General features: G+C 44.3%; 2 protein-coding genes and 1 pseudogene across 13 annotated transcripts; 1 reads left to right on the top strand and 2 right to left on the bottom strand.

The window, feature by feature from the left end:
- Nucleotides 1-20,898: 20,898 nt before the first annotated feature.
- Nucleotides 20,899-27,401, bottom strand: LOC123830410 (annotated as a pseudogene).
- Nucleotides 27,402-46,117: 18,716 nt separating this feature from the next.
- Nucleotides 46,118-53,654, bottom strand: ANAPC13 (anaphase promoting complex subunit 13). Of its 5 annotated transcripts, none has more exons than XM_045856769.1 (4): nucleotides 53,498-53,636; nucleotides 52,659-52,756; nucleotides 50,802-50,927; nucleotides 46,118-46,810 (listed from the first exon to the last, which is right to left on the bottom strand). In XM_045856769.1, the coding sequence occupies exons 3-4, from the start codon at nucleotides 50,898-50,900 to the stop codon at nucleotides 46,685-46,687; spliced, it is 225 nt and encodes a 74-aa protein (XP_045712725.1). In that variant the 5' UTR covers nucleotides 50,901-50,927; nucleotides 52,659-52,756; nucleotides 53,498-53,636; the 3' UTR covers nucleotides 46,118-46,684. The 5 variants fall into 5 exon arrangements, with proteins under 5 accessions (XP_045712725.1, XP_045712727.1, XP_045712729.1 ...); XM_045856771.1 differs by having other exon boundaries at nucleotides 53,521-53,631; XM_045856773.1 differs by lacking the exon at nucleotides 52,659-52,756 and having other exon boundaries at nucleotides 53,521-53,654.
- Nucleotides 53,449-95,557, top strand: CEP63 (centrosomal protein 63). Of its 8 annotated transcripts, none has more exons than XM_045856761.1 (16): nucleotides 53,451-53,586; nucleotides 56,237-56,274; nucleotides 61,697-61,765; nucleotides 62,915-63,092; nucleotides 71,469-71,564; nucleotides 72,363-72,485; nucleotides 76,427-76,540; nucleotides 81,403-81,636; nucleotides 81,886-82,025; nucleotides 83,065-83,199; nucleotides 86,487-86,601; nucleotides 87,376-87,573; nucleotides 88,976-89,062; nucleotides 92,369-92,574; nucleotides 93,365-93,659; nucleotides 95,178-95,557. In XM_045856761.1, the coding sequence occupies exons 2-16, from the start codon at nucleotides 56,246-56,248 to the stop codon at nucleotides 95,334-95,336; spliced, it is 2,178 nt and encodes a 725-aa protein (XP_045712717.1). In that variant the 5' UTR covers nucleotides 53,451-53,586; nucleotides 56,237-56,245; the 3' UTR covers nucleotides 95,337-95,557. The 8 variants fall into 8 exon arrangements, with proteins under 8 accessions (XP_045712719.1, XP_045712717.1, XP_045712722.1 ...); XM_045856762.1 differs by lacking the exon at nucleotides 53,451-53,586 and adding an exon at nucleotides 53,643-53,726; XM_045856760.1 differs by lacking the exon at nucleotides 53,451-53,586 and adding an exon at nucleotides 53,737-54,037.
- The last annotated feature ends 17,025 nt before the right edge of the window (nucleotides 95,558-112,582 follow it).

Genomic DNA, 112,582 nt, shown 5'->3' on the forward strand with positions numbered 1-112,582 from the left:
GATAGGGGTTTGTTTGACTCAGCTATCATCATGGAGGGCTGGACCATCTACAGAACCTAGGTCCTATTAGCAAAGAGGATGTGGAGAGTGGACATTAGGTAGGCAACAGTGTCTTTCACACTTAATTCTTTGACCTGAAAATGGAGATAATAAAAAAGCTGCTGTGGGATTAAACAAGGTGATATATAAAAGTGCTCAGCACTGTGCCTGTCCCATGTTCAGTGCTGGGTAAATGGCATATATTGTTTTTATTACCATTAGTATCTTCCTTGACAAGGTCCAAAGAATTCCCTCATTGCTCAAAGAGCCCGTTTGGTCCCTAGTGAAATTAGCTCCTCACTCTGGGCATGAAAACTTCTCAACTCTCCCTTCTCCTTTCCTGACCACAAAGTGAGCTGCAGCAGATATCTGAAAGCACTCAGTGTATTCTAGATGGTGGTGTTATGTAAACAAGTCATAAACAAACAAACATATAAACCTACAGGAGCGATCACAGTCAGCCGTGAATGGCATGCAGGAGATAAATCAGGAGAGATGTGCCTTAGGCAGCTTGGGGAGGACTCTCTGAGGACTCGCTATTTGAACTGAGCCTGGAAGGATGAGTAGGAGCCTCCAAGGGAAGTGTATTTCAGGCCAAGAAAACAGAAACTGCAAAGGCCTGGAGGTAAGAAGAGGGATGGCATACTTGAGGAAGCTGGAAGGGGGTCAGACTTTCCAGAGCTCAAGGCTGTGGAGAAAGAGAGGTTATGAGATGCTGCAGGCAAGGGCCAGCAGAGACAAGCTTCACAGGCATGGTGAAGAGTTTAGGTTTTGCTTTGAGTGCAATGAGAAGCTATTGAAAGGCTTTTAGCATGGGAGAGATGTGATCTGATTTAAGTTTTCAGAGGATCACTCCGGCTGTTTATTCATTCACTCATTCAGCTACTGTTTATTGAGTGCCAGGAAATGCACTAAGAGCTAAGAGTAGAAATAGAGTAGCAAAAAGAAAAGAGAGAAAGAGAGAGAGAGAGAGAAATCTCTGCCCTGTAGGTGACCTTCATCCCAGTTTCCCAGGGACTACCTGGGACATGGTAATTTTAGTACTGAAATAAGGACAGTCCTGGGCAAACTGAGATGGCCACCATACACAGAGCATACATTACCCCCACTAGATATGGAAAATAAACAGAACAAATAAGTAAAATTGTGCCATTGGTTTGATAGTGACAAGGACAGGGATCTGAAAGTTTGGATGAGGGGTGATGTTCTGGATATGGAGGCTGGGGGTAGTTTTCTGGGGAAGGTGAAGCAAGAGCACTAGCAGTGTAGAAGTTCTGGGAAAGAGCTTTCCAGGTGAGTGAACAGCAAATGCAAAGGCCCTGAGGCCAGTGTGTGCCTGATGGTGTTTGCAGAGCAGTAGGAAGGTAGTGTGACTGGAACAGAGTATGTGAGGGCCAGGTATCAGGGAGTGAGGCTGGAGAGGTGGAGGAGTGAGGGCAGGTTATGTAGGACTTTGTAGAACATTATAAAGACTTTACTTTTCTCTGAGATGGGAGCCATTGGAGGTTCAGAGCAGAGGCGTGACATGACCTGATCTACAGCTTATGCGTATTGATCACTCTGTTGAGAAAAGACTGAAGGGGGCAAAAGCAGGGTGAGGAGAGCAGTTCCGAAGCTGTGTGGGTCATCCAGGTAAGAGCTGCTGAGGGTTTGGACCAGGGAACGGCACGTTTTGAGGCAGCATCATGTTAATGGTTTGGATGTGTTGGGGAGGTGGATAGGGAGGAAAATTGTGCAAGGTGGTCCCCTGTCACTTGTCTGAGCAAGAGGGCAGAAGGAGAGACCACTGCTGAAGTCAGGTTTGGGGTAGGGACAGGGAACCAACAATTACTTAGAGAAGTGTGTAAGATATGCAAGTGCAGATATGAGGGAGAGAGAGGGTTGTGGGGACTCAGAGGTGTTTGGAACTTAGGGGACAGCTGTGGCCTGGAATGTAAGTTAGAGAATCCTCAGCGAATGCATGGTATTTAAGGCTGTGGGGATGGGTGCTATCTAGGAAGGGAATGTAGAGAGAAGTGATCGGAATAATACCCCCAATTCTTTGCTCTATGGTAACACATGACTTTGTCACTATTTCACAGTGGGTAGACTGAGCATTCCCCCCATCCGCTGCCCCTGGCTCTGCTTTGGACTGGGTGGCTAATTTTGGACAAGTAAGATGTTAGCAGCTATGATGCTTGCGGAGTTTGGCTTGGTGCCTCCTACTTCTGTCGTTGACAACACTGTAACCTAGGGAGCTGACCCCTCAGCAGCCCCAGAATAAGAAATATGGAACAGAACTGCCCCAGCCACCCCACAAATCCACAGCCTCATGCAGAGCAGCTACTGGTCTGCAGATTCCCAGCAGCTTCTTATGTATTTTATGGTTGGTTGTTATGCAGCATAACCTAACTGACACACATCCCTTTAGCTTCCTGGGCCCATTGTTGGGAACAAGGAAATTAAGAACTAAATTTAACCTTAATAGACAAGAACCACATTGTAGCTAAAAAGAAATGATAAAAGAGCCAGAGTACAGTTAAAGCAAACATCCTGTGTCTAGCTGACGCTCTCCCCTGGGTAGGCTAGATAAGCAGTGCTTTGTAGTTTTTAATGAGAAAATAGAAAACTAGCTAGCTAGAGCTAGGAGATTACTAGGTTAATGACCAAACATCCTGCCTTCCCTCCTTATGCAAGAATGCTTGGTTTGAAATTCCAGTGCGTGGGTCTTTGTAAGCGAATTGCTAACTGCCACATCTGCTTCTGTATAACGCTTGCTTGCCCGCCCATATATAAGAACGTAGTTGTAAGTGCTCGGTGTGGCTCTCGTTTGCAGCTCCTTGTGGACGCTGTGTCGCTGGACACTTTGAGAGTTCACCCCTGCACAGGTTAAACTTGGCCTTTAATAAAGTAACATCTTTGATACCCTGAAAGTCTCCGATATTTGTTCTCGCGTTTGCTGGATGCTACACCCATGTTTTCTTAACTCCAGCTCTCCTCCACATTGTAACAGCCCATAATCTCCCAGCTGTCAATCTTTCCTTTTCTCATCCAAACTCTTCAATACCTATCCCTGAGAACCTTGCTAGACAAGGGGAGGGGAATGAGAATAGTTCTTTTTTCCTAAAGTGATAATGTCAACTTTGAGCACATAGCCTTTCAGGGGGCTTGGAACATGTTTTACATGGTCTCATTTGGTCCTAACAACCTCATATAGTAGGTTGTCTTGCCGAGCAGGCAGCCAAGGTTCAGCGAGCGAGTGGGAGGATCTTGCGCCAGGTCCCACAGCTGGAAGCAAGACAGAGGCCCAGCAAATGAGATGGGAGCCTAGGCCTTCTTCTAGTCAGGCAGGAACAGAAGACCAAGCACTGGCATTCTGGAAACAGATGGAAGGGAGCCTTGTTTTTCAGTGAATAGCCATTTGTTTCTTTTGAAATATGTATCGTGTGTGTTGTTACCCACACGCATACACACACACGTGTGAACACACAGCCCAGGAATAATCAGCAATATTGCCACACTCAAGGAAAGAAACCATCTGCAAGTTGAAGGGGATGGGAAAGGGGATTCAGAGAAGCGCGTTCTTTTTTTTTCTGTATCTAGTTCTCTCCAGTAGAGGGGACCTGGAGAGCAGCACCTCAGCAAGGCTTCTCCACTCCCTGGTCTGATTTCACCCCACCAGGCCTTTCTTTGGATGGAGAATTATGAGCCGCAAACATTAAAAGTTTCTAGAAAAGAGCCCCTCTCTGCCTGGGACTTTGCCCTGCCTGTGTGAGTGTGCTTCCCAAGGTCTGGAATCCCTGGGGTGCCAGCACTCCCCTTTCCTGGCAGCGGGGGCAAGAGACGGACCTCTGCTTGGAGAGGCCCAGCCTAAGAGGGCAGCCTGCAGCCTCCTCCGTTGGCCCAGACACCTGTCTCTGCTCGGAGATCCGCCTGCTAGTAATAGCAGCCCAAATTGAGGGCAGGTGCTTTTTGTTTTAAATTCAGAGGGATAAAGCCACCTCTGTCCACAGCTCTTTTTGTTCAGTTTCCCATCTATGAAAAGAGGTGATGTGCCTATGTGTGGAAAACAGTGGGGTGAAGTGATGTGGGGGAGGGTCAGCTCTCCCAGCCCAGGACTGGGACTGGGGAGGAGGGAGGGTGGTGGTGGTGGTGGTGGTGGTGTGTGGGGGAAAGGGTGGTAATTTGAAAAGGATGTCCTGACCACAATGACCATAGCTTTGTTTTGTTTTGATATGTTTGTTTTCTTTTTGGTTGGGATATAGCAAAGCATTTAAAACTTCCAGTAACATTAAAGGAAGACTGAGATAGTAAACAATTGTGGGTGAAGAAAAGGCTGCCCGGGTAGCAGGGTGGCTGGTGGGACGTGAAAGGCCCGCATTCGCAGTTGCAGCAAAGAGACTTCTTTCAATTCCGTGTCCCAAGAGGCCCGGACAATTGAGGTGAACTCGGAGGATCAGCGCGCAGACAAAACCGGCATCTGCATTTGAAACGGGCTCCTGGGAGTTCTGCGAGGCTTGTTGCGGGATCTGCCGCCGACGGGTCCCTCCAGCCCAGATAGCAGTCAGAAAGTCCAAGCAGGACCTTGGTCTCCTGATCCAGGAGGGGCCCCCAAAGAAATCCTGCGCCAAAAGCTGGAGGGTAGGGGAGCGGGCGGATGCCCCCGGGCCTGGCTATTTTGTTGAAGGTCACCTCCAAATGGGATTGGAAATAAACCCTCCTTGTTTGCCTCTCGCCCGGCCTAAGCCTTGGGTCCCCTTGGGTGTCGTCCAGGACGCCAGGCGCCTCTGCTTACAATGGCGCTCAGACGACAGATGGCGGGCGGGGAGGGGAGGGGCTCGGCAGGTGCGCGGGCCGCCGACTGCCCTGTGAATAGACTGCAGCCCGCCGGCTGCAGGCGGCGACCGCCCAGCCCCACGAACAATGACAGAATTCTCCGAAACCCCCAGGGCTCGGCCACGCGCCAGCCGGGCGAGCGGTCCATTGTGCTGCACAGGCCCAGCTCGCACATCCTCATGCGCTCAGAGCCCTGGGAGCTCCAGGGACCGGGTCCCTCCTGTGTGCAGGGCCAGAGCCGTGCGTGAGCTCGTGTGTGTGTGTGTGTGTGTGTGTGTGTGTGTGTGTGTGTGTGTGCGTGTGCGCGCGCGCACACACACACATGCAGGGATCTGGCTAGGCAGGTGAGTCCTTGAAAAGGTCACCTGTGTAGAGAGCCCAATGAGGAGAACACATGGCTTTCTGCGCTGGCACAATAGTGGACAGCAGAAAGAAGTGGCACTTGGATTTGAGTAATATGCTCAATATCCAGCACAAACCTCAGGGCTGGGAGGCTCAGGCCGGGCACCACAAAGAGCCCCAGATCCGAGTTGGAGGGCTGCAGCCCCACGGTGGCCTGGCCACTGGGTGGGGCCGAGGGGGTGGGCTGAGAACCTTTTTTCCGGCTCACTTCAGCCCCTCCTTAAACAAAGTAAACCTGAGCCAGGCAAGGCAGGTGACTCACAGGCACCCTTTCTGTCTGTCCCTTCAGGCCTGAAGCTTTCCTGAGACCAGGGAGGCACATGTGTGAGCCCCCTGGGTGGAGTGTTCAGGCCTTAGGGGAGTCGCCTTAATCCACAGGAGACACGGACAGTCGGAAGAGTCCGTTGCAAAGGGAGGCAGGATGCCCCAGCCCCTTTGCTGTTGAAGAGCTCCTGGCAGCCAGGTGACCCCGGCCTGGAGCTGGGAACGTTTGAAGGGCTATCTGTAACTCTGCGAAGGGTGTGTGTGCTCTCAGGCCTCTGAGAGTGACTTTCCCTCCCCCACTCCCTCACACCCGAGTGAGCAGGGACAGTAAATGTTGCACAACAGAAGAAACAGGTGCGGGTCTTAGTGTGGAAAAGTTTCCTCTCTGTAGTGAAGGGTGACCACTGACTGGGCTCTGATGTCCTCACTAAGACCCTTTATGCTCGAAGTGCCCTGAGAAAGGGAGTCCTTATAATGGTCACATGCTCTGCCCTGCCCAGCCCTGCCCTAGTAATCCCAGTGCTCTGTGTCCTTGCTGCCATCACTTAGCTGAATTGTATCTAAAACATTACAATTCCTGCCTCCTCACTTTCTTTAGTTATCTGCTTCCATTTTAAGGTCTATGTGCATGCCCAATATATAATATATACATATCACACATACCTGGGATACACATGACTTATCTGACCATGGAGAAGTCCTTTTACTAGTTTAATGTTGATTGTGATCTCTCTCCCTCTCTCTCTCTCTCTTTTATTTAAAACAACACATAACAGCCCGTTAGAAGAACATTCCAGTCATTCTGCTAAGCAGAGTAATAATACACCAGGCTTAGAGGGGAAATTGAAATTTTTCTGGTTCAGTATTCCTCAGGCTTTGTCATTCACACGCCACCAAGTGATTTGTCTTATTGTGCAGCACCTGAAACACTATTTAATTTGTTTGTGTAAAGCCTCTTGCTTTTTTTTTTAATTTGAAAAGGGTATTTTGGAGGTGATTCTGGAGACATGGTAACCTGAGTCTGAATGTGGTGCTCCTCCCCCACCCCTAGGAGGTCCAGTGGAAAGAAAGAGGGAGGGTTGTTTCCCCCATCAGTTCAGAAACTACTGGGGGGTCCCTGACACAAGTTTCAGAAAAGGTGGAGCCCGGGCAGAGTTTGGATCCTGGTGATCTGTGGACCCCAGGAGAAGGCTGACACTGAGCCAGATGATATTCTTCAATAAAAAGTTTAAATGTGTACTAGGAAATTCAATACAAGTCCAGACAACCCACAGACCTACGAGCAAGAAATAGTTTGTTGTGGAAAGTCACTGAATTTTTAAACAGCTTGCTAAAAGGTAAGCATCACAGAGTCAGGGATTTTGTGTTTTGTTCATTGCTGTGGATCTAAACAATGCCTACAATGGAGAAAGCTATCTATAAATATTTATTATTAACAGAAAAATGAAGAAAGTAGCAAGTAGATCCCAGCAAAATATCAAAAGAATAATATATTTTGACGAAGTAGAATTTTCCCCAGGAATAAATAGCAGGAATTCCATCCATTTATTACACTCGTATGTAAAAGAGAAAAATCATAGAATCATACTAATAAATACTGCAAAGACTTGGTAAAATTTAACAGCTATTCCTAAAATTTTTTTTCATAGTAATCTTGAAATAGAAATAAACTGTTTAAACATTTAAACAGTTTATTGCCAAAATCTAGTAAGAAATGTTCTTCTACATCGTGAAACACTGGAATAGTTCAATTAAAATTAGGAAGCTGGCAGGGCTGCTGCCCTCACTGTTGCTGCCCAGCGGTGCTTTGGGGGCTCTAAGAGATGTTATAATGAAAGAATATTAGATAATTACCATGAACTTTGGAAAAGGGGAAATAAAACTATCATTTTCCCTCCTTTGGTCATGTTACAGTTCTCTCAGAAAGTCCAAAAGACTTTAGGAAAAAGAACCTGCTGGAAATAGTAAGATGTTTTGGAAGGCGTCCTGATAGATGATGTAGGTCAAAATAGCTTTTCCTTATTTTAGGAAATAATAAACACCTAGGCACAGAAGTAGGGAAATTTTCAGTGTGGGACGGAAATGACTTATGTTGCCGTAGAATAAATTTAGCAAGAATAACACAAGGTTTATTTGTACAAAATTCTGAAATCTTATTGCAATACATATTCTTGTTTGAGAAGGCAATACTATCACAAACTATTAAAAGTTGCAAAATTGATGGATAAATTTAAACCTTTAAATTTCTACAGGATTGCTTTGAATTGTATATAATCATTATAATGATTGTAAAGAATAATATAATGCCTGAGAATTGACCAAAGTGTTAATATCTAAAATGTGATAAAGCTCTTATAAGTGGATAAGTAAAAGATGACCCAGTTTAAAAAATGAGCAGAAGAGATGAAAAGGAAAGTTTAGAATGGCCAAGAAACAAAAGAAAAGATGCTATAAAAACACCAGTCATCAAGGAAATTAAACTAAAAAGGAAATTGAAATTTTTGCTCATTTGACAATGAAAATTAAAAAGGTACAGTATTGATTGGTGAAGGAAATTCAGGAAAGAGGTGCTATCATATGGGCTTGGTGGACATGTGTGTTTTGGGGAATATACTCTATGAATATCTGTTAAAATAAAAATATGACTCCTCTTTGAGTAGCGATGTCACTCCTTGGGGTCTATCCCTTAGATATTAAACCTTTAGCATGTAAAGATACACACATGAGCATATTTATAGCAACATTTGTTTATAAGGGGCAAGACTCAGAATCAGGTGAATGTTCACCAATAGAGGGACTGTTGAAAGAATTGTGACACACCCACATTATAGTATGCAGGTGATATGTATACCTTCTAGTAAAATGAATTAGAGCTATGGCAGTGGACTTGGAGGAATTTCCCAGAGCTATTTTTGAATAAATAAAGCAAAATGTAGAACAGCACATACACCATAATTCCTTTTTTTTTTTGAGCAAATAGTGCCAAGTCCTTACATGTATGGATTTTTTAAATAAAAGAAGTAAAGTAAACTATCATCATCTTTCAAATAAACAAGTATAAAAACAAAACAGAACCCTCTGATTCTGTGGTCATAGTCAGAGTAGTTTATCTGCACTGAGTTTATTTCTGCTGAGGATCTGGCAGGGTGACACAGCAGTGTAAGTCAGAGTCCATTTGCGGGGTGCATGCTCGAGTTGATCACCTTCAATTCAGTTTCCCAGTGCCTTCGATTTCCTCGGTCTTTTCTAACACCTGGAAGGATTAATCCTGACAGGTTTACCTAAGGCACACTCACTTAGCCAACCCTCACTCCCCACCCCATCCCCAATGTTACAACAAGAAGCCCTTTTTAATGAAAACCTACACATTAAAAAGGAAGCTATATTTTCAACATAAATAGAAAATTAGATATAGTTAAAATAATGGAAGTTACCAGGGAAAAAATAAAAATAATAAAATTAAAATGACGTTATTAAATTCCAGCTGTGATTGCCAGCAGATGGCTTGGCCCTGAGGGCGGCTCCATCTGTGCTAAAGGAAGATTTAAGCCACCAGAGAGATATTAAAGGCCCCCCAATGCCAGGCTGGGACGTTCTCTCCCATAGAATGAAAATACAAGTAAAGCATTCTTTCAGGGCCTGCTTCCATGTCATTCTTTAAAATTTTATTAAATTTCCTGGGGTGACACTGATTAATATCCATGTCACTTGATGCTCTTCTCCTGTGCCACCCCAGGTCCCAATGTCATATTGGGCGGAGGCTGATTCATCATGGAAAACCAGCCCCCAGGACAGATGGTGCCCCATGCCTGGGCAAACATCTGGAGGGCAGCAAGTCCTTTCTGCCTCACCAGGCTGGCTCTTCCCGAAGAAGCAGAATTCCCTCTAGACATCTTTAAAAAGAAACAACATCCAGAGATGACGGCCAGTTCTATTCTTGCTGGGCATGAAAAATAAATTCTCTGTCCTTTCCCCTCTGGTCACTTCGAGACATCATCTCATTTATATGAAAATTAAAATAGGTGTTCACGGGGAAGCATGCAATATATAAAGGTCCTTGGAGGAGAAAAACGTTCATCGAGAAAACATTTCAAGTGCTTTGTCTCGTTTCTCAGGGCGGGGAAGGAATTTAAGAATAGAACTCACGGAAACTAGGGCTCCAAGTGGAAGAGAGTGGTGGCAGGTAATTATAATGTGATGGGTAATTATGGTTTTCCAGGAAGTGACTAAATTACAGGGCAAGTGTCATTTCCATGTTGCTTCCTCCTGAGAAAAATAATACAGGCCCGAGCAGTTGAAGTCTGGCTGGCAGGCCTTGGACATGGGGCACGCCTCGCCCAAGGCAGGGAGGCTTTGTTTCCAGATCTCACCAACTGCCCTCCTCCCTTTCTCTAGCCCCTTGTCACCTGGCGTGAGGGGTGACGGCCAGTGACTCAGTGACTTCCTGGCCTTCCCTGACCACTCTCTATAGTGAAGGTGGCACTGTTCACTCGTCTCCTCCCGGCCTTTCCTCTAGCTCGCAGAGAGATGGAATGGGGAGAAAGTCAACATTGATGAGGTCATGGAGAATGGGCAGCTGTGAAATAGCAGATTTTCTTTCCCCTCTCCTCTGTACAAAGACAACCTTTCATTCCCTTGGAAAAATCCACCACGGGCCCTCATGAAGAAACGGTCTTCCCCAGGACTCCTGTTTACTTAGCTCTCGCCTGGGAGGCCAGGCCTGGCTGACACAAATGCCACCCTTTTAAAGCCATACTGACTTCAAACTGGCAGAGTGGAGAAATACGAGTTTGTGTGAGGGGCTCCCGCAGGGGAGGTCCGTGGAATTTTCCTGCAGCCATTTTCATTGCAACTGTGGCAGCTGTTTCACACACAGTTGTTTTGATGAAGGAACATTTTGACTCAGCCCCAAACCCAACCATTACACTTTAGGCTTAAGAAAAAAAAAGAAAAAGAAAAAAGAACCAAGTACACAGACATCCCTGTGCCATGCCTGAGCCTCACCCCCACGGTTGGAGTGAGAGTCGGGAGCAGAGTAAGGATTATAAGAGTCCGCGTTGTGCATCTTGATGGATAATTTTAAGAAAGTGTTTTACACTTTGACATAAGCTGTCGAAGTGTCACAAAGGCAGCATCAGAGTGGTCACATCAAAACACACAGCTTCTTATCCAGCATCACTCTTTCCCATCATGATCCTCTGTTGGTTCTTGTCCCAGCCGCCCTGTGGAAACTCCTCAGGACCAGGCACCCCTTCTGAATCTCAACGGAACAGCTGCCCCAGCGCCTGACTACAGGCCTAATAGAGTAAAACACACTGACATTCCACCGGGACTTTCCTGTATTTCTGAAAAGAAAAATAATAAAGGAAGTGAGATCTCTAGACCAGTGGTTTCTTCCAACTCTTTGGCCACATCTATAATTTTTTTAAAAAGGCATTTTATATTGCAATTTAAGTAATATAATCATACACACACACGCCTGGTACAAAAGTTTAGCGAAATAAAACTTACATTTACTATGTGTAATGCATTTTGTTACTCTCTGTTCGATGCCATTTTCTTCTCTTCTAGTTCATTTTTAAAGTGCTTGCACATTCTGCATGTGGTTGATATGACAGACACCCTGTGGATGGTGGCCCACAATGTGAAAACAGTGTCGACGTCTGCTGGGCCTGTTCCTGACGGTGGTCATGAGGGCCCCAGCCCAGTGCGTCACTGCACACTGCTCACCCACCTTCCTGAAAGCACATCAAAAGGAATAGCATCATATGCTTCTGAGGCTGGGCCTGCACTGGCTCCCTGCCCTCACCAGCTCTTCCACCTGCACATGTGGCTGGCACTCCGTCGACTTCTTGGGGTAGGTGCATAACCTGAGCCTTGTGTGCCTGAGTAGAGCTCAGACCTGGGCTGCCAGTCAGCGTTCATTTGGGAAAAGGGAAACCATGATGGGTGTTTTGACCGAGGGGAATTCACACCTGGAACTGCTAACCCACCTGCTGGAGGGCTGACAAAACAAAAACCCAACCTGGGATCATTTAGAGGTAACGGCAAGGGGGCAAGTGGTTCCTAAGCAGGAGCCTGCTGGCAGCAGTGAGGCTGGCTTGCTGTACGTCTGTAGATTTGCCTGGTAAGATGATAATGAGCCAAAATGGATTTAGACAGTTTATTGTTATTCACTGCACAGCAGGCATTGTGAGCTTCACGTTTCCATCAGTTGGCCCTGCCCCCTAGGGGGGCATGCAGAGGTGGGCCTACATGTATGCTAAACACAAACACATGGTGGGTCTGCTAAATGATGCAGACACTGGCCTGCAGTGTCTGCGTCATTATGGATGAAATGAGACATTCACATGAACTACTGAGTCCAGTGGAGGAAAAGGGACAGCATGGCTTTTTCTCTCAAGGTGAGCAAAAGCCTTGGCCCTTGCCATGACCAGCCTTTATTGGGTTTCTCGGCACATTACATGATGGTCCTCATTTACTATGCACAGGTTCCCTTTAGGTGGTTACCTTTTACAGAAAACAAAGGAGCCAATAATGCTAATCACATCACAGAAGAAGGATGTTTGCAAATGAAAAGGCAAAAGTGGTTGAACCAGTTACACTGATCCTTGGAAGGTTTAGCATGGATTTTAGGAAGTTACTTTGCAGTAAATGTCCTCAATTCAGGGTAAAGGAGTTTTTTAGCAAGAGCAAGACTCAAAGCGGCTTAGGCACATTGCAGGCCTGATTCCCCATGGTAGAACCTATCCATGGGCATGGGTCCTGTGCATCTCTGAATGGGAGCTGGGCCCATGCCATGAAGAACTGTCTCCTATAGCTAAACCCACAGTGGGTCTGCATCACAGCTGAGGAGGTTGGGCTCAGAAAGTCCTCAATCTTAAAAGGGGGCTGCTAGCAAACCTGCTGGGTTGGTGTGCCAGGGCTATTGTGACAACTCCACAGACTGGGTGGCGTAAGAAGTATATTACAGAGATTTACCTGTATTTTTCGGACTATAAGATGTACTTTCCCCCAAATTTGGGAGGAAAAGGGGGGGTGCGTCTTATAATCTGAATGTAGCTTACCTAGCTCGCTGTGTGTGTGTGGGGGGGGTGGGGGTGGCCTGTTATTAGTGTTATTAAATATTTTACCACATTTTTTGCTTCAAAATTTTTTCCTTATTTTTCTCCTCTAAAACCTAGGTGCATCTTATGGTCTGAAAAATTCGGTATCTTCTCACAGCTCTGGATGCTAGAATTCTAAGATCAAGGTGTCAGCAGGGTTGTTTCTTTTGAGGCCTCTCTCCTTTGCATATAGGTGGCTGTTTCCTCCCCGTGTCTTCACATGGTCTTCACTCTGTATGTGCCTGTGTCCTGGTCTCCTCATTTTGTAAGGACACCAGTTGTATTGGATTAGGGCTCACCCCCCCTTGGAGAATCCTCACCATTGCCCTTGGCCATCTGCCCCACCGTGTTGTGTTTGCTCATATTCCATGTGCTGCAGACCCAGGCCCAGCACAGAGTCTTTGGTGGTTAGAAGCCTGGTAGGCGGCAGAGGGAAGTCTAGAACCAGATGCTCATGCGGCATTCTCCTTGGTGCCTGGGTATCTTGCTCTTTCCCTGGGGCCTCACGCTCCGGGACGGAGAGCTGCTCATGGAGGAAATTTCAATTTAGAAATGAAGATGTTCTCTGGATATACCACATCGATCATCAAGGTCAAGTTTCTCTCCTAAATTTATTTCTAATAATGAAGCTTAACACCATTAATTAATCTTATCCACAAGAGTATAAAAAGCAATTCCAACATATAGAGTGAAGACAAGGAAAAAAAGAAAAAACTTAAAAAATAAATAAAGACAAAGAAAGAAATGTAAGAAAATCATTTTTTTAAATCCTCACCTGAAGATATGTTTATTGACTTTGGAGAGAGAGGAAGGGAGAGAGAAAGAAAGAGAGGGAGAAAGATCGATTAGTTGCCTCTTCTATGTGCTTCGACTGGGGATCGAACCTGCCACCTGGGTATGTGCCTTAACCAGGAAATGAACCTGTAACCTCCTCAGAGTACGGGATGATGCTCCAACCAACTGAGCAACCTGAGCAAAAGTAGAAAATCACTTTTTAAAAATGTGTAAATATGTACTCTGTCCCATTGTACTCTGTGACTTAATTATGTAATTATGAATAGCTCCAGGTTTGAGTTGCTTGTCTAGCCTGTTAAGAGTTCAAGGTCAGAAAGGTCCTTCATTAGTTCCACTTGGGGTTTCAGAGGGACAGCTTATTTTTTCTGGGAAAAAAGAGTCTAGAACAATCTTCCTTGTACGGCAACACCTCCCTTTTGCCCTTTTGTTTTTTCTAGGATCTCCATCTCAAGCCCCCCATTTGGTGCAGGCACCTACAGTTTATCTCTGAGCAAAGCTGGGTGCTAGCACTGGAGGCTGAGTAGGGGTGAGGAGAGAGAGGCCTCACCCTCAGGGAGTTTCCAGGGAGACCTCCTTTCAGGTCCAGCTCAGCCTTTTACCCCCAGTATGATCCAGGCCTCAGTTTCCCCATTTGTGAAACGAGGGGGCTGACCTAGATCAGCATTCCCCTCAATGTTATCCCCGTACATCAGTCCTGTGAGATGCACTGGGGACAACAGTACCTGAGACAGTGAACTTGCAAGCCACTGACACTTTTAGCAGCATCCTGGGAAGGCCTGCAGGGGAAAGGTCAGCTGTGCTACATGGCCTCTAGACCGGGCCGCCCACTCTGGCTGGGGCACAGGTAGCTTTCTGGGAAAAGTCAGCTGTGGGTTTCTGAAGGCTTCTTCCAGTCAGAGAGGCCTGGGGTACGAGAACACCATCAGAGGATGTGATGGTGTGAGCCCCCTCTCTGGCCTGTGGCCTGTGGTCACGACCCGCCTCTGCTGAGCTGCTCCAGCTGCAGTGGTGTCTGACTTCTCTGCAGGCTGGCGGGTAAGTGGGCAGACCTGTCGGGGGCACAGCTACTGCAGGTCCAGCTGTGGGCATGAGCAAGCAGGCCATTCAAATGCTTGCTGCCCCATGCAGGGTGCCTCACTCTGGTCTTTCTCACACCCTCTTCTGGTTTTTCTTAGAGTCCCTGGGGCAAGTGAGGCTCACTGTGAAGCTCAGACTGTATCATGGAGGGGCAGGTCTGCCTTGCCCGGTGAGCCCCCTGTCAGTCACCAGCAGGGACATCTTGCTTGGCTGTTACAAATAAAAGAGGAGGCAGGGCTGTCAGAGCAGGCAGACTTAGTCTTTGGTTCCCTTCCCTCTCTTTCTGGTCCCTCTTCAGTCTACAGTTGCCTCCTTCTAGAAAGAAGTGACAAATTAACCACCTCTGGTGAAGGAGAGAAAGGACAAGGCAAAAAGCCCCTCCCCCCCACGCCTCCCTCCCCCACCCCGTGACTGAGTCTGTGGTAGTGAAGGTCAAGGAGGTGGTGATCTCAGTCAGCCTCAGCATGTGCAGTGTCAGGGCCGGGGAGTCCTGCTGGCTTAGCAAGCAGGAGATAGCAGGAAGTCTGGCGGGAGTGCAGACTGAGTCATCTTGGGATACTGGAGTGCAGGGTAGTCACTCCATGAGTGGTGAGCACCTTGAGGGAGGCCAACGTCACTGATGTGTCTGGAAAGTGAGTCAAGGACCCACAGAATAGAGATCTTTGCATTCCTGGGAATGGCTTCCTCTGTTGCCTTGTTCTGATATGTTTTCTCCCGTGAGTGACCTCAAAGGAACGTCAGCTTTACAACTGATGTGTCTTCAGCAAAATGAGCAAGTGTGTATCAAAGCCCCAAAGGATGGAACGTGTGGGTTTCAGAGGCTGAGAACTCTTCTTCCCTGCTGCTCTCCCACCCTCCCTTTCTCTTTGCCTCCCTCCCTGCTTCCTTGCCTCCCTCTCCTCCTTCCCCCCTCCCTCCCCCTCCCTTCTATTATGCCTATGTTCATTTTTCAAATACTTATTAAGTAGCTACTGTGGGCCAGGCAGTGTGGCCTGGGGACACAGTGATGAATGAGACACAGATCGTCTACTTTCACAGGACACTAAATGAACCCAGTCCTATGGGCTGTGGACGCATTTAACAGAGGTCTCAGCAGGACTTGAAGGACTGAGGAAGGCTTCTTTGAGGACATGTAGGATGAGACAGAAAGGATGGGAAGTTTACCAGGGAAGATAGTTCCAAGCAGAGGGGACAGAGGAAGCAGAGTTTGATGACTTTAGGAAACAGTGCAGTTAGTGTGGGCTAAGAGAGGGGAGTGAAAGGGAAGGGCAGGATTCAGGTCAGGCAGGGCCAGGGAGGCCCCTCCAAGGACCCCTGGCTTTGTTGTAAGAACAGTACTTAGGCAGGGGTGGGGGTGGGGGGAAGACTGGCCACCCCCCTCCCTGTGACTCCCTCAGGGGAGTTTTGAGATTCTTCTTGTGGAGTGTTCTGATCTCCTCATCCTCACACCTGCATGAGGGTGAGAGCCTGTGCGGAGAAGCTCAGGAGTCAGAGAGAAGCTCAGGACCAGATGTCCTGCTCTCAGAGGCTGGCTTCCAGGTGTCGTCCTGCCCTTACCCACTGTGGGTGACTGGGCGCAGGTGCTTCAGTTCCCTTTACCGTAAAATGGGTCGATTAAGCCTTGGATCAGTGTGTCGAGTTTCTCAGGATGAACAATACCTGTGGTTAGAGGGGAGCCTTGTGTTCCGTCAATGGAAAAACCTAGATGGAGACTGTTGACTGGCCCCCACCAGGCCAGAAAACCCCAGGGTCATAGAAACACAGTAGCCTCTTCATTGTGAGGTGGCACCTTACTCAAGGAATTGGAAAAACCCCAAGGAGACAATCAAGTAGTCCCCAGGTACTTTGGTATAATGGAAGGAGTCCAGGCTTTGGAGCCAAAAAGATCTGGACTTGTATTATGGATCTGCCACTAGACGTGTGGCTTTGGGCAAGGCACTTAACCTCTCTGAGCCTCCTGTCATCATCTGTAGCTAGGGAACAATTGCAATTAGCTACCCTTATCCAGTTGTTTCAAGGATTATAGATGGTGTTTGTAAGATGCTTACCATGGAGGAAGGTGAAAGCAGCCCTTCAGTATTTGGCAGAGGCAGGAAAATGTTCAAGCTGCCTGAGGCAGGGTGTTTTCTGTTTTTAGTGCCCTGCACTAGTCCTTTATCAGTCAACTGTCACTGCTAGGAAGTCTTGCCTTGTATCTCTGTGTGTGGCAGCTGAACCCATCTCCCTTGATTTGCCCTAAGTGAGCCTGGCAGCCACCAGGCACCATCACTGGAGAGAGCAGCCCAGAGCCATGGCCACCTACAGGACCTCTCCAGTAGGTCCCACTAAAGAGCTTACAGAGGACAGGGGACACTGGTCCCACTGAAACAGCTGGTGAGCTGCCTGGATTCAGTCATGTCATGTGGAGGCACAGATACCCCCTGCTCCCTTCACTGTCCTTGGGCCATACACCAAGACCTCCAGGTGCAAGCACTAACCTTCCCAGGAGCAGGGTAGGAGAGACCAACCCTGCATGAGCAAGGGACCAGGATGAGGGGTTTCTAGGGCTATGAACACACACACACATGAACATGGACACACAAGAAAACACATGATTATATAACATACAGAAAACCAGAGACCTCCAGACACTCGAGTACGTGATAATGTTATTTAACTTTCCCACACCTCAGGTCTCTTGTCTATGAACATGGATGATAATAAAATGGAAATGTTAGGATGACACACAAGGTGTGTGGAACACGGCCTGGCCCAGAGCCGGCACGCAGTTTTCGGTAGCACTGACGTATCATGATAGAAACGCTCACAGGACACAGACACACAGCACATGCACAGGCAACACAGCACACCCAGACCAGCAGGATCAACCACAGACACACACACACACACACACACACACACACACACACAGAGTCTGACCGCAGGCACAATGCGCAGGTGCCCAGCCAGGAGAAGCCCCACTGGTGGCAGCGTGGTAGGGCACATGGTTTGGCCCTGGTTGAACTGGGCTGGTCTGTTTCAGCTGGACTGCAGCAAACAAGAAGAAATTGCTCTGCAAATTCAAATGAGCAGAATTATGAGATGGAGCATGGAGGGAACCCAGGGAGAGAGGGAAGGTGTGAGGAGAGTCAGAAAGCTCGGCCTGCCCTGGTTGGTGTGGCTCAATGGATTGAGCACTGGCCTACAGACGAAAAAGATCGCTAGTTCGATTCCCACTTAGGACACATGCCTGGGCTGCGGGTCAGGTCCCCAGTTGGAGGCATGCAAGAGGCAACCAATCGGTTTCTCTCACACATCAATGTTTCTCTCCCTCCTTTCCTCTGTCTCTAAAAATAAATAAATAAAATATTAAAAAACAAAAACAACAAAAAGAGATCTGGGCCCGAGAGATCAAAGCCTCTTTTTAAAAGGTCAGATAGTCTCTTTTAAGCTGTCTAATGGCTGGGCCTGCAGCGTGTGCCTACCCTCCCCCATCCCAGCTCTTCGGCAGAAGGCGTATTACTAGCAGCACCTGACATGACCGGCATTTGGAGATGAACAGAGAACGAGGGACGTGTTGTCTAGTTTAGCCACACTCAGAGACAAAGGACAGGAGATGTGGAATTCAGTGGGAGCAGGAAATGAGAGCAAGCTGACCAGGAGAAAGGGAGGGGGCCTGAGGCCACCTGAGGATATCATGCAGAATAGGAATCTGGGCCATCACAATGGCCAGAGGCTGCGAGACCATCCAGGTGGCCAACCTCTGAACTCTAAACAGAGCAGAAATAGGAGCAGGTATGTCAAACTCCCTCTAAAACAATATCCCCACCTGCTAAGGGAGGCGGGGGGGAGGGGTGTGGGAACTGTGTGAGGTTAGTAGGAGAAGACTGTGTGCAGTGTGTGCTGGGCAGCGAGAAGATTCCACATAGTCAACTTGAACTCAGTGCAGGTGATATCTTGAGGGAGGTCCTCAGGAACCGTCTCTGTGATTTATCGGGAGATTTCCTGTGCTCCCACACTGGTTCTCTTTAAGAGGGGCCTGTGAGTGGCCCTCGGATAATTAGTCCCTATCACCTTTCTTTCAAGGATGAAGCCACCCCATAGCTTTGTGATTAACACACACTGACTCTGGGTGTCAGGAGGTATTAAGGGAGGGGATCAGGTGCTTTTGAAGAAAAGGTGGCCATCTGGACCGTGCAGGTGCAAGGTGGCTGGGCTGGAAGGTGCCAGATGGTTTGGTTCTTTGAAGACAAAATAGGGAAGACAGATGACAGATGGGCAGATGTTGAGTCTTTGTGAAAGGGGTTGGCCCAGGTGAAACAAAGACTTTTTTTTTTGTATTTAAAGTTGGCCTGAGTACAAGGATTTCGTCACTATTTATTACCTGCCTTTCAAACTTTGCCCACAAACACCATAGGAATTTCTTTACGAGCGATTAGTTTGGAAATAACTCAGGCAATAAAAAGAAGAGAAAGGACAGGCCAGGCAGACCGACCCTCCCTTATCTGCAACTCCAGAAGATAAACCAGCTCTGAAAACTGTTTTAAATGACTCACTTTGGCAGCACAGCCTGAACTGAACTGGCCTGAAGCTCTTTGTTGTCTCTGTCTCATGGAGTGTGAACGCTGGTGCAGAAATGTTGGTACATTTGACTATTGGGCACTGCACTAGACCCCACCAGGATCTTACATAATACAGGCAATAGACAGTACATTAACTCTCTAAAATCCCAAAATTTCTGGATTCTGAAACTCGTCTGGCCCCCAGGGCTTTTGGACAGGTCCCACCCATGGCCAGGGATGGCCGAGAATGAGTGCTTGGCAGGCTGCCTGGTGGTGGGTCTCAGCATGGGGGCACGGGATGTGTAGGTGTGAGAGACCGGGAGAGGTCCCAAGGAAAGGTTGCAGCTCTTTGTATGGGCACATTTGGGGGGGTGTGAAGCACACTTGGGGAGGGGGTATAGGGGCACATTTGGGCGGGGTGGGGGGCAGGAGTACAGTCCCAGGCTGGTTCCATCTGACTCGAGGTATGAAATAAACAAAGAGGGAGAGAAACACTTAGGAAAGCCATCCTCCTGGAAGAAATGATAATTCACTTTGAAGTTGTGCTAACAATGAAAACGTTTTTGATGGGAATTTTTTAAAAAGACCCATTCTATGGAGTCCACCTGCAAGGCCACTCCTGTGCTCTTTAAAACACATTTCAGAAATCTGGGGTGAGATTTCATTGTCCCTAGACTCACCTTTCTTGTCCCCATCAGGGGGTCCTCAGTCCTGTAGCCCCACAGTATCCCTCCCTGGGGGAGGTGCTGGTGAGGAAGAAGGCCGAGGTAAGGGGGGAAAGACTCGCTGGGGGAAGAGCCAGGGGAAGAGCCATAAACAGACTCCAATCTCCCTGTGCTTCTCACTGAGTGCTCCTGAGCTCCCCTGAAGAGCGGCAGTAGCAGCACAGCCCCAGAGCTGTTGGTATCCCCAGGACATAGCATCTGGTGAGAGAAGTGGTGGCTGCCCAGGAGTAGCAAAGTCTCATCAGGCTCCGAGCTTCAGAGCAGCCCGATGAGAAAGGCTAAATAAGTAAATAAATAAGCACACACACTGAGAGTTCTCATAATAAAGAAGGAAACATTTTTTGGACAATTTTTAAAAATACAGCTCAATTCCAAAGAAGTACCTTAGGTTGGGCTTATGCAGAGAGCCCTGAGTGATTTGCATCTTTAACAATGGTCTTGCCCAAGATAGAGAAGTACATTTTTTAAAAGGGTACATTGCTAGCCCTGGCCAGGTGGCTCAGTTGGTTGGAGCATCGTCCTGTCCACCAGAAAGGTTGTGGGCTCGATCCCTGGTCAGGGAGCATGTGGGAGGCAATGGATCCATGTGTCTCTCACATCGATGCTCTTCTCTCTCCTCTCTCATTCTCTTTCTCTCTCTAAAACCAACAAAGTTATCCTTGGGTGAGGATTTTAAAAAAAAGGAGTACATTGCTTTACTGCTTATGTTGCATATTCAAATGAATACAATACCCCTCCCAGTCCCCTTTTTAAAAGTAAGGCACATGAAAACCCTTCTGTGTAAGTTCCATATTATTTTAAACTTCCTATTGGCTAATAAAAATATTTCTACTATAGAATTGGAGATATATAGAAAAGCGCATGATGAATATTTTACATGCAGAATACCTGAAATGTTATTATATCTTACCTCATGGCATGATTAAACAGTCTCGAATCAAATGCTTGTATCTGAATGAGAATATGACTATTGTTACAACTGCAAAAATGTTAATCAGCTTACCCACATATGTACAGTTGGGCCGCCAAATATTAATGATACAAAGTCTAAGGGAAAAAGAGCATCTACTGCCTCTGTGCTCCACTTCATGAAAGGTAAGAGATTTGGCATTTTCAGTCTTTTTTCCCTGTAAATCATGTTGCTATTTGTAAAAGGCCAGTGTAATGCGATGCTGAAGCCTTGGAGAGATGCTGTTTACGAGATCCCTGAATCCAACTACCCCGATCCATCTTGTAGTGTCTAAACATATCTGTCAGCCTCTGGGGGAAACACAGGCATTTAGACAACCAAGACGATGCAGCCTCGGATGATGTTGTCAAAGGCAATTTGTCCCCGTGCGCGTCTGTCAGACTCTTGAATGAGGATGTTGTGAAACTGGCCGGAGAATGGATAGCCAGAATCTGAGAGTGCGTGCTTGCTTGCTTGAGCTCGTTCTCGTCAATCATCCCCGAGTTGGTGCGGAAGACATTCTGCCAGTCTGCGACACACTTTCAGACGCCTGTGACCTCGCTGAAGGTCACGCCAGCTTTGTTCTCGCGGTCAAACGCCGATAGGACTGACCCGCAGTCATGGGATTAGGTGGAGGCCAGGTGCTGTAGGACCGTGCTGCCGAATCAGCTCCGTGTTGGACGGCTGTCACCCGTCTCAATCCGCCTCCGGAACACCGACTGCAGGAGGCTCTGGCCCCGCAGCCCCGCGCCCGTGGCTGGGCCAGGGCCACACTATTGCTATGGTACATTTTACTCTGTTATAAATCTCATTATATATTGTTATTTTTTTCTTTGAACAGCCAATTATCTTTTACATACATTTTAAAATGAGGGAAAAAGTCTTTCACGTTTACCTTTCATTTGTTATTTCTGGTACATTTCGTTCTTTTTTTCCTCACTAGAGGATATGTTTATTGATTTTTTTATTGATTTTCAGAGAGAGAGGAAGGGAGAGAGTGAGAGAAACACAAAGTAATATAGAGAAATATCAATCGGTTGTCTCCCGCACGTGCCCCGAATGGGGATCAAACCGGCAGCCCCTTGGTGTGTGGAACGCCGCTGGACCACTGGAGCCACCTGGCCAGGGTGGCCTGTTTCATTCTTCTGCGCAGGTCCACGGTTCCATAGGAAGCATTTCTCTTCAAACTAAGAGAGTTCTAGTTACATTTATTGAAAACTTCCATTTCCACTTATTACAAACCTTCATAATATTTGGTGGACTAGATCTGTTGACAATAAATTCTGTCAGCTTCTGTTTATCTAAAAATGTCTTCACTTCAGTTTTGAAGGATATTTTCACTGCTCGCAGAGTACTGGATTGATTGCTTTTTCTTGTCAGCGGCTTGAAGATGCCATTCAATTATCTTGGAGCTTGCATTTTTTTTCCTGAGGATAAATTTATGGTAATCCTCATTTTTTCCCCTTTGTGGTGTGTGCCTTTCATTAGCCTTTAAGCTTTTCTCCTGATCCCTGGTCTTCAGCAGTGTGCCATCGTGTGGTTTTGTTTGCAGGCGCTCTCCCGCGCCACATCCGGGACAGCGGCCCCTGGCAGAAAGCCAGGCCCGTGGGGGGGCTCATTGTCTTTCCTGACTCTCCTCGGGCACAGCCCGGCACTACTGGTTGTCCCGTGTTTGGAAACAGCTGTTTTCTATGTTTGTCCAATTTTCTCATTTTTCATAGTGAGAAGACATCTGGTACTGGTTACTCTCTCATGACAAGAACGGGAAGATGACTTTTTAAGACAATCACATTCACAGCAGTGGTGACTCCAGGCATTTTGCACAAAGTCACGTGCAAAGGGACTCTGAGACCCAGAAAGGACTTTGGAGACCCTGAAGTGTGGAGAGGTGAAGGTGGTCACAGAGGCCTGGGGTACCAGTGCCTGGATCGCAGCAGGCCGCCTGGCAGTTCAGGTTGGAACAATGGTAATTTCTGGAGTGCAGGCTGAGAATAGGATCAGAAAAGGATCTGAGTACTTTCTATCTCAACGTTGTTTGCTTCTTTTTGAAGCAGAGAACCCAATACCAGATGGACCAGGGCCTTTTTCCCTAAGAAGTGGATCTCAACCTTGGCTACGTATTGAAATCACTGAGGGAGCTTTTTACAAATCCTGATGCTCAAGCTTTACTTTAAAAAAGTCAGTCCGTCTCTGGGGTGGGCCCAGGCATCCGTATTTTTTGAAGTTCCTTAGGTAATTCCAGCACAACCCCGTGGTTGAGCACCATTGCTTCAAGGTGTGCCACAGCCGGCACAGGGACTGTAGGTCTTTCTCCCTGGGGAGCTGTACTGGGTGCTCTGACTGTACCAGGGTACCGGGTGCGTATCTTACCTACTCATCAGCCTCTGCCTTTACTTTCGTAACAAATTCTCACCTTGCCCCTATTCTGCGCAGAAGGAGGCCCACGTGATGAGACTGTGAGTGAGGCCGGGTTGGATGTGCTTGCAGTGGGTGGGGGGGAGTACGGGTTCTGGAAGGGACAAAAAGGCAGAGGCAGAGCACAGGTGAAGAGGGAGTTGTAATTGCCCCATCCCTCCCTCCGACTCTCGCCTTCCTTCCTCTTCTCCAGGCCCAGACAAGTCTGGAGCTAGCCAGCTTGGCTGGCGACTGTCCAAGGTCTTCTACCCACACTGCCTGGCCACTGTCCTGCTTAAGTGCAATGAGAAGGCCCTGGAAGTCCCTTCCCACTTACTGAGGAAGTGTGGGCTGGTCTCCCAGGAACAGAGTCCCCAGACTTTCTGTGATGGAAAGTGCTGTGGGTCAGAGCTGCTGCCCTGCACCCAGAGTGACCAGGTCAATTGCTTCTCCTTTACAAACCTCAGTTTCCCCATCTGTAAAGCAGGGGGCTAAGCTGCATGGTGTCCCTGGTCCTCCAACTCTGATAACTGGGACATGTGCAGGCACCTTGTGTCCCTTTGGGACTGCTCCAGAACTCAGTTCTGGGGACCCCTTTCTCCTCAGAGATGTGTGACAGCTGTGGAGTTTGGGCGCTGATGTCCCCTCCTGAGCTTGCCAACTCTGAGGGACAGGTTGGAAATCCCTGGCAACTGAGAAGATGGCAGCTGGACTGTTGGATGTGAACCAGAGCATGTGGTGAAACTGGATCTTCACATGGACTTTCTTCTCTTTTCCTTTAAAACGTAGGAAAATGACTATTTTGTAAGGGTCACGATAAGGGCAGACTAAATGCTTTGGAAAAGACCACTCAGCACTTTCACTGGTGGCACAAGAAGGGGAAGACCCACTCTCTCTGGACTGAGCTTGTGCCATGGGGATTCCGGGTGACTGGGTGGGTCGAGGGTGGACAACCAGATGGAGGACACCATAAGAGAACCCCTACCTTGGGGGATGTCTGGGAGCTGAGAGAAGCTAGCATGGAAAAAGGGACTCTATGGGAGGGCTGAGCTGGGGGCTCCCCAGGGAGATGCTTGGAGCAGCGGTGGAGGGGAACTTCAGTGCCTGGAATAAGGCGCCAATGGGGGAGCCAGGTTTCCAGGCTGGGCCTCACGGGGGTGCTCTGGCAGGGGGCACTGCAGGCAAGCCACCACCAGAGATGCCCTCACAAGGACAATGGGCAGAAGAGGCAGCAGTGTTGGGCCTGGCTCTAGACCCCACATGGGATGGCACCTGGGAGCCTGCTTAGAAACATCTGGGGAGCACGACCTCCAGAGAGCCCAGATTCCCTGCTTGGGAAGTGCAGGACCTGGGGTAGAACTAGAAGTGTTCCTTCCTTTACAACGAGGGGCAGCTGAGACCCAGGGCGTGAAGGCTGCTCCTCAGCACTTCTCTTGTAGCACACAGAGATATGGCTCAGAACCAGCGAAGAGCTGACTATTCGAGCAAAGTGTGCAGGGCCCAGTGCCTTCGGGTGTGTTTGCAGGGTTGCTGCATGGTATCATCTTTGCTAACGATCCATCATGGGAATGTTTTCATGAACTGTGGCCCAGTTTGCATGGATTCTTTTGTTGACTTCTGCTTGGTAACCAGGATACCACTGTCCAGGCTTATCCCTCACATTTGCGGGGCCCCGGCCAAGGGTGCAAGTGGAGGTCTACCCACTTCAAGTTCAGCTAACAACCAAATTCAACAGCAATGTGAATTATTTAATATTGCAAAATGTTCCTTAGCTACCATAGATATACAAATGCTGTGAAGGCAGCACTAGTTAATGAGAACATCGAGAATCACATATTTGGAACATGAAGAGAAGCAAGAAAGTGAATGCTCGGCACTCCTGGGAAATTATTTTCTGTTGTGCAAGGGTCTGTTGCGTTCACGCTCTCTCAGAGGAAGGACTGAGGAAGTTAATATGCCTTTTCTTGACCCAAGTGCTTCTGTTGCCATCTGAGCATGCTGCCAATCTCTGGTGCCACACCTTCACAGAGCTCTGTCACCTTTGTCTTGAGAATTCAGAGCGAAAGGTCTGGAAACGGATTCTCCTGGGCTCTAAGTGGTGCTCTTCCAGGGGGTGGGTGTTGAGGGTTTTGTGTGTGTTTGTAATATGTGGGGCGCCTGAAAACATGGGGCCCCTCTTGCTGGATCATTATTGTTGTATTTCATGTGATTTTATCTTCGGATCTTAGATACAGAAATTTTAGTTCTGCTTATTCCTCAGCTCATAATACATTGTCATCTTTGGTGTGTCCAAGGGCCTCTTAACATTGGACTTGAAATTCAGGATGAAGTTTTCAGAGCACTATCAAATTGGAGCCGTGATGTTCAACCAGGGTGCCGCCAGTGGAACACTAGTGTGGGGCAAGTGTTTCAAAAACACACAACACCTGACCATTTGGTCAGGGGCGCTGACTTCTTTTCCCTGAGATTGTCGAATGAAAACAATGATGACAGCCAACACAACTACAGTTGTTTGGTGTGAATGAATCCAAATTATACCTGTTTTTTGGTTTGATTGGAAAAATATATAATTTTTGGTGTGCTAATTATTTCAGTAATTAGTTTATGTGTGCCAAGAGATGAAAAAGGTTGGAAATCACCGAATTAGACTAAGCAGACTGCTCAGGTGATGGTTCTCATGTATTTTGAGAAATATGACAAAATTAGTTTAAGATAGAGTCAACTTGAATCTTGGATTTTAAAAATCAAATCTATTTTCAGCTTTTTTCTTTAATATTAGTCAATAAGCTATTGAAGATCAGGGGAGTGCCCCGTCTGGATGTGGGCGAGTGTTTCCAGAGGCCGGTGTCCGGGTGTCCCCCGAGGAGAACACAGGGACCAAGGAGAGGTGCCGGAGCTTGAGCACCGGGCAGCCTCCACTGAAGACTGTGCCGTTCGGCTCATCCTGCATCCCCACCGCTGGCTTGTCCGCTGTGGCGGTCCTGGCAGTCAGCCACCCGCCGGTATTCTCTGAGTTAGGCTTGATTTGTTTTCAGCCTCTGGCTGTCCATTCAGTCATCATAGCTGGCACTTCGTGAGCCTCAATGACGTTTCTGGTGTGGCCTCAAACACCATGGTCTGCCTGTGCCTTCTGTGCCCACCTCCCCCATGTCACCCCTATTGTCTTCCCTAAAGGCCAAGGCTTGTGCTTATGGAAGCCCTCCCTTGGCTATCAATCCCGGCAATGGAGAACACAGCTGGGGGTGAGAGCACTACAACAAGCCGATCTTGCATGGCAGCCCTGGGAGTGTGCTGCTCAGCTGTTCCTTCAAGAGGGGGCCTGCCAACAGGGGCAGATCCTTCAGCTGCAGAGCCTTCAGGATCTGTTGCTGTTTGAGCTGAGAGTACACTCTCCTGGGCAGCAATAGCCTGTGGCTGTTCAGTCAGGGGCACCGGGGCCTGACAATCTCTGTCCAGTGCGAGACTCCTCTAATGGGTAGTCTTTGTTCCAAAGCTCCCCATTGGTGGTCAAGATTCTCCTGGGTCTGTTCCGCTCTGAGTCTCTCCCCGCCTACTTCTGCTCCTCCTTCCCTTTCCTTCACAGTTATCACCCCCAATAATTTTTTGTATGCCTAACTCCATGCTGATGTCTGCTTCCTGGAGGAGCTGACATAAGTGAGAAGGACTGTGTTTAAAAAGACACATGTGGCTTTCAGCTGTTGGCAAAGAAGGGTTTGAGGCTGGAGTGGGCCAACAGTGTCCTGCCCAGAGCACTTGCCCATTAGAGCTTGGCTTGAGCCAGGAGTGAAGTGCGGGGAGGTGTGAGCCTCTTGGTTTCGGTGCTTCCCTACACCCAGCCCCTTTTCTCAGAGCCCAGGAAGCCTGAGATCTAGGCCTGCTGCCCACCTCCCTCCTTAAGCCATTATTTGCTGTCCACATTCAAGACTTGTGGGGTCTTGCAACAGGTGGAGTGCAGCAGGAAAGAAACTGGTGCTGACACCTTTCCATTTAGCCAATCGCCTACATATCAGTTCCCATCTGTTGTTAATTACACATGCCAATATCTCTTAAATGTCTATCTGCATCTTTAGAATGTAAGCCCTGTGTGCAAAGGGACCCTGTCTGATGTGAAACCAAAAAGGGTATCAGAAATGTAACAGTTACTCAATAATATTAGTTGATGAATAAGTAAATGAAGAATATTCACTTTTTATGCTTCTAGCAGCTATAAGCGAACCAAGGACCAAAAGGCACCCCGACTGTTTAGTATTTCATCCAAAAATATACCCCCCATGACTACCTTCCTAAAGGCCATGGTCCCTGTAGTCTGTTCACCCTCTCACTTCACCTCTGAGCAACCCTTTCCTCCTGAATATCTGTTGCTGTGCTGGAGATGACATTCCCATATTTCCACTTTGTAAAATTCCTTAGAGAAAGCTTGTTTCCCCATCCCTGCACATGGACTTCCCCAAGAGGCTAAAGCCAGCTCTGTGTGTGTTGGCCAATATGCTTAGGGTACCTGAGATTACTCCTAATTCAGGAAAGCCTGCAAGATGACATTCCAAACAGAGCTCCTCCCACCTTCTTTCCTTTAAATAATTACAGGTCTCTTCCTCCCGAGGCGCTGAAAGAAGTTCCCCATGGGGCAAAGTCCCTCGGAGGTGAACTGAGCTCACGAGCTCAGGTGCATTCGGAGTTTCAGAGCCATCCTCTGCCAGTGATCACAAGCACTGAGTACACCACCAAATAGAGCCCTGGAAAAAGTCCTGTGTTCCTTTCCTCCTCGGTCACCTCAGGACACTAAGCCAATGAAAGGGCAAGTTGCCAGGGATGAGTCCTTTCAACAAGAGTCTGTTTCTACCTGAATCTCACTCACTCACCTGCTTTATCTCCCAGAAAAACTTTATTTATGTAAGAGGAAATTTCTTAAAGAGCAGGGTGGGAAAGATTAGACTCATTTAATCACTTATCCACTCAACAAACGTTCATGACATGTGTACCATGTACCAGCAATTGTGCTAAAGGCTGAGGATGCAGCAGTGAACAAAACAGAGAAGGTCTCTATTCTCACAAAGCTTATGCTGGAACAGAGAGGAAAGACCGTAAACAAGCAGGGGATAAATGAGCGAGACAATTTCTAATAGTAACGAGTTCCAGAAAGAAAATCAAACATAATGTGACGGAGAGAATGGGCTCTCTGGGCCGAGGCACTTGCTGTGGACAGAGTTATTAATTTGGGTTGGTGGTCAGCAAAGAACTCAACAAAGAGGTGTGTTTTTAGCTCATACCCAAGAAGCTAGGCATACAAAGATCTACAAGTAGAGTGTCCTAGGTAGATGAAAGAGCAAGGGCCAAGGTTCTATGATGGGAATAAGCTAGGTATTTTTGAGGAATCAAGAGTTAGTCCAAGTGGCTGAAGTGCAATGGACTTTGGGGAGGGGAAGAGGTCAGAAATACAGATTATGCAATAAAAATAACCAACCTCTCATACTAAGGGAAACTTCTACTAGTTCATGCCCATCTCCTCCTGAGGCACCCAACACAAGGGGCCCATTGATAACAGGATGTGGGACCTGGGCTGATTTTTGTCACTTCCACACTCACACATATATGCAGGCATATGCAGAAGCCTTCATTCCCACCAAGCTTCTGGCTGGTCTCTAACACACTGACTCTCACCTTGGCCAAGTCAATAGAAGTGGCTTTGCAAACTTGGCATTCCAAACCAACTACAGAATTCCTCATATAAATAATCTGTGCTCTATCAGAGGGAAGTGGCTAGCTCTCTATGCTTTCCAGTGATGCCACTGACTCCCACAGGAAGTCTTTTGCTCTGTTGCATTAGGCCACAGACCAAATCCAATTCAAAGAATTAACACCAGATCTTCTCACTGATCAAGCCAGGGCTTTGCAGAGTTCTGCAGCACCTCCACTCATTTCCCCCAGTGATAGTGGCTTCTCCTACTTTCTGTTGACTGTTAGTGCCAGAAGAGTTATTTGAGACTCATGCTTCCCACCCACTGAAGGAATCTCAGGGCCAGCGTCCCTGTCAGGCAGCCATCCACTCTTGGCTGGATTGTTCCTCCATGGGGGAGTTCACCTTCCTCTGAAGGACTTGGCCCCTTTGATGGACAACTTCAGTTATTGGAAAACTTCCCTACCTATTCAAGGTACATTTATCTTCCAATAATATTCATCTCTTTCTTCTTGCCATATTAGAACCAGGATCCATTTAAAATTTTAATTTTAACTTAACATCATGTCATGAGCACTTTCTCATGTTATCAGATATTCTTGGGAAACACAGGGCTTACAACAGCTGCATGACACTCCATCACGGAAATGCAGCATAATTCATTGAATCATCGTCTTATTGTTGGCAAAGGGTTGCTTCAAGATCATCCCATCTGAGTTTCTTATTTTCCAGATGAGAAGAGTACATTCCCTGAAGCTGGTCATTCGTCTAAGCGTGGCCAGCTGGTCAGAGGCTTGGGCAGGACCTGGCACTCCAGGCTCGGGCCTCTGCTCTTGCTGTCATCACACGCTGCCTCCTGGGCCTCTGCGAGGCACTTTTTGGAACCTAACTGTAGGGCACTGCCTACATTCCTTCTAAATTACATTTTGTAATTTGGGGCCCATTATTCCTGCCTGTCAAGCAAGATCATTTCTATCTTCTTTCGTATAACCATTAGCTAATGAGGGGCGCTGTGGCCAACATCAGAAATCGAGGCGTGTTCCTTTATCAAGATGTGCTCCCTAAATCACCTCTGTGCCAAGGAAAGGGAATGATTTTCATAACTTTTATCAGATAATCCCCATAGTCACCAGCAATCACAGGGAAGGGTGCTAATTAGCATACTTCAGTCCATGTTTCTCAGGGATCCCCTGGGTTCTGACATTCTGTGACTGGCATCCCTGAGGGTGCCTGGGCTCTGCCCTAGGGCCTTTGCTCACAAGATGGAAGAGGAGTAATTACCGGGTAGAGAAGAGAGGAAGAGGGGAGAACTAACGTTTACGACCAGCTGTGAGCCCAGCTCTGCAGGCCTGGGTAAGAATAACAGAAATACTACAGGAAGGGATTCTGGAGGATGGGATCGCCATGGTTTGGGGAGAAAGCACATGATCAAGGGTGTATCTCTTTTACTCAGACCCACCCTGAGGCTGTAGTATCATACTCTGCATGGAGGAATTCACCACAACACAGGAGAGGATTCTCGGGGGGCTGGAGTTTACTCTGCTTTTTCCTTCCTGTTTTAGGGAACACATTGTACCCAAACTTCGCCAGAGTTTACCATTATCTAAACTGAGTCGTTGACATCGATGTCATCACTGGAACCACTTTCTGAGTCATCTAATCTCGTTTTGTCCCAGATGCCACATGCACTCCCACCTAAGTCATGTGAGATGCAGCCCCTTTAAAAACTGTCTTTGGAAATTGTGTGGCTTGGGTTTATTTTGCGGTAACATTTTTTTGTGTATTGCTATTCAGAAAACACTTAATTCATATGAATGCTATTGGCAGGGACTAGAGAATGTGATGGCTTCTATTTATGGTTAATGTTAATCCATGGACCATATGGTAGTTTCAATTTCTGGTTCAAATTCCTTTTGCATGCTGTTATAGCTCATTCCTGGACTGCTGTGGTTGTGTAATTTATCAATGTGAAAAATGGACTTTGAAATGTAATATGGGGAACAGCAAGGGAATTTAGTGTGCTCAGAGCAGAGCTGTTTCCATGGAAATGAAATCCTTTGAGCACAGGTCCCCCGACTCCTGGGCTGCAGTGTGCGTCCAGGCGATGCGACCTGGGTTTCAGGCTCCTCTCTGGCACGAGTTGCCAGGTGCCACGGACAAGTCCCTTAACCTCGTTGGGACTTACCATTATTATCTGTGGCTTGATGAAGTCAGCCCTATTCAGTGTTTAGAGACGTTGGAATATTAGTGACCAATTATTTATTTTTCAAAGTTATTATTTTGGAAGAATTTTAGATTGACAAAGAGGCTGTAAAGACAGGATAGCTCTCTTATATACCTTTCACGGGGCTTCCCCCAATGTTAACATCTCAGGTGACACAGCACATTTGTCAAAACTAAGAAATTGACATAGGTGCGACACTGTTGCTGCAACTTTATTTCTTCGTTTTTTTAATTAGTATCCTTTGTCTGCTCCAGGATCCAATCTGAGATACCACATTGAAATTAGTTTTCACTTCTCCGTGGTTTCCTACAATTTGTGACCATCTCTCAGTCTGTCTTTGATTATCATGACCTTGTCCGTTTTAAGGAATGCTGGCCAAGTATACTGTAGACTGTCCCAACCAGTAATATTTTTAGAAAAACAAAATTGGAGGACTAGTGTAGGGCTGGAAAAGTTAGACAAGTAAAGTGTATGAGTGAGGTCTCTGTGAGGCAAATGACAGAAAACCCACCTTCAAGTCCTATCGAACAAGTAATTTACTGGCTCACATAACTAAAGAGGCCAAGGGTGTACATGGCTTCAGAATGACATTGGTGTCCAGTTCTGCCCTGTCTCTGGGCTTGGTTCTTCTGTCCTCTGAACAGACAGGTCATTCTTAGACACGCACTCGCCACATAGTTTCAAGGCGGCTGCAGCAGTGCACCTGGCTGTATCCATTCAGTGGGCGTGCGTGTGTGCGTGTGCCACCCTTTCCCAACTAAACTCCCAGTGGCTCTGATTACGCCATCTGCCCATCCTTGAGCCAGAAGGAAAAGATAACCCTTTTTCTGCTTCTGATGTGAGGATGTGCTGCCCAGGGTGGTGGCCACCATCTTGTGACCATCAGGGGAGCAAGATGACCACCGAGGAAAACACAAGAAGCTAAAGATGGACAAGCACCAGGGTTCTGGGTGATGTTATTTGGTTGTGGAATTAACCAGTCCTGGTCTGGGTTGGTTATGTGAAATAAATTCTTTATTGCCTAAGCTTCTATTAGCTGAGTTTCATATTACTTACAACCAAAAGCCCCCTAAATGGTATTGCAGTTTTCCTAGTTGGATACAGGGCATCATCTGGGTATAGTTTGTTTGTTGGGCTTCTATATCTGATAACACAATACAGCCTAGGGTTCAACACATTCTGGTTCATGAGATTGTTGAACAATCCAGTTTCACATAGGCATTTTGGGGGAAAAAAAAGAAGTTATACTCTTCAGCTTTGTACAACATGTGTAGAACATCTGAGTAATAGCTCCAGTGTTTCTGGTTGCTTCTCTCCATGAAGACTAGAAGCAAGTCGTGGGGACCAGCCAGGGAGGGGATGGGCAAGAGTCTGTGCCCCTCACTCAGAGCACATCCAGTAAGTACCCATGCTTCTGCTCTTCCGCTGGTTGCAATCTGGAACGGGTCAGAAAGGGACGCCTTGCTTGGAGAGCATGTTCTCGTGACAAGCCCCTGGGCCCCCTGAGCTGAGGCGATCTCGTCTGTGGCCCTTTCCACCCAGGCTGGCACTGCCTGATGGAATGCGCGGTGTGGAGGCTACTGCACCTTTCTCTCAGTGTAGTAATTATCATGGAGATAATGAAAACCTGAGTGACTGAGGTTTTTTTAAAATAAGGTTTTCACAAAAGGATAAAAGGGTTTTCACACTTTAAAAACCACTGAGATTAAGAAACATCAAAACAGTGTGATTAGTACCGAGGAAAACAAACACCAGCCCTTGTTTCCCTGGAAAGAGTGATCTCTTCAAGGGCTAGAGGAATGATGGCAGAGGAAGGCCCCAGCTTCTCCCACCCTGCGGCCTTGGACCCACTCCTTCAGCGATGTGCACGGAGAGCTTGTGCTTGCCCTTCTAGCTTTTTAAAATGAAAACAGTTTCTGCTCCTTCCTTCCTCCCCTCCCACACACACTTTCTCACGAGCACATACATGCTTACATGAATACTCTCAGACCTCTTGTGGATCCACATATTTTGGGCATGTATATAAAGCCATTATATGGGTTTAATCCATGAATCATAAACAGAAGATTCTCATTAGGAATGGGCAGTGGCCTCTTTAAGCTTGCGTAGTACTCAAGTATTTGAAGGTGGACAACTCTCAGCATTTTATGAGAGGCTCAAAGATTCCCAGCCAACTCTGCATTTTAATATTAAAACTCAGATGTGGTATTAAGCCAAAGATGGAATAATAATCAGCTATGATCACAGCGCTATATTCAGGGCCTGGCATAGAATAAATTGTCAAAAACTTATGCTGAGAAAATGAATAACACTTCCACCTATTTTTAACTACTGAGTAAGGGGAACAGGGGGTGTCAGGATAAAAAGTTACAAAGCAGAGCTTTAGGGAAAATCAGTGACTTCAGGATGAATAGCAAGTATTTCTGGACTGTGAAGAGCTGAAACACTTCAAGTTCCTCCATAAACATCAACAGGACTGTGGACAGTCTCATGCGGATTTGTTATTTGTTCAGTGAATGGAATTTCATCTTTACTGTAAACTGGCTGTTTCTTGTGCCCGTTTTGGGGGTTTTCAGCATCCCACCCAAAGGCCTCCAGGGCCTGGGTGCTCCACTCTGGAGGCTTACATGTTCCCTCCTGCTCTCAAATTAGTTTTATAGAAACACTATCTTCATGTGGGTCAGGGCTTCCTTTTTCCTTAAAACTTTTTTTTTCCACTTGAAAAACAAATAAACAAACAAACAAAAAAAACCTCTCCTATTTCCAGAAATTCCTTGGACTTCTTATTTCCTGTTGGCTGATTCAGGGGCATTTTTTGCTAAGGAAGTTTCAATATGATTTCTTGAAATGGTTATAAAGTTATGTAACTTTGCTTGTTTAAAACTATCTTAAAACTATCTTGGCTAAATTCTTAACTGTTGAGTCTCTTTCTCGTTTCAGAACAGAGGCTCCTTCTCAACTACTGGTGGTTAGTTGTAGCACTGAAACCAGAGTGGATTTTCCACCAGATTAATCTCAATTTCTAAGAATGCCAATCCATTATGCACTTTCTCCCCTTTTCTAACCCCAGGGTTAACAATCCCCAGCTCTGAAGCAATTGTTATTCCTTATTTTACCACTGCCAGTTTATAGTGTTTCAAGGAAGCCCATTTGAGGAGTCCAAGGGTCTACTGTGCGTTTGTTTCCGGCTCCTGGGACAGGCTGTCAAGGATGGAACCTTGTATCAGGAGCCAGGACATGGGGCCCAGGCCCCCCTTCTGCCTTGGTCTCCCATCTGCAAAGCAAGGCCTGCGGTGGATGTCTCTGTGGCGGCTTCGGTCCCAGCCCCTGACTCTGGCCTGGCATGATGCTGGCCGTTGTATTTCTAAAAGCCCCCGAAAAGAAAATTCTGGATTTCATAGATTCTTTTGAAAACGTTTTCTGCCTAGTAACTAAAAATTTTTCCTCCATCCCATGTATTTTTTATTTTCATTCAATCAAGGCCCGCTTTTCTTCAGCTATGCGGATATTGACATTTACATACTGATCATGTAGAATCCGGACTCCAGAATCTGGTCCCGGTGACTGTTGGGGTGCCCGGCAGAGAGCCCCGATTCTGGACCCTGCTGGCTCCCTTCTGTGCCTCCCTCCACCCCCGGGTTAAAAACAACAACAAAAAAACTTTCCTGAACTTTCCCATTCCTCTGCCTCTGTGGCCTGGCTGCGAACGCTGAAATTCCATCCCGTGTTTGTTGTCACCCGCGGGCCCGTTTCCATGGCGACCCAGATTCCAGCCGCTGGCCCAGGGCCCTCTGCAACCCATCCCTCAAAGTCTCCCTGGCGGAGCGGTAACATTCCTCTTCCCCGCGGGTCGGGTCTTGCGCCAGCGCAAAAGCAGGCACCCTGCTCCCGCAGCCCCGCCCGGCCCGGGGCCTGCGTGCTCGGCGTGCGTGTTCCACGACAGTTTCGGGGGCACGAACAAACTAATAATTTTCTTCGTGCTCTTTTCCTCATTAAGCTGAGAAATTTCTTGTACTAAGAACATTACACCCTTTGGCAAGTACTCCAGATGGTTCTCATTAAAATTCCAATTCCCTTTTTTTTCCCTGCTGCTATTCCCCCCCAATTATCCACAAACTGCTATCTCAAAACGGAATGAGGCATCCTGAATTTACCAGCTCCAGTGAGGGGAATCTTTCTGTGGCCGTGAAGAAGCCCCCAGACCCCAGCTCTTCTTCTTACCCATAGTCATCTCTCTCTTCAAGGGGGTAGTTTAAATATGCGCCTGGGGTGGGGGTATAGTTGATGTTAAAGGCGCCCTTGGCCATGGGCTCTGTGCCTTCCGAGGGAGAGGAGGGGAGGAATAGCTGCTCCCCAGCAGGCCCTGGCCCTGACTGTGGCCCCAGAGAGACTGGGGAGAGGGCTGCTGTCCACCCTAGTCAGTCCACACTGACGCATCTGCAGGCTCCTCAAGACGCCGGCCACAGGAGTGGGAGATACTTGCTTTACGAAACGGTGGAGAAAGACCGCCAATGCCTTTTGGCCATAATTGCAGCTGAGCGAGCCACAGGCTTTGCTTTCACATCTGGAAAAATCTGCTTGCGCAGGAAAACTGCGTGTGTGTCCAAGGATGTGTATTTGATGTGTTCTTAGTTCCATCTTTATATTATGAAAAATGTTAAAAATACAGAAAAGTTGGAAGGCCAGTACAATGAATACCTGTATTCTTCCCCCCAGATTCAATGCATTATATTTTGTCATATTTGTTTTCTTTCTCTCTTTTTAGATGGGATCAATCAATCTCTATGTGGCTTTTGCTTTGACATTTGAAAGTTGAAATCTTGCCCATATACTGCCTTATAAATACAATTATATAAAACATAGATAATGTTCTTCCTACAAAAATATTCAAGTGTTGAAACAGAGTGGAAGTTAGAACATAGAGACGCAAGTCCTGCACAGGCCCCTCCTCCCCCACCCCGCAGGACAGCGTGGTTGTGCCCTTCCTGACCTCTGTCTGGGTTTATGCAGACATATGCATGTTTGAATAGAAACATATACTTTGGTTGTATATGTTTTAAAACATAAAGGAGATCATAATACTTTACATGTTTTGCAATTCATTCTTCACTTGGAAATATGTCTGAGATGTTCCCATATTAGTACTTGCAGCTCGGCTCGTTCTTTGCCCACTGCGGAGGATTCCAAAGAACGATAGCACAATAACGTTGTAACTGTTCCTCCTTGACGGACACTTCAGCTATTTATGGTTATTTTTTCATTTCTCACCATGATGTGATTAATAACCTTGGGCAATGCTTCCTTAAGGTCACGTGCCAGTGTCCATCTTTGACAAATGTCTGGAGGTAGAGTGCGGGGCTGGATTCGCCGCCCACCGCCCGTGGGATGGAGACCATCATACCGCTCTTCCCAATGCCTGCTCGACCTCCCCGACCTCCAAGAGGGGGCGCGGTTCTCTCACCCGCACCAATGCTGAATTTCATCAGCCTTTTAAAGTGTTCACATTCTAATGAATGAGAAATGACTTCATCGAGGTTTATTTTGTATTTCTTTGATTACTTCCAAGGTCGACCACTCTGTCAGAGCTCAGCAACAGAGGGCAGATAGTTTATGTTGAAAGATAGGTAGAAGAGGGGTTAGGGAAACTGCATGATTTAATGTAGGACACTTACAGTATAGGTGCTTACAGCTTTATCAAGTCAGGTGGAAGAGCGGGTTCTCAGTTGGGCTTCTAGGCTCCCAGAACTTCAGCTCAGAACGGACCCACCAAAGGAGCCTCTCCTTCTGCCGTGACCAGGAATCTGGGGATTCCAGAAGCTGCTGGCTCGGCAATCTGGAAACCAGGAAGCCTCCATGGCACCTGATTCCAGGGTTATACTGTCTCGGCTGCATGGGGTCTACAGCACTCACGAAGCAGCTGGGGACTTCATCTACACATTGAGATCTCCATGTTGATGCAGGAAGAACTCAGACCAAACAAACACAAAAAATAAAGACCTCTTAACCCCACCACAGTCAGGAACTCTCTTGAGGGAACATCTGCGCAGGGAAAGCCAGGTCACATGCAGAAGCTCAGCCCCCAGGGAGCCCTGCTGGCAGTTGTCTGCGTCAGCTTTTCGAGCTCCAGCACGCCGCGAGCCCCGCTAGGAAGCGGTAGGCATGGAGTTGAGTACATCAATCTGAAATACCTGTTGTGATCATATATTCACATTGTTTACCTTTTCTCAGTGCATTTCCTGATTACACCTATTGCCCATTTTCCTATTTGTGTTATTTTTTACTTATTAATTTATAGAAGCTTTATGGGGATATGGAAAATAATGTTTTGTCTGTTACATATGTTGTTAGCACTTCTCTCCTTTTAACATGATGACTTTTGTCATGTAGAAATCCTGTTTATTTGTTTTCATACTTTCAGGTTCCTGCATTTTGTAACTTACTTAAGAAGGCCTCCTCGACCCCAAGGTTCCCAAAACATTCAACTACATTTTCTCCTGATATCTTTACAACTTTTTAATATTTAATTCTTCAAACCATCTTGAATATGTGGCATGCAGTAGAGATCTAGTTTAATTTCTTCTTTTCTTAAATAGAAAGCCAATTGTTCTAGAATAATTTGTTGAGTGGATTTGTTTTTATTATACTTCAAATTTGGGGACGTTTTTAAAATATAGAATAACCTCTTAGCTTTTTCTGATGCAGAGAAAGGGTAAAGCTTAAAAAAATTAACATATCACTTCACATTTTTGTTCTCTAAGATTCTTTAAAAAGTAGGGGTTTGCCATTTCCTGAAGCACTGATATGAGAAGGTCATTCCCCTCATTGAAAACCTTGACGGGTTCCCTTTCTTCAAGACCAACATTTAATCTCTGTTGTCCACCCTTCTGTCTGCTCAGCATGCCCAGCGGGCCTTTCCGATCTTGGTCCCCCGTTCCTTTGCCTGGAAAGCGGGTTCCACCATTTGATTTGGCTACAAAAGCAGAAAATGTGTGCAGATATCCATGTCAGCAGTTTCTTTGTGACCTTGTAACGATCTGCTTATGGTGCTTCTCTCACCTACTGGTATTTCTCAACATGGCCACTGTCAGTACTTTGGAGAGAACAATTCTTTACTGCAGTGTATTTAAAAGCCCTGGCAAACCTACCCACTACATGCAACAGTATTCTCTGACACCCCTCCCCCACCATTCTGGTCATGGCGACAACTCCAAAAATTTCCCACATGTCTCCAAACACGCCAGCTCTGCCCTTTAGTTGGAAGGAAGGGAGAGTGGGAGGGAAAAAAACTGCTATTAAATTAGGAATGACAGGATACCACCGTAAGTCACTTTTCCAGCCCCCCTTTGAATCTCTAGATGTTCAACTCAAGCCTGTCTTTCAAAGGCTGTCTTTTTCACAAGGCTTTTCTAAATGTCCTCAGCCGTAGACCTATTCCCCTCTTCCATGTCATTAGCTCCATGTCTTCATCCACCCACCCAATCCATCCATCCATCACTTATCCATTCGCCTGTCTGTCCGTCCATCCATTTTTCTAGTATTTATTGAGTACTTACAGCACACTAGGTACGTTGGCCACTTTCTTCTTAGATTGTGGCTCTTTGCATAAGTGTTCTATCTGGTCCGACACATTAGAATCTCAGGTACAACCTCATGTCCGATCCCCTTTGCATCTCCCAGAGGGCTCCTGCTGAATCACAGGGGGATGAAAATTTCGAATGCTGACACGCATTTTAACGTGCATTCCAAATCTTTATTCAGAGGCAGTGAGAATATTTTTAAAGCAATGCTATTCTGATTTTTGCAATAGCTACATTATTACTTTGAAAATTTCCCATAATGCCACCACTTTTTCAGAAGGAAATAAAGATGTGACAATTTCCTTCCTCAGCCAGTCTAATCTTATCCTTAGAGGCAATGGCTGCCAAAAGTTTACTGTCCTTTCTTCCAGACGTTTAAAAACATTTTAATACAAATTCATATACAGACATGCCTAAGTGCACATTTCTTATGTTTAAATTAGCACATACATGAGAAGCCATGTGAAACAGGAATTTGAGAATAAATTAAGAATTCACAAAGTAAATAAATTCTGATGTTTAACTTACATGTAGATAGTTCTTTGTAATTACAAGATGGTTTTGAAGCCCTGGCTGGTGTAGTTCAGTGGATTGAGCGTGGGCTGCGAACCAAAGTGTCGCAGGTTCAATTCCCCATCAGGGCACATGCCTGGGTTGCAGGCCACAGCTCCCAGCAACCGCACATTGATGTTTCTCTCTCTCTCTCTCTTTCTCCCTCCCTTCCCTCTCTAAAAAATAAATAAATAAAATCTTAAAAAAAAGATGGTTTTGAATACATGGTATCATTTTACTCACCAATCCTGTGATGCGGGCTCCGAGAGGTTGACAGGCAGACTTCTGGTCGCACAGCCAGTAGGCGGCAGAGCTAAAACTGGAACCCAGGTTTTCTGTCTCCTAATTTATTCTGTTTCTACCATGCAAAGTAATCCCTGAGGGTTAGTTGGGAATGATTATTTACATATTGAGACTATTCTTTGCTTGACTTCAGAATAGCAATGTGGAATTCATTTGAAAGCTTATTTTATCATATTGAAAACGAACAACAGCTGATATTTATTAGATGCTTACTGTGTGCCAGGGACTCTGTTCTAAGCACTTTACTTGCATTGTCTCCAATAAGCCTGTCACATAAGTGGCTTTATCAACTGTATTTCCAGCAAGGAAACACGTTCCAAAAGGTAAATAGCTGGTGTGGGGGTGTTGGTGTGTGCCACACTGGATTTTGAACTGAGGTCTTTTTGTCTCTAGAGTTTGTACTTTTAGCCTTTACACTTTGCAGCAGCCTATACATTTTACGTATATGTAATTTCAAATAAGTAACATTATATAGAATACAACAAGGTGCAAACTTGATGTGAGTTGTACTTTGAAGGTATTTGCAATATGAAAGAAGGATAAGTCTAGCCCTGACCAGTGTGGCTCAGTTGGCTGGGCATCGTTGAGGAGCGAGCGGCCTCAGGTTCGATTCCCAGTCTGGGCACATGTCTGGGTTGCAGGTTTGGTCCCAGGTTGGGGTGCACAGGAGAGGCAGCCAATCGATGTTTCCCTCCCTCTTTTCCTCTCCCTCTAAAAAAAACTGATAAAATCTTTTTAATAAAAAGGAAGATAAGTCTAGTGCGTAGAGTAAGATACTTAGGTGAATGCGTGAATAAGAGAGAGAGAGACAAACAGAAAGAAAGGTTGAAGTGGGAGCATACGCACAAAGACTGATTGGTTATACGCACAAGACTGATGGATTGCTTGGTTGACTGAGAGGAAGAGGGAAACTGGGCAAAGAGGGCAGACACAGTCAGTGGGAGGAGGGGACCAGAGCTGCAGCCCTTTCCACTCCTGCCAAGAGTCCAGTCCATCTGGGACTCACCAACCCAGCAGGATGCTCATTTTTCTCATACTCTCAACAACAGCTGATGTTGCCTGTCTTCCTGGGCTAAGGACTCAGACTCTTGAGCACCTAACCTCCCAGAGGGCATTCCTGGGTGAGCAGGAGCTGTGAGTGGGAGGAAGGAATGTCTCAACACCTGCACAGCCCTCAGAGAGGCCGGGAGGAGGGCAGATGGGAACAGGAAGGTCTGGAGAGGAGTGCCTCAGCAGACCAGGCCATGGGCCTTTCTGTCTGGGCTCAGCCGACAGTGGCCATGTGGGGTCTTAGTCAATGACAGAGATGTGAGGGCATCCCACTGGCAAAGAGGCAGGGACGCGGCCACCTCACTGTTCCTCAGGAAGCCCTGCACAGTTGGAGTCTATGCCAGGTAGTGTGAGCATGGTGGTGGGGCCAGGGAACTGCTGGGGACTCAGATGAAGGCGGGAAGGAGCATAGTGGAGATGCCGAGAGACTGGAGGCAAGGCCGTGGCATGGGTAGAGGAAAACCCCTTTTGCCCTTGGGTGGTGGCACCATGAGAAAGGGCATCTGAGTCACCAGGGAAGGCATGGAATAACTGGGATGGGTTTATACACCCACCTCCCTCACTTCCTTTCGAGTCATTTGGTTGTTTTCAAATTCTCCACCCTTTCCTGGCTCCCCGCCTCTACCCATCAAATTCGGTTCTTGTGTGTTGTGTGTGCGTCTCTGTGCTTGTGTGTGTATGTGCTCAGCTGGCTCTGGGTGAGAATAAAATTAGCTAAGAGCATAGGAAATTGTAACTGACCATTTTTGACCTATGAAAACGTTTTTTTCCACCCATGGTTCAACACAATAGGGTAAATTAAAACCCAGGTAGAGAAACCCTTTGTAAACTAATGTGTTGACTATTGTTCCCAGCTCTGTAATTGGGTTTCTGGTATCTCATTTCAGTCAGAGGCTGTTCTGAGACAACTTCATTGCTACACCCAGGGCGACAGGGTGCAAGTTCATAGGGTAGTTGATTAAGACCCAAGTAAAATTCAGGCAAGGACATGCCCTGGGATTGGGTGATAACCGTGCTTCAGATTCTCTTAGTCGTTCACAAAATCTGTCTCGCTGAACTTGCAGCACTTCCGCACCTCCCCCTCTTCCCCACCGCCTCCTTGCCACGGGTCAGTTAGGCTAGCGCTCCAGTGGCAGGAATGACACAGGACTCAGTCAAGCTCTGGAAACAGTTTCAGCATCTGCTGAATTTCGGGATGTTGCAGTGAGCCTGGAGGTCTGCCCCAGCTTTTTTCCCTGCCGCTTCTCCCGGACCTGCCTGCTTTTCTGTCACCCTAAAGGACAGCTCTCACAGTGTCTTGAATTCTCAACCCCAAGGTGAGGGCGTTTGCTGGGTTGAGTTAGTCACCATCCATCAGGGAACCCCTACAGATGGTTACCGTAGATTTAAGGACCAGCTACATAATTTTGGGGGCCTAATATGAAATGAAAATGTGGGCCCCTTAATAAAAAATTATCGAGAGCTCAAGACAGCCACAGCTGGTCCTTCTGAGTGTGGGACCATATGACTGCCAAGGTTGCAGGCTCCCAAAGCCAGTCCTTGTTGGCCAAGGGTCGAAGGCCATGGTCATTATGGGGGGGGTGGGCAGGAAGGCCACAGACATGAAGCTTCCTCAAGACTCCCCATTTGGGCCCTGGTTGGGTAGCTCAGTTGGTTGGAGGATCATCCCCTTATGCCAAGGTTGTGGGTTCCATCTCTGGTCCAGGCACATTCAAGAATCAACCAATGAATGCATACATGAGCAACACTTTGCCTTTCCGTGTCAGCCCCTAACTCCCCACTGTTTCTACAGGAGCTCACTGATGGCCTACGGAGTGAAGGAACTGGGGAAAGAATTTAACCATGAGTAGGGCAGGGCCAAATCAGAAAAGGAAGCCTTGGAAAAATAGTCATTCAGGATGATGCCTAAATCATCTCAATGATTTAACACAAAGACCTGGGGAAAAGCTTAATGAGAGTCCCTAGCTCTGACTAAGAGTGTAAGTTGGGGTCACAGGTTGGCAAATTTCTGAGTTGCCCTTGCCTTCCAGGTGCCCTCACTTGGCCTCCTATGGAGTTCAGGTGAGAAGCCCACTAGGTGAGCTGCCTGGCCCAAGGGTGGGTAGCCAGAATCCCAGGGATTCACCTATGCAGAATCACTTCCAAGCAGAACACATTTATTCGGTTTGTTCGGTTTCAAATTTTCTAAAAGATCTGCCAGTGATTCAGACTTTCTTATAGGAATTGAGCACCCCCTGCTGGTAGAGTACTAACTAGCATTGACACTGAACTGTCTACTCTCAATGTACCAAAATTGGAAAACACACCCTGGGGATTTAACCTTGTATACAAACCAGTGACAACAATATGATTCATGCTGCTGAAGTTATGAGTTATATATGGGTTTGGTAATAGGTTAATTTTTTAAATGTTGCGTGACTCCTGGGTTCCTAATAAAAATGATTCAGTTCTTTATCTCAAATATAGAAACAAGGTCAACATTTTAAAAAAAGATTTTGTTTACTTTTAGACAGAGAAGGGAGGGAGAAAGAGAGGGAAACGGCAACGTGTGGTTGCCCCCTGCACGCCCCGCCACTGGACACCCACCTGCAACCCAGGCATGTGCCCTAGGCTGGGAATTGAACTGGCAACCCCTTGATTCGCAGGCTGGCACGCAACCACTGAGCCACACCAGCCAGGGCACAAGGTCAACATTTTGAAGTTCTCGATGTTGCAATGGAATTTTCTTCCCATTTTGGAATGGAGTGGTCACAGAAGGCTTTATGGGGAGGTCACGTAGTCTGGGGAGAAGACATGGGCTTTGGGATCAGACAGCCCACACTGGAATTCGTTTACAGTGTGAATGACTGGGTCCAGGGCAGGCAGCTCCTGGACCCAGATTCTGCTTCCAGAGGACAGAGGCTGCATCTGGTTCAGGGAATTCTCCCCTGGGTCACAAGGCAGGGTTCACACTGTGCACTCCAGTCTCTTTAGAACCACACAAACCGATGCAGGGCACTGTCCTCATGAATACACCTCTCAGCGGGCACATCTGGACAATTCTACCTGTAAGCGCTATTCCAAGTTCTTCTATTTCCATCTCCATCTTGCTAGTCCAAGCTACCATCCCCTCACCTGAGCCAATGCAAAGCTCTGCCTTCCCACTTGTATTCCTGCCTGCTCAAAACCAGAGTGCTTTATATTTAAAAATATAAAATATAATCTGATCAGGCCACCCCCAACTCCTCCAGCCCGCTCGCCCACCTTGCTTGGAGTGCCAATTCCAGCTCCCAGCTCTGTGCAATTCCCTCTCTCTGCAATCATCCCTTATCCCGCCAATTCGTCCCCTGGCCACTCCCACTCATCCTCCAGGTGCTGGCTCGCAAACTCAAAGAGGGTCAAGAAATATCACATTTTCTCCAAATCTGATGGCTTCAATGTGCAGTGCTGAAGCAGAAATTAAATCTGTGGTCACTAGAGTGTTCCGTTCTTCTCTTTGGGTCTCACAAGCATTTAGGATGCTCATGATTGATCTGGAAAGTGCGCAAGGACCTCTGCTCTTCAGTCCATCTGGGTCGCTGCCGCTATCCTCACTGCCAACTCTGAGGCGCCCTGGAAGGAGGTGGTGGCTCCAAGGCATCAGGGTCTTTGTCTCGGCTGGAAGACTCGGTGTTGGGCTTCAGGTCTCCTTTGGGCACCCCCAGACCATGACTCTCTGAAGTTCACCGCGTCCCTGGGTACCATCAGCCACTGGGGCACTGCTTCCTACTACTCTGCAGAGGCTCCTTCTCTCCCCTCTTCCCTGTTTCCCAAACAAGGGACAGGCTGGCTTTTGAGCATGTCTGCTTTCTGCCGTGAACAGGAGCACAAATGGCCTGGCCACTTCCTTGGAGAGTGGGACAAATTCAGAAACAAAATTAAATTTCAAAACATGTGCTATAAAAGCTATTTGTCACAAAGGTCTTTCCGTAACTCCCCTTAACTGGGGACCAACCAGAATCAGGTCCCCCAGTCAAACCTCGTACCTGCGGCGGCGGGCACTGTTGGGGCCCAGACACTCTATCTGCTGTCTGTGCCCATTCCCTGGCTACTGTGTTTGCTTGTAAGAGCTCTGAGCTGCCCTGTTCTCAGAAGTCACACCCCATGGCCACACCTGGGAGGTAATGCCTTCCATGAGGCATGGCGGGAGGGACCCAGGCAACGACCAACCCACAGCGTACTGCACACAAAGGCCAGACCTCTCTGGTCTCAAGTGGGAAAACTCTGGGTGCACTTTCCATAGGTCCTGTGGGATGCCTGAGGTCAGACTTCAGCTGAAGCCTCATTTTTGTTAACCCCCCTGCCATCCGCCCCCCCTCACAGCTTTCTCCTGAGCACAACCTCTATAAAATCCCTCGCACAAGAAAGTGCCTCAGGCTTTGCTTCTAGGAATCCAACCTAAGTGACATCCTCTATTTTTTCTTCCCAGAATGTCACAATTGGAAATCACAGAAATGAGCTGATTCTGCCATCTCATAGGTCACAGGTCACAAACTTGGCAAGTGGGCAGTTCTCAGATGAGGGTAATAAGACAAGCAGATAAACCAACAGTTGCTATTCACCTTTCAGGTTATCATACTGATTCAGTTGAAACCAAGACAACTTTAAATTAGTTTCATGGGTCTACCAACATTCCTAAGAAAGGCTGGGCCCACAAGCAAGGCTGGATTCATAGGAACGTCTGCTAAGTTTTTTTTCTTTTAAGATTTAATTTAGGGAGGGAGAGAAACATCAATGTGTGGTTGCCTCTCAAGTGCGCCCTACTGGGTACCTGGCCTGCAACTCAGGGATATGCCCTGACTGGGAATCAAACCAGCGACTCTTTGGTTCATAGGCCTGTGCTCAGTCCACTGAGCCACATCAGCCAGGGCTGCTAAGTTCTTAAGTAGAGGTCAGTATTTTAGATATTACATACCATAAATACAGTTGTAGTAAAACCCTCATTTAACTAGAATGTGGAAGAACATTCTAGGTACTTTCAGTTTTTTTTGAAAAGCTTTCTCTTGGTATAAATTTTTTTTCCAAATATTGTAATTTTCTTTTCTACTGGGTTGTTTTCTTTAGTCATCTGAGGGACTGGTGCCTTGGGGTCTTTATTCTGAGCTGAATGACTTCTCAGCAAAACGCTGGTGCACAGGGATCTCCATTAGCCTGGATGTATTTGGATTACAGGAGAGTTGCTACAGTGTTATCACTGCAACCCTAAAATCAGCTCACTTGTTTTGTGATATACTTCTCCTTCTAAAAGCCAGGTAAAGAGAAAGATCTAGTAACGAAAGATAAGAGAGATTTCAATTACTCAGTATTTTCAGTTTTTCAACGATGGATATAAAAGTATAAGCCAGGGTCTCCTCCCATAGAGTTTATAATCTGGATAGAGAAAAAGACAGACGCCAATTACCTAAGGCAAATAATTCTAGGAGATAAACACATTTTGCAAAATACAAGTTCTCACACAATTGTATAAGTAAATGTTGACTTCATAGTGTTTTTGTTCTGTCTGAAAGGGTTTTGAGAAGTCAAGTCCCATTACTGGATAAAACTAGTAGTCCATCCAGCCAATCATCCCTTCTAGAAACATCAAAAGAAGTGGTAGAGAAAGTAGAGGGAACTACTAACAGATACTCTTTAATTTATTAATGTATCCAAAGTTTGAAAACATCACGGGGAGTCTCAGGAACCCCAGCAGTCAGTGAATGTGCTTCCAAATACCTATTACGCTTCCAGGCTTCCCACACACCCACTCAGACTGCTTCTCCTAGGGGGTGCAGGAGAAGCCAGCGATTCTCCTTGTGTTGGCTTCCTCTTTCTAAGCCCTCCCTGTCATACCTTCCATCGCCTGTCACAGGACACATATAAGCAGCTGGGGAGTGTTAAACTCTGGTAAGTAAAGCAAAGTTAGAGTTAAAGGCAAACCTTTAACCAAATATGTTCAAACACAAGCTTGGGAATAAAGAACTTTAGGTTCAAAGAGCCAAATATTCTGCATTCCTGAGAAATCGCAACCAGTTTCTCATTCTGGTGAGTATTTGCACATTGCACTTTGCTGCCACAAACTAAGTGGGTGTACATTTTTGAGTGCTGACCTATCACTAAAAGATCTGAATTAGGAGACTAAAAGAAAACCTTCAGTATCTATGTATTTTAAAAAAAATTCATCCAGAGAAGGGAGCCAGGTGTCAGTTTCCCACGGGGGGGACGTTCTCGTGCAGGTACTGCAGGGCCAGGTCGGTCCACTTCATCTCCTGTTCTTTAACGGACTCTGTGGTGCCGCCGTTGTCCTGTTCAGGTTCAGGAAGCTCATTCTGAAAAGGTACAAGGGACATTCAGAACAACAGTATCCTGTACATTAACAAACTCCTTAAAACTCAAGAGCATGTAGAATTAAAACCTGAGTTCCTAGAAACAGGCAGCATGACTGATACAAGTGTATCCCAAAGAAAGAGCCAGAGTAAGGACACGTGAGGAAGTGTCAGAGTTATCGCTCAGGTCCTCTCCAGGAAGGACTGGTGGCCTTGTGGCTGCTGTGCAGGAGGCAACTCGGGAGAAGGCTAAGGGCATGAGCTTCCAGAAGCCACCGGGATCCAAGGCCATGACTCCACCGCTTGCTGGGTTACTCAGGCAAGGTATTCAAACCCTTGGAGCTTTTGTTTCCTCTTTGGAAATGAGAGGACAACGGAGCCATTACCTCAGAGGACCGCTGTGAGACTCATGCGGTAATTCAGAACAAGTGCTCAGCACTGCGTGGGACATCCCACGCTCAAGGAGTATTTGCTATTATTGGTAGTGGCTGGGAAAGCTGAGAAGAGCCAATACTGTCTTTTTTTTGAGGGGGGGCCTTAACAGAATATCACATTTGCTGGCATAGTCCTTAAGCACAAGAAATGTATTCAAAAACTCTCCTGCACCCAACATGCCTAGATTATAATGGAGCTAAATGGGGAGCTGTGAAAATGTAACATGATATGAGACCACCCCCTAGTGGTGGAGTCGGGCAACATAAAACATGGCAAATGACCAATTCGTACCCTGCCAGCATTTGCTTAAAATGGTAAATCATGGGCCACACTTAGTGTAGAATCTGGAATAATTTTCCTATACACATATTTTTCTGCCCAGCTTTACTGAGATTTAATTTCCACATAATATTCTGTAAGTTTAAGGTGTACAATGTGATGATTTGATACATACATATTGTAAAATAGTTACAACAAGGGTAGTTAACACATCCATCACCTCACAGTTACCATTTTTGTGTGTGTGGTGAAAACTTTTAACAAAGTTTCCTTATATTTCAAATTTAAATTCATTACTACCAGGACTCTGCTTTGTATCAGAGTTCACTGATACCAATATACTTCTTTGTAATTATCTGAATTTATACTTTTTTTAGAGTTAGCAACCTTTACTCAATATCCAGACTTAGGATTTTCCAATGGATTCCATTTTACAGTATATAAATATAATAATGTTTTTTTCCTTTAGAATTATGTTCAGTATACATAAAACAACTTATGACAAGTATATTTGAATCACATATATCTTCTTGCTCTACAAGTGTTAAGACTGAAATTCAAACATACTTGTACAAATTGAAAGAACTACCATTTACTGTAAAGCAATAGTACACCTAAACTTGAAGTGAAAGTTTGGTTCCAATAATTAGCTATAGCTCTCAAAGCATAAACAAGTCCTTGCTTAATAAACTATGTAATTCAGAGGCAGGCAACTTTGCTGAACGTCACCCCATCTGTGACATGCATTCTAAATGATGTCTTCCATTTGGTCACTATTGACTCTTGGCAATGAATGCCAACACATAAAATTTCATATGTGCTTGGAAAACAAAGTATCATAAATGCAACCATCTATTACAGCATATTGTAAAAATGACCATAATTCTTCGCAGCTACTCTTATGAAAAGGAAAGGCAGTCTATTTCTCCAGTCTTAGACAGGGACTGGCCAGGTCGCTTGCTCTGGCCAACAGGAAGCAGGGACAGGGCCAGTGGGTCAGCTCCCGGAAGCCTGCGGTGTGCTCTGATGGTGCTCTTGGACCCTGAGATGGCCACGTGAAGTCGAAGTCAGGGCTAGTCTCCTGCATAATGAGAGACTGTGGCCTAGCCACCTGATCGTCCCAGCTCACAGCCTGCGTAACTGCCAGAGTGAGGAAGTCCTGAGTTACCCAGCCTCCAGCTAGCCTTCTGGCTGACTGCAGAACACAAGCAAGTCCAGCAGGGAGCAGCTGAGCTGATGAAGACCTGTCAGCTGAGCTACAAAATCACAGAAGTAGCTACAGTTCTCAGCCACTACGTTTCAGGGTGACTTGCTAGGCAGCACCGAAAGCTAACTGTTATGCACAATGCCTTAGCATCACAAGACAAGGGAAAAGACATGGATTATGGCAGGGCCAGGCTGCAACCTGGGAGTCAGCATGGAAATTTCCCTCTCCTTCATCCCCCATCACACAAATGGTCCCTGAATCCTGCCAAGCATGTCCAGACCCTCCTCCCTTGCCTAATGGTCTCCTCATTGGTCTCTCAGCCCTGTCACTTGCCCCTCTCTCCAAGGCAGACATTCTGTGACAATGCTGCCAACCTGATTTTCCAAAACCTGATTTTAAGCATGGCAGACTTCAATTCTGAAGACCATTCATGCCTGAGTATCCCCAGGATGAGGTCCAAGCACGGTATCAAGTGTTCCTCTCAAAACCTGGTCCAAATTTTCATGCTGACCTTTCCTGACAAACATATTTCCATTCACACTGAATACCTTGCCCTCCCTGAAGATGCTGACAGCTCTGAGCCTCTGCACATGTGTTCCCACCACTGGGGTGCCCTTGTCCACCCCCAAGAAACTTTGGGCCCTCCCTTATGACCAGCTTAAACATTATATTCTCTCTGAGGCCTTTCCTGATGCCCACCAGGCAATGAGCCACTTTCTATACTATGGTGGCCATTCATGACTCCCACTTAGAACACTTATGATTATATTATTATAATTATTTATGTCTATGTGTTACCTCTATAGACCCCTCCCCCTCATACACACACACACACACACACATACACCAAGGGCAGACACTGTATCTTATGCTCACATAATCCAGCACATAATCTAGCCGCTGAAGGTCTAGAGAGGTAACATATATAAGTAAGTAATTATCACAATTATTATAATGCTTGTGGAATGAAAGAAACCAAACTTTACAGGACAGGGTCTGGAGCCTTGCAGACCTAGGCATGAAGTCTAACTCCTCAGATACCCCTCCCAGGGCAAGCTCTGCCTCTCTGATCCTACTTCCCTCCTGGAAAATGGGGATGAAACCACCATCCTGGCAAAGCTGTTCCAAGATAAGAAATGATGCACATCAAATTTCAGCCCTAGTCCATGGCAAAAAACTGGTGCTCACCAAGTTGCAGCTGTAATTCTCATTACGCTCTTTTTTTATTATTTTTCTAAACTTGAACTAAGCTCTGACTTATTATTTGATATGTGTGTTACTCACTGAACACATTATCATCTCTTATTCTTCAGTGAAAACATAGGTTAACCGAAGTTTTGTTCTCTGTAATAGGGGCGGCAGTCCGTCTGCAAACTCTGTCTTATCAATAGCTCTTCCCGGGATAGCCAGCACATTCCAAAGAAAAATAGTCCCTGGTGTCTGAGCTCTGTGTTCTTTCTAGTCCTCCATGACACAAACGGGGTATTTAATAAGCAAGTATACAAGCAAAACTTTTAGACCATTGCTGACATAAGGTTTAACAGACTCCCTGCAGGGCGGTTTCCCAGAGGGCAGAAAAGCATATTCCAGGAGACTGCTGGTCTAAAGGCAAAAGAAGAAAAGCCAGATGTCTTTTGAAGATTTTCCAGGGAACTTAGGACAGGTGTGTGTTCCAAGAATGTGAGCTTTAAAAAATGTCAACAGACTGACAAGCCATAGGCAGGGAAGTAAGAAATACTGCATTGCTTATATGCCACTGCTTTATAGCCTTCCCTGCCCGATGCACTGAACTCTCATTATTCGCTTACTGGCTTTGGTGCACTTGACAGAAAATGGCTCAGAAGACCAGGGTTCCAGTCTTGAAATGACCCCTACCTGAGCTGGTCACGTCAGCTCTGACCCACATTTCTCTTCAAATAGTCTAGATGCTCTCCTGAAGCTTCTCAAGTTAGTGGACTCCACAGCTTTCACTGCTCTGCTCTACTAGTTTATTTGCCCACTGATATTTTAACTTGACAAGGCCCACCAGGTCACCCCTTTAACCCATCATCCCTAGCACCGATTACAGCATACCAGTGGTATTGCAACATCCTCGTAAGGCAACTTATCTTCTCGCCAGGCATCATCTATCAAATCCAAGATCCTTCCATCTCTCTGTACTTCACTGTCCATTCTCCTGCAGCTTCGATCTTGTCAAATCTGTAAGCCAAAGAGGTTATTTTTAACACATAAAGACCCAGGAGGTGTTGTAACCCAGTACTAGGATTTCCCAGGCTTTTTAGCCTGGACGTGTCTTTTCACACAGGACCACCCTGGAGGCTCATCTCACCTGGGTCAGGGGACAACTTATTTTTATGATCACAGTCCCTCCTCTGTTTCCCCACTCCACTCCTCCTCTCCCTTTCGGCGATGGATGCTTTGCAGTGTACACTGGACATCGGACACAGCCCAGCTGACACACCAGTGTCACAGTGTGATAGGAAGGCACTATATCTGAGGTCCTCTGTTATGACACCATAAAACATCTAGCATGTAGCTCTTCTCTCCTAACTTGCATTTTCACCTTTCCCTGTTCAGGATGCCTTTGATGAGTCTCTGACTCACAACAAAGTCTCCTCTCCGGTCTCTCTTGCCTTTCCTGCACCATTTTTATAAGAGTTGCCACCTGCCTTGGCTCTAATATTGGCATTCTTAGGCTAAGAAGCTAAATGAACATACTGAGGTAACATTGAACTGAGTTATACAGACTGGCCAACCACAGACCTGACAGAAATCCTCCACTGAGCTGGTAAAGGACAAGGCTTCCTTTCTTAAGGCGCCCAGGCTGGGTCCTGGAAGAAACACCTCCGGGTGAGCAATGGTGACAGGATCCTATGCTGCTTGATTCTTCTTCCCTTTGGGGTTTCTCTGATTCTCAATGTTGCACACCCTTCAATGCCCAGACAAGATGCTTACCTACCATGGCTGATTCCTCATCCCCCCAGCTTAAGTCTAAATGGCAGTAGTCAGCTTGGAAGGTACCTCTGGGTTCCTTGTTTCCAAGTTTGGGCTACTTTTCATCACAGGTGTCACCCTACCATGCCTCCTGCTTCCAAACAGCCCTCCTGATAGCCTGGAATTCCATGGCACCAAAGGTACTCACAGTACCCCCACTTCTTACAGTATGAAGACTCATACAAGACACAATCTTTGGGAGTGGAATCCAACTCCTTCATACAGGCCTGTGCTTGTCCCCAACAGTATGACTGCAAAATTGCCCTAATACTTGGGTAATAATTATACAGGTTGGGATGGGGGAAGGGTTTGTACCCCCATGATAAAGAATGAGGCTAAACTGAAGCAAAAGGTACCCAGGTACTTTTGCAACCAGGGAACCAGATAAGGTCTTGATGTTTCACACAAGAATTAATCCAGAATTACTCAGTGACTAACCCAAAACAAGAAGGATCCAATCTTTAGGAAATTTACACACAAGGGGTCCTTACCCTTAGTTCCAGTTATATTTCCAGAGTCCCTGTCTCACAAGATCCTTCCTTTTTTCTGGCTGCCACTCCTTTGTCCTTCATGCTCTGGCTTTTGTGATACCTTCCCTCCCTTTTCTCTGCTGATCAAAACCTGCTGGTTTTCCCAGGCCCACACAGATTTTCCCTTTTTGGCAAAGTTTTCTCAAATCACTCTAGCTGCAGCAGGCATTCTGCCCTCAGATACTTCCTTCTTGTCCACCAAACACCTATTTGGCCTGCTCTGTGACTCACTGCTCAGGTATTATCATCTCCCACTGTTATGTGTAAATTTTGTATCAAGGACTCCTTAACACCTCTCTCCCCAATTTGGCCTCAATGTTTTTCACCCGTTACTCTTTCAGACACCTCTAATCCTGTCATACTTTCCATCCTTTGCACTTAAATGACTCTTTCCCCCATCACTAACCTGTACTTTTCCTTCCAAATTCAACATGGGCGTTAGATCATCAGGGTCAACACCCCATTTCCAGAGTTAGGCGATAAGGTGTTTTCACTCTTAAGGGGCTGGAAAACATTATGAGAGGCAACGTCAGGACGGGGCCACTGTCCCAGGCATTTGCTCTACTCGACAGCATTAACTACTACCAGTTTCCTGATAAACTTTTCTTACACGTGTGTGATAGTCCTAATCCTGGAATGCTGTCTCCTCTTCCTCCGCACCCCGTCTTCCCACCCCCAACTAACCCACAGCTGGTCTAAAAAAACCTTGGTTGTTGTAGGAGGCCGTTTCTGCCCTACGCGGAGCGGAGCGCGGTACCCGCCCTCCCAGGTCCCCGTGCACACTGAACGATCCGTTGGGGAGTTTGTCACACTGCCTGTTTCATGCTCTTTTCTGACACCGGTGCGTGCGTCCCCCCGGGCAGGGGAATCTTTTATCCATCTCTGTAAATACATAGCTACAACGTCAAAGCAAGAAGGCCTTTTTTCCTCCCTAGAAATGACCCTCGCAGGCCACCACCATCTATACAGGTGTGCGAGGCGCCTCACAGCACCGACTTCCGGCCTCAGGCTGGATATACAAAAGTTGGAAGCGGGGCGGAGAGGGAGGGTGGCGGGAGAGGAACACTTCCAAGCCCGCCACCCAAGTCCCTTTCTACTCGATCAGGCGTGCGGTAAGAGCAGTGATGAAACGGATGAAATGAAGACACGGCCTCGACCGATGGGACTGGGGGCGAGATGTGACGCTGTGGAACGAACTCGTTCCCGCCCTCCAAAACCTAGGCTAGGGATGCGGAAAACCCTTACCGACACCCGACCCAGCGCTGTACCCGCGGCCGCCGAAGCCCACCCTCGGCACCACGTCATCTGCACTCCTTTTCCCCCGATCCCCGGAAGTGAGTGAGCCTATTTGCTTGCGCGGAGCAGGGCGGGCAGGAAGGAGGTGGTTTCCATTAAAAGTGAGCGGGCAGGGGGAGGAACGAACGTGCGGACGGCGGAGGCTGGACGTGAGGCGCGTGCGCGTCCCCGGCTGGAGGTAACGGCGGGAAGGCTGGGGCGCACGCGCGCGAGCGCGCGCGGCGGCTCTCTAACTGCATGTGCGCACGGAGGACAGGCGAGGGGCGGGCGTGTCCAAGTCCGGAGGCTGAATTGGCCGCGGCGGTGCCGCTGGCCGAGCGGCTGTATGGCCCGGGGCTGGCTTCCCCAGCGGCCCGGAGGCCGCCAGGCCCGCCTCCACCAGTCCGGGCCCGCTCCGGCGCCCCGCCCCTCGGCCCCGCCGCGTACCTCCAGCGGTCCCGCGAAGGCGGATATGGCATTGCCAGGCGCGGTGCCGCCCGGGCCAGCCAGGTGGTCAGCCCTTCCCTGAGACCCAGGGGGGCTAGGAGGTTGGTGGAGCAGACAGCTGCTCCTGACTCCTCAGCTCCCCGGGCGGAGCCACCCGCGGGTCTGTCCACCTCTTCCGGGGAGGGATCCCTGGGGCTACCTTCCCGCCTAGCAGGTCCTACCTTATCAGCTTGCTAGCATTGTTGCAACTTAGATCATCAAAGGCAGGGGATGCTGGCTCATTTATGGTGGGAAGTTTAGCAATTTTTAAAAAGTGAGCTGGTTTAAAAACGTTAATGTTAGTCCGGAAGGGACAGAAATGTGGTAGAAGTCATGAGGGACCGAAGTTCGGGAACCTTGAACTAGGGATTGCTTCACGCAAGTCACGAGTTGGGAAGTAAATAATAGAGTGAGGGTGTGAAAGGGGTGATTCCTCAGGAACACTTTAATAATGAAGATATGAAGACGGCAAATACTAGGCTTATTATGTGATTTTTCTTATGTCTCTTACAACATCAGAGAGTGAAGATGAGTCTGTTGTCAGTGACTAGACTTCATGTGTAGTTACAGTATACTTATTTACACAAAATGGTTTTTTTTGAGCTTTACATCTGATTCCTGAAATCTTAAGTGTTGTTTTATTCCTTTAATCAAGTGTTATGGGTAGGTACCTTATAGTTATACAGTGTCCTCCACATGCTTGCACTTACTGTTATAGATATGAAAAGGAAATCAGAATAGGGATCATCAGTACATGTTACCCTCAAATATTTACATTTAGATTAAAAAATGTAACTTAAAGATATAACAGTGTATCATTTTCTTATTTGGTGTAGTGCCATCTTGACCTTGCTGTTTGTATCATTAACAGTGGTCAGTACAATATAGTAAAAAATACAATGTAAAATGTGCTAGAGATTTATAAACATTCAGTCACACAGTTCTTTAAAATGTGTGTAGATTCTGGGTTTAAAAATTAACTGGATTGTAGGAACTGTGCATGTTAATTTTACTGACGCCATTTTCTCCCATTAAAAGGAAGACCTGTCCTTGGTCCTTTTTAGTGTAGGCAGCAGAGGTGGCCAATAGTCACAGTATCAGCAGTCCACTCTCAGAGCTTCCTACTTCAAAAAAAAAAGTCAGCCTGATTTAAAGTTCAGCTGAAGCCAACATTGACATAAGTTTCAGGAACTGAATTTTTTATTTTTATGTTACATTAGTTTTTTTTCTCCAAGAGCTAGGTTTTTTCAGTTTTACAAAAGCACAGTACTGTCACCCACCTATGAAAATACATAAAAATTCCATAATGTCAGCATTCAGTCTGGGTTTAGATTTCCCCACTGTCCCTTAAATGTCTTTTTATAATTAACTTATTTAGATCAAAATCCTTTAGAGATACACGTGTTGCATTTGGTTGACACACCTTTTAAATTTTAAATATAGCAATTCCTTGCTCCCCTAATATTCTAGAGTTAGCTGATTGCATCCACATGGTATCCTTTAACATGTAAATCTATTTCCTTTATTTTCTTTAAAACAACATTTAGACCTAGAATGCCACTATCTGCTTATAGTAGCCACCAGTCAGCTGTGACTACTTAAGTGAATGAAATCGAAGTGAAACTAAAAATTCAGTCCCCGTGCCATGTCAGCCTCTGCCATGTCAGCCTCGTTTCACGTGCTGGGCAGTCAGGTGCCTCGTGGCTACCGTTTGGCTGGTGTAGATATAAAATGTTTCCATAATTGCAGAAAATTCTGCTGAACAGAACTAGTCTAGAAGCTTGATCAGATTCAGCCTTGACTTTTTTGTTGTTGGGGAGACAGGAAGATATCCTAGGTGGTGCTGTACACTTCCTGTTGCATTAATTATCACAGAGGCAATGAGTTGTTTCTTTTTGTGATGTTAAGATTGAGCAGCTAATGGGTCTAGGTGTTGCCAGCCCTGTCCATCCATCATGAAACCCCTCATGAACCTTTCACTTATTGGTGAAGTTTTTTCATGGATTTAGATGGCCTATATCCATTATTGCATTAGGGGTTATAACATGGTGATTTTCTGATCACCATATTATATTCTGTCATTCCTTCAGTATTTGTTAGTTGGAAATCCTTCATGAAGAACTTTTTCCCATGAACTATTTATTTGACTACCATCATTTGTTTGAAATACAATTTGTACAGGAAAGGCAAGAAAAATGCTTAATTCTTTCCCTCTATTTTCAGACTTCAGTCATGAGTTGGTGGCATAACAACCTCCAAAGGTAACCATGAGGGTTTTTGACTTTTTTAAAAAAATCATCAGCTTATTGACTTGCATAAATTTAAACTATTTCAACCTATTGGCCAGCCTTTTTTTTGGGGGGGGGGGTACTCAAATTATCCTGTTTGTGCCTAGTGGTGGCTCCTGTAAGTTGGTCTTGTCCACTTTAATATGACCAGCAGTCTTTGATAATTTTCTCATTTTCTGGTAAAACATATTCCTGGCCATTACACGTTCTGGCCACCGAGCAGCCTGGCTCCTTTGAGTGGGAGGTGGTGTTCAGAGGTCAGCGTTGGGAGCTGGAGGGACTCTTGCTGCTGGGCTGGTCCTTCGTTCCAGGGTTTACAGTGGCCAGAATTAGGAAATATATTTTTAAAAGAGGAATATGCAGAATTCACACTGGTATTTCTAATTTAATTTTAATTTTATATATTTTTGCATATTTGGTTTTATGTTTATCTTTTTCTCTTTTGCTGAAAATATTGGTACCTAATGTCATTAACATAATTACTTTTTTCTTATCCAATATTATATGTTACTGTTTCAAATGAACACTACCAGTTTTATTATCAACAATATGATTCCTAAATAGTGTTCGGGTTTTTTGCAGTTCTCTTTTTTTCTTAGTACGTATTCCTCCTGGATGTGTGCTCTGCGACTGTTGCATTTTAAAGGCATGAAACAATTTGTTATGTGGCTAGGCTGATATCTAGTTGATAGTTGACTTATTTCATTTTATTTTCATTTTTTCAATCCTGCTTTTTTCCCATTTGGATTTGTTTTATTATATGTAAAACATTGGCATAATTTCTATAAAACAAGTGTCTGTAAAAGAAAGTACATCCAGATAAGTCGAGCTTTCATCCCTGTTTCCTCCTTCCTATTCCCTTAATTATAGGTGTCATAATTACTAGTTTTGGGTTTATCTGTTCCTAAAAGTAACTGCATTATATCTGTAGATCTTAGATATATATCTATATCTTTGTATGTGTACATATACACACATATACATTTTATATATATTCACTTTATATATATATACACACACACACATATATGTATTCCCCTTGCTTCAATAAAAGGTAAGTATTCTCATGTACTGTTTTGTATCTTGCTTTTTCCTACCTACTAATATATGTCCTGTATATTCCTCCATGGAAGCGTGCAGAGGGTGTTACCCCTTTTACAGCGTTTTAGTGTTTCATTGGTGGATGGGTATTGAAATCGTTCCCTGTTGATAAGTGTTCGTGTTTTTTCCTACTATTCCATATAGTTGTGTGATGTATATCCTTGTGCACATGTGATTCTGTATTCTTGCCAGTGTATCTTTGGAATGGTTTCCTAGAAGTGGCACTTTTGGATAAAGGCACTTTTGGATAAATGCATTTAATAAATGCATATGGACCGGTGGTTAGGTGCTGCCAAAATCTCCTCTGTAGTAGCTGTACCATTCTGCGTTCCTGTGTGCAGTGTGCGTGGCTGCTGGTCTTCCCAGGCCTCGAGAATACATATTGTCAGGCTTTTAATTTGTGGTTAATCAGATCCAGAAGAAACGGTGATTTAGTGTATTTTAAATTTGTTCAGCAAGATTGAGCACCTTTCCATATGTTGAAGGTTATTTGCATTTCTTTTTCTATGAGCTACTTGTTCATGCTTTATACTCATTTTTCTATAGATTTGTTTTTCCCCTTCAATTTTTAGGTTCTCGGTATATTGGGATAACTAAGCCTTTGTGATTTAAAATTTTCTAATACCACTGTCATTTGTCTTTTGTCATTAACTTTGTTTATGGCATAGCTCCTGGATAAAAATGTATTTTTATTTGCTCAGATTTCTCAGTCTTTTCCCTTATTTCTTCTGGATTTTGAGTCACACTTTAGAAAGTGCTTTACATTTTTATTTTGGAAAACTTCTTTGATACTTTATCTGCTGATTTTTCCCCCCTTAAGTTTAGGGGCCTTTCTGGGCAATGGTAAATTATACCAATAGTTTATTAGACTGGCCTTGGTATATCCAAGAGCTGTAGACCTTTGTAATCATGGTAACACCAAGGCAGGTAAGGGACAGAGCATTGTTCTCCTGCTTTCAATGAGATTTGATGGCTAGGCATGTCCTTTCTATTAGTACATATTTATTTGTAATTTTGCTCAGAGTTTTTTTCTTCTTGTGTCCCATCTTGTGAGTAATTTTATCGTGGCTGTGTACTCTAGATATTTTTTTCTGATCTGTAAAATGAAGAGGTTAAATTGGGGGTCTTTGGGTCCTTTCTAGCTCTTAAAGTCCTAGAAATATGTTAATGAATTTCAAGGATTTGCCCATTATCAGATATCCTATTTGGATTATTTGTTTCCCTAATATGTATAGTGTGTTTCCTTGCTTCCCAGACTTGTGAAAAAGCTTGTATTTCCTTCAACCATCCTACTCCAGATTTCACTGATTTTAAACAGTTTTCATTCCAGAGGAGAGTTAATAATTAATAACTTTTGTCTGTCGATGTCTTGGTCCAACGCACAGAAGACTAAGATTGCTCTGTAACAACTGCAGAGCCGCACAGTTTCCATTTAACCACATTAGCATCGATGTTAGAGGCTAGGGGTTAGAGGCATATTACCAAACACTAATTACTGAAATTTATATTCAGTACTATGAGCAAAGAATATCTAATTTCACATAATTATCACATGGCACAGGCAAAGAAGAAAGCAGAGTGACATAGTGCATAGAGCTGAATGAGGGTTAGGAAAGGAGTTAGAGAGGTAGCTATGAGAAACTAAAATGAGAAAGGTCCACAGGTAGTCTGAGTCCTTGCTACTTACAGGACTCTTAAGGAATGAGAATTGATGTTGTTTGACAGCTACTCACACAGATGGTGAGAATCTTTTTAAAGAAACACACTACACATTAGTAAGATTATTTTACAGAGAGGATGCTGCTGGTCCCTTCCCCACCCACCTTTAAAAACATGGGTCTCTTGGTCTTAGACCATTGTTTTGATTTCTGAAAGGGAAATTTCTCCCCTTATGTGGGCTGTTTTTACTGTTGTGCTGCCACCTGGTGGCCATCATAGTCATGTCATACTTCTGCTTACATTTTTCCTGTATTTAGACTTTTTGATTTGGTTTGATTTCGATTTGGTTTGATTTCGATTATTTCCAGGAAGACTCTGTTGAACCAAAAGAAGATATAAAGGTATTTTAAAATCTGGAATTTTGTATAATATATAAATATTGTACATTGGCTGAGAGTCAGCAGTCACGCTGCCTGCATTTCAATCCTACAACTGTAATTTTAGTTTACCACAGTCAAGTTATTTAAGCCTCTGAACCTCAGTTTCCTCAGAGTGGTAGTATTTGTCCTTTAGGAGTGTGTGGATAATGAATTAGACAGCAGGTACAAGGCAGAACAGTTGAGCACTCAATGACTTTCAGCTTCTGTTATAAATGCTGCTAGTTATTAAATAATGCCATCCAAAAAATATATCAATGTATTATATATTACTAAATGTGTATTAATAATATGTACTTTAAGTATATTAATGTCTAAGAATAACATGACCTAAAGAAATATAGTTTTACTAATGATAATTTTAAATAGCAGTACTTTCCTATGTATTTAATACATATCCATGTATAGTTGTTAAGAGGATGCTGGTTACAAGTGGACATTTAACTGGCTGTTAGAATCCCCTGAAAAAGCTGGAAGAAAGCTTGGAGATTATAGTTCATATTCCTCATTTTACAGATGCAAAAACTGAAGTCCAAGGACACAAAGCTAGTCAGTTGTAGAAGGGGACTGTATCCTGGGTCTCCATCTCCATGATACTGGGTGAACTCTCTGCCGCCTCTCAGTCCTCTAGAGCGGACCAGAACACGGTGCCTGGGTTGTGTTGTAATGGGCCATACCGTGGTTGAAAGTGGAGTAGAACATGGAAACCTTTCTCTTTAGCTTTTTATTTTCTAATGAAGGACTAACTAATTGGGAAAAAAACCTTTCTGTCATGTTTATGCATAAATAGTGTAACACTCCTGTGAGAACTTCAGAAACAGATGCAGAGAACGCCCCATGGCTGTGTTTCCCAGTTTTCTCATCCTCTGAGTTTCAGGAGAATGCCTCTGGCACTAAAATTTCCCTCCGCGAGAGCATTTTTGGTTTTTTCTTTTCCATACTGGACTGTTAATTCCTTGAAAAGGGCCATGTCTTTCATCAGTATGTATCTAGTGGTTAGTAAACACTGAATTCTTTGTTGAATGAAAGAATCCTCAGAGAAGTATTTGTAATTTTTAGACAAGGCGTTAGGACAAAGAGGCAGGCCCTCCACACCATTGTATTTGTGAATGACCTCTAAAAGAGTAACTCATGATTGAGTTTTTGAAGGTTTAAGGAGACAAGCATTATCTCAGGAGTGAGAAGTGGTTTGACATTGATTAATGCTTTGAAGATTTGTGACAGTAGGTGAGAATCATACAGTAGCTACTACCACTCACCAGCGCTTCTTAATTTAAGGGTGGTCTTTCCTCTCTCCTCACCTTCCTTCCTTTGTGGTGTCCTTCCTTTTCTATGACAGTCTCTTTGGTCTCCCTTCTCCTTTCTCTGCCAGACTCCTCCCTGTAGCTCTCCAGCTGTGACCAGTTTGGGTGGAGAGATAGACAAAAGGGAGGGGAATTGACCAGAGGTTAGTGGAATGCATCCAGCACTAGCCATGCTGAAGTGCTACACTAAGCTTTGGAGCATCGGGACGAGTAAGATAGGTTTTCTGCCCTTGAGGGATGGATGGTAAGAGGAAAGGATATGTTCCCCTGTGGTGTAACTGTTGTGAAAACCCGTTAAGGACGAGGAAGGGTGCACTGTGGAGAAGGGAGGGGCCCACGTAGCTGCCTGTCAGGCGAGGAGGTTCCAAGAAGCTTCAAGGGTTTGTCATCTTGAGGGTGAGTAGGGACTTCTGTGATGGACCAAGGAGTTCAGGCTTAGGGCATTCAGCCTGTTTATAAACTTTCTTAAAAAAAAAAAAACAACTACAACAAAAAGCTACACATTTTTCTCTGATGTGTGTGACCCCCAGTTTCTCCTGTATGAATGAGGGTTTATGTCAGCATCCTCTGCTTCTAGCACCCCGCCTCCAGCCTTAGTCCACCCTTGTGTTAGGAAGCAGGGGCACAGCAATGAGGTATTTGATTTCAGTCCTGTAGGGAGAGTGTCAACAGCAATTCAGATCACTTTTAAGTTATTTTATTTTAGTCTGCAGTGTATTTGCTCCTAGTATTTTTTGAAGTGATATTCCTTGGCTGCTCCTACAGTCATCCTAAGAAGTGCTACATTTTCTTACTGTTATTTGTGTGCTTTCATTGACATTCTTATGTTTGTCAGTGGAAATGTTAGAACTTAAAAACTGAATTTTCTCCTGATCGCTGTTTTTGCTTCTCCAGTTGCCAAAGCAAAGGGGATTTGGCGATGGAGGCTTTGTTGGAAGGAATACAAAATCGGGGACATGATGGGTAAGTTTGCTTTTGTCCTGAAGCTTCTCACCGAGTTTAAACAGCATGTTTGAGTTATGCCTCTGACTGTTTTGTGCTTTGGGTACAAAAGCAAAAGTGTCCAGCCGAAGCCGAGCTGATCCGTGTAATGAGTGGGTAGCATCTTTTCCTGGAGCATTTGCTTCACCTCAGCGGTGGAAAGCTGGACGCTTGCCTTTACCCCTCTTCAAATGTTCTACTCTTAAAAGCAAAAGTGGGACAGAGGCTTTGTGACACTAAGAACAATGCTGTTTTTAAAAAGTATTTAAGCCTTACTAGTTACAGCTCTGTAAGTGTTCCTGGCAACCTTTTTGCATCCCATACATCTGTGTCCACTTCTGTTTCCAACTCTAATACCTGGCATCTCCTGAACCTTTGACGGACATCAGGAAGTTTACAATAATCACACAGGTTGCAGTAAGTTCCTAATAATAGGGTGGAAAAAAAATAGTTGACATAAATCTGACTCAAGGATGAATTTCTTGACACAGCTTTTAAAATTGTGTTATTTCCCCAATAGCCTACTTGCTTCCAAGGCTTTTGATTTTGGCCAGCTGAGAATGTGCCATTGGCTGGCCTGGATTCTTCCTGAAGGCTTCCCTGAAGTATTACAGAAGTGCTGATTGTTGGTTGTCGAAGTCTCACTCATAGCCAGATTTAAAACATCGATTTTGCATTTGACCGAAAGGCTTTAGGTTGGCTCTTAGAGGAGGACAAAAATTCAGGATCTGGCACAAATAATGCCCCCTTTTTATTACAGAATCTTTTATCACAGAGTCATAAGCGTGTAATTCTGTAACATAACAATATCACACTCAAGCACACCATATGACGTTTTGGGTGAAATGTTCAAATTAAAACTATAAATTATTACACCCATATTATTACTCTATGAACCACGCTCATGCAGGCCTTACTTCTGCTGGAACCTGTATTTTGTGGGGTAAGTCATCACCTTAATATGGACATCAAAGGGAAAAGCTCGGAAATCCTGTTCTTTGCTTCTGACAACTTATTTATCAACATTGTTCCACCTCAAGTAGGTTTACGTCTGCTCTATTTTTGCATCTGAAAGATGAAAAGCCACTTTGACATATGTTCCATGTTCTTAAGGGTCTGTTCTTATTTCAGGGGATTTTTGACATCCTGTGAAGCAGAACTACAGGAACTCATGAAACAGATTGACATAATGGTGGCTCATAAAAAATCCGAGTGGGAAGGGCAGACACATGCTTTAGAGACTTGCCTGGACATCCGTGAGCAGGAACTAAAGACTCTTAGGGGTCAGTTGGATATAAAACATAAAGAGGTAAAGCGGTTGATTTTTTTCCTCTTTTTGATATTTTGACCTTTTATAGTCAGTATATTTATTTCTTAAACATTTGTTGAAGAAAGCATTTTTATGTCATTTGTTTCTATGTTGTCTTTTAATTCTGACAGTTTCTTTTGGAGGAAAAATTCATTGTGAAAATGCCCAAGAATATTATCATTTATTTCAATGATCATGTTACCTTGGTCACATGTAACACCTGCATGACTTCTTCAGGGAAATGTAAACCATGTCACACGGTCTTTGCATTATAACGTTCGCCCTGTGTGTCCATATCAACATTCGCTGAGCTTAGTGAACGTTGTGTTTGGCCTCACTGTATGCCTTGTATAAAAAAATTAAGCCCAGAATTCAATAATTTGTCTCTTTTGGTTAGATTTCAAACAAAATTCAGAAACCCTTTAAAAAATTTGTATTTGCTCTTGATCAGAATTAGGGGAAAGGAAAGAAGAAAATAAAAAATTATTTGCGATCCCGCCACCCATAGTTATTGGCGATTTGGGGGCAAAGTTTAGTAATACTTGCTGATAGATTCCTCATGATTTAGCTGGCACAGTAAAGTACACTGAATATTAGAAAGGAAGTGGAGAGCATTTGTAAGTGCAAGAATTGCCCCTAAATTGCACGACTGTCGGTCTCAGATGTATCGGGAGAGTTGTAGGGAAACACTGGTCCCAGGCCCCGTTCTGATGGACTTTCCTGCCAGCACCGGCACCGCTCAGTGCTCTCACTCAGGTTACAGAGGTCCATTTGCGCGAATTGTACACACTGAAATTGTGATTCTGTTGATGACACTTACCGAGAGTATTTTAGACCATTTCACTTAACAAGGAGAGAGCAAGGCTTGATAAAAGTGGTTTAATGCTTGTCGAATGACTCTCTCATTGGGTGGCCATTTGCACTTTGTGTCAAAATAGTACGTAGTAATATTGGTTGTGTAAAATTCAGTTTTCTGTAAATGCCACTTGGTAAACTGGAATTTCAAAATTTGGATACAACTTTGAGAGTATATTTTAAAATTATACCTCATGCAAAGATAGAAGTAGTGAAAAGTGCTTGGAATCATTCATTTATTTTAATTTTAATTTACATATGATCTGTGCTCCTTATCCAGTAAGCTGCTTTAGCTACCACTTCTTTGTTTCTCTTAGGCACAGGTGGCAAACACAAGGCCTGCAGGCCGAATCTGGCCCTCCACCTTGTTTTATCTGGCGTGACACCTTGTTTCTACCTGGGGGCAGCACTGACCTCCTTGCCCCTAGTTAAGGAGTAGTTACATTTATACAGTCCTAAAATTACATTCGACCCTTTGAAGGCAACTGCGAGGTTGATGTGGCCCCTGATGAAAATGAATTTGACACCCTTAGAGCAAAACAAAAGTAGTTTTGTTTAGTACGTTAAAGTGATAGTGATTTCCTAGTTAAGAAAAACACTATATATAGGTATCCAAGTCATTTATTTTGTTAGAAACCTATTACAGAAATTCCTGTGTGTGTGACGATGAGAATATTTAATCATTTTGGGGCTGCTTGAACTTATTTCTGTAGCTTAGTTTGGATGTTAAGGGCATTATTGCTGTTATTTAGTACCTTAAAGAGAAATTATCAGGCCCTTGTTAAGGATTTGAAGGTGACAGTTTGGCCTGGCACGTAAAAGAAATTTAGAATGGTAGCTGTTTGGTTGATTTGCCGCTTCACTGAATGGGCTGCTGAAAGTTGATGAAGTTTCTAGAACTAAAGTGCTTTTACCAAACACTAGTCACGGGACTCTATTCCATAGAGTTTGTCTCTGAAATTGTGTTGGTAATACCATGTTCAATTCTACTTTGAACAGTAAATCACATAAGAACTAGAAAATAGGGCCTTGCGTTTTTTCATTTTTATTTGACAGCCTAGAAGCAGTTAGTCCTACGGTATAAACCAGTGCTGCTCAGGTGATAGGCCCACAGTGAGATAAAGAGCTTGCACCAGAATGGAAATCAGTATATTATACCTTTCTCTCTTCATAGAAATTTTGCTATATAAAAATGTCAGTGGCACTAAACAGTGTGTCTCGTGACATATGCGATTTCTTTCTGCCTCAAGTCCCTGATATTGCGCTGGGTGGCTGTCGTGACCAGCACCAGCCTGTCTGCAGGTTGTTGTTGGAGGGGCAGTCGTATAAACAACCCACTTCGTGAGTGAGCGAGTTCTGTGTTTTCTGGTTACACTATTGGGAGTGGGTTGGTTCAGTGGACATTGGTGCTGCGGTTACCTTCTCACGCTGCGCAGAGCAGGCAGACTTAATGAAAGGAGCAAAGAGTTTGGACTCCTGGCTCTGCCTCTTTCCAGCTGGCTGACCTTGAACCAATAATTTAACTTCTCTGAGCCTGTTTCATCATGTGTAAAATTAGGATACAAACCCCAGGTCGCAGTGTTGTTGTGAAGATTGAGTTACTGTGTAAGAAAGCACGTTGGAAACTATATGTTGTTTCTAGAATCAGTTATTTCAGCTCTTCTGTTGTCCTCATGGCCACTTCAAACCTTGGTCCTTTTTCTCCGCCTAAGGCCATCCCTCACTCAGCATTTCACCTCTCCCTTTCTCCTCCTTTCCTCTAAGGAATTTAAATATTTTGAGTGCCCATTATGAGCCAGACCCTGGTACATAAATACAATTAAACAGTGTTTCCTTCATATGTAATTTTTATGCTCGCTGTGTATAATAAATACAAAGAAAATTGTTTCTACAAGGCTCATAAGGAAAAACAGTAATTATCTGCCCCACCCCCTGAGCCTCGGATTCCAGCTGCTCTGAAGCAGTCATTTCAGTGCCTTTAGCTCTTTCTTTTCGTGTTCTCCCCATGGCTCAGAGTAACATTTTTATTCAGACATATCTTCATTTTTAGGTTTAGTTATTTATCTAATGACTTCCTACTGTGAAAATTAAGGGTTTTTCTTCTCTTCCATACAACTGCCATCACCTCATCCTGCCATATCTTAATTTTTAGCTCAGTATTCAATATATACATCATTTTTAAGATGGTAAATATTATTCACAGCTGAGTCAGATGGTATAATGATAATCAAACTTATTTCTTGTACAATTTGTTTTCCCTGTAATTAATAACTGTCTCATTTATATTTGCTTTTAAAAAATGTACCTATTGCCCTGGCCTGGTGGCTTGGTTGGGTGGAGGGTTGTCCTTGTCCACCAGAAGGTTGTGAGTTCGATCCCTGGTCTGGGGGTACACGGGAGGTAACCGATCGATGTTCCTGTTTCTTGCTCTCTGCCTTCCTCTGTCTCTTTAATATCAGTAGAAGACATATCCTTGCGTGAGGTTTAAAAAAATACCTACCATTGATTCTTCCCAAACTCTCTGACACAGATATGAGTCTTTTATTAGTGTTTTCAGACATATTAGGTGATTCGTCTGTTTTCTTCTTTGTTTGGAGCTCTCCCTTTTCAAATGTGGACACATTACTCTCCACGCCAGTGGTAGATCTTCGTTGTGGGAACTCCCTTCGCCACTTTTCCGGAGGTTTTATAAGGCTACTTCTTCATTTTGGTAGAACATATTTTTACATGTCTGGAAATATCTTTGTCTTTTTTCACATCTGATTGAAAGTTTGATCCGCTGTAGAATTCTGCTTTAGAAGTAAATTTCACTCAGAATGTGTTTAGTTACATGTGAATCTTTCAGACTTTACCATTTGGTAAATTAGGTAATTTGGGCCAATTCACCTACCGAGGACAAGTAGGTAAGTTAGATTTAAAAACAAAATCTGCTGGAAGTTGAGTGCTAACAAGACAGTGAAGACTTACCAGGCCTGGATCTGGGGGGGGCTGAAGGTCCGTAGAAGTGAGGCCAGACTTTAGGGCAATTATTAGCTGAAACCTGGGAAGGCAGCTGAGAGGATAGAGACTGAATAGGGTTTTGATAAGTTCAGAGAGTTAAGAGAATAAAGGATTTGGTGTCCAGGGTGGCTCTGAAACCCCTCCTCATTTTGGGTTGGGTAACCTGAAAGGAATAAGGATGGGCTGGTTGTAGAACAGGCCTGCTTCAAACTGCTGCTGAGCCACAGACGTTCAAATCTGTGACTGAGTTGAAGATGACCCAGGAGTGTGTGCTGTCCCCAGGCAGCTCCAAAGTGCTAGGGCTCCCAGGAACCTGGGAAAAGCAAACTTACATTTTCTCCAAAGGAAAAAAACACCACCATTCTGTGTTTTGAAGTATTTCTTCTAATAATTTCGCAAATATCATGCTTGATAACCACTGAAAAAAGTAAGATTAGACACGTAAGGAGACAAGACAATAAAACTTTTAAAAAGCAGAGGCATTCCAAGATAAAAACAGACTCACGGAGGTTCCAGACAGGGCACTGTCACGCTCAGACTTCTCAGTAGCTCTCTTTATGGTGTTCAGAGGGATAAAACACGAGATGGAGCAATTCAAGGAAAAATGAGAAATGGTAAACCCAAAAGGAGTGGAAATGAAAGTATTGAGAAATAGAATAATTGAAATCAAGGTCTTAAAGACTGAGGTAATTAGTAAGCTGGAAGAGGGCACAGAGGAAAATGTTTACCCTAAAACAGACCAAATGACAGCAAATATAGAAAAGGAAGCAAGAGAAAGAGGATGCAGAGAAGGTAAATGTGCTGCTTTTGGAATCCCTGAGGGAGAAAGAAGAGAACAATGGGGGTGGCAGGGAATAGGGACAACTGTAACTGAACAACAATAAAAGAAAAGAATGAGAATGGGCAGAAGTAATGTTTGAAGATAAATTGGCTGAAATTTTGCCAAAAGTGAAGAAAACTGTGTATTTAAGGAATCCAAGAATTCTCAAGCAAGATAAATAAGAAGAAATATTTGCTTAGGTTGAAAACTAAAGACAAAGTAGAGATCTGAAAAGCAAACAAACAACCAAAAAGTTTATCTACCAAGAAAAGAGACATATTTATCTGCAAACAATTCCCAACAGTTGAGTTGTCAGCTAAAACAGTGAGAGCCTGAAGACAGGAGAGTGGTATCTACAAGGAAATGACTTTCCCCTGCCAAACCAGAAATCTATACCTGGAAAAGAGGCGAAAGAAATTTTCTTTTTTTTTTTTTTTAATATTTTATTTATTTATTTTTTAGAGAGGGAAGGGAGGGAGATAGAGAGAGACACACACACACATCAATGTGCGGTTGCTGGGGGTTATGGCCTGCAACCCAGGTATGTACCCTGGCTGGGAATCGAACCTGGGACACTTTGGTTCCCAGCCCGCGCTCAATCCACTGAGCTACGCCAGCCAGGGCTGAAATTTTCAAATCAATAGAAATTGAAAGAATTCATCACTAACAGACCTGATCCAAGGAAATACTAAAGAATGTTCTTCAGGCAGAAGGAAAGTGATCCCAGATGGAAGTCTGAGAGATGAAGGAAGAAATGAGAGGAAGTAGTAAGTGTGGGCAAATCTAAGTGAATATAACTGTACCTAACAGCATGACCCTTTTCGGCCGAACACGTGTATGGGGTTTTGATAGTATTTAAGTTGGGTTGGGGGTAAATGGAATTAAAAGTATTTCTATAGTCCTTGAGTTTCTGGGAATTAGTAAAACTACTAATAAATATTAGATTTGTTCAATCACAGACCCATGCTTTAATCTTGAGAGAACCATTAAAAGTGTATATTAACATTTTAATAGAATATATAATTTCCAAGCTAATAGGAGAAAAAATGAAATGGTAAATTATCAGTTCCAAAGAAGTCAAGAAAGAGAAAAAGGAACAGAGCTTATTAAGTACAAATAGCACTCAATAAGATGATAGATTTAAATCCAAATAAAACGTTCTTTAATCAGTCTTCTAATTGGAACTTCAGAGTCACTTTTTCATGTTAAAAAAGGTCCTACTAGAATTTTTCATTGGAATTCCATTAACTTTTTCTTCAAAAAATATTTTTTTCTATTTCCTTCAACTGAAGTATAATTGAGTTATTATATTAGTTTGAGGTAAATGTACTAAATGGCCCAATTAAAAGATAAAAATGATCCAACTGGGTAAAAATAATTAAACTCAATTATTTGGGGTTTATAAAGGTGCTGCAAAGTTGGAAGTAAAAGGTAAAATAAAAATATGTATCACATAAACACTTTGAATAGAGATATTATGCAGGTATATTCATATTAGAAAAAGTATATAATACTTAAAGCAGAAGCAACAAACATTCCTTAGGTAAGAGAAACACTTTATAATGATAAAATACGAAATCTTGGTGTACGTAGCTGTAGCCGACATTCTCTGTGGCCTGTAGCACATCCTTGCCTCCTGATCTCATCTTGGCTGTTGTACTCGTACAGCTCCTGTGCACTGCTAGCCTCTCCCTGCACTGTGCTTCTCTCTCTGGAGCCTTAGGAAGCTGCTCAGGGAAACCTAGAATATGTGGATGTTAACACTTACGGGATGTTAACATTTAAGCAGTGGAGGGACTGGAATCTGTGGGTAAATTCTCCAGCTTCCTGTCCTTTAGAGTGACTATTCTGAACCACGTTCTGTTTGGTTCCTTATTGAATTCCCAGTGTGATTTAGTCCCAGCTGCTTAACTGCAGAAATTGACTCAATAACACACACTTTTATTGGCTTTCTTTCCTTCCCTGGGTCTCCCTTTTCATTTCCTCACTGTGCTACCTGGGGTCACTTTCAACTACCTCCTCAAAGTCCATGTCTCAGGCTACACTTTTGGGGGAACTCAAACTAAGACAAAACATATGTAAATATATAAGTATCTAATAAAATCATCTTCAAAGAAATTTCTCTCTTGCTCTCCCTTATCTTTACGCAAAAAGTAGCAGAACCACAAGGAGAAATAGAATAAGTCACAGTTGGAGCTGGGGATTTTAACCCACTTTTCTTAGTAACTGTTGGAACAAGAGATACACATACATCAGTAAGGATGTAGATTTGAGTGTCATGACCAACACACTTGACCTAATTTGTACACACAGAACATTGCACAAGGGGACGGCAGAGCACACATTCTTTTCTAACACAAACAGACCTCTTTCCAAAACTGAGCATTTGCTGGGCCAGAAAGTAAATCTTGACACAATTCAAAGGCTTGAAATCATCGAGTATGGTCTCCAAACATAGTGGGAACAAATTAGAAGAAAATATGTTAAAAATTAAAATCTTCTGAAATATTTTTATAAGTGGTTTTCTCGGTTTATTTGCTTTTTAATTTTAATGGGATTTTTTAAAATATAGAAGTTTTATATTTTTTACATAGTCAAATCTGTCATGTTTAAATGACTCATTAATTTTAAGCTCAGAAAGTTCCCTCCTACCCAGAAGTCTAGTAAAGGTTCACTTAGATCCTTTTTAAAAAGTAGTTTACTCTTTTCCATTTTATTGGCTATATTTAATTATTCTTCTAATTTGAGCTTCAGAATCACTTTTTCAAGTTAAAAAAATCCTACTGGAATTTTTCATTGGAATTTCATTAACTTTTTGTTCTAAAAATAATGTTTTTCTGTTTTCTTAAACTGAATAAATTGAGCTATAACATTATATTAGTTTCAGGTGTGCAAGTAATGATTTAGTATTTGTATATACTGCAAAGTGATCACCACTGTAAGTCTGTTCAACATCCATCATCACAGTTACAACTTTTTTCTTGTGATGGAAACTTGTAAGATCTATTTTTTAGTTTTGTTTCTGAAGTTACCATTCTATGTTGTACTTGAGATGACTACTTCCTGATCCTTATTCTCCCTCTCCCTCCTCACTTATTGATAGATGCAATTCTGGCTGGGAGAGAGGTTGAGAAGTACAGGTGGTTACTGCTGGAGGTGTGGGCTGGACATGAACTAGCTGAGGCTGGTGTCAGACTATTGGGAGATGGGTTGGGGTAATAGAACGTCCTTGCGCTGGTTGGTGGAACTGATTTCTCTGAGTGGGACATGTGGTAGAGCAGGTGCAGGTCTCCTACTGTCTTTTTTGTCTGATGCTACTATTTTGCATTTTGATTTATAGAACTTATTTCCCAATGTCTTAGATTTTTGTTCAATATTCTTAGTTTCCAAGGTTCTTATAACTTTATAGCTCTTAATCTTTTCATGTTTTTTTTTTTAATATAAAAGGGGTTGGGGAAAATAAATCAGTGAGAGCATGTTTTCACCTAAACCTAGAAATAGAACAGTTGTTTTCCATTTTTTGGCAATATTATGGATCATTAAATAATTACATATTTGATTTACTGAAAAGTGGGGTAATACCATATACATTTGAGAAATTGTGTTTTCAGGTAAGTGCCAAGTTTATTTTCTATTTTCATGTTTCAGGGATATTGCTTCAATGCTAATAATGAAAAATGCTACCCCCTGTCTACTTCTAGGTTGGAATACTGCGCCAGCAGGTAGAAGAACTTGAAAAAGTCAAGCAAGAGATGGCCATGGACTATAAGCAGGAGCTAAAGAAACTACATGAAGAAGTGAGATTTTAATTCCATGTGTTGTATCATTTTGTCTCTTTAGCCCTTGAGAATTTTGTTAATGGGCTAGTTTCAGACTTGTAAAGCAGGAAATATATGTTCCATGGGAGGAACAGGGTTGGAAATTTTGCCTAATTACATGTTTATACTGCCTAGAACAGAGATGCCAAAATGTGTTTCTTGGTTGAGTATTTGAAAGAAATAGAGCTATTTTTGTATGATGTGGTGACACATTGACACCAAAAACTTATATTAAATATTACTTTTTGAGTTAAATCAGTTACTACATTTTAAATAGTGGAAGATCCAAAGGATTCAGAAGCATTTTGGGATAAATAAGAGAAGTGAGAAAATTCTGTGGTATCTATTAACCCAGTCTTCTTCAGATGGAGAGAAATTGCTTGTATTTTTATGTAATTCCCAAAAACCTCTCTCCTGCTTACTGACTGTCGGCGTTCCACAGGAGAGGGCTCGGGCCACGGCCTGCAGGCTTTGAGTTGAGGGGCGCGTGGGTTGTGGGGCTCTGAGGACAAGGCTCTTGTCACAAGAATTACAGTTTTGTTTAGAAAAGCATTTTCCCTATATTTTTCTTTGACTTGCTGTATTCCTTCTCTAGGGTTTGTGTTTTATATGTAGTTTTGAGTTGTTTTGTATTTTAATTTGCAAATCAAACATGCTCTTAAGCTATTTTATAATAGTACTACTCAGCACTGCTCTTGCTTTCAGAATACCAATTTGTTCCACCACCACTGTTTATAAATTCTTACATTTTAAGTCTAGAAATAACTGTGTCTACAGTTAGGCAAACTGAAGAGAAGCTATGAAAAACTACAGAAAAAGCAAATAAAGGACTTCAGAGGAAACACCAAAAATCACAGGGAAGATCGGTCTGAAATTGAGAGGTTAACCGGAAAAATAGAGGTATGTCTGTAGTAACAATTTCTTCATAGTGATTGTCAGCCTTCTTGGAGCAAAGAGATGTTTCTGCTGGTGCTCGTGTCTGAGATCAGTTTTTTACCATTTCCAGGACTGGCCAGGCTCTCCCTTCCTGTCATCGCAGGGTTCCCTGCGGCCGTGGGGTTACTAGCTGTCAGTGATTCTCAGCGGGGCAGTACCGCCCTTTGGGGGCACTTGGGAATGTCCAGAGACACTGTTTTGGTTGTCAGAATGACTGGGAGTGAAACTGGTGTTTAGGGGGGAGGGACCGGGAACTCTAAATACACTGGGGCTTTTCCACACAGGAAGGATTATTGTACCCAAAATGCCAATATTGGGAAACAGTGACCAATAATTACTAGCAGTCTTTGGTGGCAGTGGTCTTTGTCCTGTTTATTACCTAATACAGTAGAGGCTTAGTAACTGTTCAGAGCGCATGGCTCTTCTGTACAGAGCAGTCCCCACACCAGATTGTTCATCCTCAGTCCCCATTTAGATACAGTAAGCCATTTACCTCCCCCTTTGCTGACTTTGATTATTGTATGCTGGATTGATTCCCTGACAGGCTGAAGGGAGGCAGTGAGTTAGCATTGCCAAGAGTAGATGCAGGGCAGCACGGGGCTGTCACTCTTTTCCCCTGGCACCTGCCACTCCCTCCTCTGTCTCTGCCACTGCACCGTAGGTGCACTCTGCAGTGTACCTGGGAATCAGCCAGGGCCCTCTTAGGCTCTCAGAGATTCTGACCCAGTAGTATGGCATGGGACCTAGGAATCTGCATGTTATTCAGCTCCCCTAGCTGATTCTAACTTGAGAAACATTGTTCACCATCTTTTTATAATTACTTACAATGTTTCTACTCAGAGCAACCTGTTAAATGCCCATATATTATTACTACCTAGAGCTGCAATCTCTGTTTAATATTCTTCTACATCTCAGTGTTTTTATACATTTGAAGAGCTTAGAACCCGAGGACTACAGACTTACCACTTCCTCTCCAGCCCTCTTCAGTGACACCTGGGCTTCTCCCCACCCCAGATTTCTCATTACCACTTCCTGACCAGTTTCTTTTCTTTCTGCCTCAAAAACCCCATCTTTTGTTTTCATGCCGTCACCCTATGTCATCTACTAATGTACAGTCATCCTAGGATCCCTGGGTTACTCCCCGGCTCAAAGATTTCAGCTCCCGGTTCACTGTCACTCTGTCCAACGCTACTGTCCCCAGAGTGCTTGAGGCTTTCACAAGAGTGATGCTCATAATATTCATGGTCTTTGAATTCCTCAGTATTCTTTCCTCTGTAGATATTTTCATCTCCTCCCTGTCTCATCCGTCCGTTCCTATCACTGTTCCTTAGGTGTTGTTATTACCAGTACCTGCACCCCTCCTGGAGTCACACACTAAGCCTCTCATTCTCTGACTCCCATCCCTGTGTTTTCAGCTCACTCCCTCTAGTCCCTGGACTCTCAGTCATCACTTGACCCCATCCCTTATGGTGAATGAATTCTGCCACCTCTTCACTGCTCCATCACTACCTCGTGTCCTCACTTACCAGTCCTTACTCAGCTTAAATTCCATTGTTATGTTCCTTACATCCCCCTTCAGCACCTGTGCTTCTCTCTTGCTTCATCACATTTGTTTGGCAAAACTATAACTCTGCTTAAACCCAGCTCTCTGCCCACTCTGTACTTGCCCTGTGTAGCAGAACATGGCTGGAGAAAATAACAAGCAGACTGGCCTCAATTTAAATTTGTGGTCACTCCTATTCTATTTCCTCTCATTCTCCTGCTTTCCATGACTGTTTCATACTTTCTCTTTTCTCAAACTTGCAACACTGTCCCCCACATTCTCACCTTTGGGTAATGATCTCGCTTTCTGTTTCACTGGGAAACTAGAAGCAGTGCAAAGAGAATTTCACAAACTTTCAACACTGTTTCTACCAACCTATTTGCATCTGTACCCAGATGTTCTGCTTTCCTGCCAGAGGAGCTGTCCATGCTCCCCCTTCCCTGCCCATGACATTGCTCCAGAAGTGTTCCTTCTCTCTTCTGCATCCTTAGTCCCTTCCTCCAACCCTGATACTGCACTGGGTATTTTCCACCAACATCCGAATTTCTCCCCTCTTCAATATTCTCTCTTGACCTCTCTTCCTCCTCTGAATACTGCCCCATTTTCCTCTTTTCATTTTATAACTAAACTACTGTAGACATCTATACTTGTCTTCTTTTCCTCCATTTTTCTCGCCCCCAACTCAGTAAGACGTTTGACCCCACTCTGCAGAAGCTATTTATGTGGAAGTGACCAATGACTTCGACGTTACTGAAGCCGGTGGCTAGCTCTCATCTCCCTTATCTTAGCGGCTGCAGCATTGGGCCCAGCTGTCGCTCCCTCTTCCCTAAAATACTTTCCTGCTTTGGCCTGGAGAACAACCATGCTGTTCTGATTTCTCTCCTACCTTGTGAGCCACTCTTCTCAATCTCTTTTGCTCCCCAGCCTTTAATAGTGGAATACCCCAAGCTACAGTCCAACCTTTTGGTGTCTCTGGGCCACACTGGAAGAAGAGTTGTCTTGGACCACACATTAACTACACAAACACTAACAAAAACTGATGAGCAGGAAAAAGGTTTTAAGTAAATTTACGGTTTTGTGTTGGGTTGCATTCATAGCCATCCTTGGCTGCATGTGGCCCATGCGCCATGGGCGGGACATCCTTGCCCTACACAGTCTTGCTCTCTGCTTGCACTCTGACCGTTTCCCTCTAATTTTTTCTTTTACTCCACTCCAGTCACATCTGTCCTCCTTGTTCATCCTTAAACATACCAGGATGCCCCCACTTCAGTGTTTTGCACTTGCTGTTCCCTCTTCCCAGAACGGTATAATTTCATTCCCATCTCTGTGTGTAAAAGTTAATTAGTCTGGCCACCATTTATAAAATTGCAATACCAACCTCTGAGCACTCTGTGCTCCATTTTCTCTAAAACACATTACCATCTAAGGTACTATGGACAATGAATGTGTTGTCTATTGCCCTCACTTTGAGTGGGGCTGGGATTTTTGTTTGTTTTCTTACCTCTTGTATCCCTACTACCTGGAACTATACCTGGCATATATGATTGAACAGTTGAATGAATGAATGAATGAATGAGTGAGTGATAATCTGAAAGCTGGTTAACAATAATTACCCTAAGCTAGCATGAGGCTTCTGGAGTTGAAGGAGAACAATGATAGAAAGCCTGAGTTTTCATCCCTTTCATTAGCCCTATTTTCATAAATATTGGGCTTATTTTCTTGATCATGCAACTCAAAGTATTAGTGACCCATCATTAACTTTGAACTATTTGCTTTGGGTTATAAATATCTATTAAAATTTAGCACAGATTTCTCTTGTTTTTCAAGTCTTTGTAGTTCTTCTGTTGAGATAGTCAAAATGTGTATAGCAAAGGATATTGTGTTATCTGGATCTCTTTGGTTCCTGAGTTTTACATGCTGAGAAGTAAGAATTTGGCTACCAAGGGACTTATCTAAAAATTTATCTGAATCTGTTCAATTGTGGGTTTGAATATCAAGAATTAGGTAGTGAGGGATATCCGTAATCATATTTTCAAAGTTTAGTTATCTGAGCATCAGTTTTCTGAAAAAAAATCACTAAAAGATTATAACAACCTGTAGGTGGCAGCACATCTGTGAAAATCATCTTGAACCCTGTATTTAGCCTCTGTGTTTCATATGCTTCATCATTAGGGTATTAAATTTAGAAAGACAGACGTTCAGAAGCACAGTATGTGTGGAATTCAGTATTACTCTGCAGTTCTATCAGCTAAGTGAGTAATGGGGCTCCTGACGTGGGGAAAAATTAAAGTAAAAGTGAATCTGGCAAGTATGACAGCATGGGGAAGCACTTAGAAGTTAAGCACCTTAATTGCCTCTCCAGGAATTTCGTCAGAAATCTCTGGACTGGGAGAAGCAACGTTTGATTTATCAGCAACAGCTATCTTCTCTGGAGGCACAAAGGAAAGCTCTGGCTGAACAATCAGAGATAATTCAGGTAGGTTTTAAGACATGTTAAAAGAACGAGAGACAGAGAGGTTTTGATTACATTTGAACTAGCTTAATGCGGTACATGTGTGCTTGCTCATTTCCATGTGTGTCCTCATGCCCAGCTTGTTCCTTTGCTTGCCTGCTTTCCTCTCTGGCGTCCTTACTTTCTCACTCATGCACGTTCTGTCGCTTGCTTGCACACTCTGCCAAACTCGTGCATTCTCATGCTTGCTCTACACTTACACTCAAGTTCATTCCCCTAATCTTGGGCTTTTCCCTTCACCCTCCACTTCTCTCTTTCTACCCCTATTCTCTCATCTTCTCCATTTCTCTGTGTCTCAGGCTTACTCGTTCTGGCTGTTTCTGGCTATTGCCCTGGCTCTACTTCTGTCTGTGTCTTGTTTGACACCATAATAGCTGGGGCACATTGGCGGAGGTGCCTCAGCCAAGGAGCTGCAGCGAGTCTCCCTATTTGGACACAAATGCTGAGAGATTCACACTGCATTGGTGTGCACACTAATTGAAAGCAGTATCTTATGGCAGCAGACACACTTTTTAGAATACTAGTATAAACCATTCTTTAAAGAAGAACTAATGGCCTAAGCAAACCCAAAATATAGCCACCAATTTAGGAATATTTCTTTTTGAGACACATTCAGTTTGCTTTTTCAATTAAGAACCAAGACCATAAAGGGAAACGTTGAGGGAAATGAATATTTCTGACAATATATTTTATGGTGGACACTGTCTCAATGTTTCTTTTATGTGCAGTTCTGTAGGATATATGATTATGCATTATCTATTTTATGTGATAATCTGTTGAGGTTGGTAGTTATCTGTTTTGTAGAAGGAGGGAACAGACTGAATAAGAGAGCGGGAGGTAAACTTTATTTCTTTATTTATTAAAAATAAACCAATCTGCGCTATTTTCTGCTTCAAGTTTCTTTAGTATATTGGCTTCGGACCCCCTCCCCACCTCCTGCCCCGAAATACTAGCTGGCTGACCAACTGCCACTAGGGCTCTGCTGTGAGAGAGCTGCTGGGAGCAGTGGGAGGGCCCAGGGTGTCCAGCCCTGAGCTTTTTTTACTTGACCTAAAGCACTAAACAAAAATAAATACCCCTAAGATCCTCTTATATTCTAATTGCAGTCTTCAGATTGGCAAAAAAGAAAACTGAGTTTTTAATAGTTCTCAGTTATTCATCTTTGGTGGGTACTTATTATAGACTGCAAATCTTTTATTTTCAAATTACTCTTTCATAATTACTCTGTATAATTAAAACTTTATTGTTGTAAAAATGAGATTTTTATTTATCAAAATTCAGCTAGGGCTGCAATAACAAGCTTTTAAAATGCCAACATTTGTTTTCCCTTTGAAGGGTATTTGAATTATTCTTCTTACAGTTTTCTTTAACTAAAAAAATGTTATTTATATTTCTCTTCCTCTAGCAAACTAAACAAATGAAATTTTTCTGTGATTGAGTGTGTGGCAGTGCTGTATGGTTCTCATTAAAAAAAGAATTAAATAAACTTCTTTATACTGTTTCCAAGCATTAATGGTTATCATTTTGCCAGTTTTATTTTTAAATTGTGGTAAAAAATACATTAAAATTTGCCATCTTAACCATTTTAAAGAGTATATAGTACAGTAATGTTAACTATTGTATGGGCCAAAAAGCCCACTTAGTTTTTTCATAAAATAAAGACACAATTTTCATTTTCACTGAAAACTTTATTGATTTGGATATTTTGAGTACCGTATGTTGGCTATCTCCTACTATTGACTTCTAGTGGGTAGAGGCCAGGGGAGCTGCTAAACATCTTCCAAAGCATAAGACAGTCCCACAGCAAAATATAATTATTGGGCCAAAATGTCAATAACACCAAGAAACTTCACAACCACTTTTGACACGTCTGATCAGTCACAGCACCTTTTCCATACACTGCACAAATCTTTTTTTTGTGCTTCAGTAGCATTTTTCCTTTTTTGAAATAATAAAGTGTGACATGCTGACAGTGTTGCATATTTTCTTCCATCTTCAATATTAAAATGGCTACACAAAAATTCATCAATTTGGATAAATTTTTTTTAATGCATGCTGATGTGACAGCTGTCACAATACAATCTAACAAAATTGTGTCGAATGAAGCTAAAGACAACTAAGCACTACTAGAGCCAGCATACAGAGAAAAAGACAAATGAACTTTTTGGCCAACTGAATATATGCAGATGGTTGTGTAACAGATCTCTAGGACTTTTTCAACTTGCAAAACTAAGACTCTGTACTCATTGAACAACTAACTCATTTGTTAATCTTGTTTCAGCCTTTCCTACTTTTTATTTCTGGCTAGAATATTACAAAGCATGTAAAAGACATTGTCTTATTTCCCAACAATAAGAACTTAATAAAACATAACTTTAATATACCAGTATCACATTAGCAGAAAAAATTAACGTCTTAATATAATTTAATATCTGGTGTGTTCAGATTTTCCCAGTTGCCGAAAATAATGTCTTTTTACAATTGGATGCCCAAATCAACATCCAGTAAAAGTTGAAACACTGCAGTTTGTTCATATGTGGGTTGCTTTGAACAATAAAGATAGAATATCTGGGAGATTGGGTAAATGGATATCAACATTCATACTTCTCCCCAATTAAAAAAAATTCTTGATGTAAACTTTTTTCTTATATATTTTTAACATTTAAAAGGAGAGCTCATAATAACTCTACCCCTTGAGTTATATATTTGCTTGAGTTGTTTTCTTTAGTCAGCTGTTGAAATTACATAATACATGTTCATTTTAGAAGAATGAGAAAATGTAGATGAAAGAGAATTACTGTGATTAATATTTTGAGTAAATTCTTCCAAAGTTTTCTATATTTACCCTGCACAGCAGCCCTGGGGCTTGGCAGAATGCAGCTAGGCGTCTGATCAGGTTTTTGGCCCATTTTAAAAATGGGGTGGTTTATTTTCTTACTGTTGAGTTTTAAGAGTTCTTTTTAAATTTTGTACAACAGTCCTTTATCAAGTGTGTCTTTTGCACATATTTTCTCCCACTCTATGACTTGTCTTGTCATTCTTTTGACCTTGTTTTGAGGAGCCGAAATTCTAATTTTAATGAAGTTCAGCTTATTAACTTTTTTCAGGGAGTGTGTCTCTCATGTCATATCTAAAAAGGTATCTCTGTTCCTTATGATCTAGGTTTTTCTCTTATGTTAGTTTTACAGTTTTGCATTTTACATTTACGTCTGTGATGCATTTTGAGTTAATTTTTGTGAAAAGTGTAAGGTCTTTGTCTAGATTTATTTTTTTTGCATGTTGATAACTAGTTGTCCAGCATTGTTTGTTGAAGAGGCTTTTTGCTCCATTGCATTGCCTTTGCTCTTTTATCAATAAAGCTCAGTTGACTATATTTATAGGGCTGTATTTCTGGGCCATGTATTCTGTTCCATTAATCTATTTGTCATTCCTCTGCCAATGCCACATTGTTTTGATTACCGTAGTGTTGTATTAAGTCTTGAGGTCAGGTAGCTTCAGTCATCCAACTTTGTTTTTTCCCTTTCATATTGTATTGGATAATCTTAGTCTTTTACCTCTTCATATAAACCTTAGAATTAGTTTGTTGATGTCCATAAAGGAACGTAGTGGGATTTTGAGTGGGATTGTGTTGGATCCGTAGTGCATGTTGGGTAGAACTGACATTGAGACAGTATTGAGCTTTTCTGTCCATGAACATGGAATACCTCACCATTTATTTAGTTCTCTGATTTCATTCATCAGGGTTTTGTAGTTTTCCTCATATAGAACTTGTACATATTTTTTTAGACTTGTACTTAGCATTTAATTTTTTAGGTGTTAATGTAAATGGTATTATGTTTTTAATTTAAATTTCACATGTTCATTGTTGGAATGGAGAAAATTGATTGACTTTTATATGTTACCCTTGTACCTGTACTTTGCTATAATTGCTTATTAATTTCAGGAGGTTTTTTGTTAATTCTTTCAGACTTTTTACACGGACAGTCATGTTACTTGTGAACAAAGACAATTGTGTGTCTTCCTTCCCAATCTGCTTACCTTTTATTTCCCTTTTTTGCCTTATTACATTAGCAAGGACGTCCTGTCTGATGTTGAAAAGCATTGGTGAGAGAGAGCAGCCTTGCCTTATACCTGATTGTAGTGAAAGAACTTCAGGTTTCTCTATTAAGGATAATGTTAGCTGTACATTAAAAAAAAAAAACAACTTCACCTGAGGACATGCGTATTGATTTTAGAGATGGGGAGAGAAATGATGTGAGAAACATCGATCGGTGGCATCTCATATGTGCCCTGGCCAGGGATCAAACCCATAACCTAGGCATGTACTCTGACTGGGAATCAAACCTGTGATCTTTTGGTTTATGGGACAATGTTCCTACCAAGTGAGCCACACCAGCCAGGGCCGGTTTTTCTTTGTTTATCTTTTCATTCTTTTTTAGTTGTTTAAATTACAGTTGATAATTTAATTTTGTATTAGTTTCAAGTGTGTAGCATAGTGGTTAGACAGCTATATAACTTACGAAATAATCCTGGATAAATCTAGTACCCACTTGACATCATACATAGTAATTAAAATATTATTGACTGTATTCCTTATGCTGTAGCTGTACGGTTTCTATAGTCTTTATCAAGCTGAGAAAGTTTCCCTCCATGCCTAGTTTTTATCATTCATGAGAGTTTTTTTCTATGAATGGGTTATATTTTTAATGAGCTAACACTTTATATTTTTATGGAAGTAAAACTGAGTTTCATTTTAGTTTTCCTTATTCATTGATTATTCTTTCATCATTTCACTTTTTACCTATTGGCAATCCGTGTGTTTCTAGGCTCAGCTTGCCAATCGGAAACAGAAATTGGAGTCTGTGGAGCTGTCCCGCCAGTCGGAAATTCAGCACCTGAGCAGTCAGCTGGAGCGGGCCAACGACACGATCTGTGCCAATGAGATGGAAATCGAGCGCCTCACCATGAGGGTCAATGACTTGGTTGGAACCAATGTGACTGTTATGCAAGAGCAGCGGCAAAAAGAAGAAAAATTGAGGGAATCTGAAAAACTGTTAGAGGTGTGTTTTAAAATTACTGTAATTGGGGAAATGTGGGAAAATGTGTGCATGTATGTTTTAAGAGAGAATAATTAACCTAGAACTATTCCCAGAATTTATGGGCTTTTTTCCCTTTCTGAGGCCGATGGATCAGATATTGATAGTTTTATTAATGTTGTGCCTATTATATAACTTACAGTCTGGCTTCCTTTTCTCTTGAAATGGAAAAATTGTACTAACATCTGACTTTTTTTCTGAGTATTTTTGTAGGTTCTGCAGGAAGAAAAGAGACAACTGAAAGCAGCTCTTCAGTCTCAAGAAAATGTCATTCATGAGGCAAATATGCAAAAGGAGAAGCTACAAGCAAAATTAAAGGCAACCGACACTCAACATACATTAGAGGCCATAAGGTATGTTTCATCTTAAATATTATTAATCTTAGCCACTTGGTGTTTCGATAACAAGCACCAGTTTTATATTGTGTATTTATAATTTTATGTTTGCTCATATAATGGGTTTTCTTACTTAATTTTAATTTCTCTTTTTTAAAATTTTATCAATTTATTTTTAGAGAGAGGGGAAGAAGAAAGAGAGAGAAATATCAGTGTCTGGTTGTCTCTTGCACGCCCCCTACTGGCGACCTGGCCTGCAACCCAGACCTATGCCCTGACTCGAAGTTGAACTGGCGACCCTTTGATTTGCAGGCCGACACTCAATCCACTGAGCCACACCAGCCAGGGCTTAGTTCTAAGTTCTGAGTTAAAGTTTTATAGTGTTATAAAGTTTTGTGTGGTTTTATGCCTCTGATTTGGGTCCCTAATCTAGAGACTCTAATGTTTAGAAAGTTAGGAACCTCTTGGTCAATCTTATCTTTGGGCAAACTCCAAATGTGAAAGGAATTATAGTCCACATCTCCTGGATTGAGATGTAGATTAGGTTATGATTATTAGCTCTTTATCATGATTATCATTGATAAGCCTACTACTGAGATGGCGCTTTTAAGAAAATTCCTAAAACTGATTTTATTTCTGTATATAAATTAGTGCTGTGAGGTTTGTAGTGGAAGGAAACAGAAGGAGCTGTGCCCCTTTTGCTGGATTTAACTCTGGTGCACATTTCTCTTCTTGCCAGAACTCTGGTAGTTTTCCAGTTTATTTCACTAAAGGTTATCAAGTGTCAACAAAGTGATTTTTGTCATTTTGTCTTTTCCCCTTGAAAATCAGGCCAAAGTTCCAGTTGGGAAAGGAGTAAACTGCTGCTGGCATTTTGAGAAGCATCATCTCTTGCCCTTTTACTCTCCCAGTGCTCTTTTCATTAAAGCAGGAGACGAACTGAAGAGTCTTGAAGAGCTTTGTTACCAGAAACAGTTGGGACATCTGAATGTTTTGCACGTTATTTTTGTTTGCAAAGATAAAAGGCCTTTACTGACCCTCTTGTACCCGTCCCTAGGTCCCCGGAGGAGTCTCAGACGGAGAGGAGGTACAGCTCTCAAGAGCAGGACTTAGACCACGTGCTTTCCCCACTGGATCTAACCCACACGAGTGAGGAGCTGCTGCAGGCAGAGGTGACTCGTCTGGAAAGCAGGTAGACACTTGCATGCACATTTCTAAAATGGTCAAGTTGTTAAAAATGATTTTGATCATCCTATTGATAAAGTAAACTAATATAATGGTCAGTAAAAAAAAAAACAAGTTTTTTTTCACTAGCATCCACAAATGGCCTGACTTCTTATTTCTTTGAGAAAACAGAGGCAATTAAAGAACTTCCTAATTCTTATGTCACCGAGTCTACCTGTCTGCCTGCCTACGAGTCTACGAGTCTACCTGTTACATTGGATCAGTGGATGGATGACACGTCTCTGCTTCTAAAACTCCGCTTGTTTTCTGTTTCCACAGTTTTTCTCTTCTCTTTTGCATCACAAAGTTCTTCCTATCTGATTATTTTGCTAGTGGTACAAAATAAGCTTTAATATTTCCCATCATAGTGGAACAATGAAAGCCTTCCTTTAATCCTATATCCCCATCAAGTTACTTCCATATTTCTCTGCTCTCTTTCGAAACCAAATTCCTCAAGAGTTGCCTGTGCTGTCTTTACTTCTTCACCTTTCACCTGTGTGGAAGCCCTTCAGTTAGCGCTTTCCTCTGCCAGCAAGCTCCCCGGAACTGCTCTTGGCAAGGTCACTCTGGACACGAGGTCTCCTTCCCTCTGTTCTGAAATGCTATTGGGTGTTAATGTCACCCCGACGTTGCTATGCCACGCCCAGCTCACTTGTGTTGCTGTCCTACTGCGGAACTTTTTTGTCTGTCATACCTCTAAATGTTTTGACCAGGGACTTTGATACTTTATTTTAAACATGAATCCTGGTCATTCGTATACTAATATCTTCTGTATCTAAAAGATAAAATATGTAAACTATTGCTGTTTTACCCTTTTATCATTAAGTAATATGTTTTTTGGTTTTACTTTTATTTCTGTTTTTAGAAACTACCAAGTATTTTTTTTACGTAATAAATACATGTGCCCACACACATACATATATAGTGGGTTTTTTTCCACCTTGGAATACTTAACACAGTCCTGGTTATCATTATTGAGGTATATGTGTACATTTTAGAGTGAATAAAATAATTTAAATCTTACTGTTCTTTTTGACAGCACTAATTTTACATTTTTATTGTAGATTTTTCCATTAACTGGCTTTTGAGTAATCTTTTCCATGTATGTATGTTTTACTGTGCTGTCCTCAGGCTCTGAAGACTTGCCTCTTGTTTCTGACTTGCATTCGCCTGTGTGGAAGCCCTTCAGTTAGCGCTTTCCTCTGCCAGCCAGCTCCCCGGAACTGCTCTTGGCAAGGTCACTCTGGACACGGGTCCTTTAGGCCCCAGTTTTCCCACCTGTTGTTAGGACAAGGTTATCTCTAAGCTTTCTAACTCAGTGTTTGACATATTGTAATCATATACTAAGTTCCAGGTCAATGAATATACTAGGATTTTTAGAAACATGTAAAATTGGAATGAACAGATACAAACACCAGTGCTCTGTACTAAAACAATGGCTTTAAAAAACTCTTTTTTGGCCCTGGCTGGTGTGGCTCAGTTGGTTGTGTGTTTGATTCCCAGTAGGGTACATACCTAGGTTGTGGATTGATCCCTGGTCTGGGCATGATCCCTGGTCCCAGTGCATATGGGAGGCAACCAGTAGATGCTTCTCTCTCATATTGATGTTTCTCTAGCCCTTCCACTGTCTAAAAGCATTAAAAAAAAAAAGGAATGTTCTTAGGTGAGGATAAAAGAAAAATTCCTTTTTTGTATTGAAAAACAACTAGAAAAAGGAACCCTTTTATTTTTCTTAAAAAAATATTTATTCAGAGAGAGGGAAAGGCGGGGAGAAAAGAGGGAGACACATCAATAGGTTGCTTCTCATATGTGCTCTGACCAAGGACAGAACCCAGAACCCAAAACCCAGGCCCTAGGCATGTGCCCTGACTGGGAATTAAACTGGTGACCCTTCGCTTTACAGGATGATACCCAACAACTGAACCATAACAATCAGGGTGGAAAAGGATCCTTTTAGATAGTTTATTGGTGTTACTCAGTTTGAATAAAATATTCCTTAACTGGAGAAATTTATATAGTTGTTTTTATATTGCTGTATTGCAAAGATAATATTTTTGAATGATAGTTTATCTGGTAAATTGGCTGCGTTGGTAAGAGAATCTCGGTAGTTATTAAGCATTTATCAAACAGTCTAGAACCAACAGATCCAGGAGTTGAAGGGATGGTGGACATAGCTGGAGGGAAATAAGGAGTAAAAGACATTATTTTAATCATAGATTTGGTAGTTCAGAAGACAAAATGTACATGTTAAAGGACCTGAGAACAATTTAAAGTAGTACATTTAAGGTAGACAGTTCTGGAAAATTTGTACAATCAAGCTATATAAATAGAAAATAAACTGTATTTAAGGTGATTAGGGGATGAGGTTTGGGGTGGCTCTATTGGGAAAACACTCCTCTGATTGTTGAGAGGATGTTGGCCACCCACTGCCAGGCCAGGGAGGAAGGTACTTTGTGGTCAAGGGGATGGTATATGCAGAGACAAGCAGTCAGGTGTAGCAAATGGCACGTGGCAGACAGCACAGCCTTTTGATTTAGAAGCAAAAAGATTTTACTTGTAGAAATGAGCACTGAGAGAGGAGAGGTAAGATGCCCCTGATGTTCTTACATCTGATAAGGGATTGATTCTTAGGTTAGGAGGACAAGTTGGAAACTCTTTAGAGAAGATTATTCTGGCAGCTGTGTGTAGAATGGAATTGTAATTAAGTGTAGTGAAGATTTAGATTATGGTGGCAGCTCCTGTACAACTAGAGGGAAAAAAAATTAGCTGTAATTGTCAGAATTTTATAACCTGGTAAATTTTAAGCCAAAGGAAAGACTGTAGGTAAACACAGAAATCAGAAGTATCTTCAAAAGTTGGAATTGGGTTTAGCTGCCTCTTGTGATAAGAAAATTGGAAATGAGTTTTAATTTGGGGTGGGAGGTGATCTTTCAGATATGTCTTAGACATCAAAAAGGTAAATTAGATCATTCAGTTTGTGGGTTTTAGTTTTTTTTTTTTTTTTTTTAGATTTTATTTATTTATTTTTAGAGAGATGCGGAGGGAGGGAGAAAAAGAGGGAGAAAAACACTGATGTGAGAAACAGCAGGTTGCCTTTCATACACGACCCGACTGGGGGCTGAACTCACAACGAGGCATGGCCCTGACAGGGAATCAGACCAGTGACCTTGGCTTTACAGGAAGACACCCAACCAACTGAGCCACACTGCTCAGGGCTCAGGGTTTTAAATATGTGATCCTGTTTTTGTCATACAGCTTGGAGTCTGTGAGTACAACATGTAAACAGCTGAGCCAAGAACTAATGGAAAAATATGAAGAACTGAAGAAGGTGGAAGCACACAACAATGAGTACAGGACAGAGATTAAGAAGGTAAAAATCTGCATGCTTGGGGTCATGGTGGTGTTTGTACTTATGGACCGAGCCATGGGTTGAGAGGCTGTAGGAGTTATTTTTAATGACAGAAAAACACAGTCCGAAGGGCCTCTTGGTACTCAGTAGTACACGAGCACCCGGCGTGTGCTTAGGGGAAATGTTTGTTTTGTCATCCTCAGGGGTTTCATATCAATGTTTTCAGGGTAGTTGAAGCCTTTCCTCTTCGTACTCTAAAACTTTATTTTAAAATACATCGTTAAATGGAAATATTTCTAAGCTATATATATTTTCCTGCTGCAAAAAGATATTACATGAGCTAGCATTTACTATTTTCTTATTGATTAAAGGTGGCTGTGGTGTAGTTAAAATTCTCATTGGCTAGTGAGGTATGCAGAGCTGTTTGTCTCTGCATCAGTGGGCTCTGGCTATCCTATTTGTTGACTCATTTTTAGATTTGCATCTTAAAAAGAGTGGAGGTCACAGGTGCTGTCCTCTAAATAATGTGTTCACGGGCCTTGATGCTGGTTCTCAGTATTTGAATAAGTTATCTCTCCCTCTTTTGAGATATAAGTGATTATGGGTACAACTAACTGACCTTCAGTACAGGTATGCAACATGGTAAATTGCTAATTTTCTGCAGATGTAATCTAGGGGGAAAATTCATGTCTTGAAGTAAGGTAAAAATTACTATACTATTCTAACTATTAATATATTTTTCTGTCTACATACTTTCTCTGAATTTTTAATGCTTTCCTTTTTGTTTCTTTGTAGTTGAAAGAACAGATTTTACAGGCTGACCAAAGTTACAGTTCTGCACTGGAAGGAATGAAGATGGAAATCTCTCGTTTAACTCAGGAGTTACATCAGCGAGATATCACTATTGCTTCTGCCAAAACATCTTCCTTCGACATGGAAAAGCGACTCAAAGCAGAGATGCAAAAGGCCGAAAAAAAAGCTGTAGAGCACAAGGTGTATGGGAACAAAACTTCTTTTTATTTGAAGTTTGTTTTTGAGGAATGAGTTTATTAAAGATACCATTTTTGTAGTATTTAATTCAGTAAAATTTTGTAGACACCTGCTTTGAGCTGAGAGCATGCTGGGTAATAAGCGTCCTAGTGAGGATTGGTGGAGGGGTGAGAGTAGACACAGACAAGGAAAGAGACTGTTGCTGTGGAGTGAGGTGAGAATGTGATGTGTTCTCCATGACAAAACAAACTCCAAGGGGGAGCAAATGACAGTGGATGAGACTGGAAAGCAGGGACTAGCTCCTGAAGGGCCCTGTCATTGAAGTTTAAGAGTCTGAGTATTGAGTGTTGTCAGTAGAGAATGGCTTTACTTAGGATAAAAAAATCTCTCTGGTCATCATATGGGAAAGAAGCAAGAAGGCAAAGAGAGCACCCAGATGCTGTTTTGACAGTTAGATGGTGGCTCGAGCAGAGGGCAGTGGAGGGAGAGGGACATGGATGAATGCCAGAGGTATTTGGCTGGTAAAATTGGCAGGTCTTTGTATCTGATAAGACAGGGAGGGTGGGTGAGATAGAGTTAACGAAAGGTGTTAACTTGATTCTAGTTTGGGCAACTGAGTGGAAACTGGTGCACTTTAGTGAAAGAGAGAAAAGATAGGGAGCAGTTTTGGAGAGGGTAATGAATCTGTATGAAAGGTATACAAAAGGGGGAAGCTGGTAGAGGGGACATTGGTTTGGCACTTTTGCCTTGTGATAAAGGCTGGACTTGCATGTGGAAATATCTAGTAGTCAGTTCCACAGATGGCCTGGAGTTCAAGATTAAAATGAGAGTAAGACATTTAGCTGTGAAAGTCTTTGCATGACATTGGCATTTGAAACACCCCGAGAGGCTTAGAGATTTTAATAAGAAAACACAGAGTATGATGGGCAGAGATTTGAACCGACTTAGGATATTACTCATTTAGGATAAAAAAGGTGTTGCCATGGAGCTAAAAAAAAATAGGAGCACTAAGAAGGAAGCAGTCTTCACTAAGGAAGCAGGAAGCCAAGGAAGGCAGGAATTTACGGTCAAGCAGAAAAGCTAAGGAGAAGGAGGGCTGAATGTAAGGAATTGTTATGTGCAAAGAGTGCAGTCGCCGTGATGTTGGAGGTAGAAGCCGGTCAGGGGAGGCCGACTGAGGAGAGTGGTTAGGGCTTTGCCGGGGGACAGATTCCTTCTCTTAGAACAATATTTTAATTACATGTGTGTTAATTCATCTTTAAACACCTTTTAAAGAAATCTTTTTAGAAAATATTTATATGTCCCAATGAAGAATGTAACTCTGCCCAATGAAAATTATGTATGAAAAAATTTTGTAAGATTTATTTGTTATTTTTGTTTGTCCTTTCTGCTTTTCCTTTCTCAGGACATTTTGGATCAGCTGGAGTCACTCAAGTTAGAAAATCGTCGTCTTTCTGAAATGGTGACGAAATTGGAATTGGGTTTACATGAGGTACGTAGTAGAAACTTACGTTTTTCTACTATTGAAGCCTTTAAGGAAACCCCTTTGTAAATATTCCTATGGTAAAGAGAGAGTTAAGATTGAACATGGAATGATCCTTCTGCAGAAAATAGTGGTGGAAGTGAGTGAAATATGACTCTCCTTTCCAGTCGCTGGAAGGTATTTTAATATTATGTATGTGATAAAACATACACGGTCTGTTTTCTTAATAGGGAGAGTGTATATCAAGGGCTCGGCATACTGCTTAGCATATAGTAAGTGTTAGATACTGTTGTTATTATTTTAAAAATATTTTTTATTATAAATTGTACAACCTTTTAAGTAATTTAGTTTTAACTCCATTTCTATAAGATATAATTAATTTAATCAAATATTCCAAAGTCGTATGTTCAGAGCATTTTAGTAGGTGGTGAGACAAGCATGATAAGAGAACTCTTCGCTTTGAGAGACTGAGAATAGTCTGGTAGGGAGGGCAGGAAACGCGTACACATTCCTGTGGAACCAGAGGGAACGTGATTAGCTGCTAACAGTGAGTTATAAAGTGTTGATGCTCTTTTAACTATTCGGTTATAAATTCTTACAGTTTGGAAAGTGATCCATCTATTCTAACCCATCTTTTTTGATGTGGGTCAAATGCTCAAAGACTAGAAATTCTTTTTTCTGTACTTCTGAGGGAATACGTGCCTCCAAAGATGGAGAGTTACTCCCTGCCCCATTTGCTCCCGTGTACTTCTGATTTCACAATTATGGATTATGGAGGCTGGGTGGGCGGAAGTCGGAAACTCTAGATGAATACTTTCAACTAAAAGAAAATACGGGCTATTATTTTTATAATGTAAGATTCTCTTGACATCATGAAACCATGAAGAATTTTACACTATAAGGAATTTTACAACATAAAAATATAAAATTTCTGGGTGGCAAAAGATCCCATAAAAGACCTAATAGACAGGGGAAGACAATCTATAAACAGACAGAAGGTTAACATAAAATATTAATGTATGAAGATTTCCTACAAAGATAATAAAAGATTATTCAGTACAAAAATAGTTAGAGGGCATAAATAGAAAATACATAGAAATAATACAAAAATCCAGTAAACAAAAGAGCTGCTCTACCTCCCTAATAATCAAAACAAAACAAATAAATATTCTATTGCTAATTGGATAGGGCCTTTCGAGGGGGCAGTTCAGCAGTACCCAGCAAACTTGTAAATATAGAGAGCCTGCAAACTCCTGAGTCCTGTGCATTTCTGGACTTCATAGTCATTGAGGAATAATTCTCTGGAACGGTCATATCAGTTTGCATTCCTGAAGAACCCATCCTATAGGAGCAAATGCATAGAAATGGTTATTTTAGCGTTGTTTGCAGTATCCAAAATTTTGGAATAAACTAAGTGTTGATCTATAGAAAGGTGGTTAATTTGTAGCTTTCCATACTATGAAATGTTATGCTGTAACTTAAGATGGCAAAGGAAAATATGCCTCTAGCTTTGCTCCCTCCTGTAAGCCCTCCAAATCTATAGTGAAAGAAATTTTTTTAAAGCACAGACTTACAAGCCAGGTAAGAATAGGAAGATAGGAAAAGATACAACAGGTAAACATCTTGTACGGGGAAGATGGATGGAGGGATGGAAATGGCTTTATATGTCCCGATAAAGCCAATACTTTAACTGGTAGTATTGGTGACAAAGCCAATACGTAGTTGGTAGTGGAGAACGCCAAGAACTAGCCGGTTTATAACACAGAATCTTCAAAAGGCCCAGGATTTGGCAGTAACTGGTTGATAGAATCTTCTCTTATGCAGTGATGACCTGTTCACATATGAGTTGGGAACTGTCACGGCGCTTAGCCCTGACCATGACCAGAGATTCTGTTCAGCTTGCTTTTTCCTGAAACCTCCATCAGACAGTGGTGGTGCTGTCCTCTCTTTGTACAGCCAGGTGTGTGCTTTCCGCAGTTCTTATGTTACCTTTCACATTCATTTACCTGTAATTGTTGTTAATAAAATAAAGTTCGAGAACATTTGAAAGGATGCTTGGCAAAGGCAAGCATTCTGTTTTTTTAAAAAAATATATTTAATGACATCAGGTATCAAATTCTGGTGAAAATCCTGTCAGCAGTAAAACTTCCTGTGGTTTAGATGTTACACCCAGTGCACGTATTTTGTGCATGTTAGGAATAGTTCTTAGGAAGTGTCGTACTGCATTTTACCACCTAGAAAGGTAGAATCGCTTTTACACATGAATGTTTGGGTTAAATAACTATTTTAATAAATTAGTTACCTTAATGAACAGAATAGCTCTGGTAAAATATATTATTTACTACATTTATTTAAAAATTGACAGTAGTTTGTAGTTTAAATCCTATGTTCTGCCAAATTTTTTTAGGTGGAGTGGATTTGAACTGGAATTGACAACTTATTGAAAGATTTTGCAACTTGTCACTAATGGGACACAGATAGTTAAAAGTTTGTATTTTAAAGTTTATGTTTTTGTTAGGTAAATTCTATGTCAAACCACCCTGATCAGCCTATTTTCAGAAAATTCTTTACAGAAAAGACCAAGTTAAACATTGTATGGAACTCTAGAGATAGATTATCATCATTTCTCAGACTGCTGATGAAAATATTTTGTCGTTAGAAAAAAATGGTACACACTACTTTTACTGTATTACCGGGCAACACCTAGGATTAAAGAGCAATAAACTTGATGATCACAAAACTCAGGCCAGATTGGAGCAGTAATTCCCACTTTATAAGTGAGTGCTGCTTTGTCCTGTTCAAATTGGTTTCACATACATGAAGAGGTGCCAATGTAACATAAAAATATCTAAGGCCAGAGAGTATTTATTTAAATGTCCTTGATGACCAGAGTTCCTTTTTAGAAACTTTTGTCCAATTTTTTTTTTAGTCTCTCACTTTTCTTCCACAGGTGTTAGGGGGCTACTCAAACTTCCCTTTCTCTAAGAACCCCTGCTACTATCTTACTTTCTCTGTTTCTGGTTCTCACATTAGCTTTCCTGCCTGCGGGTTCTGAGCCTTCCTCCTGCCCTGTGCGTGTTCCTGACACGGCGGGGAAGCCCACGGTGCCCTAACGTTTCACCCCACTTGCTGTGAGAGGCAGAGCCCCTCTTCTCTCTTAGTCTAAGAGAGCCAACACCAGATCGTCACTTTTCTAAAGTAAAGGCACAGGTGAACTAGTTACAACTAAAAAATGTGATTTCCCACTAGCAGTGGTATCACAGATCACAAGTATTCTTATACAAATTAAGTGACTCTAGTATTCTTTTTTATTAGGCAAAAGAGATTTCAATAGCAGACCTCCAGGAGAATTATATTGAGACATTAAATAAACTAGTGTCTGAAAATCAACAACTACAGAGAGATTTGATGGATACCAAATCTAAGCTGGAGATTTCAACTCAGATGTGCAAAAAAAATCATGATGTGCTCTTAAAACCAACACACAGCAAAGCACCTGAGTTCAAGAAGACAGAGTTCAAGTAAAATCTCTTCATGGTTTATTTAAAATGTGTATCATTGTAAGATAATGCTCATTTCTTTAAGAATAATTTCTGACTTATAGATACTAAATCTTCATCAGAAGACTGTATGTTTAATTCTGAAGTACACTGTCCACAAGTAAAGCTGCTCTCAGGTTAAGAAACAGAGGGAGCTACATAGCCCCCTCTCATGCAGGCTTGTGTGCGAGACGCCCTGGATGTGGGTGTAGACAACATCCTTAGTTCCCTGAGCCTTTCGTGCTGCTTGCCACCTCCCCAACCTACTTGCCCCATGACAAGGTGGCTTTATAGAAAAAGCTTCTTTTGTATTTTTGGTTAGTTAATTATAGCCTGTTACCATAAGTCAGCATTCGCTAGAAAACCACCTGGCTTCAGGTCTTACTATAGGGCTTACCTGTTTTCCTCCCAAAAGCCTTTGCTGACACCCTCACTGCTCTAACCCTCTTCCACCCGCAGAGGAGGGTTGGTTGTGCCCCTCCTGTGTGCGCAGTACGTCCCCTTCTTCTAGCACTGAGCACGCTAGATCCCTCTGGCAGCTTGTCTGTCTTCCTTGCTATGTTGTAAGTGTGTGAGGGCAGGGTCCTGGCAGTGGGGACTGGATATTTGGAACCTGAGTGAATGAAGAAACACCTGGTCTGAGTGGGCTGCTTATTTTATAACTTACAGCCTTACTAGTTAGCCTTTCCATTTATTTTTAAGTGAACTTCCTATAACAGTTCTGTTTTAATCGAGAAAAACTGCTACAACTGTTATCTGTTTTGTTTCCCAGTCTGCTCTCCAGGCCATCCCATGGCCAGCACAGACGTGGTGGAGGGAAGACTGAGCTCTACAAAACAGGTCTTTCTTCTTCTCCGAGAGGACGCGCGCCGGGCAGCGTAGAGCCCATGTTCAGGGTCCTCAGCCCCCTGAGTGTTCACATCAGCTCTTGCAGCTCCAGCATCTCTTTGCCTTCCAACTTTCTGTACAAAACTCAGTCTTTGCCTTCAGTGCTAGACCCAAACGAAGGCATTTTTTCTGACTCTATCTCTGAGAGTATAAATGACCAAGAAGAGTTTATGTCTTCGGTATGGAAACTTTCTGATCTTACTAGTTTATTAAGTTTAGTTAGTTTGTTTTTATCTTTTACTTGAAGGATGAGGAGTGTGATTTGTTTTGTTTCATTTTCTTATTTGTTCTCTATCTGAAGTACCCTTTATTATTCTCATGCATTTCTCTCTTAGAGTTTTGCTGATGAAGACATATTAGCTGTGATTACTTTTCAAAGTACATTTTTTTCTGAAATATAGCATAAGTTATAGTCATTTGTCTTTAACCCTAGTGGGCAGTTCCCTTCCTTTCTTTTTTAGAGCGGGTCAGTTCTGTATTGGAATGGTTGGTTCAAGGAGTATCTCTGGATGGCAGGACAGTCCTGGGGCGTGGGCAGTGAGGAAGGAGAAGAGGGGCTGTTGGAGAGGGAAAAGGGGGTGGGTGGAGGTGGAGGAAGGAATTGCATCTGCTTGTAGAACGTTACCTCAGACTCTACCAGGGTGATACAGTCGGTCCTCGTTAGTCATGGATTTGGTATTTGTGAACCTGCCTCCTTGCTTGAAATCCATGAACCCCCCAGTCCGTACTCAGAGCTCTGCCGCAGCATTTGTGGACTGGTGCAAGGCTGTGAAAGGTGACTAAACTTGCACTCCCAACTGAGGTGGCCGAGGCAGCTCTGTCCTCTTGTTTCAGCTCTCGTGAGAGGACCACAGGCTGGGGCCGGGAGGGGCAGTGCAGTTTAGCAAGGAGCTCGGGCTCTGGGGCCCCTTGGCAGAGTTTGAGTCCCAGCTCTGGCATCCGTCAGCAGGCTGGCCTCGGGCAAGTCACTAACTGCTCCTGAACCTTGTTTTCTCTTTGGTAAAATAAAGAAAGTAGAATCTACCAGGTTGAGTGGGATTTAGCAGGATACTCGCTGTGACATAGATGTGTGTGCGTTTCCCCTGGGGGCGGATTCTCTGTTCACTGAATCGGTGTTTGAGGTGACTTCACAGGAAACCTCCGTTGCAGATGAGGAGGGGCTGCAGGCTCGCAGGGCCTGTGTTGCCCTTCTCGACTGGAGCTGGCACTCTGAATACCACTGCCCCCGAGGGGTTCAAACAAGGGGCTGAGATGGCAATTTTGGCGGAGGGAAAAAGAGTCTATTTTAATGGTGTCTAATATATTATAAGTAGATATTTTGTGTCTTAAAGTAAAAGTAACATAGTTAGATTTTAAAAGCAAGTTTGAGTAACAGGCATAAGTGTGTTTTCTTCTGGGCTGTAGAAAGGTGCACACGTCTACAACGGGATATGCTTTAGGCTAGTGATTATATTTATATGGATTTTACACTTACATAGCTCGGGTCAGAGAGGAAGAGAGCTGGTGAATTTTTGCAGAACTTTAAAAAAAATGTAGTCTTCTCATTAGAATAAAAACAAAAGAAAAATCCCTTCAGAGGAAAAAGTATTTTTTTAAAAAATCACCTTTTAATGTTGCTAGTTAGAAACTGTCATGCATAATGTGTATTAGAAAGAGACTATTCAATTTTGATATGTCAAAATTTGCTTCTCTTCTAGTGTCCCTTTCCTGTGTCTCCCCTTGGTTCAATAGCCACAAGGTTTTTGGAAGAGGAGGAGCTCAGGTCTCATCACATTCTGGAGCGCCTGGACGCCCACATCGAGGAACTGAAGAGAGAGAGTGAAAAGACAGTGAGACAATTCACGGCCCTGAAGTAGCCTCTTTAAAAAATCACAAACTTGGAAATAAAAACAAGCACTGAAGAGTTACTGTCATCTGAAGCAACGGCAGCGACTCTTTAAAAAGGAGAATGCATGAAAATCACAAAGCTGTTGTGAGGAAATCTGAAAAACGGGTGCTTCTCTAAGGCATTTCTACCGCACTGGTCTGTTTGAAGGGCTTTTCCCAGCAATAACTTGTAATAAACCACTTTGCCAGACTTTTTTCTCAGTAATATTTGTTATCATAAAGGGATACTTTTTCTTGCTGACTAAAATGATTTTATGGTACATGTCGAAAATTAGGTACCTACAGGAACTTCTTTAAGTGAAGTATGTAGAAGCTGGGGTTCAGAGTCAAACCGAGCTGGCTTGTATATCAAGCCAGTTGGTTTTGCCACTTACTAGCCAGTTGGGCTGGTAGTGTGCGAAGTCAAGCCGAAGGTACATAAAGGGGTAAAGAACTTTGACGAAGGCCTCTCTTGCTCCGGGCAGGAGTATAAGACAGAGGTGGAGGAAGCAGGCGAGGGCTAGTTTGAGTGAGTGGTGCGCTTGGAACATCTGATGGAAATGCTCCGTTTCTGAGAGGATTGAGTGGGAGACAGAGGTGCCAGTGTGCAGGAGGCATTTGAAACCTTGCAGAGTTGGACCCCTCTACCCGATAGGAACAATTGGAGAGGGCATGGAGAGAGAAGAGCAGAATGCTATGCCCGGGGCCCTGAAGGATGCCAGCACCTGAGGACCACAGCAAAGAGGTCAGCAGAGAGCTAGAATGTGCGACTAGAGACAAGAAGGTGACGTGTAGTGTCCTCGCCAGCTCAAGGACATGCTCCTGTCGTTCTCCTCTCTCCAGTGGATCTTCCCTGTCAGCATGTAAACATCCTGAGTTCTCCTTTCTCTAAAACCAAGCAAACCTCGGTTCCGTATGCCTCTCTGGCTACTGCTCCATGTATTTGTCCCCTTCACCCACATTTCTGCAGTGACTATTAATACTTCCTTCCCACTCTTCTTAACCCTCTCCAGCTGCACTCCCATCCCCCCGTCCCGCACTCCCACCCCCCCCTCCCGCCCCCAGCATGGAACTGCTGTGGTGTTCTTGAGGTCACCAGTGACCTAGTTAGTCCCTGAGTGTTATTTCACCCGGTTGGCCTCCCCTGCTCTGTCTCTTGGTTTCTGTGACCTGACACCCCTGTTTTCCCTTCTAGCTCACTGGCCACCCCATCTCATTGAAGTTTTCTGGTTCTTCCTCTTCTAAAGCTCCCCCCTCCACCCCCAGGCTGACTTGGGTTTTCTCACTCAGCACACTCCCCTAGGATATTCCATTTGATTCTCAAGCTTTGAATACCATCTACAGGCCAGTAGCCCTTGCATTCAAAACTAGTCTTGATCTCTTTCCAGAGCTGCTGGCTTAGATACTTACTTATTAAATATCTTCACTTGAATGTCTGATAAGCATCTCATGTTGAACATTTGCAAGAGAGAACTCTGGATTTTCGTAGTATTCCCTGTGAGGACAGTATCCTGTTTGCCAGTGGCTAGAAGTTATCCTGCATCCCTTCCTTGCCCACACCTCCATGACCAAGCCATTGGGAGGTTCTGTCAGTTCTCTCTCCAGAATCCTTAGGTCCAGCCATTGCCGCCTCTTCTCCACTGCCATCACCCTGATCTAAACTAACCCAGTCTCTCACTGAGATTCTGGCCAGACCCTTCTGATCCCAATAACTCATTCATTCTTCAGAATGAGTTGTCCTTCAGAAATGTAAGTGAACAGTGTCACCCCTACCTCCCTTCAAACGCTGCAAAGACTTCTGGTGCACCTGGGATCAATTGCTGCACAGCCTGCAATCCTGGCCCCTACCCCATCACCCTAGTGCACGGTCTTTCACTGTGCTCCAGCCTCTCTGTCCTCCTTCCCGCTTATCAACTGCAGCCAGCTTTAACCTGTTAGGGCCCTGTGCTTGCGGTTTACTTGGAATCCCTTTCTCACCTCGCCTTTGATTGACTTTTGCTCCCCCTCTCAGGTCTGCACTCAGGTGTCCAGTCCCTGACTGCTGTATCTAAAACCTGCTTTTTGCCCTGAGTTATTTCCTTCATAGTGCTCACCACTCTCTGGAATCATATTTTCATTTGAGCTATGTCTTTATTGTTTATTATTACCTTAGAATTAAGCTTCTTGAGGACAAGGGCATTGCCTGTCTTGTTCAGGGTAGGGTCCTCATCACCCAGCACAAGCCCCACACTTGATTGGTGCTCAGAGAATACAAACCAGTGGTACCTGTCCTTTCTCAGATGCACTCCATTTTTGCTTTGTGCCTCTGTACACGCTGTCCTTTGGCTCTGCTTCCTCTTTCCACACACTTGCCTGTGTCCCTTTATCTTGCTTGGGAAAACTTTCCCATGCCCCTTGACCAGACCCAGGGAGAGTTCCTCCTCATTTCTCATGTGTGTGCTCCCTCAAAGCACTGGCCATACTGTGCTGTGCTCGATGAATTTCGTCTCTCCCACTTTCAACTGAAAACTCCTTAAAAGCAGGGGCCAGGTCCTGCTGGATCCTCAGTCAGCATGCTGCCCAAGACACAACAGGCACTAAGCAAATACTGGATGGATGAAAATCACTCCCTTTCTGGGCTTCCTTGTACTCACCCGTAAAATAGAGATAGTACCTCATGGAGTTAGATTTACTGAAAATATAGTTCTGACAGGGCTTGGCAGACTCTAAAAATACTGCATCCAGGTATGGGGGGATTTTGGAGTTTCAGACTGTCCCAAGCTTCTGCATAGAATATGTAGGGTCCACACCCTGCTTCTGAAATGGTCATAGAACATGTTGACTAAAAGGCACAGTGATGCACTCTTGTTACCGGAAATACCTATGGAATCATGAGGTATGGTGTACTCCCTTAAATTTATACTGTGTTGTTGAAAGTTGAAGTAGTTAACTTACTTTCTAAGTTTGTCAGGGCATTTGATTGTAAATTAATCTCTCAGCTTCACTTTTAAAAAGATTACGCCCAATATTAAAATGTATCAAAACTAAATTTGAGTTATTTTCTTCATACACATTTTAGAAAACCTCTCAGTGATCAGGTACCCACTGAGGTGCAAAGGTGAGAGTGCGTAGTCTGCTTTTGGTGCTTACCAATAATGTTTTGTTGGGTGAGTTATGTCTCTTAGCCCGGATGCCTACTGAAGTGTTGTCTGGATTTCTGTGCAGATTTAGCTGAAGGGGACAGAGTTGAGTTCCCATTGTGGGGTGGACACTGCATTTCCATGGAGCCTCATTTAATCCCCAAAAGTCTAGGATGCAGGGATTTTATTGTCCCCAGGTGAGTAGCATGCCCAGGATCCCAGTGCCCAGGCTCGCTCTTGCAGAGACTAAGGGTAGAGAGTGTGGACTGCAGGCAGAAGACCCTGTTCCTAATCCTAGCTCTGCCATTTATTAGATGTGTGACCTTGGGTAAGTTAACATCTCCAGGCCTGTTTCCTCATCCTTGAAGGGGGGGGGAACCAAAATCCATACCTGTCCTGGCTGGTGTAGCTCAGTTGATTGGGTATTGTCATCCTACAGACCGAATGTTCTGAGGGTTTGATTCCAGATCTAGGCGCATGCCAGGGTTGCGGGTTTGTTCCCTGGTCAGGGCACGTACAGAAGGCAACCACTGATGTTTCTCACATCGATGTTTCCTTCTCTTTCTCCCTCCCTGCCCCTCCCTAATATCCCTCTCTCTTCCTCTCCCTCTCTAAAAGAAATGAAAAAATGTCCTTGGGTGAGGTTAAAACAAATAAGCAAATAAGAAAATCATACCCAACTCATAGAGTTTTTGTGAAGATTAAATTAACACGTGTAAAGTCCTTGGATCCATGCCCGGACTAGTGCTATGAAAGTATCTTGTTGAATAGAAAAAATACAACTCTCTGTGTTTCTGTTATGGCTACTTAAGTCCAAAAAATTCTGCCCTCCCTCTCATACACAGATATATAAACCTGGTAAACTATGCGTGATGCTTAGCTGTTTGCAAATGCCCTTGAGTCTAGCACCTAAACATTGCAGGTGAGAAAAATAACTCTAAAATAAAGCTCTGTCATTGAGAATGTACATCAAGCAAACAGTTGTCGTGAATAGCATTGAAGTGCAGAACGGCAAGGTTAGAAAAAGAAATGTGCTGACTTGCTCTAGAAGCAGTTTGAGATAGCAATACAAAAATGCATCAAAAAGGAACAAACCGTGGATTCAGGCCAGAGGGGAAATGAGGGCCGTAAATGTTGACTCACAAACGAACATTTAGGCCAGTCTATCTGCTAGAGGCAGGTAGAAAAATTGCCTCCGAGCTTTTCAGGGTGAAAGAAAAGAAAACATGATGACTTAAAAGCTTTATGGTGCCCCCGAGATGAAAACAGACTCGGGTTCAGGAGAAGCACATCTTTTTTCTTAGCTAATGACCAGGGAATGTGTGCAGCTTTGGGTGGGCGGCGGGGCTTCAGTGCGGGCTGATGGCGTCGGGCTGACCTGCAGTTCGGAAGAGCCAGTTCTTCGAGAGGCCCCAGCAGGACGGTGGGAAGCTCTGGTGGCCTGCTCGGTCAAAGGGAGAAATTTAGAAGAATAAAGGACTGCAGGCCTTTAAAGCAATCTTCTTAAAAGCTATTTCTCCCCAGTGCAATTTTGATAATTCAGATAACACAGTTCAGTCTTTTTTTCTCTCCATGGGAATCTTGAATTTGGAAATTTTTTGTTGCCCATTAAGGCCATGTTCCAATGACTTGACAAGCCGGTCAGAAGTAGATTCATTCATACTCTCATGAAAGCAAAGAACCCAGGCAAGGCGATGCCGGAATGGTGTTAGTTCCAGGAACTGCCTTGTGTATAATGCAGTGTATAAATCTGCACGTGTGCGTTTCTCGGCGGGAGAATGCCCTCGGTTTTCACCACACTCTCAGAGTTATCTGTGAGCCAAAAAGAGATTAAGAACCACAACTTTGAGGACTGGAACTCTCCCGGAATGGTGTTGTTTACTGGGAAAGAGACAAAACTGCGGGAGGCCACCCAATGCCACCGAGGCTGAGTTTCAGAGTGAAGAGGCATCAAAGGGTGAGGAGGGCGGTGCCTGAGGGCACAGGTTTCCTTTCGCACTGACGGAAATGTCTGAATCGGTGGTGATGGGTGCATAACTCCGAATGTCACACCACTGAAACCATCCAATCGTACACTTTTAATGGGTGAATTATATGGTATGTAAATTATATCTTAATAAAACTTACCAAAAAAAAAAAAGACTGATGGGTAGCAATACCTAACAATTCAAGCGTATATTCAGAAAACATCATGGCACACACAGCATGTGCCATTCTAAAACTTCACTCTCACTTCACACTCAGGACGAGGGTGGGAGCCGTCTTTAGAGAGTGGGGTCAGGCTCCTCTGAATAACTGCTGGGGGGCGGTGGGCAGTTCTGCACAGGGAGATAATTTGGGGAGGGGCTTTGCCTGGCCCACACACTGCAGGGATCCTGCTTCCCCTCCGAGGGAGCACGGTCTTGGGCTGCCTGTGAGGGGAGCAGTTTCCAGGGTTACTGAGGATTCTGGCAGCAAAGTCCTTAATCAGCCAGGCAGAGCTTCTTGGCTAAGCACATTGTATGTAGGGGCAGCAGGAATGCTAGGTATTAACCTCAGAGGTCAGAGGTGGACTGTTCACAGAACATTTTAGAAAGAGTTATAGACCACTGATGGGGAAATGCCGGACTATGGGACTGTGCCCTAAGACTGCTTGGTAAGCCCCCCAATATCTCTACAAGCATGGCCAGGCAAAAGAGAGAAGGAGAAGCCAGGCCCGCTCATGTCTTCAGCTGTGAAAAACAGATCAGCTACGATACTACTTTGTCCAGTGCTCTTATAGAACAGCATGCCTGTAGGAGGCAGCCAGTGTAGGCGAACTCAATGCTGGCTCCCAGTGCTGTCCTGCTTGGATTTGTCTTGCCTCTGATGTAGAGCATAAAGTAAAACAACTCACCAGTCCCTGGATCCTTCTGCAATCTAGATGTATCTCAGTTTCTCAGCCTAAAAGTAAATGCCACGAACAAAGCAAGAACCCATTAATCTCTTCAGCCATGATTGAACATAGCCTTTGCTCCCAGCAGGAGCAGGTATCCAAATGTGCAGGTCCCCATGTAACCTGGCAGTAAGTGGTGACTGGGGCAGAAGCCCAGTCACTTCCCCAGGGATCCCCCTCCTGGCTGTGAGGCCCCTCAGCCCTGTGGGAAACCTTAGCAGCAGCCTGTTCATATTAATATGTGCTGGACTGTGCAAAGGATGGGTAAAGTTCTAGATGCCTGATAGCTTCAACCTGCCACCTTTTGCATGAGCTAATGTTTATAGACTAAGAAGGCATCACGTGATCTCTTTATTCTGCTTCAAAAAGGTTTAACAGGAACACATTTTTGACAACATCAAGCAATTCTAGTATCTTCCCAGGCTAATCACTCCTTAAATTCACATTTCTCAAATTGTCTTTCAGAAATATGAAGTTTTTCAATGTGTTCACATATTCCTTAGAAAGAAATGTGCCAAAGCAGGATGGGAAGCACTGAATATTATAGCCCTAGGGCCAGGTTGGAACTCAGAGAGCTGCCTCCCCTCCTCTGGGCCAGATCCTCCAACTCTCTCCCTGATGGCCTCCTCTATTGTTTCCCAAATCACTGGGAGCTGGTAGCCTTAGGCACTCAGAATTCTTAACCTTCTGTGTGTTAGGGGACTTCTTTGGTTGAGTCTCTAGGTCCCTCAGAATAATGACTAAATGCATAAAATAATGTTAAAATAGAAACCAATTATATTGTCATTCAGTTATCAAAACCTAAGGAAAAAAGCCCACCAAATTTGTGATATAATGTGTGCCTTTTATTAACTCATTAAATAACAAGACTGAGCAGCAGGTCTATCTCCTACCATGCTGTTGAAGCAGGGATGCATGAAAGTAATATTTTGAGATGTCTGCAACACTGTAATGAAATATGAAAATATCCGTGATTTCCCTTGGAAGAAAGCCCCAGGTGCTGCTAGCACTGCTGTGGGTTATGGCCTAGATTCCTAATGGAATAAAAGCTCAATTTCAGTGAGAGCTTATTGAGAGTAAGGATGTCAGTGTTTCCTATCCAAATCCATGGAGTCCTAACTTCTGTCCTTGGGCCCCCCTTGGTAGTGAGCCTGTGGCCTCCAGGTTAAGAATTTAGAGGCTTTAAGCTTATGTATGCTTTACTTTGTGTCTGGTTGATCTGGTTCTCTGCGAACTTTCACTTAGGTAGCAGGGGCAGCGCTTGTGCCTAGTATCACCTGTGACAAAAAACTTAGTCTTTAAATGGGTGAGACCACAAACTGACTTACACACTTATTCGTGGCATAACTTTGGACATCCTGGAGAACTAGTGTTGTACATTAGACAAGTGGAGCCTTCCACCTGGGTTATTGGGGGATCTTGGGGTCTTAGAAGCCCCTACATTTGGGGCAGCCAGGTCAAGCCACAGATGATTAGAACTCCTAGCCTGGGGGGTCCACAGAAGAAAGCCAGGTTTACCTAAGCAACCATTATAAGCCCAATGAATGACATATGGCATCTTGGGCTTGCTGCATGTGACCAAGGAGGAACTGGACCTCTTGTACATCTCATCTGATAAAGCAGAGGGTGCCACTGTCCACTGTGGGCAATGGGCATGGAGGGACCCACTGCATACTGGAGGAGCTGGTCCTCTGTGCACCCAAGGAAAATTTTGCAGCTCAAGTGCTGCAGACACCTGGGGACTGTGGGGCAAGGAACAGGTGAGCGGCAGTCAGTGTCAGCAGTCCAGGTGGACTTCCTGTGGGTGCATCTCTAGGCAGCAGTCCAAATCTCTGCTTTTACAAAGTAATCCAATGGTCTGAATCTTCCTGGAATCTCAACGCATGTATTTTGGACCCTTTGTATCGGTACTACAAACAAAGGAAAAGAGTGTTCCCCAGCCATGGTCAGATAATCATAGCTGCCTGCCGGTGTGCCTAGCTGCCTCTCACTCCAAGCCAGCCACAGGGCAACTGCTCCAATGAAAGCAAGTTCTCCCAATTAGTGTTCTGCATTATTTAGCACTAGATCTTAGAATGTTTGCTTGGATCCAAAATCTACCCATAATGTTACTAGAAACTTCAACAATAGATTTGTCAATGAAAGAAGAGGAATTATAATTAGAGTCTTTAAATACAATTTTTATTGTTGTAATTTTCAAATTAATGTTGTAATAAAGCTATCACGACTTTGCAAAGTGTCTCAATAAAGTAAACTATGAAGAATTTAAAGACATTGGTAATTAAACACATTTTGATCAGCAATTGTGTGCAACCATTTCAAGCATAAATCCTGATATAAAAAATTAAGGTCATGAAAGAAGTTTCATATAAACTCAATGTCTTTCCTAATACTTGCATTTTATTTTTATCATCATAATTAAATATTACAGGGAAAATGTATGAAATTTGTTCCGTATAGACACCCTTAAATCCTCTTCAGCTTACCCCAGAGGGCTGTGCAAATGTTATTGTCTGCTGTTTGTGGGAGGTTCTCTCTGAAACATGCAGTCATGAGAGGCGAGGGGCTTGGTGGCGAGGGCCTGGTGTGGCCTCTGCCACCTTGTAGGCCAGCCCTCCACCTCTTCCTTTAGGTCTGAACTAAAATATTTCTGCCATTAAAATCTTTTTTTATCCTCACTCAAGGATGTGCTCATTGATTTTAGAGAGAGGGGAAGGGGAAGGAGGGAGAGAGAGGGAGAGAAACGTGGACATGAAAGAGAAACATCAACCAGCAACCTCGGTTTGTGATCTGACCAGGAATTGAACCCGCAACCTTTCAGTTTATGGGACAGTGTTCAAACCAACTGAGCCAGGACAAAGTCTATTTTTTAAAAAAATATTTAAAAAATTTATTTCTAGAGAGAGGGGAAGGAGAGAAAAAGAGAGGGAGAGAAACATGGATGTGAGAGAGACATTGACTGGTTGCCTCTCGCGTGTGCCCTGAACAGGAATGGAACCCACAGCCTAGGCATGCGCCCAGGGAATCAAACCTGTGACATTTTGGTTTATGTTTTGGTTTACATTTCAGTTTACAGGATGATGCTCCAACCAATGGAGCCATACTGGTCAGGGCACAAAATCTATTTTGATTAAACATATGTGGGTTACTCAGGTGACAGTTCATCCATTTATTAATTCATTCATCAAACATTTAATGGAGCAATCCCCCAATCTTAGAAGACTGAGTTCCTGCTAGTCTCTGCCACACAGGCCACAGCCCCTTTCATGCTCCCAGAACCTCTGACCAGTGCACTGGCAGGCCTAGCTACACATCTGGGCCCTTAGCAATTTGCATCAGCAGTGCTTCACCACAGCTCAGTGCCCAGGGCGAGGGGCCCAGAGGAAAGAGCCTTAGAGCCAGAGGAGGGCCTCAAAGCTGGCCCACCGCTCAGCCCCTGTAAGCCCTTGGGCAGTTTCTTCATATGCAGGATGCAGACTCTGATCCTCCCAGAGCATGGCTGCTACAGGCCAGGTGAGATGCTAAAAAGGAAAGAGAATCGAAAAACTGTAGATCAATCGGGCCTCAGAGGTAGCATCAGCCATGGGAGAGGGCTGCTGTGGGAAAGCACCCACCTCAGGGTCTGGGAGACAATCAGAGGGGCAGGTAGGGGAGACTTGGATAGTTGAGTCGGTCTGTCCAAAGGGGGGCCTGCAACTTGGTTCCATTTGGAGGTGTTCACAGGCTTCTTGGGAAAAGGAGGCCAGTCAGATTCTAATGCCATTTCCTGATTATCACGGAGTCCCCCCCCGCCTTTTTTTTTTAACATTGTGCAGGCTGAACAGTTAAGTTGGCCACCTCTGCCCACACCAGGGTTGGGGTGATAAAAATGGGCCGTGGGCCATACCAAAGGCAAGGTCCCCAGGAGAGGGAGTGGGGAGGGCAGCGGGAGGCGAGGCCGCCTTACCTTGTCTGTCTGCGGGGCGCAGGACACCGATGCCGCATAAGCTGCCTCGCACTGCGCGTGCGCTCCATTCTCCAGGGAGAGGGGGCTCAGTTTGCGATAGGGTGACTTCTATTAAGAGCAAGACCATAACACTTCCAGAAGAAAACAGGAGAAAATCTTTGCGATCCTAGGTAAGGCAGACATTCTTTTTTTAAAACGGCAACACAGATCATTTCTTTGCCCTTGGGTTTAAGAAATGCCAACGTCTCACCATATGTGCTTCAAAATTCACATAGAGTAAGAGTTTTTGAAATTTCTTTGTCCCCCTCCCCCCTTTTGGTGTATAAAGTACTTATTAGCAGACAAGGCCTACAGATTTATTTCTTCTCGGACGCACCCCCGGTGCAACCCCGGCGGCCGTGGTCTCCGTGTGCTGGCCTGGGACGGGCCACAGAAGGCCCCGGATTTTCTTCTGCTGCCCCCGGTCTTCACGGAGCTTGTTGTCCGCACCATTGGCCGGGACCTGGCTGTGTTTTCTGTCCTTCCAGTCCTTCTGCCCCAGAACCGGCCTGGAATCTTGTCCTGGCGCGGGCTCTGCATCGTGGCCATCACACATTCTCCCTCATCCTCTGGCGAGGCCGAGGTCCACCTCCCCCACTCCACACGGGCGCATGCGCGCCCCACGTCCTTCACTGCAGAGAGAGCGAAGGCTGTTTCCCACGCTCATCCGTGCTGGTGCTGAATTCTCGCAAACTGTGCTGGGACTCCTTGGAATCACTACGGACCTGGCGGTGGTGGCGTGCAGGCCTCCCGTGGAAGCTCCCTGTGGCCCTTTGTGATGCCACCACCTCCTTCCACATCGGGGAGCAAGCGCTCTCTTGGTGACCTCACTGACCCTTCACAGCCATGATTCCGTGTTTGTGCATGTCCCCCCAAAAACATGTGGACACGTGGCCTGATTTCGTGCCTTGTAATTGTGTCTGTATGCACCAGAAAAAATTAGGAATTGAATTTAAATACTGATTCAACTTATCACATCATGACAAACACACCTGCAAAAACCTAGAATATCTAATAAAAGATATGCAAGACTGTGTGCAAATCTAGTCCTTACTGAGAGAAAGTGAGAGTTTGCCCCACCCCCACCCACGCCGGTGCTCTGAAGGGGGTGGTGGCGAGGTAGAAAGGGGCAACAGTATTCAACCAACCCTGACGTCATTCTGACCAGCTAGGTATCGTGTAGTGTGCTTTGCTTAACAGGATGATTGGGAATAATGTTTCCATGATGGAGTTAGCATTGATTTTGTTCTCTGCACACCTTTCACCAAATAGTTCCCCTCACTCCTTACCGTCGCTGTAGAATTCCCTCAGTGAAGTCGGCTGCAGCAGGCAGCCAGTTTCCGCTGATAGGGTACCTGACGGGTCTGCCTGTCCAGAGGGCGGCGACAGTGCTTGCTGCGCAGCCGTCCTCGGACACGCCCCTTACCAGCGTCCTAGGGGCCCTCTGCCTCTCCTCTGGGTAGGATTTCCTGGTCCCAAGTGGCCCCCGTTCTTGGTTTACACCCTCATGGGGTGGCACCCTTGGCCGGAGAAATGGCTTATGGGAGGCAGGTTTTCTTTGAGAGCTTGGATGTCTCTAAATATTTTTATTCTGCTCTCACCCTTGAGAGATTCTGATGGAGTGTAGAACCTCAGGTTGGAAGTCATGTTCTCGCAGAACATTGGAGAAACTGCTCAACGATCTTCTCGTTGCCTGTGTTTGCTTGCAAGGTGAAGCCATCCGAGTCCCCAGCCTTTGCAGGTGACGGGTTCGATTTGGTCTCTGGAGGACCTGTTTGTCCCCAGCATTCTCTAATTCACAGTCCGGTTCCATTCGCTGTGTCCTGCAGCACTGAGAAATTCTCTTGAATGACGTGTTTAATGATTTAACCCTCAGCAGTGCCTGGCACAAACTGGGCACTGGGGTGTTTGCTGGCGTTTTCATTCTCTGTCTGGAGCTTCTATGAGTCAGACATTCTCCTCAAGTCTGGGGCTCTTGGAAGGTCCTTTAATTTTGAAGACTGAGAGGCTAAAACACTATTAGTCGTCTATGATCAGGTAACAAATTACCCCTAATTGTAGTAGCTGTGAAGAACAAGCTGTCATCATCTTACAGTTTCTGCGGGTCCAGAATTTAGGGGTGGTCTGAGTGACTGGTTCTGGCTCGGGATGACTCAGGAGGTTCCAGTCAAGCTGGCCAGGGCTGCCGGGTCTGCACAGGGGTCAGCTCCATGGACGTCCTCCTATGGCTGTTGCCTGGAGGCCCTGTCCATGGGCTTCAGAGTCTTTTGCTAAAAAGCGAGTGGTCTCAGAGAGAACAAGGAAGAAGCTCTGATGCCTTTTATGTCCAAATCTTGAACATCACACACCCTCCTTTTTGCCACATTCTACTTGTTAGTAGAAAATCACAAATGTAGCCCCCCTTTAAGTGGGTAGGAATTATGAAGGGAAGGGGTACCAGAGAATTTATGGATGCAGTTTTAAAACACCACAGATATCATTTGTAGCCAGCGGTGATTACATGGGGTCCCCGGCCTTTTGCTGTTGTGCAGCTCACAGTTACTACCTGTGGGTGGTTTTTTCTTGTGTGGCTCGGTTTTCTCAGAGAGGAATCTCCTAGTCTTTGCTTGGAGGGGACAAGCCAGGCAGCCAGCTTTGGGGTGTTAAGGTAGACAAAGGCTTGGGGATGGTCTCATCATTCCATATGTGGATTGTGTATCCTTTCTTAACCACTGTTTTTCTTCGTGTGGTTTCAGATGCTGGTTTTTGGGCTTCCTTGAATGGGAGGTTTTCCTTTTCTTTTCTCTCTCTGGCTCCCCTTCCCTATCTCCAGGTTGCAGCTGTTCTACTCAGATCCCAGGACCCAGACTAGGGCCAGGATTTGTCCTGGGTGGCTCCAGGCTCCTGCCACATGGTGGTCCTGGAATAGAATAGGTAAGTTCATGGGTCAGTGGGCAGGTTGGCTCAACTGGTCCAATTCAAGGCAGTTATCTGTGAAGGAGGGCTTTTTAAACACAGGTGTCCAATCATGTAACAGCTGCTTCGCACAGTGCCTGCTCCTGGTCTCTGCAAGGATTCTAGCAGAGGGAGTGGTCAGGTGTTGGAAATAGGCTTTCTTCTTTTAGAGCCTGAAATCAGTGACTTCATGGTTTCATGTGCGGCTGGGTCTTTGGATTCTTCAGGGAACAACACACGATCTGTCAGTATCATCTTCACAATGTGGGTGACAACTGCGATGTGGTGGTGGTGACCCTCACAGAGCACTTACTATGTACTGAGGGCTCTTCTGTTCCCTGGGTGGGGGTTGACTCATTCCAGCCCCACAAGGTACTTTCGTGGTCAGTGCTCTGAGTATCATCGCCAGGTTACTGCTGAAGAAGCAGGAGGTTCAGTCACTTGCCAAAGGCAGCTGGGAGGTGGCTGGGCTGGAGTGGGAACTGAGTGGCTGACTGCAGGCAGAGTTTGCGCTCTTAACCCTGTCCCATCCTGCTGTGTCCCACAGTGTCCCAGCCCAGGCCTGCTCACCCTCCCCAGTCTCAGGAGGACACAGGTGTGTGAGGAGGGGTCCCCAGCTAGCTGCAGGGCTTCCTCAGTCGAATCCACATCTGGAGAAGGAGACAGGGGCTTCAGTCCTGCAGTGATGGCTCCTGACTGCGCAGGACAGCTTTTAGCCAAATGGGCCAGCGACGAAGAGGCCGTCTTTCCAGAAAGAAACCCATTTACTTCTTTTAAAAATGGTCTTTGAACACTTTTACTGAACTTTAACAATGTCAGGCGGAGCTTTTACTGACGGAGTGGACTTCCTGCCCTGATCAGTTTCATGTCTCCTCACTGTGTTTCTCCCGGGTGCTGGGGAAGGGGCCCCGATGCTGATGGAATGGGTGCCAGAGTGCTGGTGGTGCCCATGCTGGCCCGGTCCGAACGGAAGGACCACAAAGGATTGTGAGGCGGTGGGGTGGGGGTGGGGCCTCCAAATGCCTCCGACAGCTCGGCTGCACTTCATTTTTCATAATATCATAAAATGTTAATTTTCAGATCCCCATGGTGTTCACATACGCACAAATACGCACACAAAGCAAAGTGCTCACTGGGCAATCTGTAACTCTGCAGTCACTTTGCATTAAATAAACGTTTCTTCATGTTTCCTTATCACCGTTCTCGGTTGGTATGGGAGCTGCCAGGGCCGGCACTCCCGACATCTGCGCTCCATTCATCACGCAGCTCCGTTGTTCCTGGTGGTTCACTGTGTGCGGCTGCCTCGCTGCCCTCCGCCCACAAGCCTCCCCATGGTCCTCCCTGCCACCCTGGACGGGGCGCCCCTGCCTTGCCCTGCCCCCACTCCCCAAACACCGCACAGCCTGGGCGAAGTGATGGCTGATTCCTTGTGTCACGGAGGCAGTCGGCCATCCCCTTAATGGAAACAAAGCAATCACAGCACGAGCTGAAGGGAGCTGAAGGCAGAGGGTCCCCGCGAAGAAAGGCGGAGAAGAAAAGCACTCCTCCGGTGGATCGATCGGTTGTCCTGATTGCTTCCTGGTGGCAAACACCACGAGCACTCCAGGCCAGTGGCCATTTCTCTTTCCCTGTAAACATACATTTCCCACAGGACCAGAGGGGCTGCTGCCCAGCAGGCACTGTGTTAGTTAGCTGGGGTAAAGGAGGCAAACACTATTCAGAGGTTGTAACTCAACAGCCTTTTTGGTCGACAGCCACATACATAGATCCAGTGATGTATTAATTCATTAAAAAATTCACTTATTGATTGATTTGAGAGAGGAGGAGGTGGGGGTAGGAGAGAGAGAGAGAGAGACACACTGATTTGTTGTTCAGCTTATTTATGCATTCACTGGTTGTCTCTTGTATGTGTGCTGACCAGGGATCAAACCCACGACCTTGGTATAGCAGGGTGATGCGCTAACCAACAGAGCCACCCAGCCAGGGCCTATTAGTTCAATTTTGAAAATGACAAATTGATGTTCGCTTAAAAAATGTACTGGTCACTTATTCTAAATGCAAGGTATTGTTTGGTCACAGGGATGAAATGGCAAACGAGAGAGACTCTGGTGCATCTGTGTGCTCCAGGTGGGTAGGTGAGTGGCACCCTCCTGGGGCCCTGAGGTGGTCGGGAGGCCTCCGGCGCATCCGTGGACCCATGCTTTGGTAGTTGACTGGGTGTCAGTCAGTGGACTAGGTTGTTGGGAAGCCAGTGCTCACCCACTGATCTGAATAACCTCCTTTGTTATTTTGGTCTTAGCCTGATTTGGCTGCCTTAAGTCAGGGCTGGCTGATGCATGGCATACCTCTCCCATCAATTGAGTGGATCACTAGCTAATCACAATACTCCTTCCTGCAGAACTCAATGTGACTTCAGAATCCTTCTTAACCCAATGCTCCAGGCAACCATGGCCAACTATCTGGAGAGAGCTGGTTTAAGGTAAAGCATGAAACCACTTTGCAGGCCCTGTCCGGGTTTTCCTTTTCGTTCTGAAACCTGCATGGCTCAGGTTTGCCACTGGATACACCCAGACCCTCGGGGCCTTTTGGCACCTCTTTCTGCAGGTACGTCCCCACAGGATTGGCCTTGAGGACAGTTTTGCTCTGAGTGTTCAGTTGAGCATCGTTTTCTAAAATAGCAATTCTCCTGAAGATAGTCCCACATATGGTAGAAAAGGTTCAGTCTTAAATAACCAAAGATTTGCCACCCCACAGCTCTTTCCTAAGATAACATGTTCTCCTGGATTTCAGGAGCTTTTCTGCAGAAAGGCTTGTTTGCTGGGCTCCGTTTTGGTGGGTGTGGGTGGGACCAGCAGATGCCTTCAGCTCAGTCTGTGTGCTTTTCAACAGAAGCACCAAGCTTAGGTTACAGGATTTCCTTTCAACAGGGCTGGGGATGGGGAAAACTGGGCAGGAATCGTAATTAGCCTGGGAAAGGGAAACTCCATAAAACTATGGCCCCAAAGGGTCCCTGACTGTCCACAGCCACCCACCTTCACCAGCAGGGTAGCCCTTCTCTGGCGGCCTTTCTTCTGTGAATAATCTGATTCCCAATGTCTCACTTGCTCACCTTCAGGGCTCCCACACTGCACTGCGTCTTGGGTCCCGACCTGGCTGTGGTGCCAAAGGCCATCCCACACACCGTCACCTGTGAGTGAGACGGCAGCGCACGGCCTCTTCAAAGTCCAGAAAAATAAGGGGACTCTCAGATTTTTCCTGCCTCCTGATTAAAAGCAGGTTTTTGTTTGAAGACCTACCTACCTTTTCCACCAGTGCCTGACACAAATTATGCCTTCTCCACAGATGACAAGGCTCTTCTGAAGGCTTCCATGGAAACCTTGTCTTAACACAACCCAATAGTCCTGGCGTTCACAGAAGAGGAAACATGGAGAGTCACGGGGCAGGTGGGGGGTCCCTGCCATCACAGGAAACCATCACCACAGTGCCCCAGAGGAGGACGAGGGCTTGAGTTCTGGCAGAGGCCATGAAGTGGCTTGGGCATGGGGTTGAAAGAGTAGATTGGATATGACACCCAGCCAGCACAGAGCAGATTTCAGCCACTCGGTGGGGATGATGGAATCACTAGTGGCCACTGTGAGTTTGACTCAGGTACCTGGGGGTTTGGGGGTGCGTTTACTGCATTGAGGGCTCAGGAGGAGCTGGAGGTCATCTGGGGGAGAAACGTGATTTTGGTTCAGTATCTTTTGACTCTGAAATGCCAGTGGGACATCCGAGAGATGACTGCCTGACTTTTAGTTTTCTTTAGTTCTGCTTGCAAAAATCAGAGAGAAGCAGTGTTCTGTCAGGGGCTGTTGCTTCCCCTTTGGTCCCTCCGCTGGGTTCTCACCAGCCCCTTGCCTTCAGGCAACAGAGAAGCCAGCAGCCCAGCAGCCCAGCCTGCTGGGGGCTGCAGGGCAGGCTCTTAACACAGCGGGGCTCTTCAGATTTTCTGCAGCCGGCAATCCCAGGTCTACCGCCTGCCAGCATCTGTTCACGGAGACGCAGCATCACAGACTCTCCGGACTGAAAGGGACATTAGAGGTCATCCATTACAGCGTCAGGGTTGGCATTTTCAGACTGTTCTAACAATTCCAGAGTTCCTCCTTCTATTATGCAGTGGACTGTTTCTTCTGACTTCCCTTAACGTGCTGGTAAAGGCAGGGTCCAGCTGTGGGCCTGCTTCCTAAGGAGAAGCGTGGATCTAGCGGTGAGGGCCGCGTCGCAGCTGGATCTGGGAACACAAGT

This window comes from Phyllostomus hastatus, unplaced genomic scaffold (genome assembly GCF_019186645.2).
Source record: "Phyllostomus hastatus isolate PE091 unplaced genomic scaffold, TTU_PhHast_1.1 phas_scaffold_129, whole genome shotgun sequence".
In the NCBI taxonomy this organism is placed as follows: Eukaryota; Metazoa; Chordata; class Mammalia; order Chiroptera; family Phyllostomidae; genus Phyllostomus; species Phyllostomus hastatus.

Excerpts from the sequence above, each read along its gene's own strand:
- ANAPC13 (XM_045856773.1), bottom strand. The coding sequence starts at position 50,900 with ATGGACAGTGAAGTACAGAGAGATGGAAGGATCTTGGATTTGATAGAT. Across the intron at positions 46,811-50,801 it reads AGGATGTTGCAATACCACTG|AATGAGCTTCCTGAACCTGA; the intron begins GTATGCTGTAAT and ends GTACCTTTTCAG.
- CEP63 (XM_045856760.1), top strand. The coding sequence starts at position 53,786 with ATGTGCGCACGGAGGACAGGCGAGGGGCGGGCGTGTCCAAGTCCGGAG. Across the intron at positions 56,275-61,696 it reads TGGCATAACAACCTCCAAAG|TTGCCAAAGCAAAGGGGATT; the intron begins GTAACCATGAGG and ends TTGCTTCTCCAG. Across the intron at positions 71,565-72,362 it reads TAAAGAAACTACATGAAGAA|TTAGGCAAACTGAAGAGAAG; the intron begins GTGAGATTTTAA and ends CTGTGTCTACAG.